The sequence below is a fragment of the Megascapheus bottae genome, chromosome 22 (genome assembly GCF_031878675.1).
Source record: "Megascapheus bottae isolate mThoBot1 chromosome 22, mThoBot2.hap1, whole genome shotgun sequence".
NCBI lineage: Eukaryota > Metazoa > Chordata > Mammalia > Rodentia > Geomyidae > Megascapheus > Megascapheus bottae.
In genome coordinates this window covers 26,275,110-26,419,288 of record NC_143530.1, presented here as the reverse complement: position 1 = coordinate 26,419,288, position 144,179 = coordinate 26,275,110, and the positions used below count along the sequence as shown (strand labels likewise).

Sequence of the window (144,179 nt, the reverse complement as noted above, 5' to 3'; positions counted from 1 at the left end):
TCTAACATTAGTAAAGCACTTTGTACTTTTCAAAGTGATCTCAGAAGCTCTATTTGATGTACACAATTACCATAACACAGAAAAGGAAGTTAATATACCTGCTGAGATTTATTGAACCGATGAATCTCATCAATAAAAAGGATAGTTTTCCTTTTGAAAAAGCTCTTTTCATTTTGAGCTTGTTTTATGACATCTCGCACATCATTTGTCTTGGCATTTGTTGCAGACAATTTCACAAATCTTATGCTATGTTTCTTGCTGTTGTTGGCTATTATGTGAGCCAAGGTGGTCTAGAAAAGATGACACACACAATTTGAAACACTTATCAAACAAAGGGAGCAGCACCTGTGGGTATTACAAGCAGTATCAACACTATTTATCAAGCAACTTGAACTCTGAAGAATGTTCAGAGGCACAGATATGATCTGAATTAAAAATAAAGCAAGAAAGTAGCTAACTATTAGGCTAATCCTGACCTTTCCTCATTTGTCCCTAACCCTTGTGATTCCTTTAATGGGAACTCTAAGATCTTTGGAATCCCAGTGAAGAACAACTGTCTTGACTTAGCAGAGGCTGGGTAACAGCTGTGACCCCTCACCAAAGAGAAAATTCTCCCTCCTTTTGCCAAGAGAGCCTACAGTTGAAGGACACGGGATAGAACAGATCTTAGAACTGGAGCTGGACTGGGAAGCTCAACAGAAAAGGAGTGAATAGTCTCCAAGTTGAGAGCCAGTAACTCCCCAGCCCCTGAGATGACAGCAGCCTACTCCTGAATGTCCACTCTTGAAAGGAAATTAGAAGCAGCACATATCACTGCTGTATTATTATTATTAGCCCTACAGTATGAAGACAGGAAAAAAAGAAAAGAGGGAGTCTTTAGTGAGAGGAATAATTCTGTTCCTGAACAGAGGATACTTTATTTTTCTGTGCTGTTCATGGGGCTTGAACTCAAGGTCGGAGAGGTGTCCCTGAGCTTTTTGGCTTAAGGCTAGAACTCTACCACTTGAGCTACAGCTCCACTTCCACCTTTTTGGTGGTTACTTGGAGATTAAAAAAAAAAAGTTCCACAGGGGCTGGGAGCATGGCCTAGTGGTAAGAGTGCTTGCCTGGCATGCTCCAAGCCCTGCGTTAGATTCCTTAGTGTCACATACACAGAAAAAGCCAGAAGTGGTGCTGTGGTTCAAGTGGTAGAGTACTAGCCTTGAGAAAGCCCAGAGACAGTGCCCAGGCCCTGACTGGCCAAAAAAAAAAAGTACCACAGACTTTTCTGCCTAGCCTGGCTTTAAACTGCTATCATCAGATCTCAGCCTCCTGCATACTAGGATTACAGTCATGAGCCACTAATGTCCGGAAGAAATACTTTGTATAGCACCATTAGACACATGGTTGCTGCTTAGCAAATCCCAGCTTACCTGCTTTTCAGACTCAGGGTCCATGTCACTTAAGCTGTGATCACCAACTACCTTGATGAGTGGCCAGTAGAAATTCTATTGCACTAAATCTTCAATAACTTGCCCATGTTTCCCTGCAGACTTCTGTCTTGCAGTCTGGGACCATCAAATATGATTATCCATTCTTATGTTGTTATGTAAAAACTTTAAAATTACTACCAATGCTCCTGAACGGGGTAACAATTACAAGGAGCAGGGCAGATGTCAACAACTCTACTATCATGGAATTATTAATTAAGGTGGAAGGTGTAGCTCAGAGATTGAGTGCATGCTTAGCATATGCAAAATACTGGGTTCAATTTTCAGGACACACACATGTGACTTATGCCTGGCCAAAAGGACATGAATACAAATAAGACATAGAAAGAGAGTGATGCACTCTGGGACCTGGAGGAGAGGTGTGGTAAAGAAATGAAGATTGAAAGAAAAATATGAGAAAAACCTTGAATGCTCTGTGCAGGAAAGAGTCTGAACCTCAAAGCTAGGAAAGCTCTTTACATTCTGAGTCTTCCTCTTCTATGCAAAGAAGAGCATCCAACAGTTAAGCACCTCCTCTTTCCAGGATTACCCACTTCTACATTTTTTTCTCAAGTGTTCTTAAAATGACACAATCTCTAAACCCGTAAGATCTTATCTTTGCTACCTTCCTCTGGACTTGGGCCAGAGGAACCCCCCAAAAGGTACTGGTGCTCCTTCAAACAGTATGAGAAAACCTATGTAAATGTTTAATGGAAATGACATGCACTGAGAGACATTTCATATGAATTCTGAAATTCACTCTTAAATCAACAACTAGTGGAGAAGGAAGCACAACAGAAAAAAAAATGCAATTACTTTTCTTTCATATGTACATAGATTTTCCTTTCCAATTTTCCCCACATACTATTTCCTTGGATTATTAGGTAAGTAAAAACCAAGATTGAGAGAAAACCAATGCAACACAAAAGTATATGGAATTTGAATCCACATCTTTGCATACAGTCTAGTATTCATAGACATCTTCTTTTTAGAAAACGCCCAGCCAAGTGTCTCAGGAATTGGGTGGGTGAATGTGTGTCGTTAACACGCCCAACACGGCCTCCACTCGGGGACGTGGCATCGCGCGCCCTCTCCCGTGAGGGGTCGGGGGTGCTGGGGGGTGGTTGCACCCCCACCTGGCCGGTGACAGCGCGGCTCAGGTCCCCCGGCCCGGGCGGCACTCACCTTGCCGCAGCCCGGCGGACCCCACAGGATGAGCGAGGGGATCTCGTTGGTCTCCAGCAGCGACCGGAGCAGCGTGTCCTGCCCCACGGCCCGGCTCTGCCCAATGTAGTCCTGCAGTGTGTCCGGGCGCATCTTGTCCGCCAGCGGCTTGCCCTCCAGCATCTGCCGGATCTCCTCCGCCGCGAGCGCCCGCGGATGCGCGCGGCCCGCGCTGGCCCCGAACGCGGCGTCGGCGGCGTCCGCGTCCCAGTGCCCCGGGTCGTCCTCGCCGTCCACGTCCGCGTCGCCGTCTCCCTCGCCGTCGCCATCGCCGCCCGCCTCCTCCTCCGGCGCCTCCGCCTCATCCCAGCTGCGGGGAGACGCGCTGCCCGCCGCGGCGGCAGCCGCGGGCCGCTTCCCCGACCCCTTCCGCGCGGGGCTGCTGGAGCGGGCCACGGGGAAGTCGGGGATGAGGCGGGCCCCGCTGGGCGTCGGCGGCGCGTCGTAGCTCTCCCGGCTCTCGGTCTCGCCGCCGTCGTCGCCCTCTTCGCCCTCGCCCTCGCTGCTCTCGGCCGCCGTCGGGGTCGCCGGCTGCTTCAGTGCCGAGCTTTCCGACAGCCGCCGCCTCTTGGCACCGGGCGGCGAGGACCCCTTGGCCCGCTCTCCGGCGCGGTGGGGCCCGGCTGTGGGCTCTGCGTGCCCCGCGGGGTGCAGCAGTAGGCATCGGTCCAGGTGCGAGTTGATGTGCGCGGCGGGCATCATCTGCTGGCACACGGGGCACTGCACCTGGTGCAGCTGCGATAGGAAGGGGTCGTCCTCCGGCCCGCTCACCTCCATGGCGGCCGCCGCCCTCCCCGGTTGCCCGGCGCGGCCCTCCCCTGCCACCAAAATGCCGAGGGTTTTGATGCCCGCCGCTAGGCCCCGTGCCGCGCAACCCTAGCTCGGGAAGGCGGCTGGTCGCGCGCGGGCCGGGGGAGGGCGCCGCTCATGCCTCACGTCCGGAGCTCCCGCGTCGGCGCGCCCTCCCCTGGGCGCGGGAAACGCAGCAGATAGCACGTCGGGACCTGTAGTCCGAGACCGATTGCCCCGCCGCGAGCCGCGTCTCACGTAGTCCGACGGGAAATGTAGTTCTCTTTAGGTTACCCGGACGCAGACCATGTTTCGCATGGCATGCCGGGAATTGTAGTTCACGGTGAGTCACCGAAGCCGCAGCCGGCCCACTTCCGGCTTCGCGAGACTGTGTGGGGTGGGCGTAATCGGAGCAGTGCGCTTGCGCGATTCTGAGCAACGCCGGAAATACCCTCCTTCCCGGCGGGGGAACCGGTGGAAGGATGCACCGTATTTGTGTGTGGGACCTCGGCTTCCTGCGCTCCGAGCGCTGCCCACACCCAGCAGATGGACGAGCGCGTGGGTAGTCGCGAAGTGTTGTTTCTAGTGAAAGAGGGGTGGAGGGAAAAAAACGAGCTTTAGAAAGCCAGAGGAAGAACCTAAGCGACTGGAAAACGTACAATTCTACTGATGAGGAAAACATTCACTTAAGCAGTGGTCAGAGAAACAGAGATGAGGGCGGCCCTGCGCCTTTAGGTTACTTTGTGGCCAGGGACCTGCGCCCAGGCACGGTTATTTTGTATCTTGCTAGGCTGAAGTTGCAAATTGGAAGCTAATATAAGCATTCTGTCTTGATTAGAACGTGAAGTCAGCAATCTTTTTAAAGTTGCAATGCAGAGACAAAACAAAATTACCACACCACAAACCTTTTTGAAAGATGAAAGGGAGTGTAGTTTTCAACATTATCTGTGTGTGTGTGTGTGTGTGTGTGTGAGTGTGTGTGTGTGTGCATGTGTGGATGATGATGGTGATGATGATGATACACAGTTCCCAAGCTTTTTTTTTTTCTCAATTCTAACACTCTACCACTTGAACCACAGCTCTGGATTTTTGGCAGTTTATTGGACATGAAAATCTCACAGACTTTCCTACCTGGTCTGGCTTTACACCTCAATTCCCAGAGTAGCTAGCATTACAGACATGAGCCACCAGCACTCGACATACATCTTTGCAGTACTATTTTTCTGTAAACTTCCCCATATGTGTATTACATGTTTACATAGATTAGCTATATACTTGAAGTCATGTGAATATATGTGTGTATATATGTGTGTATACACACATATATACATGTATTAGTAACACTTGTATTGGTTATGCATAGTGAATTTGTGTTCCTTCTGCCTAAGCTTCCCAGTATCTTGGGAAGGGGGAAAGTGCCTTAAACATTCACTGTTGATAATCAACAAGGAAATGAATTGAGGGAGGATACAGACTTATGAAATGTGACTTATCTTTGTTTTAATCTCTCAAACAATCGTTTTCCATTGAACTTATTACAGAGTTTTAAATTTACCCTTTCCTTTGAAGACTTGATGATCTCAGTGTATATAATAATCTGGCAATAGTCAAAAGGAACCTATAAATTCTATTGTATAGCTAAAGCATCCAGTCTTAATAAGAGCAAGATGGATGAATTACACAGGGCTGAAAGGGAAAGAGGCTTGGGCTTCTGGATGAAGGGATGTGGTAAATTGAGGGGAGGATGTACACAGCCACAGCAAAGCAGTCTTATCTTGTTAAGCAGGTAATCTCCTCTGCCCACCTCATTCTGGATCAGGTGTTAAAACCCTCCAGCCTCCCCCATCTCTTTTTCTTTTTCCTAATGGCTAGATCTTCCCCAAGTAGAATCACATAGAAATGACTGTGTCCATGTCTTCTTTTTACTAATGTAGGCATGTGTAGGCTTCATTGTACAAAAGACAGCTTGTCGCAGCCATTCTAGTTACACGGATGTTTCCTAAAACTCTAGATTAAAAAATATGACAACAAACTGAACCTCTGTGAAGTTTCTTTTTGTCAACATAAGGATTAATTTTAAACTATAACAACATGCTTATTATTATAGAAAATCTTATGTATAATCAATGTTTGTTTCCCAAGTCTTTTCAAATAGAGTTTAAGCTTGCACTGTCTTACACATACTTGTAATTTTCTGTCTTTATTCTTTACTTTGTATATCTATAGAAAATATTCATTATACAGTAAATATGCTGCACAAATTAAGAGGTAAAAAGCATACATGTATGTGCGTAAATAAATAAATAAATATATACATATGCATGGACATATGTATGCATATATCCATGCATATATATTTTCATTTTTTTCTTTTGGTGATAATGCTGTGACCTTCTATATACTAAGCATATACTCTGTTTCAGTCTCATGCTATTATTTTTATACAGATATTTTGCTCAATTTATTACAAAAATAAGAATAAAAAGCAAAGACAATAGAATTGAATTTCTTAGATGTTGGTAAGGTAAAAATGGCCCTATACTTGACTTCAAGAATCTGGATTTGAATTGGCCACGAAGTGATCTTGGGCAATACTACTTTTTTTTTTTTTTTGGTGCCAGTCCTGGTGCCTGAACTCAAGGCCTAAGCACCATGCTTGGGCTTTCTTAAGGCTGTGGCTCTACCACTTGAGCCACAGCACCATTTCTAGCTTTTTCTGTGCATGTGGTAACAAGGAATTGAATCCAAGTCTTCGTGCCTGCTAGGCAAGCACTCTACCATTAGGCATGCTCCCCACCAGGGGAAACTTACTTCTCAGACATGGTTTCAAAATCTGAAATTCAAAGAACAACGTATACCTCACAGTCTTTTGTGGAACTTAATTAAATAAATGAACTTTAAAAATGTGAAAGTGGGCTGGGAATGTGGCTCAGTGGTAGAGTGCTTGCCTTGCATATATGAAGCCCTGGGTTTGATTCCTCAGTACCACATAAACAGAAAAAGCCAGAAGTGGTGCTGTGGCATATAAAGTTAGTGTGAACTTCAGTAGACCTTCTTAAATATTAGTGACCACATTACACTCTCAGCCTGGGTGCAATACTTGAATGCAGGTATATTTTAAGTCTCCTAATCTTATTGAACTTCTGGCTAACCTTGAGCAAAAGAAGCTTAGGGACAGTGAACAGGCCCTGAGTTCAAGTCCCAGGATTGGCAAAAAAAAATGAAAGTGCTTAGTATAATGCCTGGAATATATAAGTTCTTTGATTCCTTTCCTTTCCTTCATTTCCTCTCCCCCCTTCCTCCCCCTTCCCCTTTCCTCTTCCCTTCTTCCTCCCTTTCTTTCACCTTGCCTCTTTCTGCCTGAAGTTGGACGTTTTCTCCACTAGATGGTGATGGTTGGTAGAACAAAAAATAAGTGATTGGAAAAAATCAAATTAAGTGAAGTAATCCAAAATCAAAGAAACATAGACTCCATGGCTTCCCTCATAGGTGATAAATAGTATAGTCTAGGACTGGCCTAGAAGAAGATCACAATAGCTCAATAGCTATTTATATATGACTATATAAGATGATGCTAAGCGAAATGAACTCCAAGATATGAAAACAAGAGGTTTTCCTTTGTGGTTGTTGTTTTTAATATATTGTGTGAAGCTATTTCTTTTTCTTTTGTTTGTTTTCCCCCCATGGTTTATCCTCTGTTGTCACTTTGTTTGATTTTGGTACATACATACATACATACATATACATATATATATTTCTTTGAATTAGGAAAGAAAAGGGGAACAAAAAATTATGAGACAAAGGACAAATGGTGAACCAAGATACTCACAAGACAATATGTTGGAAATGAACTTTACAACTTGGAGGGTGGGTAGGGTTAGGGAAGGGAAAGTGGGAGGTAACAATGTTGAATAGGAAATGTACTCACTACCTTACCTAAGCAACTATAACCCTTCCCTACATTACCTTGATAATAAAATTAAACTTATAGCCAGGTGGGTGGCTCACACCTGTAATCCTAGCTACTCAGGAGGCTGAGATCTGAGGATCAAGGTTCAAAGCCATTCCAGGCACAAAAGGACCTGAGACTCTTATGCCAATTAATCTCTAGAAAATGGGAAGTGGGGCTTGGCTGAAGGGTGGGGTGGTAGCCTTGAGCTGAAGAGCTCAGGAACAGCATACAGGCTGAGTTCGAGCTGCATGACCCCCCCCACACACAATAATAAACTTAAAAGAAGAAAAAAAGAAGCGAATAAGCCATATCAAAAACAATTTTGAAAAATCACCCCTACTTTTACTTTTGCTAACTAAATTTAAAGTTTGTTTTTGAATCAACATAAATATAAATACATGTAAATCCTATTATGAGGTGACAGGAAATGAAATCAATGTGAAGCAAAAAACCCAGGCTTAAATTTTCTCCTTTAAGATCTTGTTGCTTGTTTTCAAACGACATTGACTGACTGTTTACTTTGAGCCCAATAACCATCTTTCCTCCCTTTCCTTAGCGTCAGCATTGGCACAATAAAGTTAGTGTGAACTTCAGTAGACCTTCTTAAATATTAGTGACCACATTACACTCTCAGCCTGGCTGCAATATCTGAATGCAGGTATATTTTAAGCCTCCTCCTAGTCTTATTGAACTTCTGGGTATTTATCTTATACCTTCATATCCATATGCATACCCAATCAATTCCATATGACAAACATTTCTGTCATCTTTATTCATCCTCCTAAACCTTTGCCCTTTGGTCATCTGTTGTTCTTACTCTGTGATTTCTCTCACCTAACCTAAGCTTTTTAGATTTCATGCTACATTGCTTTATAGTTTTACACATTTTATATGTTTTCTTAGTATTATAAATAGGGTCTTTAGATTCTATTTTCTTATCTTTATTGATATAAATGAATTGATATTTGTTAATTTTTTTTATATTTGGTATTTGGTCTTTTGTGAGCTTTTTTTTTTTTTGCTGGTTGTGGGGCTTGAACTCTGGGGTCTGGGCACTGTCCCTGAGCTCTTCAGCTCAAGGCGATCACCCTACTACTGGAACCACTTCCAGATTTCTAGTGGTTAATTGGAGATAAGAGTCTCACAATCTTTAGTGCCTGGAGGGGGGCTCTGAACTACAATCCTCAGATCTCAGCCTTTTGAGTAGCTAGGATTACAGGCAGGAGCCACTGTGGCCGGATTTTGTGAGCTTTTAAATTAGCTTTAAGTGACTTTCAAGTGATACTGAGCAGGAGTTCACTATATCCCATGAACATGGAAGCCAACACTATGCTCTTAGGATTTCTTTTTTAAAGACAGAACTTTTATTAAAGACCAACTGACAAGAACACACAAGGCATGTCCAAATCTGTGCCCCAATTTATTGACAGTGAGGCAATTTATGGGAAAGGTTAGGGGAGAAGCTGCTTGTTGAGTGAATGGTGAGAAGTATTAGTTCTGCAGTACACTATGCCTCTTCCACATTTCATGTTCTCCATCTTCCTTTTTGGGGGGGGGGTCTTATCATGTTAGAAGTCCATGGACTTTATGGACTTCTAACATTGTGAAGTCATCTGCAGGACAAAAGGGCTTCTTGTGCACATGCTCAACCTGGGATAACCAGTTTTTATTTGGCCTCTGATGAGTGCTAGAGCTTTGTTACTTAATAAATTTATACCTGTGTTTTGTTTTGTTTTGTTTTAGAAGGTTTCACTTGTAACATAATAAAAATTACATCTGAGCTTCTGTTCTTAGCATAGATCTTCTGAATCTCTGGGAATTTCCAGCAGGACAAACCCGCCTTTGTTTTGCTAATGTAACACCACAGGGTCTGCTCTCAAGGGTGGAATTTGGCATCAGCCCAATCTCTCCAGTCTGGGGAAGGGGGAGGGGAAGGAAGCTAGAAATTGAATCTGATCACACCACCTTAGATTACAAGGTGACCCCTACAATTAAAAACTCAGGACACCAAAGCCCAGTGGAGCTTACTCTAGGAGGGTGGTAGGCCCACACTCTAGAAGTGAGGGCATGGAGCTGTGTCCTGGGATCCTCCTGGGCCTTACTTTTTGAATCAGGGGTGCTCTCCAAAGGCCTATGTCTTAAAAGGGGGTGGGGCAAAGTTGCTAGATCTTGAGACTTGGGATATATAATTGGATCTTAAGGAGGAGATAGGCCTAGTGAAGGAAGTTAGGCTCTTGAAGTATTCTTAAAAGGGAATATTGGGATCCTTGTTCTTTTCCATTTCTCTTCTGACGGCTTTGAGGTGACTCAGGGCCCCTCTCCCCCATGGACTTCTGGAATCAAAAGCAATGGGTCTACTAAATCTACTCAATCTGTCCAGAACCTGAAACACTATGAACCAGAATAAACAATATGAACTAAAATAAACCTTTCCCCTTTTCAAGTTTTCTCAGGTATTTTGTTACAGTCAGGAAAAGTTGGTGAATGCACACTCACTTGTGTTTTCATAACAAAATCTTAATAATATTAAAACAGTTCTTTCAGTAAGTTTTATAGTTTGTTCTACTGAATTATCAAACCAAAGGTGGTCTTGGATATCCTAAATTTGTAGCCAACTATAAATGCAGCTGGTCTCTGAGACTTAAGGCATTGTTTGAAGTGGGAATGATAATGTATACTCTATTTTTTTCTGGTCCTGGGGCTTCAGGCACTCTCCCTGAGTCTCTATATGCAACAGTGCCACATCTGGCTTTTATTTCTATTTATATGGTACTAAGGAATAAAACCCAGGGCTCATTCATGCCAGGCAAGCACTCTACCACTAAGCCACATTCCCAGCTCTGTCATATATTCTTTTTTTTTTTTTTTTTTTTTGCCAGTTCTGGGCATGATCTCAGGGGCTGAGCACTGTCCCTGGATTTTCTCAAGGGTAGGGCTCTACCACTTAAGCTACAGCACCACTTCTGGCTTTTTTTTTCCCCCTATGTATGTGGTACCGAGGAATCGAGCCCAGGTCTTCGTGCATGCTAGGCAAGCATTCTACCACTAGGCCAAACTCCCGGCCCCATATATTCTCTTTTTTTTTAATTAAAGAATTTATTAACACTGATTTTTACATCATATTTCAAATGGCATGTTTAACAAACAAGTGTTCAAGAAGGGAATTTCTATATACAATCACTGGTACTTAGTTTTTAGAACATAATCAAAATTAGGCTAAGGGTTTGTATATCATAGATACATATTAATTTTTGAAATAAAACATTATAACTATGGAGTCATAGGTTTTTATGTCTATGTAGTTATGTTTATATTTCCAATACCATGTCCATAGCATTGGGACCATATCCATAGCATTGGGTATTCTTAATCATAAGAATTAGTAATAAGTAATTTTAAGTCACAATTGAATTGCAGAATAGTTAGTAGTTCTTATAATAATATATTTGCCTCTTTTGTTCTAATATTAGCTATTGTCAAGTAATTTAAGTAAGCAGGTCTTTTTCATATTTTAAAGTGAAATGGAACATGACATTTGAGAAAATTCTATTTTCATCCTTGACTTAAAAAAACTAAGCAGGACACTGGTGGTTTATGCAAAAAAACTTTATTGGAGAAACTCTCTTAATGGAATGGATTTGTTCTTCAACAAAACCAGAAACTACTATTGTGTTTAACAGTATAAAAAACACTCAAGATGGTTTTGATATTCTTAGTCCTCATTCTTGTACATCATGTCCTGGAATATCTAGCCAGCCCTTCACTGTGTCTGGAATACTATTTGCCTTTCAGCAGAGAGATGTTCTTTTCAGCCTTTCCTGACCTCCCCTCCCCTCAGGATAATGTAGCATTGTGTGTCATTTGCTTATATGACACCTTATCTATCCCTTACGAATTATCTTGCAGTCCAATTGCGAGTTTCCATTCTTCCTGCCAATGTCCATTAGAGGGTAGAGCTCTTTCTTCACCTTGTCCTCCAGGCACTGTGGCAGGCATGTAATGGGATGTACTCAAATGGAATCTACGAGTGAAAATAACCAGGCAGGCCTACAATGTAAGCTTAATTCATTTCTTCCAAGGGTCATGCTTGGAACATTCTGTGTTTTTGTTTTTGTTTCTGGTAATTCACACATAACTAGCTTTTAGTGATGGAGAAGTCAGAAGAAGACTAGCTGCTGATTTGGTTCTCTGAATAGAGACCCCCCCAAAAAAAAAATTGGAATGACAGAAAAAAAGGCACCTTTTTTGAAGTGAGGATACAATTTTCATCTAGGAAGACTGGAGGGTTGACCCTAAGAAGAAAGACTGAATTACTTGTTTTGTATAGATGCAATTTTACTTGAGGGAAGAAGAGAACATTGAACTGGTTGGAAGTCAGTGGGTGAGAGAGCAAAGGCCACAGAAAACTTTTCATGGGTACTGGGTGTTTTGGGCATTGCTGGTGTTACTTCAGGATCTGGAAGACCTAGCAGCTAGCTCCCACATTACCTGGCTTTGCTTGGGCCCCTTGAAGACTGACAACTGAAGGAATATCTGCTGGAAGTGTCCACAGCACAGGCACTGCTGTTGCACTTGGGTATTCTCAGCAAATCCAGTGGTCAGGGTTTTTTGTTTTGTTTTATTGTTTTTGTTTGTTTGTTTGTTTGCTTTTGTGGGTCAAGGGTGCTGTCCCTGAGCTCTTCAGCTTAAGGCTACCACTCTACCCTTGAGCCAAGTCCCACTTCCCATTTTCTAGAGGTTAATTGGAGATAAGAGTCTCAGGTCCTTTTGTGTCTGAGCTGGCTTTGAACCTGGATCCTCAGATCTCAGCCTCCTGAGTAGCTAGAATTATAGGAGTGTGCTACCGGGCAGGCTAAATGGTCAGGTTTTAAGGAGGAAATTGATCCTGGGTCAACAGTAACCTGTGGACCAGCATGAGGTCTTGAGCTAACAGGATGATTTGTGGACCATTCAAGTGACTCTGAGGAGTTGCCAGCAGGAGAACTAGGGCATAGTGGGAATTGCTGAGTGACTAACAGGTAGAATGAAAGATAAGGGAGAACTTGAGAGGCCTTGTTAAACAGGCATTTGCAATTTATATGGAAATCAACCATTGCTGCTCGCAAAATCTGAATATTCTTTCCTTTTTGGAATTTTTATTTTTTGATGATTCTGTCTCCTTAATGTATGGTATTTTCAAGTGTATATCTTCAGGAGGATGAGGATAAAGTGTAGAACTGGAGGTTCTAAACAGACTATTGTCTCCAGGAAAAAAGCCAGAAGTGGAGGCATGGCTCAAGTGGTAGAACACTAACTGTGAGGGGAAAAAACAAAACAAAACTAAAAACAACAACAACAACAACAAACCAGTAAAAGTGTGAGCCCTACGGCTCAAGTTCCAGTATTGGTGTGTGTGTGTGTGTGTGTGTGTGTGTGTATGAGCACTCAGACACACAAGAGATCATGTAGAAAGGAAATTTAGACTTACTACATACTACATTAAAGTAAAAATATGAAAGCTAACTAGTATTTTGGAAATAAAATGATATAATTGAGTTTTACTTAGCATAATATTTAGAATACATTTAAACTTTTACATGAAGCATGATAAAGAGGACACAGATTTTATAAAAGTGTTAAAAAGGGATGGGGAATGTAGCTTAGTGGTACAATGCTTGTGTAGCATGCATGAAGCCCTGAGCTTGATTCCTTGGTACTACATAAACAGAAAAATACAGAAGTGACACTGGCTCAAATGGTAGAGGGCTAGCACTGAGCAAAAAGAAGTTGAGGGACAGTGCCTAGGCCCTGAGTTCAAGCCCCAAGACTGGAAAAAAGTGAATAAAGAGTTTAAATAAATAAATATATGTTTCATAACAAAGACACAAAGACCCATCTATGTATGTATTGTATATATGTAGTATATGAGAAGGCTTCAACTTGTTAGTAATTAGAAAAATGAATTTAAAATTGCTATGTTGTTACATACCTATTAACAAAATATAAAGTATTAAGGCAGAGCAGGGCTGGAGTTTGGCCTAGTGGTAAGTGATCGCCTAGCATGCACAAAGCCCTGGGTTTGATTCCTCAGTAGCACATACACAGAAAAAACTGGAAGTGGCACTGTGGCTCAAGTGGCAGGGCGGTAACCTTGAGCAAAAAGTGTCTAAGGAAAGTGCCCAGGCCCTGAGTTCAACTCCAGGACGAACAAAAAAAAAAAAAAAAAAAAGACAAAACAAATGGCAACTTCTTTGTACAGCTACTTAAAGAATTAAAATAGAACTTAATATTTGTCAAATACTTTACATAGATAGAATAGGAGCCTGGACTACAGAAGTCCCTAAGAGTTCTACATGTAAGAATATCTATTAATAGATATTTATTGCCTAAAAGTATAGTAGAGTACAATCTATTTAGGATCGCTTTCTTTTTTTTCCCCCAGTAGTTCCCCAAGGGATTGAGCTGGAGGAATACTTTTTTTTTTTTTTTTTTTTTTTTTTGTCAGTCCTGGGCTTGAGCTCAAGGCCTGAGCACTGTCCTTGGACTTTCTCAAGGCTAGAGCCCTACTACTGAGCTTCAGCACCACTTCCAGCTTTTTTCTATGTATGTGGTACCGAGGAATCGAACCTGGGTCTTTGTGCATGCTAGGCAAGCACTCTACCACTAGGCCAAACTCCCAGCCCTGGAGGAATACTTTTTAAAAAGTATTTATTCATTTAAAGAATTTATTAACATTGATTTTTATATCATATTTCAAATGACGTGTTTAACAAACAAATATTCAAGAAGGGAATCTCTATATACAATTACTGGCACTTAGATTTTAGAATGTAATTAAAATTAGGCTGAGGGTTTGTATGTCATAGATACATCTTAATCTATGTAATAAAACATTATGTCTATAGCCATAAATTTTTATGTCTGTGTAGTTGTGTTTATATTTCCAATACCATGTCTATAGCATTGGGTACACAAATATTGAGTCATAGCTCTTGTATTGTTTGGATCTAATAGCCACATATTAAGGATACCACGTGCCTTTTGTTCCTTTGGTCTTGACTTATTTCTCTCAACATGATTCTCTCTAGATTCATTCACTTCCCTGCAAATTATTTAGGATTTCTTTTTTTTAATTTTTTTTATTGTAATTAATAATAGGGTTACATGATATTTGCCAGATAGAAGGTGCATTAATTCACATATATTGATACTCTTTCACATGTCTTGGTCCCCATACCCTCCCCTCCACCCCCCCACATCTTGGTTTTCCCCCCTTCCCTGTCCAATAACCAACTACAAATAAATCCAATATATCAGATAACAAAGTGAGATACTGTAACAATATGAGATAACCAAGGGACAGCAAAGGAGATGAGAGATAACCTAGTACATTAAGGACAACAATCATTCATTGTATGGCTTTTGTTTCAATATCCTGGAGGTCTTTTCAGTTAGCTTCATACTATATGGCCTTATGTATCAAGGTTTTGCTCTATTGCAGATCTCTGCTAGTAGAGCCCAAGGTTTCTACTGATTATGACAAATGAGGGGAACCATTGAGCCTAATTTCCTTTGAGTCTGGCTTACTTCACTTTTATTTAGGATTTCTTAAGGTTACAAATATTCACTATATAAGCAACACCTCCCTCCCTTAAACAAGACACATGGCGCAAAGGACCATTTCTATGGTGCTGGTCATATTATGTATTTATGTGTTCTTTGTATGCAGAATAATCTTTGTAGCAACTGGAAATTGAATGCAATCAAAATGCCTATCAGCAGGAGAATACATTGCAATATTTATACAATGGAATGTTGCATAATAATAAAAATGAACATTGTACTCAATAATGAATCAAAGAAAATTCTGACCAAAAAAAGACCCGTATGAGTTTATTAGCATATGCAACCTGTACGTTTAGAGTATATATGTAAGAGATAAAACTGGAAATAAAATCAAAGAAATTATTTTAAAATTTGGAGTGTTAGGAAAATAACCAGGTACAGGATGTAGGAGTGCCAGCAGTTTGTGAGTTAGTAGATGGCTTTATGGGTGTTTATCATTTTTTCTTAAACTACGTTTGCAAATTTTCCTGTGTAGTAACCCAGTGAAAGAAAATTATTTCAACAGTAAATTGCTTTGCACTGTCAATAAAATGAAATTTGGCATATTTTGTTCTTTAGAATTTAGATTAAATGTTTCAGCTGCTATCTTTTATTTTTTTTTACAGGATTTTGTAACCATGACAATAATAGTCCCAGTAAGACCATAAAGACTGCATTTATCAAGTCCCTCTCTTGCATTCAGGGTCATATTTACCTCATTTCTTACCCCTTGTTCACTTTTAAAGGCAAATATCATTATCCTCAGTTAACAGATGAGAAAAGGCAAGGCTCAGAAAGATTGAGCAGTAGTTCTGTGTTTGTACAGCAAGGGAATTTCAAATTCAAGCTTCCATCCTCTGTCTCTAATATCCATCAGGGTCCCATTAAGCAAGACTCTTCTAACATTTACAAATTTATTTTAATGGCAGATGTTTGTTTGTTTTTTGCCAGTCCTGTCTTGAACTCAGGGCCTGAGAACTGTCCTTGGGCTTTCTCAAGGCTTGAGCTCTACCACTTGAGCCACAGAATCACTTCCAGCTTTTTTCTGTGTATGTGGTACCGAGGAATTGAACCCCGGTCTTCGCGCAGGCTAGGCAAGCACTCTACCACTAGGCCAAACTCCTGGCCCAAAGGTAGATGTTTTTCAGATTGAAAAAAAAATGTTGATTTTAGAAAAATTAATAACTCTAGATAACTAAAGACCAAATTTGATGGAGCAATTTTGACTGACACTCTACTATCTTTCTATAGTGTCATCCATCCATTTTATAGTGTCAGTCTCTCATTTTACAGAAAAAAAAAATGGAAGCCTACAGCATAGCTCCTATTCTAGAAACTTCCTTTTCCTCCTAATCTTAAAATGGATGTTATTCTCATGTTATTAAACACTTCTATATATGATAGATGAAGCACAATGTTCTTTATTGGGAGGAAACTATATCTATTCAACCAATTGCTGTGCTTAGGTTCCATCAAAAGTTTAAAGTGTAACAAATAATGTCACTATCTTATCTTCAAAGGTCCTGTCTTGGGATGATTTTCTTTGAGGAAAAACTCTTAGAGATCCAACTATGGGGACAAAGGGCATATTGCCTTCTACAGGGTTTAGAGGAGAGAATATTCCTACAGATGTGTGTGTGCAGCCTACCCCACCCTTCCCACATGGGGTGGTTTCAATATAGGAAGTGAGATATGCAGTCCCATTTAATCACCTTATTAGCTGCAGTGGTCCTTTGGAACCACTGCAAAGTATTGTATCTTTAACACTTTTGGGTATATAGTAAATCTAGCAAATTAAGAACCATTACATAATACCCCAACATACTTTCTACCTAGAAATACTCCTTTATTTTCATAGTTTTCATATTTTCCTAGTGGCTGGGGAAGTTTCTATTGGGCACTTTAGAGCAATGTGGTCCTCTTGTGGAAAATTTCTCCCCTGAACCTTTCCTTACCCTCTTGGGAGAGGCAGGCCAACATTTGGTCAGAAGAGCATGACTTGAGCTTTGCACTTCTGTAATTTCATGCCTTGTTACTATCATAAGCTTCTTCAAGCTTCTAAATCCTCTTCCAACTTAGAGGGTAGAAAATCATCCCCAAGAATGTAAATACAAACCTACTCTTCTTTCAGTTCCTAAAACTAGAAAATGATGATTCATAGTGTAGGTTAGGGGATTTAAAAATTGGCCATGAGCCCTTTTAGATTTCTCCCAATTGTTTAGAATTGATATTCACAACAGAAGCATGAATTTTACCTTGCAGCAAGGTAAAATTCTCCCTTTCATTTTTAGGATTAAAATATCTATGGGAATGAGTGTGATATAGCTGGGGAAAAGGCCAGAAAGAATTCTATGGTATTGGGATGGAGTTAGAAATATATGAATAAAAGCTTACAATGTTTTATTTTTTGTGGGTCATGGGGCTTGAATTCGGCCTGGGTGCTGTCCCTAAGCTCTTCAGCTCAAGGCTACCGCCCTACCCTTTAGCCAAGCCCCACTTCCCATTTGCTAGAAGTTAATTGGAGATAAGAGTCTCAAGTCTTTTTGTGCCCAAGCTGGCTTTGAACCTTAATTTTCAGATCTCAGCCTCTTAAGTAGCTAGGATTATAGGCGTGAGCCACCGTGCCCAGCTAAAAGCTTATGATTTTAAAGATGCATATATTTCTTAGCTCTGTTTACTGACTAGGAGCCAGAGGCATGTCATTGGGCAATACTTGCCTAACATATATGAAGGCCTAAGTTAGACTGCAAAAGGAATAATGAATATACACGTGCTAGGTGCTAGTGGTTCTAGTGGTGCTAGTACCTGATATTGATTTCAAAATTCCCTTCTCCAAAAGGAAACAGGAGTCCTTGAAGAAATGGCATGAAACAGTATGGAAAAGGAGAAAATAAGGAAATAATTTTTAAAAATAACAGTAATATATAAAAAATACATAGGAGCTAGCTCAAAGATTCTTTCATTGGTCAACTGTGGGACAATTTGAGCATCAAAATGAAGAAAGTAGGAAATGGATATTCTTTCTTTCTTTTATTTTTATTTTTTTGCCAGTCCTGGGCCTTGAACTCAGGGCCCAAGCACTGTCCTTGGGCTTTCTCAAGGCCAGAGCTCTACCACTTGAGCCACAGCACCACTTCTGGCTTTTTTTCTATGTATATGGTATTGAAGAATTGAACCCGGGTTTTTGTGCATGATAGGCAAACACTTTACCACTAGGCCAAACTTCTGGCCCCTATTCTTTAATTTTTTAAATCAGGAGTTCATAATGATACTCGAAAGGGGCTCAGAATGGAGGTGGTAAACACTACTTTATAGAAGAGTACCATTTAATAAGTCTAGAATAAGTGTAGAATTATAGAATCACCATTTCCTGATTACTGTGCTAATACTCGATTCAGGCAAAGACAGATACTAAAATTCAGGACAATAAATTTCCAGGGAGCAGGATACCCATACATTTTCACTAATTTCTTGTCAGTTACAATGAGAAATGGTAATTTAAACTGGAGAAAGTTGACAGACAGCACCATAATCAGATCACCAAATTTAGCATCACTAATAAGAACAAAGCCTACATCACCTGTTGTGGTATTTTGAGAAAGATACAATTTCACTTCTGTGGTCTTTTTGCCATAGGTATAATTTAATATCACACATGAAGATACAATCATTCAGTTTAAGTTAAATAGTTTGCGAAGCAGTTTTTCTGGAATCTTCAAAATTGATAATGTAATGAGAATAAAAAGGAAAAAAGATTAAATGTGATCTCTGAATGGATAAAAAACATGACCATAAAAAACCTCTGATTTTTCAACCAGATCCTTCTCTATGTCTTCATGGTCAGTGAATATATAGTTAGAGGTAAAACGTCAGGAAGTCTACAACTTTCACAAAGAAGAGAAAGGTAAAAAATTTGTAAGGGGCTGGGAGTTTGGCCTAGTGGTAGAATGCTTGCTTAGACCCGGGTTCAGTTCCTGGGTGCCACATACACAGAAAAAGTTGGAAGTGGTGCTGTGGCTCATGAGGTAGAGTGCTAACCTCAAGGAAAGCTCAAGGACAGCGATCAGTCCCTGAGTTCAAGCCCCAGGACTGGCAAACAAAATGGAAAACACTAATATTTTACCATTCTTGGGAATTCTTTGTAGATTTGAAGTATACATTTTTTTTAAATTCTGGATTTTAAAATTTATTTATTATTCTTATTGATGTTGTTGTTATTATTATTATTTTGTTTCCTCTTTCCTGGCATTCAAAACCATTTATTTTGGTGGGCTGGAAAACACACACAATAAGTTGTCATAGTAGCACCTATAAGCTATTAAAAAAGCACATTTTCTGTTGGTGAGAAGTTTTACACTGATATTAGAGAAAAGAGTTTCTTGTCTTAAAAAAAATTAAATAATGCCATTACTTTTGAACTTGGAGCCTCGTGCCCTGCTTGGCTTTTTCACTCAAGTCTAGCGCTCTACCACCTGAGCTATAGCCAAGCCTCCACTTCCAGCTTCTTGCTGGTTAATTGGAGATGAGAGTTTCGCACACTTTTCTGCTGGGCTGCTTCAAATCTTCATCCTCAGAGTTCAGCTCCTCAGTACCTGAGATTACAGATGTGAACCCCTAGCACCCAGTACTCGTCTATTCTTTATTCATTTTTCATTTGAAGTCTAGGAATTCATTCAGGTCCTCATGAATGTTAGGCAAGTGCTGTCCCATACTGAGATACATTGTCAGCTCTGAAGTTTGTTTATTAAAATTTGTAGAAAAGGACAAATACTGAACAAAATGATGTAAAAGTTATCTATAGCTTAAGAAACTTATTTGCAAATGTATGTTGAGTAGTGTTTATATAGTATACTTTCTTCCCATTGAAATAGGAGTTGTTTTCTAAACAACATGTTAGCTCTGATATACATTTATTTACATTATTCAGTAAGGTACAAGGTGGTCTAATTAGAGGAATAACTATCATGATAATGAAATTGTCTTATTTAATACTTTTGAAAGTGATTAGTTTTTAAATGATTCCATCCATACTTTTATATAGTTTTATAACCATTTTATTTTATTTCACATAGTAAAAAGAATATAGCAAAGTTATTATATGCCTAAGACATAGGTTTTTCTTTTTGGTTTATTTATCTAATAGTGTTGAAAATTGAACCCAGAGCCTTGTCCAGCATATACTAGGTGAGCTATCCTCCCAGCCCACATGGAAGTTTTAGATGTCTCATTTTTTATTGCAAAATACTTAGCTACTTACTCACTGTCACTTGGAAATTATATGTCTAAATATCAAATGGTGCTGTAAACAAGTGTGGATGTTCTGTAACATCACTCTCCTCCTTGTACCAAGTATCCAGTCTCAAAGCATAATATGAAACAAGTTATTTTTAAACTATCGCAGGGTTCCCTTTTAATTATATAATCTTATTATATAGTATTTGTACTGGAATATGCAGATCTCTCTCCCCCTCATCATTTTCTTTTTCTTTAGCCCAGGTAACCTGATGAATGTGAGATATAATTAATGACTCTCTGGATCCCAGCCTTGATCACCTGGAATGGCTAGTCACAGACTGCTCTTTAGTTTCCCTTCCTTTAACACTCTTTCTACTAAGCATATTGTTGAGTTTTTTTTTCCTGTAACACCTAATTAAAGTTTACTTTGTAATCATAAAGTTTACTTATCTGCAATTATCAGGGATTTATCTCAGTGCCTTGCACTCTTTTTGGCTGTTTTGCTTAAGGTTGGCGCTCTACCACTAGAGCCACACCTGCACTTAAGTGTACAATTCAGCAGTGTCTTAAGAAAGTCAATGATGTACCTGGGTGCCAATGGCTCATTACTGTAATCCTAGCTACTCAGAAGGCTGAGATATGAGGATGGTAGTTCAAAGATAGCCAGGGCAAGAGAGTACATGAGACTCTTGTCTAATTAACTACTCTGAAGTTGGAAATGGAGCTGTGGCCCAAGTGATAGATCAGTAACCTTGAGTCAAAGAAGTTGAGGGACTGCACCCAGGACCTGAATTAAAGCCTTAGAACTGGCACACATAAAGTCAATGTGCACCACTTCGGGCTTTTTGAATGTATGTGGTACCGAGGAATCGGACCCAGGTCTTTCGTGCATGCTAGGCAAGAACACTACCACTAGGCCAAACTCCCAGCCTGAGACTGACATTTTTTTTTTTTTTTTTTTTTTGCCAGTCCTGGGCTTGAGCTCAGGGCCTGAGCACTGTCCTTGGATTTTCTCAAGGCTAGAGCTCTACCACTTGAGCCTCAGCACCACTTCCGGCTTTTTGCTATGTATGTGGTACCGAGGAATCGAACCCGGGTCTTCGTGCATGCCAGGCAAGCACTTTAACCACTAGGCCAAACTCCCGGCCCTGAGACTGACATTTCTATAAACATTCACATACAAAGTTTTATATTTCCATTTCTATTGGGTATATGTCCAGGAGAAAAATGGCTCGATCATATTGGAAATAACTTTTAAAGACACTGCTAAAGTATTTTCCAAACACTGATACCATTTAATATTCCCATCAGCCTGACTCATGGGAACTCTAATTTTTCTACACTCCCGTCCACATTTGTTTTGCTCTTTTAAAATTATTATTGTTGTGTCTTTTAATAGGTAAAAACTATTATTTCATTTTGATTTAATTTGCATCTCCATGAGTATTTCAAAGCATTCATTTCATATATTATTTATATATTTTATTTGATGGCAATTCAGATACCTAGTTTATTTTCAAAATTGAGATGTTGGTCATCTTGTCATAGGAATGAATTGTATGTTCTATACAAGTCTTTCATGAAATATGTGACTTCAAGATATTTTTCAATCTGTAGCTAATCTTTTCCTAATTGTACCTTTTGAAGAGCAAATATTTCGAATGTTGGTGATATACAATTAATCATATTTTGTTTTGTGGGTTATATTTAGTACTGCTTTAATGAAAGGAAGGAGATTCAGTTTGCAATGTGGGTAACAATGTGGGTAATGTGGTTGTAGTAGTTCCTTCCTTTCTTTCCCTCCCTCCTTCTCTCTCGTCCTCCCTCCCTTCCTTCCTTTTTTTCCAGTCATGGGACTTGAACTCCTGGCCTGGGCACTGCCGCTGAGCTCTTCAGCTCAAGGCTACTTCCCTACTCCTTAAGCCACTTCGGTTTTCTAGTAGTTCATTGGAGATAAGAGTCTCATGTACTTTAGTGCCTGGGCTGGTTTGAACGAGATCCTCAGATCTCAGCCTCCTGAGTAGCTAGGATTACAGGCATGAGCCATTGCGCCCCTCGATTGCAGGAGTTTCTAATTTGCTTCTCGGTATTTGTGATGATTCCTCTACTTTGGTGTGTAATAGAGGCCTTGGTGTTCTGGAAACATTCAGAAAGCTATGCATAAGCACAAATGATTAGCATTATCCAGGCAGGTCTGAATGCCAAGCAGCAAAGGAATGATGCCTGTTCATGAAGTTTCTCTGACAGACAGCACACCCACTTAGCTACTGGAAATGTCCCCTGAAAATAAGCAAAGATTCTTTCCCATGGCTCTGCGGAAAGCCATTTTCATTATGTTCATATTTTCCCCAAAAGATGTATAACTCCAAAACACCATGGCTGCTCCTACTCATAGCTTTACTACAAAGTTTTCTAGGCCCAAGAGCATTTTAAAGCACTCATAATATTTAACGTGTATAAACTTAGGGTCCTGAGGTTAAGTGAATAGATCACATAGGCATGTATTCAATGCCAACTCTTTGTGGTTATTATAACAGACATCTTGTACCTTAAGCCATCAGAAACTGGGAACAGTCTGACATCAGAATTGAACTCTTGTCATCAAATTTTAGAAGACAAGTAGAAGGGATTCTTTCAGTTGATCTACTTATATGAGTCAACACAATCATCTGAAATATTAATTCTAGTTTCGAGGCAATCAAGGCTTTATGCTACTTAAATCCAGACTATGCCCCAACTGGAATGAGGCAGATGGTTTTCTTTCTCTGCTGAAAACTAGAGGACAGTCATTGTGAGAAAAAGAAAATCTGCCCCTGTTCCTCAGATCTACCTAGATTTCTGTACTTTTGACCTTCTCCTAGAGTTATAAACTGTTGAAGATATTTAAAATATCTTCAGAAATTGAGCAAATGAAGGAAACTTGCTGATGTCTTCCAAGTTCTGACAACAAATTGTCAGACTTGCTATTGCAGTTGGACATGTTCAAAGTTACCATAAGGATTATGCATGTACCTGTTGGTTCCTCACATCAAGGATCTTTTGGCTGGAGGCAAGCACTTCAATGAGTCTGCAAGGGGTGCATTATTGTCAGGAAAAGACCCCACTTTGTATTTAGCAGGACACTGCCACACTGGTGAGAGAGAACCGTGAAGATATTCATCTGCTGTTCCCAGTTTGTCCTCTCCTTACCTGACCTCTGAAATGGAGCCACTGGCCTTGAAAAGCCTGGCATCTAAAATTAATATTCTTCCCCATCTGACTAAGAAGGCAACAGCTGAGCAACATGAGATCAAGGGCCATAGTTTAAACAGAGGCTCAGAGTGGAATTTGAGAGAGAGGATACTTCCTCTTATAGTAGACACTTCTCTTTTCAGAAGACTTCTACTGACTGAGAGAAAAGACTCACCAGAGAGTTCTGTAGCCAATTTGAATCTACAAAGACTTTTTTCTGCCAAACTTCCACTCTACCCTTGGAGTGGTCCAAACACTATGATGTCTTCCTATAAACGGTAATTAGTAATTTTGATTGTTATAATCTATCAAATATTCTCTTTATTTCTCTGTTGCTTTAAATAACAAGTTGTATCAAATTTCAGGTAGACTTTAAGGTTTAGTATTCCTTTGCAAAGCAATTATATCTTGGTGCTAAGCTTTTGTTTTTTAATATGTTAATGTTTTCAGTAGCTTCCCAATGCAGTTTTGGTATCACTTGTAACTAAACTTTATGTATCTCATAGTTTTATCTTAGTGTACCTTTTATTTTGCATTGTTTTTTTTCAAGAAAGTTTGCAAGAATGGTAACAATGGTCTATAATTTATAGAGTCTGGGTTATACTATTTGTATTTTTATTTGTTTGACTATAATTTCTTTAGGTGGTATAAGATATTGTAGAACACTGGATTTAAAAATCTTTGAGACACTAGTTTATTATTTTATTATATGAGTTGATAAAAGTGCAATACAAAGTTTCATGGAGAGAAAATTACAGATGATTTTTAAGTTGAGAAAAAGCTGGAAGAAGTGATTTTTAGACAATTTCCAGTAGGGGGCCTCAAGAGTTAGCCATGAGCCATAGGAAATGAATTCAAATGTACCTTATCTCTTTCTCTCAGTAATATTCAAGTAAGATGTGTGTGTGTGTGTGTGTGTGTGTGTGTGTGTGTGTAAGAGAGAGAGAGAGACACAGAGAGAGACAGACAGACAGACAGAGAGCAAGAGAGAGATTATATATCTAGAATTAAAAATTAGTGTATCTTATGTGCACTATTTAATCTTATTGGAAAGTATTTCAAAGAGAGCCCAATAATTCCTCAGTAGAAATCCATCTATGAAGACATAAAGACATCTGGGTGCATTCTCCATGTAAGAGGGCTATATGGAAAGAACTTCTCTTTTAAAATAGGCACCCCAGCACTAAGATGTAGGCAGATGGGATGGGTGTGTGTGACTTAGTGATAAAATGTTTGCCTAGAACATATGGGCCCCTGGGTTTCATGGTCAACACAGATAGGAAGGAAGGAAGGAAAAAGAAGAGAGAGAGAGAGAGAGAGAGAGAGAGAGAGAGAGAGAGAGAGAGAGAGAGAGAGAGAGAGAGAGAGAGAGAGAGAGAGAGAGAGAGAGAGAAAGGGGGCTGGGAGTTTAGCCTAGTGGTAGAGTGTTTGCCTAGAATGCATGAAGACCTGTTTTTTATTCTTCGGCACCACATACATAGAAAAAGCCAGAAGTGGCGCTGTGGCTCAAGTGGTAGAGTTCTAGCCTTGAGAAAGCCCAAGGACAGTGCTCAGGCCCTAAGTTTAAGCTCTGGGACTGCAAGTAGAAAGAAAGAAAGAAAGAAAGAAAGAAAGAAAGAAAGAAAGAAAGAAAGAAAGAAAGAAAGAAAGAAAGAAAGAAAAAAAAGAAAGAAAGAAAGAAAGAAAGGAGAAAGAAAGAGGAGAAAGAAAGAAAGAAAGAAAGAAAGAGGAGAAAGAAAAAGGAGAAAGAAAAATCAATAAAAAGAGAAAGAAAAAGAAAAGAAAGGAAGGAAAAAAGCAAGGAAGGAAGGAAGGAAGGAAGGAAGAAAACAGAGAAGAGCTCTGGAAAAGGATTGGTGATGGTATCTCCCAAATGGGGGGCAAAACACTCAGGAGAAGAATGAGACATGAGGTACTTCTTTCTTGCTAAATCCTCCTAGAAGGAACTAAATGAACACAATTTGCAAATCCCACCCAAAGCTCATGTCTTTATGTTCACTGTTTTAATTGGCTATTTAATGCTGCAGGGAAGTTAAAGGATTTGCCCTGTTCTCTCTGAAATAAATAGCTACCGGACTGATACTAATAAAAAGAACGCTGAATTTTGTGCACACCTAAGGAATAGGAGTATGAGTTTTATAGAGGAGCAACATAGCTGTCCCTTATACAAAGCTTAAAAGAATTTGGGCTGCTGGAGTCAAGGGAGGTTGCTCAGCCCTCTGAAAGATGAAAGAGGAAGTATACAGCAAGCCATTGTCACCTTGAGGCTCAGATGGGCTTTCTCAAAGTATAGTCATCTCTGCCAGGGATAGAGCTTTCCTAGGTAGAAAAAGGGAGATACCACACAAAAATGTCTTTGCCTGCATTTGCTATTTACTCATGTGAATGGATTTAAGTTTCTTTCTTACAAAAGGACAGATTTTCAGAGCTGTTCTTTTTTCATCAGAGGCCTGCGGTTTTTCCTACACATTCAACTTGGAATATTCCAAAGAAACATTTGGGGGTTGAGGTACTTTATTCTGCCACAATATTTATTTTATTTTTTAAAATGAGAGAGTTATATAGTCACTTGAGATTGCTTCTTACTGCTTAGTTTTATAGGAAAAATTCACCAATGGAGACGCAATCTAATATTAACATTTCTCTTTCTAATTTTGAGTTGTCTCTCCAATTTAAATAGAAGCCATATCTAAATCCTTACTGAGTGTTTCCCCAAGAAGTTGCTATGATGATAAGTGATATGTGTGCTTTCTTTACAGTCAGGAGAACAGAGCACTGAAAAGTCACGATTGTGTTTTGATTTACGAATCCGAGACAGAGGGAAATGAAAATCATACTTCAAACAGTAGCTTAATCACGCTCACCTCCAAGATGTTAAAAGTGAAGAGGTTGGAAGAAATCAGCTCATGTTACAGCAGCAATCAGCTGGAGAAAATGACATTTTTTCAGTGCATGGAAGATGTTGAGAAAGTAAAATGTTTTCTGGAAGGAAATTCTAAGGAACAAGATTCAAGATCTGAAGAGAATGAGGTAATTACATGTTCATTTCATTTGTTCTTATAGGTAAAGCCACTTAATTAACTCACTTCCAGTTCTATTGTGTCATTTATATGTAGCATTAAGGAAAGATTAAGCAAATAATTTCCTTTTTTTTTTTTGGTCGGTTGTATTGGTTGGAGCTTGAACTCTGGGCCTGGGCACTGTCCCTGAGCTCTTTAGCTCCAACTTAGCACTCAGCCACTTGAGCCACAGTGCCACTTCGAGTTTTCTGGTGGTTAATTGGAGATAAGAGTCTCACGGACGTTCGTGCCTCATATTTCAAATGTCAAATTTAACAAACAAGTAAAGTTTCTATTTTTAAGAAACAAAAATTCACTCAACTTAACAAAATTGAACTTGATTAATAATTGTAAGCTAGTTCTAGCCATTCATGAGACTCAGAGCAGAAAGATGTAGGTTAGAGGACAGCTAAGGCAGAAAACACCCTAGCTCAAAGAAGAGCTCAGGGACAGCGTCCAGGCCCCACGACTGGAAAAAAAAAGTCAGCCAAAACCAGAACTGAAGGTATGAGTTAGGTAGATCAGCAGGCAAGAAATAGTAGTAGAGAAGAAGTTGGAGGAGGAAGTGGAGGAGGATGAAGAGGAGGAGGTCTTTTTGCAGGCTGTTCTACGTTGTGATTAATGACTTAGGGATTAGAAAGTGAATTTGTGGGTCTGGAAGTGTAGCTTTGTGATGGAAAGTATGCTTATCATGCCAGAGATCCTGCCTTCAACCCCAAATACAGACACACACACACACACACACACACACACACATTTACACACAAATACACACACAGCTGGGGCCTCAGATGTGCCCCACTACATCATTTTGAATGTGCTTGTCAGATGTCTGAATAATAGACAAATAGATAATGGATATAGGTAGATAACTAGCTAGCTAGCTAGAGTGGGTAAGCTTGTAGAAACACATTTAAAAGTATGTGTACTTGTTCTGTAAAGTTTTTCATTTCTAGGACTATAGGCATGGCTTAAATAGTAGAATATCAGCCTTCAGAGGAAAAAACCAAAGGACAGTGCAAGGCCTTGAGTTAAAGCTTTAGTATACACAGAGAGAGAGAGAGAGAGAGAGAGAGAGAGAGAGAGAGAGAGAGAGAGAGAGAGAGAGAGAGAGAGAGAGAGAGAGAGAGGAGGGGGGAGAGAGGGAGGGAGAAAAGGTGTCCTGAAAACTCTGAGTTCATGAAGACCAAAGAAGGGACAAGCAGGACGTGTAACGGCATGGCATGGCTGTGGAGTTCTGTGTCCTTCATTGTGAAGAATGAGTGCCCTGAACTCCATGCCAGGGACATGTTCTGTGTTCTCTGGAGTGTTACTAAATTCAGCCAAAGAGTTGCCTAATCTGAATAATGAAGTGAAAGCTATTGAGAAAATTAAGTGTGGTGACATGTGCCAAACACTCAGCATGGTACTTATTGTTAGGTCTGGGGGCTTCCCCAGGTGGCCAGGTGGTGAAAGAATTCACCAAGAGCCTGAGTGGCAAACAAGAATGCAGAATATTAGCTATCCTAGGGAGGAGAGACCAGACCCTATAAACAGCATTTGCCTGTAGGACAGCTGGATTTTTGGGGTTTTTTTTGCATTTTTTTATTGTAATTAGTAAAAGGGTTACATGATATTTGCCAGATAGAAGGTGCATTAATTCACATACATTGATACCCTTTCACATGTCTTGGTACCCATTTCCCTCCCCCCCACACCCCCCACCCGTCTTGGTTTCCCCCCCCTTCCCTATCAAATTTCAAATAACCAAATACAAATAAATTCAATATATCAGATAACAAAGTGAGATACTATAACAATATGAGATAACCAAGGGACAGCAAAGGAGATGAGAGATAACATAGTACATTAAGGACAACAATCATTCGTTATATGGCTTTTGTTTCAATATCCTGGAGGTCCTTTCAATTAGCTTCATACTATAGACAGCTGGATTTTTGTAAGATGGAGATTGAAACAAGTAGTCCTTGGCCCCTTTGAAAGATGGTAGAAGGGATATCCTAAGTTTCAGGAAAGAGCTGGTCTGAAAGAGATTAAAAGCAAGGTTAAGTAGGAACCTGCACAAAACAGAATTCAGATACAAAATGAAATGACTAGTTTTGTCGGTTGGCTTCACATCTAACACCATAGTAGGCATTTTTTTTTCTTTTATCCTTTTTTAAAGAGGGATGGTGCTGGATTTGAACCCAGGGTCTTGAGCGTACTAAACACATATACTATCATCGATTTTGATCCCAGACTCATATAAGGACTTTATTAAATGTCAGCCAGCAGCAACAGTGTCATCAAGTGGCTTTTCTGCCTTATCTTAATCAATTCCCATGCATCATTCATTGAAGCTCAGATCCAGCCTCAGGACATTTTTTCCCTTGCCTTTGTTCTAGCATATACAATCATATTTTTAAAAATTTGTGGTATTGGGGATTAAGTCTGGTAGGCAAGGCTACTAGGTAGTTTTGCTAAGCAAGGCTCCATCCCTAGTATTTCATTTTCATTGTTTTTTTTGAGATAATATCCCACTCACTTTGCTCACTGACTTTAGTTTGGTATAACTGTTGTTCCCCAAACTACTATTCAGGTTGTAAGGATATTTTAACCACACAAGAAACCATGACACAGAGATGTTTTGTATAAAATTTCTGGAGGTATTTTATAAGGAGTAAGACATGATGAAATGCAGGGATGGGAGTTTGGCCTAGTGGTTAAAGTGCTTGCCTAGCATGCACGAAGACCTGGGTTTGATTCCTTGGTACCACGTACGTAGAAAATGCCAGATATAGTGCTGTGGCACAAGTGGCAGGGTTCTAGCCTTGAGAAAACCCAAGGACAGTGCTCACATCCTGAGCTCGACTTTTGCTCGACTGGCAAAAAAAAAAAAAATGAAATGATGAAATGTGTTAAAGGGAAGATACAGATTAAGTTGGGCTTTATATCTCTGTAGGACATGGGAAACAAAAAAGTTCTTGTATAACTTTGAATGACTAAAATCATCAACTAATTGTAGTAGTTTATATGGATTTCATTAGTTTTCAAGTGCAGGTTTTTCCTTCAAGTCCTGTTATATAGTCTTTATAAGTGGATAAAGAGTGAGTAATGGTAAATTAGACCACAGACAGTTTTAGGAGGAATTATTTTCATGTTTACCTACTTGTCTGCAATATCAGAAATCAATGACCTTGGAAGTTATATATTTTTAGGACCTTTTCATGGGAAGGATTGAAAACATGGAGCCTGCAAAGACCCTCAAAAAAGTAAGTCTATTCTCCCTTTTGCCTGCTCAGGGCTGGCTCTGTACCCAGCAGCCCATACCCCCAGTCTTCATTCTATCTTTTGTAACCTCGGCTTCCTAGCTGCATCTGATACTGTGGAGGGTAGGAAGAAATACCATATGTTCCATTCAGTTTCTTGCTTGTAAATGGATAAGGTCCAGAGGTGTCAGCAATAAATTTTCTGTCTCTCTCTGTGGCCATGTGGCAAATGGATGGGTACATGTGTCTGAGATTCTTTTCTCTTTACTGTGCAGCCAAAAAATCTGCGGGTGCAGGGCAGACAGTGGGTCTGGCAGTGGGTGGTGAGAAAACCATTCCAGTAGCTCAGATGTCTTCAGGTATGTAGACAGAGCAGGATTAATGCGTCTCCATCTTCTGCTAGGGCTGCAGTAAATCTTTACAATACCACTCAGTTTCTCTCCTGAGACTATTTAAAACAAATCGACAAAAACCCTGTCCACATTCTCCCTTCATTCTTTTTTTTTTCTTTTAGCCCTTCAGTCCCTAAGAAGATTAGCACTGCTAATAGTAGAAACATTCTCTGAGTGCACTGAAAGGAATTTTCTTTGTACTTCAGCCACTCTGTGGATGTCCAGGCTTTGTTCTAGAAACATAAATTACAGTTTGTCATGAGAAGTAATTACTCCCAAGCCCTAAGAGCAGAACAATTATAAACAAATACAACAGCTTATGATTGTTAAAAACTGTTCGATAAAACTCAGAAAGCTTTTCTTTTCCCAATCTTAACTAGAGTTTTCTATTTTATTCACTTTTCTCCCACTGGCTTGATTTTTCCTGTTTTTTTGGGGGGGGGGTTCAAATTGATTATTACAAATTCTTCCAACGTCAGAAAATCAATTGTATAATTTAAATTTTATTCTTTGACTTTTTCTCATTTTCCTTTTTTACTGTTTTCTAATGACTTTTCTCATTCAAGAGAATGGGGCTTGAACTCAGGGCCTGAACACTTCTTGAGCTTTCTTAAGGTTAGTGCTCCAAGAATTGAACCCAGGGCTTCCTGCACCATTCCTACTACCATTAAGCCACATTCCCAGCCCCAAAAGATGGTTTTTAAAAAGGCTTGCTTTCTATATATAATGTCGAATTGTAAGTTTGTTTTTTTTTTTCCAGTCATGGAGCTTGAACTCAGGGCCTGAGTGCTGTCCTTGGGCTTTCTCAAAGCTAGAGCTCTACAACTTAAAGGCACAGCACCACTTCTGGCTTTTTTTCTATGTATATGGTACAGAGGAATTGAACTGGATCTTTGTGCATGCTAGGCAAGCACTTTACCGCTATGCCAAACTCCCAGCCCAGATTGTAATTTTTTTCATATATTTCCAGATTGTAAATTTTTATTAAAGAGGCTGTTCAGTTCCTTACATCATGATGAAATGCTACCATTTTTCCCCTCTTTTTCCATGCCATAAAATAAAATTAAAAACTTTGGATCAGGGCATAGGCCTCTCCTCAGCAAGGAGTCACTGTGGTTCAAATGAAGCATCAGCTGAAGTTCTCTCCCTCACACTCTGGTTTTCTCCTCTCCTCAATACTATGGTTGGCTCAAAACCACACAGCATTAAATCCTCACCACCATGAGCAGCATCCATATCTGTGATTTTTGTGGAGTTGTCCATCCTGACCCTTATGTGTGATTTCACCTCTAAGATTACTTTATGTGTCTTGTATAGTTATTCCTCCCACTTTTAAGGGTCTCCAAAGCACTCCTTCAAAGGAACATACAAGCCAGGCACCGGTGGTTTACACCTGTAATCCTAGCTACTTAGAAGACTGAGATCTGAAGACTGAAATTTAAAGCCAGTCTGGGCAGGAAAGTCGGTGAGACTCTTATGTCCACCAAACTGTCAGAAAGAGCCAGAAGTGGAGATGTGGCTCAACTGACAGAGTGCTATCCTCAAGCAAAGAAACTCAGGGACAGCTTCCAGAGTTCAAGCCACAGGACAGGTACAAAAACAGAAAGAAAGTAAAGAAAAGAGATAAAAGAAAGATTATAGGTACAAAGCGTCAAAATGAAATACACAAATCAATTAACCAGTTTCCAGCAGATGACCATGTCATTATAAAGTACATCTTAACATTCACAGTATTTATTGAAATAGGTGAAATGGAAAAATTAAATTAATCTGATAATAAATAAAATTAATTACCTGAATAATGAGCTTAATAGCTTCTGTGTAAGATTATTAAATTATAAATGATTAATACTTTCAAACTATAACTAGTGTTACTTTGACACAATCAAATACAGGATGTTATTTAATTTTTTATTTGTGTGCATGTACTAGGGCCAGAGTGCTCTTGCTTAGCTTTACAGCTCAAGGTTGGTGCTCTACCACTTGAGCCACAGTCTTGCTTCTATCTTTTTGCTAGTTAATTGGAGATCAGCATCTCCTAGACTTTTCTGCCCAGGCTGGCTTTGAATTTGGATCTTCAAATCTCAGTCTTCTGCGGCTCCCACTTGTGTATGAGCTGAGGTTATGCTACCAGGGTTGAAATATATTTATTTATGTATTTGTTTATTTGGTGCTTGGCTCCCAGAGCCTCATGCACTTAGACACACACTCTACTAGTTTGTACTCTTGCTTTTTATACCCAAGATGGTCTATGACTACCATTTTGTCTCAGCTTTCCCACCTTCATGTCCATCCTTAATTTCCTGACTTCCACCAAAAGGCATGCAGTATAAAAGCTGAGCAACACTAGAATATGATTGCCCTTTCTGCAGAAATATGTCCAGGTGGATCACTGGTCCATAACTGTGTTTATAGGACTTCTATCTAGGCTATTTCTGAACTTGACAATTGATTTGTGCCTAGAAGTCTTCCTTGTAGAAGGGATGACATTGTTCAAAAGTCACTGGCCATGTCATTTCCTGTCTTATGAAACATTAACTCTGCTGTATATCACCTTTATAATAACAATAAAAATACATGAAAAGAGAAGGGGGCAGAGAGTTTAGCTTAGTGGTAGAGTGCTTGCCTAGCATGCACGAAGACCCGGGTTTGATTCCAGGGTACCACATACATAGAAAAGCAGGAAGTGATGCTGTGGCTCAAGTCGTAGAGGACTAGCCTTGAGGAAAGCCCAGGGACATTGCTCAGGCCCTGAGTTCAAGCCCCAGGAACAGCAAAAAAAGCAAAACCAAAAATACATGAAAAGAGAAACATCTTCAAGTTTAGCTAATTCCCTTTTGCTAATAATATATCACTTGGGTCAACTGCCTTTTTTTTTTTTTCCCCCAGTCCTGGGCTTGAGCTCAGGGCCTGAGCACTGTCCTTGGACTTTCTCAAGGCTAGAGCTCTACCACTTGAGCCTTAGCACCACTTCTGGCTTTTTTCTATGTATGTGGTACCAAGGAATCAAACCCGGGTCTTCATGCATGCTAGGCAAGCACTTTAACCACTAGGCCAAACTCCCGGCCCCTCAACTGCCTTTTTTATAAACTGGCAAATTTATATCGCCATATTACTCTCTCTTGTTACTAAAATGCTAAAATAAAGCTATTTGTGCTATCTATGGGTACAAGATTTTTTTTTTTTTCAGTCCTGGGGCTTGAACTCAGGGCCTGAGAACTGTCCTTGGGCTTTATCAAGACTAGCAGTCTACCACTTGAGTCACAGCACCACTTCTGTCTTTTTCTGTGTATGTGGTACTGAGGAATTGAACCCAGGGTTTCATCCATGATAGGTAAGCACTCTACCACTAGGCCATGCTCCTGCCCCTGGGCACAAGTTGTTTATTGTGTTTGCATGTTAAAAGTCAGCAAGTAATTTGATTCAAATTCACTAAGTAATTCTATTCCAATTATAGATAATTGAGAAATCAGATAGCTAACACTGTAGAATTAATCCAAATGCTTTTATAACAAAATTTTCATAAGTAAGTTTCATAAGTAATTGTTAGTCTGTGTTTGTATCTTGGTGCTCTGGCCAGAATAAGGTTTCTTTGTCTCTGTTAGATTTCTTTTGTATCAGAGTTTGACACAAAGGTCAAAAACTATAAATCTAGGGCCGAGAGTTTGCCTAGCATGCCCGAAGACTGGGGTTTAATTCCTTGGTACCACATACATAGAAAAAAGCCCGAAGTGGTGCTGTGGCTCAAGTGGTAGAGCTCTAGCCTTGAGAAAGACCAAGGACAGTGCTCAGGCCCTGAGCTCAAGCAGAGGACTGGCAAAAGAACAACAACAACAACAACAACAGCAACAACAAACTATAAATCTAGAGGCTGGGAACATAGCCTAGTAATATAGCTCTCATTTAGCATGCATAAAGTCCTGGGTTCGAGTCCTTGGTACCACATACACAGAAAAAGCTGAAAATGGCCCTGTGGCTCAAGCGGCAGAGTGCTAGCCTTGAGTAAAGTCTCCCAGGCCCTGACTTCAAGCCCCAGGACTGGCAAAACAAAAACAAAAACAAAAACCAACCAAAAGACAACAACTATAAATCTAGCCTAAGGGGGAAAGCATCTTCCTTAGTAAGGAAAAATTCTTTTTTTTTTTTAAACATGAGAAGTAATGCACCTACTATTTGGTGAATGTAACTGTAACCCCTCTATACATTACCCTGACAATAAAAAATAAAATAAAAAAGGTAAAATTCTTTTTTAAAGTCAAATTTGAATTCTTCCATGAACAAACCATGAGGGAGACAGTCAAGGATGGCTTTTACCTGGGCAAGACCTTCTAGTCTCTCTCTGGAATGTTTCATTGTCTGGTATGAATGGTTCAGAGTAAACAAAACAAAATGTTTATCAACAGGACAGAGTGGATTGAAATAAAGCATCATGACCCCCCCCCCTTCCCCTGTCAAGTTGCAGTTGGCGGATTTCATACCAAATGGCATTTCCTGACCAACTGCAATGAAATTGTTTTTAGGTCTCAAAATAGCAATGACTGAGGGTGGAGATTTTGTGATTTTTAAAATTGCTTTTCTCCACCCCCATACTTTACTCCTTACCTTGCAAGGGCAGGAGAATGCTCCCTGGCTGGCTGGGGTCCAGTCTTAGCAGCTGATTCCAGTTACAGTCAGTCACTAGTCCTTGAAGTGGAATCAAACGCATGCGCACAAGTGTAAATTAGGGCCAGTGGGTCTCTTAGTCCCTGCACCTGTTTCAGATCCGTCACACAAGACCATCATATTTTTCCTTTTAAAGAAGCAGAATATTTGTTGATGGTGTAACCGGAGATACCCACTGCAAGACTCTGCACGAACCGTCTACAATTCGCAATGCCCACTCCTCATAGGGGCAGTGCTTGGGAAGCGGTTGTGATAGATAGGGCAGGGAAGGTGCCTCTAAGTCCAGGGACTTCACATCTGCTGCTAGAAAATGGACTCAACCCTTAGAAGAAAAGACGTCTGGATTGTAGGGAGCGTGTGTCTTCTGTCATCTTCAGTCCTATGGCGGCTGTTGCGATCGGTCCTGAAGCGGGGAGGCCCCCAGCAGGCACCTGCCCTTGGGGAAACCCAGGTAGTGAAATCCCATCTAACCCAGACTGATTCATTTTGCAGTTCTGTTTGAATGTTTCCAGCCTGGGAATGGTGCTTGCCAAAGGCAATGGAATGCAGGCTCTGTTGAATCCTGGCCAGTGCTACTGACTTAGGAGGGGCTGGGACAAGAAGAGAGGCAGGTGGCACCTTTCAACATTTGTAGCAATTCCAACTTTCGCGGAACTGTGAGCTAGCCATACTTGATATATATTAGAGCTATTTTTTTTTAATGTGAGAGCTAAAAACAATGCTGAGATGATTTTTTTTAATCTTCCTTTTATATACCTTAGTTACAGAAAGACAAAAAACGTAAGCCAAATTCTTTCCTCTTGTTAGAACTTCTTTTAGAAACAGTGTCAGGAGAGTGACGTGCTCTTTGTGTACAGCATTCCATGCTTTGTCCTGATCATTTATTGATATAACACAGTTGAATCTCTATGTCAATATTACTTTTCCTATGGTATTGCAACCATTCCCAGAATGGAACTTGGTGGGCAAAATAGTAGACTTCTAATCAAAGAGAAATAACAATGATGTTAAATATTCAAATATGTTCTAAGAGAAGGTATTGATGTCTGGAAAAATGTCTCTTTCTACATAACAATTCTTTTATTAACTATTACATAACGAATTATATTTATTTCCTTTTATTTTATTGTTGGGGAGATGTGCAGAAGGGTTACAGTTATATTCATCAGGTAGTGGGTGCATTACTTTTTTTGACAGTCTTGGGACACGAACTCAGAGCCTGAGCACTGTCTTTGGGCTTTCTCAAGGCTAGTGCTCTACTACTTGAGCCACAGCACCACTTCTGGCTTTTTCTGTATATTTGGTACCAAGGAATCAAACCCAAGTCTTTGTGTATACTAGGCAAGCACTCTACTACTAGGCCAAACTCCTTGCCCTGGTACATTATTTCTTTTATTTTTTTATTATTTTTTATTTTTTATATATTTTTATTGTAATTAATAGAAGGGTTACATGATATTTACCAGATAAATGGTGCCTTAATTCCCACACATTGATACCCTTTCACATGTCATGGTCCCCATTTCCCTTCCCCTCTCCCCCACTCCTCATCTTTTTTTCCCGTTCCCTATCCAATTTCAGATAACCAAATACAATTATATCCGATATATCAGATAACAAAGTGAGATAGTGTAACAATATGAGATAACCAAGGGATAGTAGAAGTGATGAGAGATAACATAGTACCTTAAGAACAACAATGATTAATTATATGGCTTATGTTTACATCATATTTTAAATGACAAGTTTAACAAACAATTGTTCAAGGAGGAAATCTCTACATTCTCTGGGACTTAGTCTTTAGAACTTAATCAAAATTAGGCTAACGGTTTGTATGTCATAGAAACATATCAGTTTATGAAATAAAATATTATGATTATAGAGTCATAGGTTTTTTTTGTCTATATAGTTATGTTTGTGTTTCCATTACCATGTCCATAGCTTTGGGTATGCAGTTATTGAGTCCTCGCTCTTGTACACTTTGGATTTAATAACCGCATATTAAGGATACCATGCGCCTTTTGTTCCTTAGGTCTTGACTTGTCTCACTCAGCATGATTCGCTCTAGATTCATCCACTTCCCTGCGAATGCCATTATTTTATCTTGTCTGTTGGCTATGTAGAATTCCATTGTGTATATACCTCATTTTCTGTATCCATTCATCTGCAGTAGGGCATCTGAGTTATTTCCATCGCCTGGCTATTGTGAATAGTGCAGAGATGAACATAGCTGAGCAGGTGTCTTTCCTGGTTCATTATTTCTTGAACATTGTTACCCCTTCCCATGTTTTCCTCCCACTTTCCTTCCACCCCACCTGCCTCCCACTCATCTTGTTGTTCCCTTACCTTCACTTTTTTCAAATAAACAAATAAACATACATACAATATACCAGGTACCAAAGTCAGATACAGTAACAACTTAAACCTTAAGGGGAAAAGAATAGAAAAGAAATAGCTTCACATAGTACATTAGGAACAACAATCACAAAGATAAACCTCTTATTTCCAAATCCCGGAGTAATGAATTATATTTTAAATGGAGTAAGACAGTTTAGAAAATACTACAGACAACAACCTAAATCATTGTTTCTACTTGAAGGTAGTATAGTTTTCTCACTCTTTTCTCCCTTTCATTTACTTCCCAGCAACTTTTGGGTCTCCCCCTTTTTAATCCTCCCATGAAGCTTTATTTACTTAAAAAGTTCTTTTGGGGTACTGGTGATCAAATTTAGGTTTTGCATTTATTTGATGAGTGCTCTACTGCTGAGTTACATTCCCATGGGATTTTAATACCACAGATACACTATGTACCTGCTGTGTACATATGCATGCTATATGCATAGAACAGTAGGAAGTCCTTAACCCTTCTTTCTCAAAGAATGAATGTTCACCCCCTTTGGATGCTGTTGCTCCCCTGCATGATTTACATTTTAACAATTTGGGAGTGGACGATATACCCCTATGTCTATGCACACATGCCTTATTTACATATATGCAATAATAATACATATGCAACATAATTTACAACATAAATTGTTAGTGTGTGGCTTCGAATCCTCTAAGATTTCTTTCCATTAGATTGTTCTAAATCATCCTCTGGACACCTGGAAACGATATCTTTGCCTTGTTACATTTCTCTGTTTTAGCTCATCATGTGGCAACAACAGCAAAGACCAGGCAAATAGGGATAAGAAGGCAGCAGGGGAGTCCTTTTTCTAGAGCAGACAAAAACTTGATAGATAATAGAAGCATGTTCTAGAACCTTGCTATTAGGATAATTCATTTAGGAATTGTAATGTGTCCAGCACTCAGTCTCTGTAATGTCACTCCTGAGTTCCCACTGTAAAGCAGAGCCTGTCGCCGGGGCATAAGTGTGAATCTTTGTTTTGGGAACTGACCCCTAGACATAGGACCCTGGGGTATATGAAATAAATAGGAAGCCCCCAAACGATGGTTGCCAAGCTGACCAATGTGTGTAGTTGACATCAGAGTGGCACCTCTCCTCTAGTGCTGAAGGGATGCTGATCCATTAAGCATTGTTTCCATTGGTCCAGGATAATGGCATTTTTATTTGCCTAAGCCTAAATGCTAGTTCCCATTGGCTGGGGTCCCTCAGCAAATGCTAGGAAATCCTGGGAAAAGGCAAGATGTGGTGCCTTTGGTGTGAAGCCCTTTTGCTCTACACTTGCAAGAATCTAGTTGCTAATTCTCATTGTGAAGTTATCAGCGATCTGTTGTTACCGACTCATCTGAGGGACCTTTAGCTCAATTTGAGTTAGAAATTGTGAAGAGGCAAGCAATAACATCCATACAATACTTTGCTGTGAGCTGAACTCCAGTCTAAGAGAGACAGTGGATGCTTTAGGATCCCAGACTACTTCCTGAGGACCCGAGTATTGAAATGTCTACAGACAATAAAGGACCAGCTGGCACAGGTTAGCAGTCAGTTGTTGCTTATGATCTTAGGATTTCTGCCTGGGTCTGTTCTTGTCAGTTCTTTGGTTTAAGCACTTGGCATTTGCACTTGACACGAAGATCAACTCCTATGTGTTCCTTCTGTGTGCCATAAGCTGGCAAAAGGTGGTGGAGATGTTCATCACTGCTGCCCCAGGAAGGTCATATGTGGATCAAGTTCAAGTCTACTGCACATACAGAGTAGGGGGTGAGAGTGGGGATAGGGGAAGAGTTGCAGAGCAGCTCCAAGAAAGAGTAAGCAGTTGTTAAGTGTGATCATTTGTAAACCCCCCCCCCTTTTTTTAAAGTTAGTCATGGAGCCTGAACTCAGAGGCTGGGTACTGTATCTGAGTTTCTGTGGTCAACACTAGCACTCCACCATTGAGCTGACAAGCATATTTTTGAAAAACAGCTTGTATTTAGCTGGTGGGAGAAATCTGAGAAGTTCATACTATTCTCTGGGCAAATACCTGGAGGGTTAATTAACCTTCCTAAGGGCCACATGCAGTGAAAGGTAGAACTGGGTGTTGAACTCAGTCTGAGTCCTGAACTTGGATTGAGGCTAGCCTTGGTCTAGATTGTGCTTACCAATACCCAACCATGTGTCACACTGAAGACACCTATAGAAGATAGCAAGCAGGGGGAGGGTGGGAGGGAAATGGGGACCATGTCATGAGAAAGGGTATAATGTTTGTGAAGTAATGCGCCTTCTATCTGGTGAATATAATGTAACACTTCTATTAATCACAATAAAAATTATTTAAAAAATAATAAAATGCCCAGTTCTCCTCTCTTTACTCCAAAAAAAAAAAGAAGATAGCACACTGGATTCCAGTTGAAATTTCCAGTCTCCACTGTTGTGCCTTTGGGGAGTTCTTTAAATGATTTGCAAAGCAGTGTATGCCCCAGTTGGCACCCAGCCTTGCTCTTAGGACCAAGTAAAATATTATGTATATATGTGGAGTGATTTCTGAAAGTTGCTATAGTTGTGATTATGATCACTACATTTTTCTATTATGTGCTTTACTATCTTTAGATCTTTGAAATTAAAAAATAGCCTCTGTACATGTAGTACTTCTTTGTATTCATTTTAATGATTCATTCAATCTGATTTATACCTTTGTGTGTGTGTGTGTGTGTGTGTGTGTGTGTGTGTGTGTGTGTGTGTGTATTTGTGTATACACCTGGGTCTAGACACTGTCTCTGAGTAGGTGAGCATCTTATCATATGAGCTCCACTTCTGGCTTTATGATAGTTAATTGGAGATTAGTCTCATGGACTTTCTTGCCTAAATGGGCTTCCAACCACTATCCTTAGATCTCAGCCTCTTGAGCAGCTAGGTGTAGAGGCATGAACCACTGTTGGCTTTGCTAAGCAAATAGAATTGATGGCGTGAGAGAGATACGTGCTCGTTTGGATGCCTGCGTAAATCTGAAGTATAATCCATTGCTCACAATTTTTACAATTTGGGGATTCTGAAATATGTGGGTTACTTCAGCATTTCTGTAATGAATGGTACACTAAATGCCTGTACCGTGACATGTAGATTATGACTCAAAGATTAGGGAACTTGGGATTGCAGCTGTATCTCAGTTGTCAAACACATGACTTGCACACATGACTTGACCCTTGATTTCACCCCCGAATCACACCCACACTGGCTCATGGAGATCAGCTTTTCAATTCTTTCTTTGAAAGGTTTGACATTATTTATTTTATTTTCTTATAAAGGTGATGTACAAAGGGGTTACAGTTATATAAGTAAGGAAATGAGCGCATTTCTTGTGGAACAGTATTACCCCTTCCTCATTTTCTCCTGCTTCCTCCTCCTCCCCCAAGTTGTAAAGTTCATTTCTAACTTAGTGTTTTGCAAATACCCCTGTTGCATTGGTTCATTCTTTGTCTCACCATTTTTGTGAAAGGAGAATGTAAAGTCTAAGAGAGATAAAATGGACTTGTCCAATATCACTATATCGAAGGACAATCTCCTGAAAGTCAGAATTTTCTTTCATACAACTCCCATAGTACCTTTCATGAGTTTTGTTTGGCCAGAAACAGGCTTCTTTTTTTTTTTGCCAGTCCTGGGGCTTGAACTCAGGGTCTGAGCACTATCCTTGCTATCTTTGCTATCACCCAGACTGTGTGTCTGACTTTAAGTTCCTTAAAAGGGGGCCTGTAGCTCAGTTCCAGAGTACTTTGTATAGCATTCTGAGGCTCTACATTCAAATCCTAGCAACAGCAAAAATAAAACCCTTGCTATAGCCTCAAGAATTAATCTCCGAACTGACTGTATAGATATGAATGTCAATCACTTAGCTTTATGTTGTATTAGCTACCAGGTACTGCATGCTATACAATTTTTGCAGTGTGTATTAATTCATTTTAGTGATGCCTATTTTATAGATTAGTAAGCTAAGGCTGTGATATTAGGGGAATTTTCTATAAGCAGTGTAAGTATGTTGCATGTCATGTTATTTCTTAATTGAATGGACAGGCTGGCCCAACAAATATAGGAAACATCTACACAATATATAGAAATCTTAGCTAGAATTAAAAAATAATTCATTTCATAGAGCAGATTTTTTTTGGTGCCAGTCAGTCTTTTGAACTCATAGGTACTGTCCCTGAGCTTTTATCTCAAGTCTTAAAGTGCTTCACCACTTGAGTCATAGCTCTGCTTCTGTTTTTTTTGGGTAGCTAATTGGAGATAAGAGTCTCATGGGCTTTCCTGCTAGGCAAGTTTCAAACCACTATCCTCAGACCTCAGCCTCTTGAGTAAGTGAACCACATGTGGCCAGTTCATAGAATAGTTTTATATGCCCAGTAAAACAGAGGGGAAGATTCAGAGGCATCTTTACCTTCTGTCCCCACTTATGAGTGGCTTTTCACACTGCTAGTCTCCCCCTTCACAGTGGTACTTGTGTTTCAATGGAAAAATGTACATTGACATATGCATTTAAATTTTTTTTTACCAGTTCTGGGCCTTGAACTCAGGGCCTGGGCACTGTCCTTGGACTTTCTCAAGGCTAGAGCTCTACCACATGAGCCACACCACCATTTCTGGCTTTTTTCTATGTATGTGGTGCCAAGGAATTGAACCCGGGTCCTAGTGCATACTATAGGCAAGCACTCTACCACTAGGCTAAACTCCCGGCCTGACATATGCATTTTTACAGGAAGGCTTACGCTTAGTGTTAGACATTCTGTGGAACCCCACAAATATACGATGATATATACCCATCTAAAGTGATTTTAAAAAGTTGAAAGACATCTGAAAGTATTTGAAAACAACTTGTTGCTATTAATGGCTTTAAAAAAACAGTTTGTTTTTTATCTTAATGCAATCTGAAGTATGCTTCTAGTTCAAAGTTTGTTTTGATTATTTGATTTCCAAATGTGAGTGGATAGATTTAAAATGTCCAGTCTCTGCCATTAGAGTCTTCTCTGGAAATGCTGATTAACAGCAACATCTAGTGGCAACAGGTTGTAAAAGCTAGTAGAATCACTACAGGATTTTGAAACAAAACAAGGTTGCATATTAAAAATCTCTTTACAATAGAACAAAGCCTAGATACGTAAGGCCATATAGAATGATGCTAAATGAAAGGATCTCCAGGATATAGAAACAAAAGCCATGTAATGAGTGCTTGTTGTCCTTAATGTACTATGTTATCTCTCATCTCTTTTGCTGTCCTTGGTTATCTCATATTGTTACAGTATTTCACCTGGTTATCTGATATATTGGATAAATGTGTATTTGGTTATTTGAAGTTGGATAAGGAAGGGAGGAAAACAAGATGAGGGGCGGGGATGGGGGGAGGGAAATGGGGACCAAGACATGAGAAAGGGTATCAATGTTTGTGAAGTAATGCACCTTCTATCTGGTGAATATAATGTAACCCTTCTATTAATTACAATAAAAATATATGAAGAAAATAAATAAAAATAAAATCTCTCTCTCTCTCTCTCTCTCTCTCTCTCACACACACACACACACACAAACACACATACACACTCTCCTTTCTTCTCTCTGTCACTCTGTGATTTCATTCAAAACCATAGAGCCATGTGCAAGCTGTCCCTGAGTTATACCCCAAGGCAAATATTTAGAGTTGCTAAAAATTAACATCAGACAATCTCAGTTGTGGACATGGAGGTGGCTTGGAAATCAAACATTGGCAGTGATTCTTTAAACATACATAAAATGACTGAAAAGATTAGAAACTAAATGCTGTTGTTTCTCATGCTCTAAATGCTTTATTCGTATTCATTCTGTGAAGTTAATGAGTTCATACTCTGTACTTGATTAATTAGATTACATCCTAAGTACAAGATAGAATTGGCATTTCACTAAATATAGGTTAGTAATGTAGCCGACACTTATTTTATAGCATCTTATCTTATTAGATCATCAAAGACCATGAAAAAAAGAAAGAGAAAGGCATTCCATTGAGGTCAGAATGAATTGGATGCCTAACTAGTTTCAGTATCATAGATGTAAACTTACTTTGGAAAATCACAAGTATTAAGCGAAGGATTAATGGTGGAATTCTATTATTTTTGTGCACAATTGGAACCTAGCAGCATAGTCTTAACTGAATGTGAATGAAGCAAAGCAGAGACGTTATTATTATTTTAGTCGATACTTACTACTCAATATACCCCAAACATGTTTCATGTTCAAACATGAAACAGAGAGAAAGAGCATAAAATAAATCCAAGTCCTGTAGTCCTTAAAAGCTGGAGCTCCTTCTCCATGGGAATAATTTCCTGTACATTTTTAGCATCTGTCAAGTGAGATACACACTCCTTTGTGTGTACTAGTTATCAATACATTTTAGATATAATTTCATTTTCAGAGTTTTAGACATGAGGATCATGATTAGTATACTTATTTCAATTAATAAATAGGGCCTAAAATTTAATCAGTAGAATACATAGAAGAATTTTTGGAATAATACTGAGTTTTCATATTTCTCTCCCAGGACTTCCAAGAGAGCATGGTTGCATAGAACTGTGATCATTTCTAAACTTGTCCGATTGACTTTGAGAGGTCAATGTTGTCTGACACATCCTATTTTTTTTTTTTTGCCAGTCCTGGGCTTGAGCTCAGGGCCTAAGCACTGTCCTTGGACTTTCTCAAGGCTAGAGCTCTACCACTTGAGCCACACCACCATTTCCGGCTTTTTTTTTTTCTATGTATGTGGTACCGAGGAATCGAACCTGGGTCTTTGTGCATGATAGGCAAGCACTCTACCATTAGGCCAAACTCCCAGCCCCCTATTTTTTTTTAGTTGCCCTCAGATCATAGTATCAGCACCAAGAAAAATACTTCTAGACCTAGGTACTTTCTGTCCTTTCTGAAAAGTAAGGTATTCTTATTCTCCTGTTCAGATTTTCCTTATTTTTATTTCTCCTGGGTGGTTGGGATTGTAGGAGTAAGCCACAACAGCTGGTGAGGAATGAGTATTTTTAATGAGATCCCTGGAAGACTTGGGCACATATTAAAGTTTGCAAAACAAAAAAGGTATTCATCACTTCCTGAAACCTGAGGTTAAATTTTATTTTCAAACAGCTATTGCTAGAAAAATAAAGGCCGCATACGTTATTGTAAGTATGAATGTATGTTACCTAAGTAATATGCACCCACTGATGTGTAACTCAATCACATACTATGTGTCAAGTAGATGTGTATGTATAGTGTGTGTGTGTGTGTGTGTGTGTGTGTGTGCGTGTGTGTGTGTGCGTGTGTGTTCTTCTGGTCACTCAGGCTGTTCCTTGAGAATGAGACAATATCCTTTCTTGAACATTTTAAGAGCATACTTTTTCTTTGATAAAATAAATACGACTAATAATAGTTGTTTCTATTAGATTTCTCAGACAGACAAAACACAGAACTTGTCTCTTGGCCAGTCTGAAAAGTTGGGGTGAGAGGCCATGTGAGTGGCAGCACGCCCTGCTTTCCCTGGGGAAGGCAGGCTCACACTTGTCCTTCAGGAGGGGGTCTGGACATAGAGTTCCTCACCCATATGAAAGGAGATGGTGCTGCCATGGGTTGCTGGCAGACTGGGCATCATGGAAATTCTTTGGTTTGCCCTTGTCAGCAAGGCAGCAGGTGGTTTAATTAAAAATCCATGTGTGTGCCTAATAAGGGAACAGTCTGTGAGATGCTCTTGTCATTGAGTTTCTCCTGCCATGTGCTGGCTGGCACAGGTTTGTAAGCCAGAATGCATGTGGCAGGCTGCCAGCTGAGTCTCATGGACCTCTGTAGACACTGGGGTCTCAGGTTCTCAGGGTCGAGTGGAAAGGAGCTTGTGGCTGCCTCTGGGCTCACTCATGTCAGATAAGCGACCTTGACTTTAAGCAAGTAAGAAGATAGTGCCATTTATTTTTTATTTACCAAAGAGAAGACATGCTGGGAAAAACATCATCTGGGTCCCCAAGAACCCCTGAATCAGAAACTGCATGAGTGGAGTTTGGGATTCTGCATCTGTATCAACCTCCCAGGGGTTTCCACGAGAAATGTGGTTATTGCAGCTGTGAACAAGCTATGGGTTACCTTCCAGTCCATACTCCTTTTAATGTTCACTTGTTCAAATAAAGACACCCTCACCTGGCAACTGAAAAGATGATATGATGTCACAGCTAGGGGTTGGTTAAGCTATAGAAATACATTAAGCTTTAAAATAATGACTTCTTTTCAAAATAACACTGCTCATCATCCCTACTGCTTACAGAATGAGAAAATGCACATCTGTGTGTGTGTGTGTGTGTGTGTGTGTGTGTGTGTATGTCCATGAGTGTGCATGCATTTGCACTGATACTAGAGTTTAAACTCAGGGTCTTGCATGTTTAGGGTCTGGCATTTTCGCTCACAGTTGCCCCTCTACCACTTGAGCCACACCTCCACCTCCAGCATTTTTTTTTAATCTCTATTTTTTCCCTATTTAATTGGGGTTGACAGTCTTGCAGATTTGTCTTCCTCTGGCTTCGAATTGTGATTCTCAGATCTCAGTCTTGTGAGTAGCTAGGATTGTAGATGTGAGCCACCAATGCCTAGCTTCATAGATGGTTTTTTGTCATGAATAAATACTATATACAGGGTTGTGAGCTGATATTACTGAGCTTCTTACTGTTTCTTTTACTTTCTTGGGTTTGACAGTATCTTGGTCTCTGGGGATTATGACTTCATGGAAAACTGCAGAGATTGTAGTTTTATTTGCATTTCTGCCATATTACTCCTTAAATATCCTGCTGGGGATGCAAGACAGGGTCTTGTGCATGTTAAGAATGTGTAACACCACAGGGCCACATACCCAATCTTATCTTTTGCATCAAAATTAGAATAAAAAATGGGTTCAGGGAAGTGTGGCCTAGTGGAAGAGTGCTTGCCTAGCATGCACAAAGACCAGGATTCGATTCCTGGGTACTACATATATAGAAAAAAGCCAGAAGTGGTGCTGTGGCTCAAGTGGTAGAGCTCTAGCTTTGAGAAAGTCCAAGGACAGTGCCCAGGCCCTGAATTTAAGGCCCAGGACTGGAAAAAATGTGTTTGGGAATAAAAACAAAAAGGTTTTTTTCATACTCCACAGAATGAGAAACCTTTCTCTGAGAATAATTTAGGTTCTTTCAAAACCAAGTATGAGATCTAATATGTGATTAAGGTGGCAAAAGTATATTTGTACAGAATAAAACCAACAGATTAAAATGCTGCAAAAGAACACAATAGGATTGTTTAAAGAAGAATTAACGAGAGTCACTTTATGTGAAAACAGGTGGAAGGGCCTTTCTCTGAATCATCACAGATATATATGACAGTTTGAATGAAATCCAGATCCATGGTATTAGATCCAACCATGTCTGCAAATAGATGGAGAGAGCAGATGGGGACAGAGGTCAAGGAAGGCTGCGTGCTTAGGAGGAAAAGCCAAGACTGGGAAGAGGGTAGCCCAAACCTTATGTAACATGGGGTCATTCCCAGGAGAACCAAGGCACCAATCCAGTTCCTTTGGCCTTTCTTGCAAAACCTTCTAGGTTTTCAGTCTCATAACCTTAATGGAAGACTCCCAGTGTTGATCCCACAGCCATCCGAGACCTATCAGCTTCACTGGGTCTCACCCAGCACACCTGGCATGGGGTAACTCGCCTATCGTCACTGCAGAGCTGGCTGAAGCAATCTGCCAGGACCAGGGTCTACTAAGGCAGACTCTTTCTGCAGGTGGAGTGTAGATAGGAGCTTCTTCTGTCTTTTTAAAAAAAATTGATTTGAAAATTATCTTTAAGTAGTTGTACACAAAGATTTATAACTAACCTACCAATTTGTGAGTACAATGCATCTTGATCAATGTCTTCCCTATTCCTGCAGCTGAGAGCTTCTATAAGCAGAAACACAGGAATTTATTCTATTACACTAAAGGCAAGTTAGAAGATTCATTTAGTGCTTTTGAGAGTTCAGCTATCCACAAGGATCTATACAGAAGACCCAAGAAGTGGGTTCCTTGTGCTTTCCATGACTAATTGTTGAACATAAATATATAGGTTTCTCTAGCTTACTGAGTAGGTACTGGAAACATGAGGTTAGTGCTAATGCTCTCATCTACACAGTTGTGGAGATTGAACAAGAACTGTGTCAAGTCACCACTTAACAAATGGCATCCCAAATCATTCTTCATAGTATCATAAATGTTACTGTACAAGTTTGTTGTTTTGTTGAGACTGAAATGCATGAAATGAGTATGTAAATCAGGGAAAACACAAATTTGAGCATGGGTCTTATAGTCTATGATCTCCCAGCCACATCCTGGAAACAGGTCTACTGGTCTAGGCTGATTCAGAAGTTATTAAGGGCTTTGTCTACATAAGGTTCTGAAGAAATGGGATTCTCCCAAAAGCCATCAGTCTGATTGCCTGTGGACCTCACCATTGTGTAGGGGAATGTGTTGTGGCCATTCATTTTAATGATTTCCTTCTTCTTGCTTGTCAAGTCCTTGTAGTTACAAATCCCCCCCTGCCACCCACCATGTATGCTGGTCTAAGGACTTGGGCTCAGGGTCTGAGTGCTGTCCCTGAGCTCGCTCGCGCTCTCTCTCTCTCTCTCTCTCTCTCTCTCTCTCTCTCTCTCTCTCTCTCTCTCTCTCTCTCTCTCTCTCCCTCCCTCCCTCCCTCCCTCCCTCCCTCTCTCCCTCCCCCCTCCCTCCCCCCCTCTTCTATTCAAGGCTGGACCTCTACCACTAGAGCCACAGCCCTACTTCCAGCTTTTTTGGTGCTTAATTGAAGACGAGTTTCCCAAACTTTCTTACCTAGATGGGTGAACTGTGGTTCTCAGATCTCAGCCTCCCGAATAGGTAGGATTACAGGCATGGGCTCCCAGCACCTGGCTATCCATCTTTTTTTAAAAGCCTAACTCCAAGTACTTTTTGAAATAAAAGACAAACTGGGAATATGCTACAGCTTGAGTCTGAACAGGTCTATTGTCAGGGATATTATCTACTGAGTGCCATAAAAAATGTCTTCTTTACACAGGGAAAGCTTCAACGTGCGCTGGAAGGTGGCCACATTTAAACCAAGGAAGCCATGCAGAAGGAGTTATGTAAAGGCTCTTAGATCTGTACAACTGGAGGCTAATATGGAACCTTCATGCTTGCCTAGAGCCAAGACAGCAAAGTGCAGTCTGTTTCCATCCTTAGAACAGGTCCCATTTCCTGCTAATATCCCTCCCATTTTCTGGTCACCTTTAAAAGTTAATTCTGGCAGTTTCAGAGCTTATTCCTGGGACTTCTTAAAAGTGAAATTATACTTGAAGCCATTTCCTTTCCTTCTGAAATTCCTGTTGCTGTATTTTTAGTACATTTTAAGGGAATGAAAAGCATTACTTACCTCTGGTTTTCCATATAAACCTCTTCTGATGACTACTCCCTTTTAAAGATTTTTTTTAAAGGCTATCCAGCCTGAATTAACTTTTCTGTAAGAAAAGGTCTTTTGTGGATTATAAATTTTTATGCAGGATACTAACTGCCAGGATATTCTTGGACTACAACCAGGGGTTTATGCAGTCTCCTGAAGCAGCTGAAACCAGGCCAGCCTGACCTGCACCTGGACACAGGGTCCTTTTATCCTTCACGTTCAAAGTCATGACACCTTTCGGTTTCAACCTTAGGACATCAAAAATTTTCTTTTCAAATCCATTTCCTGGAAATAGGTCTTTGCTGTGTTGATGGATAATTTTTCTACTTTATATTTTTTAAGGTGCATAAACTGTTTCCCCTTCCCCCTTTCCAAATAAGGGGAAAAACACAGGGTGTAAGCAAGCATGGTAAGGGTCTCCTCTGTACAAAATAGTACAGAGTGTTACTGTCCTGGACTTGAAAATACTTCATTAGCAATAAGGGATTCCTACACTACTTTATTCATTCCCTGCTCCTCCATAGACACTGGCCCGATTATTTGGATTAAAAGTGCTGAGTAAGAAAATGTAGCCTGAAAATTAGCCCTTAAGTGTCTGCCTAAGCCTTTAACCACATAGGGACAGGATCTACTCCCAAGATGATTTGCAATTTCTTATTCAATACTACAGTGGTAAAAAACTGGAGTTTTTGAGATTTAGTCCCTGATCTGTGCTTCTGTAGCCATTTTCTCCTTGCTTACTGGGCAATACCACGGGAACAGAGTCACTCAAAGCCAGAAAAGTGCATCTCTGCAAAATTAAAAAAAATTCTTTTCCTGGGCAGTAAATTGACAGGGGTATCCTTGTACGTGCACTGTGGACTCACATCTTGGCCCGCCAACAACTATTATGAAAGAAGAAAAAAAGTACCTCCTCCTTGGCCTTAGCCAAAGGAGCACAAGCTGGCTTCAGCAAATTTGCCTCCCCAAAGGGCAGCTGTGTTTGGTGTGTGATCCACACGCCACGGGTGGCCATTTTGCTGGGACACATCCCAGCTCTGAGCCAGCCACCCATTCATTCATGTTGAACTGCTGACACTTTGTTGGGAAGAACCCAGGTAATGCAGTTGTGGAGGAAGGATAAAGGGTTTTCACTGAGGTAGTGCTTTAGGAAGAAAAGCTGACATTTGAAGGTAGCCAAATGTTTCTGTCTGGGTGAAGGGATGAAGTTGTGTTGCACCTAGGCCTGCTGGAAGGAATTGCTTGATGACTCTTTTTGGTTATACACACAAAAAAGGAAAATCACAGAGGCTATTGATTCGAAGGTAGATGCTAAAAATCTTTCTATTTGTCAAAAGCTTTTCTTCCAAATATCTCGGTTACATTATTTTAAAAGTTTTTTTTTTAACCAGCTAAAGCTATTTCTTTATGCTTTATGAAGAATGACACAAACATTAGAACAAGTTTCCTCCTCTTTTTGGATTCTACCATGTTGCTTCGATCCCTAGTCTGAAACCACACAGAGGGTTCCTAGGGTCCACCTTTTAGATCATAGTACCCGTCTGATACATTCATAATTGAAAGCATCAGGTATCACAACAGTGGTCTTTCAGTCTGCGAGGTAAAAAGATCATGTTAAGATTCTTACACAGAGATTTGTTTAAGCTTCAGTTATCATTAGGTTAATCATGTAGCACGCAACATTAAAGATTGGTGGTTACCTTGGTTCTTTGAATGTAAGTTTCCACTTTTCATGGTATTTTCTCACCTCTTTCGTAATGATTGAACATCTGTGAGTATGGCTTTTGTCCTTTCCATGTGGAATAATTTTGTTGGTGGCCAAAAGGAGAGCACATCAAAGAAGAAATCTACTTTGGCAAATGCCTAATGCTGAGATCAGGTTTCATGTCAACTACTCACCCATATTTTAAACACTTAAATTCATTTCCTGGTGAAATGACTAGAGCTTCATATGCCCTGGGTTCCTACCCTCTTCTCACCTATTACATTTTACCCTGCTGTTCATTACAGTTGTCTATAAAATGAAGCATGTTACTATTATAATTCTATCATTAGTCTCAGTACTATTCTCTGGAATTTTAGAATCAGTGTACATGTAGATTATTTCATAGTTTCTTTAGAAAAGTGTCACTCCTATGAGATGTTTGGTAATGTGTACAACTGATAATGAGCGAAGCCAGCCTAGAGAAATAAAACAGCGTCCATTGCCACTGCCTACTCCTAAGTGCTGGGAATGAGCGTTTCAGGGATAAGAGTCTAGGGACGGTAACTTTTGCCTGCAATCCCAACTACTCTGCAGATTGAGCTCTAAGGATCATGTTTCAAAGCCATCCAGGGCAGGAAAGTTCATGAAGTGTGCGCCAATACACTACTCCAAAAAGCCAGATGTGGCATTGTGGCTCAAGTGGTAGAGTGCTCACCTTGAGCAAAAGAAGCTCAGGACAGTGCAGTATTACATGGTCTCTCTGGTTTTTCTTTCTTTCTTTTTTGTTGGTGTTGGGGCTAATTTTCCTTTAATTAAAGATAGATATTTTGATTTATTTGGTTGGTCATCACAACATAACCCTTTTGCCTTGCTTTTTTTTTTTTTTTTTTGCCAGTCCTGGGGCTTTCCTCAAGGCTAGTTCTCAGGGCCTCAGCACTGTCACTGGGCTTTCCTCAAGGCTAGTGCTCTACCACTTGAGCCATAGCACATAGCACTACTTCAGCTTTTCTATATATGTGGTACTGAAGCACTCTACCACTAGGCCAAACTCCCTGCCCGCCTTTCATATTTTTTTTAAAATGTATGTGTGTGTGTGTGTGTGTGTGTGTGTGTGTGTGTGTGTGTGTGTGTTGGCAGTGTGGCTTAAAGTCAGGCCTGACACTCTTGGCTTTTTCCACTCCAGGCTGATCTTCTACCCTCTACTTCCAACTTTAGGCTGGACAAGAGTCTTTGGATTTGTCTTTTCCTGTTAGCTTCAAGCTCCTCCCCCTAAAGACGTGTGCTCAGTCTGATTGGTGGAGGGATTGTAATCGTAAGCACAGATATTACCCTATACTTGGATCCCTGTAGCTAAGCTCAGGTATTGAAGGACTTTTCGATTGTAAGGAGGCTAAGCCAAGCCACAGCCACAAAGAGAAAGTGCACTTGGGACCTAGAGTCCACTGGCATAATGGGAACAAGATAGGTACTTTTTGCTGTGTCTCTCCTTTGCCCATGTTAGATTTGGTCTTGGCAGGATTTTCTGTCCCTAACTACCTAGCCAGGGAAGCCTAACTTCCTCTCAATACCTGAGTAGAAAGTTCTTGTAAGATTTGTATTCCTTTATACTCATCTCGTTGGCTACTCAATCTGCAAAGGAGGCTGGAAGATGGAGGAAGGATCTTGGATAGACTCCTAAAAACTTGTGTCTTGCTCATCTTGTTTTCCCCCCTTCCCTACCTAATCTTAAATAATCAATCAAGCATATATACTGTAACAATATGAGATAACCAAGAGACAGCAAAAGAGATGAGGGATAACATAGTACATTAAGGACAACAAGCACTCATTATATGGCTTTTGTTTCTATATCCTGGAGGTCCTTTCATTTAGCGTCATACTATATGGCCTTATGTATCTAGGTTTTGTTCGATTGTAAATCTCTGCTAGGAGAGCCCAAGGTTTCTACTGATTAGGACAAATGACTGACTACCCAAATATCTTGAACGAGAGGGTTTTGTTTGTTTGTTTGTTTGTTTGTTTGTTTGTTTTTTAAGAGTCTGAAACATGTAGATAGGAAGCCTGCAAACTGCAACACCTGGACTGGGTCCTTTGTCTCTGTGGTCTTAAAGAATGAATCTATGAACACAGGTAGAAGTAACATGCCAAAGATTTATTGAAGAAAAAGATAAGTAGAGCTCCTGCTAGACAGGACCAGGTCTCAAAGGAGGCTATGTGCTGTATTGTTGTAGGGGTTAAAAAGTATGTCTAGGAGCTTGCTACATGACCAGATGGCCTGTGGGCCCTAGCAGTCCTCAGCCCAGTGGGGGCTCCACACAGCCTACACAAGTTCTCCATGCACTGCTAAGCCCTTCTGACTGACTGGATGATCATTTTTGCACACACCTACTGCGTCCCATCAGTCACTGTTCACATGCAAGTCTTCTGGAGACAATGGGCTATGACATGATGCCCATGGAAGGCGAGCCTGTGCCAGGCTCTTATTCTACTCTCAGATACTTATTCAATATGACCTGTAAGTTGGGGACAGCTGGGGGAAATTTGGCCTGCTGGACCCTTACCTCTGAGTTCCACTTAGTAGGTACTGAGGAAGAGAGTTGTGAGTCATCTCTAGTGACAAGCAGACATGCTGCAAATTCGTTGGCCCCCGCAGCAGGTGTCATTTGGATTTTGAAGTGTGAGGTTTGCTGCTTTTGCTTAGGTCAGGATTTTCATTTTTATTCTAGTTCATTTACAGATGTTTGATCAGGTGTGAACTTCTACCAGGAAGGCTGTAAAAAAGAAATTTAACAAGTGAGTCTAAGATGCCATACAAAGGGTCAGACTTTACACCAATTATGAACCAGACTTTAAAAACTGAACAAAGTTGCTCTTTCTTTTTTCATTTCCTTGCTTCACTTGTAGAAGGAGGGTTCAAGAGTTCACAGTACTGGTACTGGCCCTGACCAGGCAGTCATACAACCTACCTTTGCTCATGTAGTTCTTCCTCTTCTCCTGGTCCAGGCTCCTCTACTTCCAAGCCTCAGCAGCCAGGGGGCAGAAATCCTTCTTTTCCTATGTCACAGCTTTACTGACATCAGACATTTACTAAAACTTTCTGTGTGCTCAGTTATGTGTATGGAGTGCTTCCTGTATACTCATTTTATAATCTCTTATCAGGTAGAAACTACTGTTTCCTGCATGTGACTGATGAAAATTGAATCACAGAAAGACTTAAATGCCTGCCTAAGATCACATGACTAAGAAATAGCCAGTGTAGGATTTAAACTCAACTTTTTAACCAATTTTAGAACATATATAGTAATCGTTTTAAATAATATCTATGCCAGTTACCTCCACTAGCTGTAAGGGATTGTCTACTAGGGCTCTATCTTATTATTCTACTCATATCTACTATTTTGTCTCTTTTTTGTTGTGCTGGGGATTAAACTCAGGCCTCAGTGCTAATCACTGAGCTCTGTCACTGAGCTACAAACCAGATGTATAACATTTTACTTTGAAAGGATTGTATAGACATATCTTAGTAGGGTATATAAATTATAGAAAACTGTAGACAAAATACACTTTTGACCCATGTCAAATTTCTGTTTCCCATGGAGCACTGCAAATTATATCTTCTCCCAGAAGTTTTAATACATGTACCGATATAAATGCACATGCTCTAAAGGAATTAGGGTGCATCCTTTAGCTCCATCTAATTCTTTAGATGCATTTTGCTCCTAACTGGTACACAAAGATTTAAAGAAAATTGTTTTCATCTCCAATTCCAGCACTGGAAAGGCTGACATATGTGGATTATGAATTTGAGGCCCGACTTGGCTATAGTGTGAGTTTGAGGCCTGCTTATATATATATATCCAGGCTTACTAGAATAAAATAAGACTCTGTCTCAAAAAAAAAAAATAAGCTGGGTGCAGTGGCTCATGCCTGTAATCCTCGCTGCTCAGGGCGCTGAGATCTGAGGATTAAGGTTCAAAGCCAGCCCAGGCACAAAAGGACCTGAAATTCTTTTTTTTTTTTTTGAGGCTGTGTAAATTTTATTTTTTATAATACAGAGGAGAGTAAGTGTTCTGAGAAATTTTCATCATATAAAATACATAGAAATGCTCATTTTTATTTTGCTGATCCTGAGGCTTGAACTCAAGGACTGAGTGCTATATTCCTTTCTATATCTTTTTTTTTTTTTTTTTTTTTTGCCAGTCCTGAGCTTGAGCTCAGGGCCTGAGCACTGTCCTTGTACTTTCTCAAGGCTAGAGCTCTACCGCTTGAGCCTCGGCACCACTTATGGTTTTGTTTTTTTTTTTCTATATATGTGATACTGAGGAATCGAACCCAGGCAAGCACACTACCACTAGGCCAATCTTCCAGCTGTTCCCTGGGATTCTTTTTTTAAATTTTTATTTAATTTATTTTTTATTGTAATTAATAGAAGGGTTACATTATATTCGCCAGATAGAAGGTACATTTCTTAACAATCATTGCTATCCTTTCTCATGTTTTTCTCCCCATTTCCCTCCCCTGCCCCCTGCCCTCATCTTGTTTTCCCTTTTCCCTATCCTATTTCAAATAAAGAAATAAACATATATACAATATATCAAATAAAAAGGTAAGAGGAGAAATAACATACTACATTAAGAACAACAGTTATACCTTATATGGCTCTTGTTTCTATATCTTGGAAAGGACTTGAAATTCTTATCTCCAATTAACCTCTAGAAAACAGGAAGTGGGGCTTTGCTCAAGGGTGGGGTGGTAGGCTTGAACTGAAGAGCTCAGGGACAATACCCATGCCCAGGGGTAGGGCAGTAGCCTTGAGCTGAAATGCTCAGGGGCAGCACCCAGCTGAGTTCAAGCCATGTGACCCACAAATAAAATAAAAACAAGATTGTTTTCAAAAACGGAAGAAAACACAAAAAAGGAATAATTTTGAATATTTGTATTAACTCAAGTCCATAAAATTTGTTCTAACTGGGCTTAAATACTTTGGGGAAGAGGAACTGAAAGGAGAAAAGATACAGGTGGCCTTCTATATCTATGGATCCTATATTCTCCTATTTAATTGACTATGGATCACAAATATTTGAAACAAATTTGTGTTTTTACTGAACATATGCAATCTTTTTTCTTGTCAGTAGTCACTAAACAATACAGTAAAACAACTATACTATTAAGTATTGTTTGTAAATCTAGAGATTATTCAATGTCTACTAGAATGTGTGTATAGTCTATGTATATGTGCTATCCAAGGGATTCTGGAACCCAGTTGACAAGATAATGAGTGACAACTATCATTATCCAATTAGTGTTAATCAGTGTACTTGCCAAAAGTGCTCAGAATTGCTAAAATGATGCTTCCTTTCCTTTCTGTCTTTTGTTGTTGTTTGTTGTTTTGCATTAACAAAGAAGCATTTGCTGGAGGGGGTGGAGGGAAGAAAAAAGAAAGGTAAAGAAAAGGTGGATTCGAAACAGAGCATGGATACTCAAAAATCCACAGGGCAGTAGCCTTGGCAACCCAGCTTCTGTCAGTGCATAATGAACTGCAAACTCATGGGCTGACAGCAAAACACACAATCTTGGGTTTCCTAACAGTCTTGAGTTTCACATGTGTTCTGATGTCTTAATGCAAACATTTTACCCCATTCTCTGGCAGGAAAAAGTCACCTTCATTTTCCATATGGTAACATTCTGTGGAGTTTCTATAGAGCTTGTTTGTGGATATGAACCTGAGAAAAATGCATTGTTGGTGATTTTGATCGGCAGCGCAGAGTCTTGCAACAGGACTAGCGCATTCTTGGAATATAGATTTGATTTGGATGCCCCAGAGGGACATACCCCTTTTTTGTGACATATAAAATCACTGTGTTCAGACTTGTCATGTGGAGGGCAATAGCTTGCACAAAGCTACCATAGATGCCAAACACCACTATTTTGTCTTCTTCAAAGGGTCTAGATCAGTCACTTTCTCTTCAGAAAGGGAGACATGATAGCACTATCAATCTCCAGAAACTTTTCCTCTTCCCAAATGGAAACTCTACCAATAAAACAATTCCTTCTTGCCCCCTCACTAAACCTTGAGGACTTCCATTCTCCTTTTTGCCTCTTTGAATGTATCTAATCTGAAGTCCCACAAATAAGTGCAATTACACAGGATTTTCCTTTTATGGGTGTCATAGTGCACTGAGCATGACCTCCAGATGTGTCCATGTAATCACATACTTTAGGATTTCTTTCCTTCTTAAGGCCACATAATGTATCCTGTAAATAGAGATCACACTGTTTCTTCATTAATCATTGGACACTGCTGTAACAGAGGTATACAAATAGCTCTTTCTCTGCTTTCAATGATCATGCATATTGATACCTATCAATATCTGTTGATTTATGTATGTATGTATCTGCAATTGCTGGATCATATTGCAATTTCATTTCTAAAAGTTTTGAGGAACTTCCATATTGTTTATATAACAATAGCACCCTTTTACATTACCATCAACATGTACAAAGTTTCCAGTGTCTTTCTATATCCTTACCAACGAGAGAGAGAGAGAGAGAGAGAGAGAGAGAGAGAGAGAGAGAGAGAGAGAGAGAGAGAGAGAGTATTAAAGAGAGAAGAGGACAGAAGGGAGACAGTATGTTGGTATCAAGGCCACTAGGTCAAACTCCTGGCCCCCAATTTTCTTTTTGACAATAATTCTTCTGATGGGGATAAGGCTTCACCCCATTGTGATTTAGACTTACATTATTTTTTACTTATATTATTCTTTATCCTGGGTTTGTGTGAGAATGGTCATAACATACTTTCATTTTGAAAAGAAAAAAAATTTAAGCCAGAGTCTCTCCTGAAAGGTATCTTGGAGCACATTTACCAGCCTATGCTTAGGCCTAAAGGTAGGATATGACCTATCACAGGTACTTGCTGTACCATCTGATCCTACTGGTCTTTACTGGCCTCCCCAGAAAGTTCCAGACTGTGAAATCCTGTCCTGACTCCACTGGTAAGGATCATGTTCTTTCTCACTGAACATGTATGGTAGCTTTGTGCTAGTTATTATGAAAAAGGGAGAGTGCTCTTCTACATGTCAGGGTCAAGTATGGACACTCCTCCTGTTTCTGCAGAGGTGACACTAACTTGATACTGAGACACATGCATAGTTTAGCAGTAGAGGGAGGATTCAATGCAACACACGTCTCCATTTGTATAGACCTTGGTTTAGGGAATACCTAATTGGATTAGTATTTGGGGTGCTTTTTCTACAAACGTTTGTACATTTGTTACTCTACCTCAGCTTCATTAAAGACCTGAATGTAGTAGAAAGTATGCAGAGAGAACATAGTTTTTGAGATATTTAATAGCTACCTTCAGGGCATATGATTGGTTAGAAGAAAAGGTGTAAGGCGTGTAAAGTCTGTGAGTCAGCTTTCTATAGTATGATAAAAAGTACTTAAATAATCAACTTATAAGGAGGAATGGTTTGTTTGGAGCTATTAATAGTTTCAGAGGTTTTAGCACATAGTGACTTAATTCTATTTTCTTTTGGAACAGCAAACATCTTGGTAGGGAGTGTGTTGTGAGGAATGCATGCAGAGAAAATCCTGATCACCTCATGGTGGCCAAGGAGAGAAAGGGGCTGGGACCCCAATACCTCCTTCAAGTCCACTCCCCTAATGACTTTAACTTCCTCCCACTAGACCCCACCTTCTAAAAGTTTTATCCCCACAAGTTAGTGATCAAGCTTGTAAACATTGGCCTTCAGGGGACGATTATCTAACCCATAACACCTAATACCCAGGCTCTAGGTCAGCAGTTGAACTTGATGTAGATGATCCAAAGAGGAGTATAACACTTCTTCATACTTTGAGGAAAGTTACCCTATTAGATGCTGGCAGAGAGAGGTCACCTGTGTGTGGCTCTTTCCTAGTAAACTCGGGGTTTACTCACATAGTTAGATGCAGGAGTTCAGCTCTGTGAAGAGAGGCAATCTCAGCTATGCCTTCTTAACCTAGTGAGTACCACTGCAACTCCCTCAAAGTCATTACATATTTGATTTGATTGCTTCTTAGTTTATCATCTGTTGCTTATAACTATCATGATCCATTAAAATCAGTTTCTCAAAACACAAATGTCATAGTCTAATGAATTTTCCAGGTTTGTGATGTTATAGTTTCTCTGTTTAGTGCAAGTCAGAGACCATTTGAATTTTTTTTTTCCAGTCGTGGGGCTTGAACTCTGTGACTGGGTGTTGTCCCTAAGTTCCTCAGCTCAAGGCTACTACCCTACCCCTAGAGCCACAGAACCACTTCTGGTTTTCTAGTGGTTAATTGGCGGTAAGAGTCTCACAGACTTTAGTGCTTGGTCTGGCTTTGAACCATGATCCTCAGATCTCAGCCTCCTGAGTAGCTAGGATTTATAGGCATGAGCCACTGCACCTAGCTCCATTTGAAATTTTGTATGATTGGAAATGTCCCCTGAATGACTGTTGACCTTCAGGTTGGGTTTAAAATGGCCTGATATTAGCACACAAGTCCAGGCCTACCCTATGTGATCTGTCTTCTGGATTTGCTCAGAAGAGCCTGCATATCAGTGAGAGCACATGGACGCTCATGAACACAGATGCTAATGCTGTTGATAGATAAAAGGGAACAGCTTGGAGTTGCAACTTCTTTCATAGAGGTCAGCCATCAGCTCAAATAGCCTCTGCCGAATATGAGCCCCAGAACTTGTTGTTACAGGGAGGGGGATCAGTGCTTATGGGTTTTATATTACTTACTGTATTAGTGGAGTCATGGAGGTGGTTTCTTTAAATAAACCAGTAACAGCAGTCTGTTTTTTGGTTTTCTTTTCTTTTTATTTTTTGCCAGTCCTGGGCTTGAGCTCAGGGCTTGAGCACTGTCCTTGGACTTTCTCAAGGCTAGAGCTTTACCACTTGAGCCTCAGCACCACTTCCGTTTTTTTTCTATGTATGTGGTACCAAGGAATCGAACCCGGGTCTTCGTGCATGCTAGGCAAGCACTTTAACCACTAGGCCAAACTCCCGGCCCTGGTTTTATTTTATTTTTATGTAAAAAACTATCTTTAAGTAGTTGTACAAAGTGGTTACAATGCCTCAGTCATTTTTTTTATTGTCAGGATTATGTATAGAGGGGTTACAGTTACATTCATCAGGTAGTAGGTGCTTCACTTCTCACACATTGATACCCCTTCTCATGTTTTTGTCCCCATTCCCCCAATCCCCAGTCATCTTCTTTTCCCCCCTTATTTTTCGTTGGTCATGGGGCTTAAACTCTGGGCATGGGCGCTGTCTCTGCGCTCTTCAGCTCAAGGCTATCTCTTTACCACTTGAGCCATAGTGCCACTTCCATCTTGATCATTTTTGATCATCTCTTCCATCATTCTCATCCCTCCCTTCTCTCCCCATCCCACCGATTCCCTCAAGTTACCTGTTACTATTTTCATATGTGTACATTGAATATTATTACTGTGTTTACCTATCCATCTCCCCATTGTCTGTGTTCTGCTTTTATAGCAAAAGGTAAGAGAAACCTACTCTGAATTGCCAACTTGACATATAATGTGATATTTTATTTATCTGCGTAATGTATAACTTATTTTTTCATGACTTCTACCGTAATAGAAGTACATAGGGTCAAGAACGGTGATTAGAGAAAAGAGTTTATGTTACCTTTTGTAGGTTGCTCTTTGCAATGGAATTCTCAGAGCCTATTTTGAATTTATATACCTTAAAATTTTGCTTTTGTTTTTTTAAAAGCAAAAGATCTGCAATTTTAACTTTCCTAGAAGTTGTCTTCGGTCAGATCTTAGTGGCTCACATTTGTAAACCTAGTTACACAGGAGGTTGAAATCTGAGGATCAAGCCAGCCTAGGCAGATAAATTCAAGATCCTCTTAATCTCCATTCTACCCAAAAGCCAGAAGTGGAGACGTGGCTCAAATGGTAGAGCACTAGGCATCACTGACATAGCTATGGGACAGTGTTCAGGCCTGGAGTTCAAGTCTCAAAAAACCAGTGTACACGGAACAGTTGTCTTCAAGTAAATGGAATGCTATATATTAAAAGGGCGACCCAGGTTCCTGTCCAAAGCATCGTTGCATCTTATAGCTTCTCAGCTAGTGCTGCCTGTTAAAGCTGATTCATGTCCATCTCATAGGGCTGATATTCCCTAGCAAAGCCCATGCAGGAAACCCAGAAAATTGTCTCCTTGTGTTTCAATAACTAAAGTTTGAAAATTAGGAATCTTTCTTCCACTTCCTTCCACCTTTACTCAAACATGAGCCAAATAATTTAATGAGAAAGTTTAAAAGTAACCAATAGTTTTAAGAATATTAGGAGGTAGAAACCCCTACAGCATGGAGCTAGGGAGATACTAACACATTAAGAACACTAACAAAAACTTATGCGTTTCTTAAAGAAATGTCTACTAGTTTCCTTTTCTCCTCGGTTCCTAACTCAGCTGAGAGAGCAATGCTCTGGGGCATCTAAATAGTGTAACAGGAGATGAGTGAAGTTGTGGAACAAAGTGTGTGAATAGACTGGAAGTAAGAACCTTTACTGTGTTTTCTAACATGTTTCCAGCTGTCACGCACAGGAAGTGTGATTCTCCATTCAGAACCCCTGTGCAGGGTTGCCTGCACTTACTACAACCCAGTTCCTTGACCACCTCTGCCTCTCCCAATGTAAACCTTGGAGACAAGTGCATGCACGAAACATTATTACCAAAATATACTTGAAGTTACTAATTCGAAAAAGAAGAGACCCTGGTGGATTTCAGGCAGGGTCTTAGACCTTGTTTTTTAAAGTAATATTGATATTTTATTATTGCTATTATTATTATTTTTAACATGGAGGAAATACTTCCTAAAGTAGCACATTTTTATTATATCTTAATGAACGCAGATGATCTGAAAAGAGTTCCTTTTGTTTATTTTTTTCTGACTTAGTTTATAAAATGTTTTTTTTGGGGGGGGGTTGTCATGGGGCTTGAACTTGGCCTGAACTCTTCAGCTCAAGACTACCATCCTACCCTTGAGCCAATCTCCACTTCCCGTTTTCTAGAGGTTAGTTGGAGATAAGAGTCTCAGGTCCTTTTGTGTCCAGGCTGGCTTTGAACCTTGATCCTCAGATCTCAGGGCTCTGAGCAGCTAGGATTATAGGCGTGAGCCAGCACACCCAGCATATGTATATATACATACATATATATATATATATATATTACTAAGCCCTCCTGTGCTATATTTTTTAAAGTTATCCCTTCAAATCTTTGTCCTTTCTTTTTAAAGAATTAGAACTAAGTGACACTTGAAACTATTGTGACAACCTATGTCATAGTGCATACTGACACAAATTTATCCTTATCAAGCTTTTTTTTTTTGCTCTTGTTTTGTGGTATATGTTGATACTGAGACTTGAACTCAGGGCTTCTCATACTTGACTTATTCACTTAAGCCACTTGAGCCACAGAGCCACTTCTGGCTTTTTACTGGATAAGTGGAAATAAGAGAGTCATGGACTTTTCTGCCTGAGCTTGTGTCAAATCTCAATCCTCAGTCTCAGCCACCTGATAACTAGGATGACATGGGTGAGCTACTAGTGCCAGGTTCTTGTCAATCTTTTAAATACCAGCTTTAAAGAATATTAAAAGCTAATGCTTGGCTGGGTACTGGTGCCTCATGTTAGTAATCCTAGCTATTCAGGAGGCTGAGATGTGAGGATTGCAGTTCAAAGCCAGCCCAGGCAGGGAAGTCTGAGAAACTCTTATCTCCAATAGACTACTCAGAAAAAGCTGGAGGCAGTGCTGTAGGTTAAGTGGTAGAATGCTAGCATTGAGCTAAAGCAGCTCAGAAACAATGCCCAGGCCCAGAGTACAAGCTCACAACTGGCAAAACAAAACAAAACAAAACAACAAAAAAAAAATCAGAAAAAAACCTGAATACTTTTAATCTTCTAGAGAGCTTTTGACCCTAAAGCTAGAAGCAACCTGCAAGAATGAGGCCTCACTCCAAGCTAAAGGTGATCTTCAATGCCAGAAAAGTTAAGCAGATAAAGAAAGGTTTAAATCACCATTTAAATGCTGTTGACTTTTTTTTTCTGTCAGGCTGGGGCTTGAACTCATGGACAAGGCACTGTCACTGAGTTTTTTTTGTTCAAGGCTAGCATTCTATCATTTTTATCCACAACACCTCTTTTGGTTTTCTCAGTAGCTAGGATTACAGACATGAAATGTTAGCAGCAGGCCAGCTATTGATTGTTAGGAATCTACTTTTGCTACCTCCACTTAAAGAGGTCTTACTTGGTCAATCTCACTCTAAGTGGACTTTTTCATGTACAGAAATCTCAAGAGGACCCATAATTATTTCATTAATTTTTAAAAATAATTTTGAAGGCATTCTTTCTTTTTTTTTTTTTTTTGCCAGTCAGGGCCTGAGCACTGTCCTTGGACTTTCTCAAGGCTAGAGCTCTACCACTTGAGCCTCAGCACCACTTCCGGCTTTTTTCTATGTATGTGGTACCAAGGAATCGAACCTGGGTCTTCGTGCATGCTAGGCAAGCACTTTAACCACTAGGCCAAACTCCCGGCCCGAAGGCATTATTTCTTATTGTAATAAATATATATTCAAGTATGGAAGATTTTATTTCAGCTCAAGAATGTTCATTTCTGAAGGACAAGGACAGAACTTTCTTTTTCTGTTGTCAAATCCTGGTACTAACATATGCTATTAAAGTTCAATGAATCAGTCCCTCATGCACCAAACCTAAAAGAGGAATGTTGGCTAAGGCTAAGGAATTCACTTTCCACTTGAGACAAGCTTTGTGGATTAGAGTGGTGGCAGTTAGTAAGCCAACCCGAGGGAAATTGTTAGCAATACTGATTTAACATTAGATTCATACCAATTGCTGAAGAGACAGGTACAATGCAATAGTTTAAATGCAATTTCGGAACAGTGCCTTCTGTAATGCCATTTGTTGTTGGTTGCTCGCTTTAGTGGTATCCTGTTGTCATTCATGTGCCTTACCTTTAGGGTTTGCCATAGCCTTGGATTCTTAGATGAAACCCTTTAATGAACTATGTTGTGTCTTGCTTTGTGGGACCCATACCTCGTTAGTAGATCTACAAATAAGACACAAAATATGTTCAGAAACTGGACACATAATACTATGTCCAGAAACTGGAGCAATAGGATAGTGAATGTGTTAGTCAGAATTCTGCTTCTGTAAGAAAATACATGAGGTAAGGAAGCTTAAAAAGCAGGCAAGTTTATCTCATTTTGGAAGTTTTCAGTCTCTGGTCAGGCAGACCCATTGCTTCTGGGCTGTGAAGACATATCATGGTGGAATCAAGCTAATAGTCTGGAAAGAGAGACAGGAAGAGGCTGGCACCCTACCGACATCTTTGAAGACACATTCCCAATAACCTAAAACCTTGTACTAGTCCCCGTCTCTTCAGGGTTTCATTATTTTTCCAATAGTAACAAGCTGAGGCTCAAACCTTAAACACAAGGGCCTTTTGTGGGGATATTCCAGATCCGAAGTGTACCAGCAAGTCTATTTATAAGATGTTGATATAAGTTGGCGTTTTTGATAAGTAGAATTCAAATCCTTACAGTGTGGCCAATTGTTAAGATCTAATAAAATTACTGTAAAATTAAAAGGACTGATGAATTTTCCAAAATGAATTAATCTTTTCATTGTTCATAGATGTCAAGACTAGTAGATGAGAGGCTGATATAGGGAGAAATGTCAAATTGCTCTTAGTTTCTGATCAGGAGCAAATGTTAAGTATCACTAAAATGATTCTGTCTATAACAACCTTGGTCCATTTGTGTTTATCAAGATGAAAGCATCTTAGTCTTTTCTTAAAAATGGAGGCATACTGAAATCTAATAGTACCATGGTTTGAGAAGTTAAACGTTTTATTTTTTTTTATTTTATTATTATTATTTTTTTTTTTTGCCAGTCCTGGGCTTGAGCTCAGGGCCTGAGCACTGTCCCTGGACTTTCTCAAGGCTAGAGCTCTACCACTTGAGCCTCAGCACCACTTCCGGCTTTTTTCTATATGTGGTACCAAGGAATCGAACCTGGGTCTTCGTGCATGCTAGGCAAGCACTTTAACCACTAGGCCAAACTCCCGGCCGGTTTTATTTTTTTAAAAAGTATCACATTAGAGTTTCTCATTTAGAAGAAGCCATTACTTTCAAACATATGAGCTGTGCATGAAAATATATTGCAATGGATAAGCCAAAAGATGATTCCAGGGCTTCTTACGATAGAAAGATTTCTTCATTAAAATCTCCATGCTCTTTCATGGTAACCAGGATATAAAATAGTGATGAGTTTTACTGCAAAGTAAAAGATTAAGTGGGCTGGAACATATAGTCTTAGACAACCTAAAGAACAACCTTGTGAGCTATCAAGCTGCCAGAATTTCTAAACAGAATTGATTACTTTGGGGGCTGCCAGAGACCAACGAGCTAGATGGCTCAAATCAAAGGCAATATACTTTTTTGGTACTGGATAATTCTTTCTGTTTTATTTGCAGAGGGAAGGAAGTGAGCCATGATTTTTTTTTCCCCTTCAAACTGCCAAAATGATCACAAAAGCTACATGGTATGGTAAACCTATGCAGTTGACAAGCAAAAACAAACTCCTTTGTATAATACTGAAAAGTCATGCACAAAACCAAGGAGGAGAGCGTAACAAAATAGAATGCTCAGAACAATATTTTTTAAAAAATAGGTGTTTCATTAAAAACTATTACTCCTAAATATACTTTCATTTTCAATGTAAGTATGTTTGTACATTCACTGTCAACTTTACCAGTTTTTATTTCTTGAATTTAACAAGGGATCTTACTTTCACAGTATTATCATTTAAAGAAGACATAGTTTACAAAAATTACATCCCATTATAAGGGTGAGATAAAATTATCAGAATTTCTATTTTTATTCATTTAGTACTGGTATTGGGGATTGAACTCAGGATCTTGCACCCCCCCCCCTCTTGCTTGGCTTTTTTTTTTTGCTCAAGATTAGTGTTCTACCATGTGAGCCACACTTTCACTTGTTTTTTGTTTTTTGTTTTTTTTTTTCCTGATCAATTGGAAATAAGTCTTTCTGCTCAGGCTGACTGAAGTGGAATCCTTAGATCTCCACTCCTGAGTATCTAGGATTACAGACATGAGTCACCAGTACCTAGAAGAATTTTCACTTTAAAATTTTAATAAAGTAGATCATCTAGGAGGAAAAGGTTTGTATACTCAACATGAATATGACTAAATTGGTAGTCATGGAGGCAAAATTTTTAATAAAATATGATGTATATGAATAATATGAAATGGCATTAAATATATTTTTATATAAGTAAGCCTTAGTTATTTAATCATTTAAAAAATTTAGGACTTTGAGTAGAGTATTTTTTTAAAGTTAAGGCTCTGTTTTAGAGTGTGTGCATTTTTATGGGAATATAATAACCACTTGGTTAATTTTTTAATTAAAAAAACCCTGAATTTTATTTTGACATTTATTGCCACAACTGTTACTAGAGAAATTTTTTGAGGCAACAAAAAGTAAAAATAGAAATCATAAAATGTGCCTTTCACTTTTATAGCTTCTACTTGGAAACTGAACTTATTGATTCTCAATTCACACTACTAATCTATTAGACAGAAGTTTGTGCCAATATGATCAGTTTTGGGGGACAAATAACTAAACAACTGCAAAGTCATTGCATATGAAGAACTTTCTGTGTCTGTATTTATCAGATTCCAAAATTAGTTATATAATTGTGCCAATGTGCCCCATCAATAGCAAGATTAGTCTGAAAAATATATAGCTATATAACTGAATTAAATCAAAATGAAAAAATTTAAGAGTATTTGTTAAATGTCAAATTGAATTGATCTCATGTGAAATTCAATATATTTAGATGACCATCTAAAATTTAATACATGAACATAATGAAAGATGCCCAGAATAACTGGAAAAGTTACTTGTACTTTTAGCATCTTCCCATTTTACAGGTTAGTTTATTTTCTGCAGTTTGATGAACTGTCTTATGCTGTGGTATGAAGTGTGTAGAATCTCTCTTACTCTTTTATGGAGAAAGAATAAATGAGGACATATGGTTCTATGTTGGTTTAGGTAACACTTTGCTCATCATATTTACTTCAGGTTGTTGTCTTTGAGTACTTTCCTTCTTTGCCAAAGAAGAAAGCATTCATGAATTGCTTTGAGAAAGGTCCAGCTATGTGTTGTAAACACAGATGGAACACAATTTTACCCAAGGCTCCTAACTAGAAACCTACTTTAATTCGATCTTGGAATAGCTCATAATGGAGCTTTCCATCTGTGACTGTGTGTTTCTGCTTCAGGGGAGAGCTGTCACCTCATTGTAAGAATTGATTGACTTATTGTCACTGTGGATGTAGTTCAGCAAAGTCTCTGAGAAGGAAGAAGAGCAAATTTGACTTGCTGTTTGCTTCCTGTGAACCCTTGCTTGTCTTTTCTTCTTTCCTCTCACAGAGAATGCCAAGTGGAATTCTTGACAAGCCAAGGAAACAAAGCAGTCTTTATAGTTCAAAGAATTGTTTCCCAAAGGCCCAGCTTAGTGGCTGGGGTGATACAATTGTGAGATGGTGGGACCTTGAAGAGGTGGCGCCTAGTGGAAAGTTTTTTTTTTTTTGTCCGACGTGAGACTTGAACTCTAGGCCTGGGTGCTGTCCATGAGCTCCTCAACTCGACTAGTGTTCTACCACTTGAGCCACAGCACCACTCCTGGCTTTTCTGTGTATGTGAGACACATACAACACACAGAATCCAGGGCTTCTTGCATGCCAGGCAATTATTCTACCACTAGGCCACACTCACGACCCCAAGTGGAAAGTTTTTAGATCTTTGAGAGCACAGCCTGAACAGAGATTGTTGGACACTGGTCTCTTTCTGTCCCTCTGTACATCTTAGCTATGAGATGGAAAGTTTGTCACATGCTTACTCCATGATGTGCCACCAGAGGGTCGAAGCAGTGGGGCCACTAATGACTGAAACCTCCAAAACTGTGATCAAAATATGTCTTTGTTTTCAAAATTTGATTATCTCAGGTGCTTGTTATAGTAACTGAAAGTATCCCAGTAATAAGCAGTAACAAAATTTTCTTAACCTTGTTCACTATTATGTCTTTTGTGTGTGTGTGTGTGTTAGGGGAGGTTCCTGGGTCTTGAACTCAGGGCCTAGGTGCTGTGTCTGAGCTTTTGTGCTCAAGGCTAGTGCTCTATCAGTGAGCCACAGCTCTACCTCTAGCTTTACTTTTGTAATTAATTAGAGATAAGAGCCTCATGGACTTTCCTTATAGTTAATTTGACTAACAGATCAAAGTTGTCAAAATATAGAATGCTTATATTCATGGTAAATATAAATCAATCCATAATTCTTTCGTTCTTTTAAACATCATAGAGGAATAAGATATAATAACATGACATGTTTCATTTTTGTACTTTTGGAAAATACATTAGTAACGAAAAATGTTTAATGAGAATGTAGAAACAATATAATTATGTTAGTAAGCTTCCATTACTGTACCAAATTCTTGGACTAATCAGATATAAAGAGAAAAGGTTTATTATGGTTCAGCTTTTAGAGGTTTCAGTCCATGGGTCAGTTGGGATGTAATGAAGTAGAATGTTATGATGATAGTATGAAGCCCAAACCATTCACTTGTTGGTCAAGACACAAAAAGGAAAACATTCTTTTTCCCCTTGGTATTTCCCCACTATGCCCTCCAAGGGCATTCCCTCAATACTAACAGATCTCCCACAGGCTGCACTTCTAAGATTCTACCGCTTCCCAGGTCCTCTGTGGGCTAAGGACTAGCACATGAGCATTTTTCTTTTAATTTTGCCAGTCCTGGGGCTTGAACTCAGGGCCTGAGCACTGTCCTTGGGCTTTCACAAGGTTAAGGCTCTACTACTTGATCCACAGCACCATTTCCAGCTTTTTATAAGTATGTGGTACCAAGGAATCGAACCTGGGTCTCCGTGAATGCTAGGCAAACACTCTACCACTAGGTCAAACTCCCAGCCCAGCACATGAGCTTTTAAGTAGGGCAACTATCTAAACTATTGCAGTAATTATTAAGTATTATATGTTATTAGAGAAAGAGTCTCATGGAATTTTCTACGTAGGCTGGCTTTGAATCATGTTCCTCAAATTTCAACCTTCTGCGTAGCTAGGGTTACAAGTGTAAGAGTCACTGGGACCAGGCAAAGTATGTCTACATTTTTAAGGATGAAAATATATAGGAAAGAACAGACGTATTATCACAGTCATTCTTTTGGGGATGAAACATTTTAAGCATGATTAAAATCCCCTGTTATATAATACAGAGAACCTGGGAAGAATCCCATTGTTCTTATCCTCAGTCAAGCTGATTGTACCACATGCATACTTCTGTGTGGCGTGGTGGATGGAGGGATGTGTATCAATACTGGGCTTGAACTCAAGACCCGGGTATGTCCTTGAGCATTTTTGCTCAAGGCTGGCACTCTCCTACGTGAGCTACAGCTCCACTTCTGGCTTTTTTTGGGTGCTTAACTGGAGCTGCAAATATCATGGAATTTCCTTCTTGGCTTGGCTTTATACCTCCATCCTCAGATCTCAGCCTGCTGAGTACTTAGGATTACAAGTTTCAGTCACTAGTGACTGAATTCTATGTGTATAATTTTAAGCTTTTTCAATTTCAAATGAATTATAAGATTCCTTCATCTTATTTTGAGCCCATAAAAGATCATGTTTTTTTATTGTGGTAAATGATACGGTTGGAAATACAAACCATTCATGTTTCTAACCCAGCAGATTCTGAGGACAACTCCTTCCATTACTCTAATTTCCTTCTAATAATGTGATTCCATGATGTTCACCTAAGCCAGTTTTCTGAGGATCTTTTTAGAGGGTGTGGAATGCTATGATGTAATTTAACATGAGTTTAAAATAGCATCAAAGTCACAGAGGAAAAAAAGACAAAACATTTTATTGGAGAAAAATAAAATTTGATATTACTTTATCTCAATGACACTTCTTATTCTACCTTCAGTGAACAAAGAAAATAAATTGCCAATTTTGCAAATTGAAAATACTTTTTTACTTTGTTTTGGTTTTGTTCATTGAAACAGCAAATATTTTAGCTAGAAGAATAAAACATTATTGTTTGAGTCAGCAAAAACGCTGCAGGCGTGGACATAATTTTAGGGAAGAATTGGGGGACGTGTCTTACAAGCTCAGGATGTATGTAAAAAAGATGATGGAAGAACTTCTCTCCCTCCCTTCCTTTTGTAAATTGAGCTCCCAGTAGAGGACTTCCCAGCTGATGATTTCTAATGCTGAAACATATGGGAACTTAGTGGAAGCAAAGCCTTCTTCTGTTGAGAAATAGACAAGAATCACCATAGTCAGAAAAGAAGTACATAGCACAGAATAAAACAAGTATATTACTTATATCTGCCCTACTTCTTTCATAACTTCCAAAACACTTATGTTTATTCTCTTCTATTAATTAGTTTATAGGAATAGCGTAAGTACAGAAGAAAGCTTTTGTTTAGATATTGAAAACTTCTTGGCTATAAGTCTATAGTTGTGTCCAGATGTCTTCTCTCTCCCTGTTCCTTGATCAGTACTCTGTTTGCTAAATGGGAGTTCTCAGCTCTGAGCTCAAGGCACAACACATTGTAGTGGGTACTAGAGACTCCTTACCATGCCAAATATTGACTCATTGGGTTTCTGTGTGTGTGTGTGTGTGTGTGTGTGTGTGTGTGTGTGTGTGTGTGTGTGTGTGTTTAGTTCCAATACTGAGACTTGAACTCAGGGCCTGGCACTCTTGCTTGCTTTTTCCTGTCAAGGTTAGGGTTACCACTTGCACCACACCTCTACTTCTGTTTTTTTTTTTTTGCTGGTTAATTAGAGATAAAGAGTCTCATGGACTTTTCTGCCAGGGCTAGTTTTGAATGTCGATCCTCAGATCTCAGCTTGGGGATTAGCTAGGATTTCAGACATGAGCCACTGAAGTCTGGCTGGTCCCTCTAGTTTTAAGCTGCAGATTAAGCTAGTGGTTATGATTGGAAGTGGAAGGGAGCTTCTTGGATGTCTCAGGAATCCCCTGTTTCCCAATTAATATGGCATCCATGCACTAGCTGAATATATTCCAGATGTACACAATGCAACAAAAGACAGTTATATGCAGAATTCAGTAAGGCATTTATTTATTTATTGCCAGTCATGGGGCTTGAACTCAGGGCATGAGCGCTGTCCTTGGACTTTTCTCAAGGCTAGAGCTCTATCACTTGAGTCACAGCACCAATTCCAGCTTTTTGCTACGTATGTGGTACCGAGGAATCAAACCTGGGCCTTTGTGCATGCTAGGCAAGCACTCTACCACTAGGCCAAACTCCTGGCCCCTCAGTAAGGCATTTATATTCTCTATAAATTGAGGGTTTAATCACAGGATAAAAATCACAGACATCTAGAGTGTGTTAGAAGGGATATATTCACTGAGTACTTTAAAATGTTTATTTTTAATTGATACAAATGATCTATGTTTAAGGGGCACAAATTGATGTTCTGTTGTATAATCACATCATAGAAAGCTTCAGTTAAGCTAATTAACATGGTGATAAATATCAACATGCCACCAACTAATCATTTTATTTGTGTAGTTAGGATGTTAAACATTAACTATATTACATTATTACAATACTAACTACATTACATTAGTACAATATTAAGTACATTATTACAATATTAACTATAACACATTGTTAAATATGGTTAACATCCATAGCAATAGTTCACTGATACTTTTTCCTGGTTTAACTGAAATGATACAATGGTTTTTTTTTTTTTTTTTTTTTTTTTTTTTTTTTTTTTTTGCCAGTTGTGGGCTTGAGCTCAGGGCCTGAGCACTGTCCTTGGACTTTCTCAAGGCTAGAGCTCTACCACTTGAGCCTCAGCACCACGTCCGGCTTTTTTTCTATGTATGTGGTACCGAGGAATTGAACTCAGGTCTTCGTGCATGCTAGGTAAGCACTCCACCACTAGGCCAAACTCCCAGCCTGATACAAGTTTTGATCAACATCTTCCCATAGCTTAGAAACTCAGCATGGTGTTACACACCTGTAATATGAGACCTTGGAAAGCTGAGATAGGAATATTTTGAAATCAAGGCAAATCTAGGATGTACAGCAAGACTCAGCCTCAAACAAAAGCAAGAAAATCTCTGACCTTAATGAGATTACCTTTTATCCCTTTAACATGATAATTGCTTTACTTTTTATGGCACTTGTATTAATCCTAACACTGGTGAACACATTTGGGGGCCAGTCAGAAGATACAGTTGTCCTTTTATTCAATCACTCATGAACAATATTTGGAAAAAATTAGATTGAACATGCTGTATATTTTTTCCTCATCATCATTCCCTAAAAATTATAGTATACAATTAGTCACACATATTACATCATGTTAGGTATCATAGGTAATCTGTACATTTTTAAAATATATATATGTTTTATGAAAAATACTACAGCACTTTATACAAGGGTGGAGCAATCTAATATCCATAGTCCATTGTAGATCTGAAGGGAAGATTAGGAGTCTTTGTTCTTAATTCTCTAAGCTCATTCTTGCATAGTGTTCATTGTACTATTGTTCCTTAATGTTATTTGTATGTGATGCTCAGATTTGGCCAATCTGTAAACCTGAGAGACTAGTGGAGGGTTCTAGGCACAATCATGAATTCCCATTTCCCCTTCTGAGAGACCCAGGTCACCCTCAGATTATGGGCATTCTTAGAAGCTCATTGAGTTTTACCCTGTGCTGGGTTTCAGTAGACAAATGTGCCAGGATTTGAATTCAGGGCCTCACACTTATTTAGCCTGCTTGCTCATAGCTGGTACATTACCACTTGAGCCATATCTCCAGCCTACATACTTTGCTGATCATTTTGGAGATAGAGTTTGCTGGACTTTTTTCTCTGAGCTAGCTTTGAACCATAATCCTCCAAGACTTCAGCTTCCTGACTAACTAGAATTACAGGCGTGAGCCACTGGCACCCAGCTAGAATTGGTTCGTTTTTAATCTAAGGTTACATATTTCCATTCAGAGCTTTTTAAAAGGAGTTTTATGGCTTCTCACTGCTTTTCAAAGGGAGCCTTTAAAAAATCATCTCTGTGTTGTAGTGTACTTCTAACTACTCCTATGCAAATGATGTAGGAGAAAATCCTTGAGAACTTAAGAGCTAAGCTTAGGTCTCTGAAGTCCGAAGAACTCACAAGACCATACATCTTATCCAGGAGCACCACACTTTTTCCCAGCCTTTGCCAGCACACTGTCCTGACAGGAGCCAGTCTGCTGGGAGACGCTGAATTGCACTTATGCTTGGGATAGGAGACAAGAGATGGAGTGATAAATATAGGCCTAAAATGAAAATTAAGAAGCATAAGAGGATACCATGTGAATGAATACTCTTGAAACTGTTAGCAGTAGGAAGAAATCAAAAGGTTTATTGGGTGATGAAAAATACCATAAACTTCATATGAAAACATTCCAAGGTTTAGTCTTGTGTGATGTGAGTGAGGATTTTTTTTAAACCAAGATTCAATTTAATAAAATCAACATAAAGTAATTGTGATTGCATTTGGATTTGGTTATTTTCTCATGCCCCCTGTGCTCCTTCCCTATGTCTGTCTTTCTCTCTCTCTCTCATGCACACCCACACAGACTTACATTCACAATTCCTTAGTAGCCTCATGGCATAGTGTTTTATATGCTCAAGCATTATCCAGGAGATACATTGCCATGAAAGCTAATCATGCCCTGATTTATGGTTTTCAGATGTATTTCTATATAAAGAGTTATAAGTGATCCTAAGTTCTATAAAGTGCTGTTTCTCCATGTCTGCCTGAACTGTGCGTGTGTGTGTGTGTGTGTGTGTGTGTGTGTGTGTGTGTGTGTTTGAGTGTGTGTATACATATGTGCATGCATGCAGGCACGGGCCCACGCATGCAATTATATGCATACTGGTATTAGAATTTGAACTCAAGGCCTGGGAGCTGTCCCTTACCTTTTGCATTTAAGGCTGGTGTTTATCGCTTGAGGACACACTTCCAATTTCATCTTTTGGCAGTTAACTGGAGCTAAGTCTCACAGATTTTCCAACCCAGGCTGGATTTAAATCCTGATCTTCAGATCTCAGCCTTTTGAGTGTCACTGGCAACCACTGATTTTTTTTTAAAGCTAAATTTTATTGCATGCAGATGAAAGAGCGAAGGCAAAATTGCCTGGTGGATTAATAGCTTTCAGTTTTTCTACCATTTTCTGAGAAAGTAGCACTGGGGAAGGTAGTAATACAGGGCAAGAGGCACTTGTGCCCAGGCTGCTGGTGCAGGAGTTGAATTACAAAGTTGAGAAATAGTATTCAAAGTGTATGAAGTAACTGGGTGCCGATGGTTCACGCCTGTAATCCTGGCTACTCAGGAGGCTGAGATCCGAGGATCGAGGTGCAAAGCCAGCCTAGGCATGGAAGTCCATGGGATTTATCTCCGGTTAATCACCAGAAAACCATAAGTGGTGCTGTGGCTCAAGGGGTAGTGTGGCAGCCTTGAGTTGAAGAGCTCAGAGACAATGCCCAGGACCAGAGTTAAAGCCTCATGACCGACCCCCAAAAAGTGTATTAAGTATGAATAAAGTCAGTATATTTTCTTCAGCTTTAGGGTCCAGTAAACAAGATCATGCCTGTTTCTGCTGTAGGAGGCAGAAATCAGAAGGCATGGCTCAAGTGGTACAATGCCTGCCTTGAGTGAAGCTCTGAGTTTTGGTTTTGATTTTGCATTACAATCAATAAAAAAAGCATACTTTAAATGCTTATTTATAAGCGGTAAACATATACCGATTTTATAAAGAACATTCAAATTTAATATAGAAACTCAGATTGCATGAGTGTCCAATTTTATTAATATATATTTTAAAACATGTAAATATAAATTTTAAAAGCATGTCATAGTTCAGGCTACTATAGCAAATTACTACAGGCAGGGTGGGTTGAATAAACAAACAAAATTTTGTTTCTCAAAATTCCTGGATCCTTAGGGGAATGAGGACAAGTGAAGAAAGCCAAGCTGTGCCTTGAATATTTGGATGCCTGAACTATGTGTGTTAGCTATTTTCATAAACTGAAGATTATTGTTAGAGTTAATAAGTAGCAACAAAGACAGCTATTTGCAAGTGCATGAATAAATAAAGGCATTTGAATGAAACAAGGTCTTTTGTTGCTAGCCATCACTATGAGCTCAGCCTCATACTCCTCAGCAGAGGAATGTATTCCCTATGTGATTTTTATCCTTTAATGGGATAATGATACGAATTGTTTCAGGAACATCTGTGTCTCACAGCATCTGTCCAATCCTCTATAGCGGGCAGAAAGCATGTTTCATTTCTGGGCTGCAAATAATCGCATCCACAGATTCTGTTTTAGCAACTTCCACACAGAACTTGGAAACATAGTAAACAAATTTACTTTCCAGACACAAGAAAGGAGAAATACTTCCACTTATTGGAAAAACTTCAGTTCAGAGTTCCTCTAGATGTCAGTATTACATAGAGAAATGAAAATACAATATCCTGTGGCAATGAATAACCTTACATTATTTATGTGGAAAAACATGTGGTAGATGATTATAAAGGGTTTTGAGGCAGGGGAGGAGACTGCTTTGTTGAGAAACTGGGTTCTGTGCTCTTTAAGATCAGCATCTTCTGCTGCTGGTTGGTTCAGACCTGAGCCTGAAGAATTTGAACACAGCATGCGTTCAGCTGCTTCTCACACGCAGCTGGCCTGTGGGGCAAATACTGATCAATTCACACTCCAGAGTGGCACAGCCAAATTCTTAAAATTTACATATGTTGATGGGCTGCAATAAAAGAAGCAACTCAAGCTTTGATTATTAAGTGCATATTTGCTTTTACCATTATATTTGTCCCACAAAGATAAGTCCAGAAGCATTATGTCTGTTAATATAACAAGGGTTGTATTTCAAATGAGAAAACCTAGGAATGGAAACATGGTAGAGCAAGTGAATTTGTTCAAAATGCACTATGTGCTGTATGAAAACATCACAATATTTGAAATAGGATAGGGAAGGGGGAAAACAAGATGGAGGGGGGAGGTGGGGGAAGGAAAATGGGGACCAAGACATGAGAAAGGGTATCAATGTTTGTGAAGTAATGCATCTTCTTTCTGGTGAATATAATGTTACCCTTCTATTAGTTACAATAAAATTATATGAAAAAAGAAAAAATCATAATACAACCTTCTCATATTACAAATGTGTGCAAATGAAAGAAGATAATAATAAAAATTAAATGTCAGGAACATAATTTGTTAAAATTGTTTTGACATTTATCTAATTTGAATGCATACATTTAAACCTGAATTTAAGTTTTTTATCCTCTTTCCCCCCTCCATCCACTTTCACTCTAATCATTTGATAAATATTTGTCTCTTTAGTTATCAGTTTTCTTTTCAGGGGGGCTTGAACATGGGGCTGCATGCTCATTCTGCTTTAGCTTTTCTGCTCTGGTGTTCTACTATGTGAACCACAGTTCCACTTTCAGCCTTTGGCTAGTTAATTGGAGATAAGAGTCTCTCAGTTTGTCTGCCTGAACTGGCTTCAAATTGGGATCCTCAGATCTCAGCCTCTGGTGGAACTAGGACTACAGGCCTGAGCCATTAGTGCTAGGCTGTTTCCATTTCTTATGCTCTTACTTGTAATCTTTTTATCTTCTGTAGTGCTGCTTAGTAGATCCAAATAAATATTAATAATGCAGCTTGGCTACTATCCTTCTATCTGGAATCTCTGATTTCAGATTGAAATAGGTAAGTGTTGAACTCTGCCTTCCTCTACAAAAAGAAGTGATTGTCTCTATTTCAGAGTTCTATGAGGCATACCTGAATTAACAATTCAAAGTCATTCAATGAACTCTTGGTACAGTGTCCATGCTCTGTACATTTTGGCCATCATTGCTGTTGTTCATTATCATCACAGCATCACGATCTTCATCATAATCATCATCACTACCATTATCATCATCACATCACTATGTGATGTACTATTCTTTTGGGCCATTAAAAGCACACAATATAATAGGAAATTGACAGCAAAACACATTAATAAAGTGTTGCAAGAGATACCAGGTTTACCCATAGGCAAAGATCCACGCAAACCTAGAGGAGGAACAACCCACTTTGCCTGAGGCTGAAATGGCTGAAAGCCATTTTTCCAGCCATTTCTGCACTACATTCAGTGGAGAAACTCTTCAGTCTTGTATTCTGACCTTGGCTATTGGCCATGCCTCTGCATTGTACAGCCTGACCCCCAAGACCCTGCCATCCACAAAACAGAAATACTATGAACCTGTGGAACAGCACTTTGAATTATTTTAAAGTGTATTACAATTGCCCTTAGTACCTGAGCTAAATGCTTGGAAATTCCTATTTGTAAATCCTCTTTCAGCAAATTATATTTCATTTCAAAGACAAGAGATCCATTCTTTGGACCTTCAATATCATCAGTTTGTGACTCTGAGCTTTAGAATTTGTAATAATTTGGGTGGACTGGGCAGTTGCTAAACTACTAAAGAGAAAAAAATTGTCCACTTAGGAAAAATGCCATCTCTTCTTAAAAAAAACCTTCCTTTTATCTCTTGCTTTCTGTGTCTGTATATATCGATAGGTAAATGTTTATGCATATATATCTTTGTATTCAACCTATACATGAAGCATATCAAGACAACTTAACAAGAGGTCAAGAATAATATGTACACTATCATTATCCTTTAATTGGTTCACAAAGATGGGGCACCTTCTGCAAATGTTCACAGAATTCTGTAGTCTCAGTTACTCTTATCTATATAGTATCTCATAAATCAGGTTGCTCTAAACTCTATATATGTTAATTTTATGTTTTTTTCTATGCCTGAATTATATAATATAGTAATTGTCAACCTGGAGCAATTTTGCTGCCAGGAGACATTCAGCAATCTCTGAAGACATTTTGGTTTATTATTCGTGTGTGTGTGTGTGTGTGTGTGTGTGTGCATCTAGATGTTGTCCCTTAGCTTTTTGACTCAAACTTGGCGCTCTGCTACTAAGCCACTCTACCATGCTGAGGCATTCTATCACTCCCTGTTATTGGAGATCAGAGTCTCATAGACTTTTCTTCTTTGGGCTGGCTTAGAACTGCAATCCTCATAACTCAGGCCTCCTAAGTAGGTGTAGTTACAGATATAAGTTATCAGCATCTAATAATGTTACATTTGACTGACAATGTTTCAGATATTCAGGAACAGTAAAGCATTGAGATCTATTTGCACAACAGGATCAACATAGCCAATATAAAACCAATAAAGAGAATATACTTCAGAGTCCACAGACAATTTTGGTCATCATAACTGGAAGGCCTGGTACTGCTGACATCTGAAAGGCTGACATCTGGAAGGCTGCTGCTAGATGTATGCACTACTTATGATGTTCTTCACAACAAAGAATTGTCCATCCTTATCCTTCATAGTGCAGAAGGTGAGAAACATGGTTGCAATAGGTTATTTCAATTGCTTAATTTTTATTTACAGGCTGAGAAGGTGTGGCCAAACCCTGTCCTGAAGGAAAGGATACCTGTGGAAGGTGAAAGGACAATACCCCTCACAGGTAGTACCTCTAGAAGACTAGATAATGGATAAAAAGAATTCTGTGGTGACAGTTCTGTATCTGTTGTTCTTATTCACAGGAAATGACACCTATTTAAAAGTGTGCTGTTTTGTGGATACCTTGGCTTTGGGGCCTATCCGTTATAAACAAAAATCTCTTGAAATTCATTGTCAGTTAATTATTCATATTTCCTTCTGCTTTGCTTTTGAATCTTATATCTGCTGACAAAAAGAAACCCAGATAAAGATAGCATTGTATGAACCCCAAATTATACTGATCACATGTGTCCTATGGTGGCTTCCAGAAAGATCTACGGAGAAAAACCAGTTCTCCTCTGAAACTGAAAAGTTTAATAGACTCAACAAGAAAAATGCTGAGAAGACCAATGCCTCTGTAGCTCAGAGAAGTAGTATCATGTGTAATATGAAAAAACAAGATAATGCAGAAGAACTTCTGCCAAGAAATCCCATAGATTCAGATGGAAAAGACAATTCACATGTAGAGAGTCTGAAGAGACAAGAAAACAGTAGCACTGGAGGTGATAAGCAAGGCATTGTGGGTAAAAATGAATGCCTGCTATTCGAAGGAGAGAAAAACAAACTTCTTTCAAAGGAAGACACTGGTAGAAGAGAAGCTGAGGAAGGCAAAGGAACTACAACTGCAAATGAAATGGTGCTGGACCAACGTTCAAGTAAAAGGCAGCATGTTGAGCAAACCAGCGGCTACCAGCACCATGAAAGGTAGGGTTGCAGCAGTTCACATCCACAGTCCGTGAGGTCTTGACACATTTTTATGCTACTAAAACGTGAGGCCAAATTGAAGGAATAAGATAAGAGCATTTTTAAGGCAATGAGTCAAGTTTCACAGGGTGTATCTCTCATAGCCGTATTTTCTTGCCATTACTTTTTAAGTCCTGCCTGTGATATTTTCAAATATTTCAGTCTTTTTCCCTTCCCTTGCCTTCCCATCCCTTCTCCTCTCTGTCCTTCTCCTTTCCCTCCCCTTCCTTCTCTTCCCCTTCCCTTTCCCTTCTCTTTCCCTTCCTCTCTCTTCTCTTCCCTTCCTCTTCTCTTTCCCTTCCCCTCCCATCTCTCTTCCCTTCCCCTTCTCTTCCCCTTCCCCTCCCATCTCTCTTCCCCTTCTCTTTCCCTTCCTCTCCCTTCTCTTTCCCTCCCTTTCCTTCCCCTTCCCCTTCCTTTTCTTTCTCTTCCCTTCCCTTGTCCTTTTCCTTTTCCTTTCCCTTTCTTTCTCTTTTGCTTCCTTCTTCCCTTTCTTTCTTCCTTCTCTTCTTCTTCTTTTCTCCACTGTCAATCCCTTCTCCATCCCTGCTCTTCCCTTCTTCTTCTCCTTCTTCTTCTTCTTCTCCTTCTCCTTCTTCTCCTTCTCCTTCTTCTCCTTCTCCTCCTTCTCCTCCTTCTCCTCCTTCTCCTCCTTCTCCTCCTTCTCCTCCTTCTCCTCCTCCTCCTCCTCCTCCTCCTCCTCCTCCTCCTCCTCCTCCTCCTCCTCCTCCTCCTCCTCCTCCTCCCTCTTCTTCTTCTTCTTCTTCTTCTTCTTCTTCTTCTTCTTCTTCTTCTTCTTCTTCTTCTTCTTCTTCTTCTTCTTCTTCTTCTTCTTCTTCTTCTGCTGGTCGAGGAACTCGAGCTCTGTCCTTGAGCTCTTCAGTTCAAGACTAGAGCTCTGCTACAGTGCTGCTTCCGGTTTTCTGGTGATTAATTGGAGATAAGAGTCTCATGGACTTTCACACCCTGGCTGGCTTTGAACTACAATCCTCACATCTCAGCCTCCTGAGTAGCATGAGCCACCAGCGCCCAGCTCTCTCCTCCCTTCTTCTATATGCTTTTGGTCCTGGGGATGGAATCCAAGACCTGAACCATATGCTAAGTATGTGCTCTGCAGCGGAGGAGCTATACTGGTCCCACTTTTCTGTCTTCTAAGTCTTCTACATTAGGCAAAGATAATGATTATTAATATTTCCAGTGGTCAATTACATTTTTACAGATGAAGAAAAAAGTTAAATTTTTGTTTTTTTTTCAATTTTTGTAATTAATAAATAAAGTATCCTTCCTCATGCCAAGAACCAAATAATGAGTAGATTGTAATTATAAATTAAATACTATATACCTAATTCATTATACATGAAAAAATGAATCATTTTTCCCCAAGTATGATAAGTATATTATTGGCTGATTTTATTTTTCTACTGAAAATTTTAACAAACAAATGAAATGTAGCCAAATAAAGTGAATTGCTTTAAGTTAAAACAGTATATATTTGGCACAAAGGATATTCAGACACTTGTGTGGTCTCTTTTAGGGCTTAAAAATAATTTTTCTTTAATTTTAAAATAATATACTTGAAATATAATTTAGATAAATTTAATTTTCCACAAACTGAACATAAATGCTTAGGATTATTCAAGTCAATCCTTGTAAAGATATCCTTAGTAGGGTCAGAAGGTGCCCCCCCCAAAAAAAAAGGAAATTTGGTCATTTCTTACATTATAAAGACTCTCTCGTGGCTGTTAATCTTCCCCCAGATTATTACTTCTTATGCTATAATTTGGTGATTTTTTTTCTCTTCTATAAACAAAGGGAGTGAAAATAGTGAAGATCAAATTACTATTTCTGTAAAGAGTCAATTGAATACTGTGGGCTCACCATGAGATCTTGAGATTTTCTACATCCTGGCCTCCTACTTGGATCTGATAGGAAGTAACACACTGTCATAGTTTATCCCTACTCACCGAGGTGGTCATGTTTCTCTATGGAACTCACATCCTCTTTGCCAGAACACTACTGTAAGAAAGCTTTGGTTCTAAGAATTTTGATCATCTGAACATTGTCTCCTTCAAAGTTTGAGAAACACAACTGGATTTTATTTTCTAGGTGTGTCAGCAGCATAAAAGACATTTTGACACAAGTGGAAAATTCTGGATCCACTTTCCAGAATGTGGAGCCAACAGAGTTTGCTGGCAGCAGTAAGCGGAGAGTGATGGAGGAGTGCTTTATCAATGAGGACAACAAAAAGAGCAGAATAGATGTGTGTGCAAGTGAAGAACACACATCTCAAAGGACAGAGGACACCAGACCAGACCAAAGGAGCTTTCAGGGTCAACCCCAGGAATTAGCTGGAAGGAAGAGCTCCAGAGAGCAAGCTCTGATGGTCCCACTGGGTAGGAAATGGCTTTTGTTCTGGCCTCGTAAAGTTTCCTCACCTATTCCAGCCAGCATTCCAACCAAATTTTTCTTAAGTCTAACAGCCCGAAGAAGACAATGTTATAATGATGCCATTAATATGTTTAACTCAAGCACTTAAAAAATGGTACCATGGATGCAAATCAGAATCTTGCCTATATTCCAGGCCAGTGAAACATTCCTTTCTTAAAGAACAAAATTGGAAGCAATAAATGCCACCAACAGAATTTCCTCGTGACTTTCTTTTTCAGCATATGCATGGTTTGAGAGGTGAATAGTCACATCAAATCAGATTCCCCGTGGTTTATGTTACCTGAATATAAAAATGATAACTTAGTTAAACTAAATTAATATTAAGGTAAACATATCCATACTTACCATGGTATATAGAACAAGGTAAGTACATAAAGAAATATATTTTGGATAAGTATTTGGTTTTGAAGGCTAAACCTCTTGTAGTATTATTTTCTTGTATCACTGTAGTGTAAAGTAGATAATAAATAAGTGACTATAGGGAGAATGAACAGGCTCATGAGTAGAATATTTTAATAATAGTAGTTATGGAAAAGTTTAGGGAAAACACTGGGAGAGAAATTATCAAATAATTATGCATGTTAGGACTGATGCCAGTGTAGACTGAAGTTTAAACATGTGGGATGGAAGGTAGAATGTGGGAGAAATTTGATAGTTGTATAGTATACACTTACCTACTTTTATTGGGTGTTTAGCTTCCAGCCAGCCAGGAAAAATCACCTCTGTGCCTTAAATTTCTCTTAAAATAACACCTTAGACATTTTTGGAAAGATTTATGTATAAAATATCAAACATTTCAATGGCAGAAATGGATCAAATAATTTCTTACGTTTGAATTAAAATGATCTTAGGCTTAGAAGTATTTTATTTTCTTTATTCTTTTCTTTCTTTTTGTAGTGTCCCTGAGCTCTTCAGCTCAAGGCTACCACCCTACCCTTGAGCCACAGCGCCACTTCTGCTTTTCTAGTGGTTAACTGGAGATAAATGTCTCATGGTTTTTAGTACCTGGATTGGTTTGAAACAACCTCAGATCTCAGCTTCCTGAGTAGCTAAGATTACAGGCATGAGCCACTGCACCCAACTGGCCCTGATAGTCTTTCTGCAACATGTCTGATATCACCTTTATGAGTTACAAGTCAGAATCTGAAGGGTAAATTTGTGTTCATTGATTATTAGCAATAAGTCAGGTCCCTCATTTTTTTTTTTGGCTAGGCCTGGGGCTTGAACTCAGGGCCTAGGCACTGTCCTTGTGCTTTCTCAAGACTAGTGCTCTACCACTTGAGCCAGAGTACCACTTACAGCCTTTTCTGAGTATATGGTACTGAGGAATTGAACCTAGGGCTTCGTGCATGCTAGACAAGCACTGTACCACCAGACCACCCTCCTGGCCCTCCCCCATTATTTTTTATGATTAAATGAGCACAGTTTTTTTTCTATGAGACCCAATGACTAAAGCTACTATAAGGAGATCAGACTGTCTGACAAATGGCCCTTTTCTCATCTTCCAGATGACATCCCAGCTCCTGCTGCTCCATTTGACCATCGCATTGTAACAGCCAAATACACTGCAGTAGACAGTTCATATATTGTGAGCAAAACAGAAATTCTTGGAGGGTGAGTAACTCTGGATTTGAATAATTTTTCACTAAATACAGAAAGGTCATCACTGAAACAGAGCCTGAAGACTTCAGAAGTGTTTGCTGACCATCACTTGAGAACTAGAAACATTATAAACAAACATCTTAAGAGATTAATTCAAGTTCCTGGGCTTGAACTCAGGGCCTGAGTACTCTTCTTTAGCTTTTTTATTCAAGGCTAGCACTCTACGACTTGAGTCATAGTTTCACTTATTTTTTTTGCTAGTTTATTGGAGGTAAGTATCTCACAACATTTCTGCCCAGGCTAGCTTTGAACCTGAATCCTCAGATCATAGTTTCCTGGTTTGTTAGGATCACAGGTGTGAGCCATCAGCATCTAGCTTGATTTCAATCATCTTTTACAACTGTAACATGATAATTTGTTATGATGATGAAAATCTTCATTTATTTTCTGCCTTAACTCCCCTATTACAATGTCTGAAATTAAAAAAAAAATTAGTGTGAATCACCAGAAGGTTTACAAGCTGTCAAAGCCATGGGTTAAGCCCTAGGTGACAAAAGGCAGAAATGCTGTGTATGCAACACTTTGCATGGATTAAGTGTTACTTTTTTTGGGTTTTGGTATCAATTGTTACTATATTATTTGCTCTATCACCTTCTTCATTTGATTAATTTCCTTACAAGACCTTGCTTCAGAAACACCTAAATGCACATGATTGTCCTTTCCTCTCGTACCTAATCCTTAGTCTCCTCTATGAGAACTTGTAACTCAAAGCCTAAACAACAAAGCTTACTTTAACTCCCATAAGCATCTCTGTAATATAGGAAGAGGGGCGCAGAAAAGTGCACATATACAAAATGAGCTTATCGACCCATGGAAGATACACATGGTTTCTGCGATTGGTTGTTGTAGTACAGCCCTGGGGGAGGTGGGATCTACAGAGCATTCATGTCCTCCTAGAACTGAAAGGATGAAGGATGGAGGCTTCTGGGGCTGGAGTGACTGCGGGTTTATCATTTGCACACTAAACTTGGAGAACCGTTGTTATGGATAACATGGAATTGTCCTGAGTACATGTGAATGCAATAAGCAGGACTTGGTAACCATATCAACAAAATAGCATGTGGATCAATGATAACATCATTTTAAATGTGGTTACAAAGTGCTAAAAGTTTACTAGAGATGATAGATGGACTCATAAGATGGCAACTGCAAATTCAGAATGAGAAATGCCTGAGCTGCACACACCTCACACCCATGAACCACACACACTGCACACCCATGGGGAGCTGATCACGCTGTCCTGTCCTCTTCTTTGGCAGGGGTCGTTTCGGTCAGGTCCACAAGTGTGAAGAGAAAGCAACAGGCCTGAAGCTGGCTGCCAAAATCATTAAGACAAGATGTCGAAAGGAAAAGGTAAAGACCATGGGAGGCCTCTCTCTCTCTTTTCTTTCTCTCTCCTCTCCTCTCCTTTCCCTCCCTCCCCCTCTCTCCCCTCCCCCTTTGACTAGGCTCAATCTTCTAATGTGTGGTTTCCTCCTTCTGCTTAGGAGGAAGTGAAGAATGAGATCAGCATCATGAATCAACTGGACCATGTGAATCTCATTCAGCTCTACGATGCCTTTGAGTCCAAGAATGACATCATCCTGGTCATGGAGTAGTAGGTGTCCCCTTTCCGTGTCTCCTCCCTAGCATTTGCAACCACAAGACTGCAGTTCTGTCCCACCATAGAGGGGTAGTGCATCACCGGATCTGGTTTCCATGAACCACTTGATCCAGTCACTTTCAGAAAGGAAACTCTTATGAATGTGTATCTTCCATTGGTACATTGCAAATCTGCCATTGATAAGTAGCAGGACAAAGTAGATCTAGCCTTGTATCTAAATTCTATGGCCAAAATCCAGGCCTGTATTCTACTGTGGATAATCTAGAAGAAAATGATTTTCCATTGTAATTGTAGATTTGTCTTTCCATTAGCTCAGGGGATAGGAGCTATAGACACTATGTTCTCCACTATGTATGTATATGTGTATGTATGTATCTGGTAAAGGCTGTCGGTTAGCAAGGAATAGTAAGACAATACGAATAATATATGATGACAAAATTATAGAATATGTTTGATCTCTCAAAATAGCTTATTGACTACAGTTGACGACAAGTAAATAAGACCATTGAGAGAGAACTGGTGAATAAGAAGGGATTATTACATTCATGAATACTAAGTTTATACCAAACCCTTTATGACTACAGTCAAGAAGTTCCAGCTTCATTTTAGAATCCTGTGTGTGTGTGTGTGTGTGTGTGTGTGTGTGTGTGTGTGTGTGTAAGAGGAGAGAGAAGGGGAAAGACAGGGACAGAGAAAGGGAGAGAAAGACAGAGAGAGCGAAGAAGGGAGGAAGGAAGGAAACAAGGAAGGAAAGGAAGAAAGGAAATGAAGACAAGCTATGGTGAACTCATGGTAAGCTCAAGTCTGGCTGTAATCCTAGCTACTTGGGAAGTAGAGATGCAGAAATTGTGGTCAAGATGAATCTGTGCAAAATCTTAGAGATCTTATCGCAAAGAACAAGCCAGGCAGGAGTGGCCTGTGTCTATAATCATAGCTACATGGGAGGCATAGGTATAAGGATCATAGTTCTTGGCCAGCCAGAGCAACTGAAGCACAAAGCATGGCTCAAGTGATCTGCCAGCTGAGGACAAAGCCCTGAATTCAGGTCTTAATACTGCCTCCAAAAAGAAAATGAGTAGCTTCAACTAATACTGAATTAGTATTGTAATTCACTTTTCACTTTTCCATTTTCCATTTTATTTTTCACAATGAAGCAAGGCATCTTGGGGAATAAAATACCTAGCAGCCACACAGAGACACTTTTTATCACTGTACTTGCTCTTAGGTTAAAATTCAAATCACCTTCTGTTGGTGGTTAGAATCTCCTCCTGTGTAAGTGTCTTTTTTTTTAAAAAAAAAAAATCTCTGATGTGATAGAGAATGGTACAGATAGACTGTCTAGACCTGTATCCATCTATTGATGCAAGGGACTTTAAAGCTTTCTCTAAGATTGAAGGTGCCTCTGCCATAAGTATCATCTAACCAAGACGGCAAAAAGGCAGAGAAATAACTGTGCACACATGTTTATTCTGGAAGAGTTAGAGGAACATATATACCACATACCTGTAGAATGTGTATACCAAGTGGCTAAGAGCATGCGAGGCTTCAGGAAGCAGAATTGAACTTCACCCTTCTTCCCACTGCAGTGTGGAGGGCGGAGAGCTGTTTGACCGCATCATTGATGAAAACTACAACTTGACAGAGCTTGATACCATCCTGTTCATCAAACAGATCTGTGAGGGGATAAGGCACATGCATCAGATGTACATCCTCCATTTGGACTTAAAGGTAGAACCCTTTTTCCATCCTACCTAATGTAAAGTCATTCCAACCCTTCCTTCCCCATATGATTGTGTGTGTGTGTGTGTGTGTGTGTGTGTGTGTGTGTGTGTGTGTGTGTGAATCTGTTAGATTTTACATATCAGCTCAAAATATTTGTACTGTTACTGGTTACGTTTTTAGGAATAAAAATTGTGTGTGTGTGTGATAGAGAGTATGTGTGTATGTTTTGAGATGAGATAGCACAATGAGAACCCATTAATCCCAGAATGGCCATTAATTGGCCTTAGGCAATGTTCCTGTGTAAATGAGGCTACAGGTTTACACTACTTCACCCAGCAAAATTTTGATTCTCTGTTCTTGGTCACCATCTTTATGGGCTACATTTTTACAGTCTATCAGTCAGATTCTTATAACCTACTTGTGGTAAAGAAATTGACATGGGTGATGGTTTCCTGGAAAGTTTTTCATTTTCAAGGTACTTAGGTGGGAGGATTTTAGATAACTCAAATTCTCTAGCCACAGCCAAATTTTCCTTATGTTCAAGAATCTCTACCACTCCCCTTTTCGAAGCTTTAGGAAGCTCTGGGCTTTGCAGTTTTCTGTCTCTTGACTTAATGGAAAACAAGAGCAGAAATTATTGAGAACAGAATGAAGGGAAGCTGTTAGGTGGAGCTGAAATGCCAAGGTACTGAGAGGATGTGGTGAGCTGCACTAGAATGGAAGACAGCACCCAACAGAAGCCAGATTGCTTCCTTTCTCCTCTCACATTTTTTCCTCTTTCCTTTTTATCACTCTCTTGATGAAGTGCCCAGAATTGAACTGCATATTTATGCAAAAATACCAAACCCTGGTAAACCTAGTTACGTCTAATTTTAGAGCTAAGTATCTGAAAGTGCATCTTCTTGTGTGGCTCCATCCTTTTCTCCTTTTCCTGTTTGCACAGCATGACAGTGAGATAAAGTATGCATTCTATATAACATACTATCGACTATAAGTCACCAGAGACGGTGCAGCTGAATAAATCTAGCCTCTTTAAATAGGTTTCCATGGGCCTCTCTTCCTACAACTTGGCTTCTCTCACTCTTTGATTTATGCATCTTGCCTTTCCCATTCACTGTTGCTCAGGATGAGAGTGGGGGGAAATTGGAATATAAAATGACAAAGTCAGAGGTTAAAAACCATTAGCAAAGTCCTTGGCCATGAACTGAGTATGATAATGCATATTTTTATGGAGCGTATTTCCATGAGTGTGGATATTCTACAGATATTCCTACAGGGATTTGATTGGCAACTGGAAACGGGAGCTAACTTACTACAAGTCAAATGACTCCATCTGTGGCTTCTTAACATTGATTGAGCAGTTGCAATGGGCAGATTTAGTTATGGATTGTATGTAATGATAATAATAAAGGTGACAGCTGGATGAGTCACTAAGGAGTAGCTTCTGAGAAAGCTCCTTGGAAGAAAAAGAGCAAAAAATATTAAGAGTGCTTGTCACTATGCAGGGAAATGAGGGCTGGCTTAAAAACAGGTCCCTTTACAATTTTTATGTTCTGCAAATCTTATACAATGATCATTCTTTAATTTCATTCTCATAAAAAATTAACTGTTTTTGTGCTGAGGCTTGAATTCAGGGCCAGGGTGCTCTTCCTTGGCTTTTTGTTCATACTACCATATGAGCCACAGCCACCCTCAGCTTTTTGGTAGTTAACTGGAGATAAAGAGTCTCATGGCCTTTTCTGCCCAGGCTGGCTTCAACACTAGATGCTCAGATCTTAGTCTCTTGATTAGCTAGTATTACAGATATGAGCCATTAGCACCTGATTTAAAAATTAACTTTTTTTGTAGCTTGAACTAAGGGCTCAGACACTGTCCCTGAGTTTTTTTTGTTCAAGACTGGTTCTTTACCGCTTGAGCCACATCTTTACTCTGGCTTTTGTGGTGATTAATTGGAGTTAGGAGTCTCATGGACTTTCCTGAACAGGCTGGCTTTGGATCACGATCCCCAGATCTTAGCCTTCTGAGTAGTTAGGTTTAAAGGCATGAGCCACCAACATCTGGCAAAACTAACTTTTTGTTGTACTCTCAATAGTTGTTTGTTTACATGTGAAAAATGTCGTTTGGGATGTTATGTTCTTTAATGATCAGGCAGTTTTCTACATAATCAGTTATTTAAGTATGAAAGATATGGCTTGTACAAAAGCAACAACTTCTCTTCAAAATGACTTTTACTTATAGGTATCTGTTTGAGATACTTTAGAAAAGGGCTTCATCAAATGAATGATTGAATATTGAAAAGGAGACACTACATCATTTCATAAAGTATATATGAGTTTCTGTTGTAGTTGGACCTCTTTTCTACCAGGTAAAAAGTAGGGGCCGGGATCACTACCCCCAAAATGAGTATTGAACCCTGGGCATGCAGCAACTTTGCCATTGTCTCAGATCTTCAGGAAAAGTTGAAACTAGAGTTGGAGAGCTCCTGGCTCTTCTTTGAAAATATTCTCTCCATTTTATGGATGACATTGACCTTAAATCAAGTCCCTTATTTTTTTCCCAACTCAGGTTATTGTTTTTCACAAGACATTTTACGGACTCCCAATACTATCTACTTTTCTCCACTTCACAATAAGACTGTCAAGGCAAGTCTTACCAGGGTCTAACGCCAAGGGAACACTTAGTCATAGGCTTTAGGCATTGAGAGCAAACTTAGTAAGACTTTGGAATTTCAGGGGATGAAGAATGAGTAGGAGAAAACAGCTTTCCTTTAGCATGCGGCCTTCCCATCGACAAACACAGAGGGAAAATCTGAAGGTCAGGAATGTTCACGTTATATTGCATATTCAATGTAGTTGCCTAAGTGAATCAGGCCATTTCTCTTGGAACTCATAAATCTTCAGGAAAAATATTCCTCCAAGAAGGGGAAGCATACTTAATAATTTTAGTGTGTGTTGAAGCAGATGTCACCTCTGAGCTGGCCTACACTAGCCCATTTGGGAAGTAGTGCAACAGCCTGCTTCTCTTTCTTCCCCCAAGGAGGCCTCTGCTTGAACTCCTACATTATGGTAAACTGCAAAACCATGGAGAGGGAAAGGCAGGGTAATGCAAGGTTGCCAGGGTAGCCACAACCTCATCCACCACATAATTAAAGGAGAAAGTACCCACAGAGACAAGCCAGCCCCCAAGTGAAAGGCCTGATATGTTTTTCCTGAGCATTGTTGTATTTTTAGTTGTGGTTCAAGGACAATTTGAGTGAAGGATGGTTGTTTTTATTGCTAATGTGTCTCTTTCTCCTGGCAGCCTGAGAATATCCTGTGTGTGAATCGAGATGCTAAACAAATAAAAATTATTGATTTTGGATTGGCCAGAAGGTATGTCTGTTTGGACATAGGTGTAAGGATAGTGTTAGGGGACATTCTTTGTGAAGATAAATCTGATATGCCCCTGGGTTTCCTGCCTTTATTTAGAATTAAATGAATGAGAACTATGTTCAGTCTTACTTTGTTGAGTTTGGGCATTTAGAAAGTTCTTGAATGCATGTAATAAAGAAGTGAGAAACAAAAACCCAATACAGCAAATTTTATTAGGATAGAAGCCATTAGGTTAGCATTTGTAAGAGGTTCTGTTCCAAAAAGTAAAGAGAAGATTTACTGTAAAAATATTAATAGCATAAACAAGATTGCAGAGGGTCGTGGCACATGTCAGCTTTGTATGGCCACAAAAACCTTAGATGTACACATTAGCAATTCAGCATATTAAAATGACGCATATACATGGCTGATGAAAAGTTTTGCAATATTTCGTTTGTTCGTCAGCAGAGGCTTATTTTAGTCATCTACATGTCAAAGACTGTACTGGTTTTCTTTTTGTCTTATTCTGTAAGTCAGATGTTCTAATTATTTGGAGTAGCTTTCTCCACAGCTGTTGCAGATTATTAAGCTTTCAAAGACGAATTTTTACTCTTGAAACCCTTGGGAAGTTTTTGATAGTAGCACAAACAGGCTATTTCCTGTAAAGTTTGTTTAAGTTTGCTGTAGAGCTGAAATTATTTAGTCTCATTGTGTCTTTTTTTCAGTGTTGGAATCTTTGTTGAGTTTTGATTGACAGTTTACATCCACTTTGTTTCTTCAATTTCAGATACAAACCCAGAGAGAAGCTGAAGGTTAACTTTGGAACTCCAGAATTTCTCTCCCCTGAAGTTGTGAACTATGATTTTGTTTCTTTTTCTACTGACATGTGGAGCGTCGGGGTGATTACTTATATGCTGTAAGCAGTTTCACAGTCTCTCCTCTGTATTGACTCTCAACCTGTTCATATTCTAGAAGGCCTTGCTATTTTAAATAAAAGCCCTTATTTAGATAGTCTACCAATAAATAGCACCATTCTATATTCACTTACTTTCTAGGTTCTGTTGAATCCCAGAGGCGAGCAAATTTCTTTTCCCACATCACCTGAAAAAGTAAATGTATGTCATCTTCACAGACCACTTGATTCTTAAGACATCACTGAAAGCCCCAAAGTAGCCATAACACCAATAGCAGTACTACTATAAGAAACCTCACATATCCATCTCCTTATTCCTCAGAGGTGGCATGCCTCGTGTTTGCCTTCTGAGTATGTGACAGCATCTTGCTAGTTGTGAGATGCTTTTAAAAGGAAGTTGTATTTTTATTTCAAATACAAATCGTATTATTATTTCAAATACAAACTGTATCTGAATTTGAAAATAATTTGAGAATTGGGATAGGAAAGGTCAATATTTTCTTAGTTGTACTAGATCATGAAATCACGATTCATCATTACAATTTTATTTTTACCATCTTTAAGTAGTTGTACAAGGGATTTCAATTTAACATGTCAATTTATGAGTACTTACCATCATTAGGTTTTATTTCTTTTCCTCATTTTTAAATGGCAGAATCAAAAAGCAAGCTTTCTAGGAAGAATTTGAGGCGGTTTGCAATTACTCACTCTGGATTCTGTGTTCTAGACTCAGCGGTTTATCCCCTTTTCTGGGTGATAATGATGCAGAGACACTAAGTAATGTCCTGGCATGCAGGTGGGATTTGGAAGAAGAAGAATTTCAGGACATCTCAGATGAGGCCAGGGAGTTCATCTCCAAGCTCCTGATCAAGGAGAAGAGGTAGCTCCAGTCCATCCTGTACCCTACAAGTAGGGATAATCAGAAACACTGTGGACCACAAGGGTTGTTAGAATCCATTTCCCAGCGCCATATATGGTGCTGTTATAGGCTGCAAACTGATTGAAGTTCTACCCACTGGATCTGATCCACTAAGGTCTAGGACTGCCCTGGCAAGGAGATTGATGTATGGTTATGACCTTCATCCAAGACTATGCATAAAACCATACGAATTCAAATTACAGTGATTGAAGAAGGACATTCAAGTATAGGGATTACCTTGCAGAATTATAGAAGGGGAAGAACATTGTGATTTGTAATTTCCGGGGACTTTATACCTAGATCATATCATGATAAAATATTGAAGATTTTCAGAGCCCAATAGGATTTGCTTTATGGTTTTATTATTTTTATGGTTTTGGGGTCCATTGGTAAACACGGCTATGAGTCAATAAATAGAAGCATTTTGTGGGAAGTAGAGGTAACAACCTGGGTCTGGCACAAAGCCTGATGGGAGAGTCTTTCTTTCAAGCATTCAGCTGATCCATCTATTGTGGTCTAGAAAATGAGTCAGACATTGAGAACAGAAACAAAGTTCATCCCATGTATGAGTAAACTTGCGATCTAATAGATTTTTTTAAAAGAAACAACTTACATCCTTTTATTAATTACAATAAAAATATATGAAAAAAAGAAACAACTTACAATGAAATTTACAATTTAATTGACACTGAGGTTGGATCAAACTGAGTCTCTGGATCTCTGGAGAGTAAAGAGCACTTAGCCAGGCTAACAGCATCAGCCTGAGGAGAGAGGCAATTTAGATAGTGATTTTCTTTGTCCCTGAAAGAAATAAAGTAGCTGAGGGTATCATTATTATTGTTGGCCTTGAGCAAACAAGCCAAGGAGTATTGCTAGACTCCGAGTTCAAGCCTCATTTCAAGCATCCAAAAAAATTGTAGAATTTACACATGCAATAACAGAGGTGCATTTGTATTCCAACTGTTTGCTAGGAGTTCAATTTATGATATTCAGATATTGTATCATAACAATGCTTGCTTCTATTTAGAAGTCGATGCCTTTTACTAACAAGAATTTTTAAAGAGCTTTTGTCTGATTTATTTTACCCATGTTGTTACCCTGGTTGGGCCTGATGATCACCCGTGCAATCCTCAATAGCAAACAGTTCCACAGAGGATAGATTTGACTATGAATTTGAAAGTTGGCCACCTAGTCTACCAAAGGCCATGACCAGAACTAAGGATGAATGGTAGGTGCAGGGGTCATTTGGGGGTGTTCCTACTAATGAGTTTCTGGATTTCCTTTTAGTTGGAGAATAAGTGCCAGCGAAGCTCTGAAGCACCCCTGGTTGTCAGATCACAAACTACACTTGAGACTCAGTGCACAGGTGACTGAGGCACCCTCCCTCCTCTGCCTTTTTCTTGTGTCTGTTCTTTTGTTTTATTCTATTGATCAGATACTCTAATTACCTTAACCTTTTGTCGTGGCTTAAATCTTGTGCTAGTATGAAAACATGTAAAATGCTTTTAATAGAGCAGATTTTTCAATTACAAATGTTAATAATGTTGTTTACTTACATTTAGTACATTACTATTTTAGGTATAACTATTATTATAAATCATCCTACCAATTATAAAATACATTGCAATAAATACTAGTATACATATTTATACTCACAGTATATATGGCCTGGATATTTAAAAACACAGTTTCAAAGAAGAAATGCTGTTGTCAGTTCAGGAGAAATATCTCTTAAAAATAATTCAGAATTCTGAACTTTCTGTTTTTAATCTAGTTTAGCCTGTTGCCAGCCATGAAGGCCTGTTTGGCCTCTAAATCTTGACTCTAATATTCAGCTCAGAGCAGATTTACATGTTAAGTGAAGACAACTTTCTCTAGAGACTAGACTGAAGACACTGATCTAGCAACTCAGGAGGCTGAGATCTGAGGATCATAGCTCAAAGACAGCCCAAGTAGGAAAGTCTGTGAGGTTTACTTCCAACTAGCTGCCAAAAGTCTAGAAGTATAGGTGTGTCTCAAGTGGTAGATGCCAACCTTGAGCAGAAAAGCTGAAGGACAGTGCCTTGAGTTCAAGTCCCAATAATGGCTGGCACACACACACACACACACACACACACACACACACACACACACACACACAGGCTATGAAGTATTGGTAGAATACAGTGAAATCTCTCTATGCTCCTATTGTCTTAACACATATATTTCAATTCTCTCATCTCTCTTTAGCAAAGCCTCTTTTCCTATGCCTAAGATCAAATGAAAAAGACGTTTCCACTCGAATCCTCTCCATCCTAAGCCATCTCATCCCTTTCTGCCTCACTTCATCCTCAACCATCTTCCCAGCACAGGATCCCCAATGGGTGGCTCAGTCAGACCTTAAGCTGCCTTATTTACTTCCCTTCTCCCTCAGTTCCTTCATCTTACATTTCATTTACCTCTAGGTTCTGCACATTATAATCCTTAGTTACTTCTGGACTTGAATCCACTCTACTTCTACGATTATCTTTGCCTGGTAATAAAATTAAAAATTAAAAAAAATAAAAAAGTATTTATTATCCTTAGATCATTGCACAAAGGGGTTTCAGTTCAACATGTTAGCTTGTGAGTACAGTAACAGCAACCATCCCTTCAATTTTCTTTGTTTCATTTTCACATATATACTTTGAATAAGACTGCATTCGTCCACCCTTTCTCTTTCTGTTCATCTATCCTCCTCCCTTTGACTTTACCCCCTTCCTGACAACGCATACTCCAGCTTCCCATTGGATTCCTTGCCCTGTGGATGTCGTGCTTCAGTTAATATGCTTGTGTATGTATATATACGACCCCACAGTATAGCCTCTTAACTGGCTTCTCTGCCTCTTTCATGTTCCTTCCATCTAAATAACCATGAATTATGGAAATAATACAGGAATAGATGTAACATTTCAGTCACTTAAATACGTAAAATGGCTAGTCGAAAAAGATTCACACAGAAATACAAGCAACCCAAGCTTACAGGATCGTGGTGGATGGGTCAGACATGCCCATTGTGCCATTACCCTGGCACAATATGTGCTCCACACACTTTCATTTCCTCCACCTCTTCTCCTCATCTTCCCTACTCCTTGGGGGTTCTGGAAAGGAAGTTTAACCTGACCAACAAAACTTGGAATGACTATGCTTCAGGTACTCACTTTTTCCACAGCCAGTTTTTATTGAAATTAACTTGACTTCTAAATCCAGCATCAGCGTGGAGTTTATTTGTGTCTGAATATACCTTTCCTTGATAATTGGTACTGATGCCAAGCAAAAATAGACTTATTACTTAGCCAGGCCCTCACTCAGACTGCATAACCTGCTTATTAGGGTAACCAACCTATTTTGAGCCCATTTTCCACCAATGTATTTTTATCCATGCTTATTGGTGTCCAAATACACTTTGACATGGCAGGATAATATAGAAACCACAGTACTGAATTAATGACACTATACAGTAATAAGATGTTTAAAAAATATTTAAGCCATGTGACGACAACAAAAATCACCTTTATTATTTCATCCAATGACTGGTAGCAGAGATGAATAGATATTTTTAAGAATGGTGATAATTTTTAAAAAAACTTTTATATAAGTCTATTTATCATTGAAGTTATTTTATGGCACTGCGACAGGTACTGCCATAAAATAACTGCTCTAACTGCTTTACAAAAATCAACTATGTACTCTTCATGCCAACTCTAGGAATATCATGATTATCATCTCTATTATAAAGATGAGAATCTTGAAGATAAGGGCAAGTTCAAGAGTCTGGGCAGAGCTTTACAGCTCTACTGTCTTTCTAGGTAAAGGGGGCTTAGACCATGTTTTCAGAGCCATTTTAAAATTGTTATTATAAAGTATTGCAGTTATATAAGTCAGGTAATGAGGACATTTCTTTTTAAACTGTGTCACCCCTTCTTTCACTTTCTCCCAGATTTTCCCTCTCTCCCTCCCTGCAAGTTGCATAGTTCATTTTCATCATAGTGTCTACTTAGTACCATTGCTGCATTTGACCTTTTGTCCTACCATTTCTGTGCTTTCCCCTTATCTTCCCCTAAACAGATAAACTTACAAACAAGACAACAGGCACAGAAAACAAAAACAGCAACAAAGAAAAAAAATAACCTCTTGTTTCCATGTCTTGGAGTTCCTTTCCATAAATATGATCAGATATGGTCATATGAACACTGCTGTTGAAATTTTGTGATCTAAGAATAAACTCCTTTGGTCTCACTGAGTGAATGTCTAAAGACATATGTAATTTATCATGTACCAGCATATTTTTTGTCTTTTGTCATCCAGCGTGTTTACTTGTAGATTTATAGGCAAATTCTAGTTACTACAAATGAAGGAAAACATGTAACTTATGCTTCTTTGGGTCTGGCTTACTTTGTTTAATATAATTTTTGTCAAGTCCTTCCATTGGCTTATGAGTGGTACAATATCATTCTTTCTGATGGAAGACTAGAATTCATATATATATATATATATACATGTATATATAAAACATTTTCTTAATCCATTCATTTGATGAAGGGCATCTGAGCTGATTCCATATCTTGGCTTCAATGGTAAACAATGCTTCAATGAACATGGTTGTTTTGGTAGCTTTAGTGTGGCCTTCTTTGTCGATAAATGCCCAGTAGTAGAACTGGTAGGTCATAGGGAATTTCTTTTTTTTTTTTTTAAAGATTTTATTAACATTGAGTTTTTACATCATATTTCAAATGTCAAGTTTAACAAATAAGTATTCAAGAATGGAATCTCTAGTTGCAATCACTGGCACATAAATTTTTTTTTAAACCAATCCTGGGGCTTGAACTCAGGGCCTGAAGGCTAGTGCTCCACCACTGGAGCCACAGCACCACTTCCAGCTTTTTTCTATGTATGTGGAATTGAACCCGGGACTTCGTGCATGCTAGGCAAGCACTCTACCACTAGGCCAAACTCCCGGCTCCACTGGCATAGAAATTTAAAAAACAAAATTAAAATTAAGCTGAGAGTTGGTATGTCATAGATACATATCAATCTATATAACATTATTTTATAGAGTATATATCCCCTTATAGATTTATATGTCTATATAGTTACATTTATGTCTCCAAGATCATGTCAATGACTTTGAGTACCCAAATATTGAGCCCTCGCTCTTGTACTGTTTGGATCTAATATCCACATATGAAGGAAACCATGCACCTTTTGTTCTTTTGATCTTGACTCTTACTCAACATGATTTGCTTTAGTGCCATCCACTTCTAGATTCTTTTTTTAAGTAGAATTTCTTATAAAATACTATATCATATGTCCTATTCATTCATTTTCTCAAAAATTATATTCAGAAATTTAATTTTACTCTATTTAAAAAAATTTTAAAATACAAAAAATTTTATTTTTATCAAAAAGTTGATGAGCAGTTACATAGTTAAGGGAAGGAATACACTTGATTTTTTTTTTATTGTTGGGGTAATAGAGAGGTTACAGTTACATTCACCAGGTAGTAGGTGCCTTGATACTCCTTCTCATATTTTTGTCCCAATTTCCCTTCCTAATCATCTTGTTTTCCCCCTTTTCTTTTCTATTTCAAATAAACAAATAAACATATACACAATATACCAGGAAACAAAGTCAGATACAATAACAATATGAGATTAACCAAAGGGCAAAAAAAGAGAAGAGAAATAACATAGTACATTAAAAAGCAACAATTACACAAGATAAAACTCTTGCTTCCATATCCTAGAGATTCTTTCATTTAGTCTCATCCTATATGACCTTATGTACATAGGATTTGAGCTATTGTAAACCTCTGATAGGAGAGTTCTAGATGTGTAGTAATACAAATGAGGGAAACCATTGAGCCTGTGTTCCTTTGGGTCTGGCTTACTTCACTTAATATGATTTTTTTCCATGTCTTTCCATTTTCTTACAAATGGGGCAATGTCATTCTTTTTGATGGCAGCATAGAATTCCATTGTGTATAAATACCACATCTTCTTGATCCAATCATTTACTGAGGGGCATCTGGGCTGGTTCCATATCTTTGCTATGGTAGATGGTGCTGCAGTGAACATCATTTTGCTAGTGGCTTTATTATGTCCTTGTTTCTAGACATTTGAGTAAATGCCAAGGAGTGGAATTGCTGGTTCATAGGGGAGTTCTATGTTTAATCTTTTGAGGAACTGCCATACTGCTTTCCATAGTGGTTGAACCACGTTACACTCCCATCAACAGTGTAGTAGTGATCCCTCTTGGCCAGCATCGGTTATTAGATTTCGTGATCATGCCATTCTAACTAGAGTGAAGTGGCACCTCAAAGTTGTTTTGGTTTACATTTCTTTTATGGCTGAGATGTCGAGTATTTCTTCATGTGTCTATAGGCCAGTCATTTCTTCTTCAACGAAGTTTCTCTTTAAGTCTTTAGCCCATCTTTTAATGGGATGGTTGTTTCTTTGAAGATTTGTTTTGGAGAGATTTGTTTTTGAGATATGTTTTAGATATAGGCCTCTGTCTGTTATATGGCTAGTGAAGATCTTCTCCCACTCTGTGGGCTTTCTATTTAACTTGGTGGCTATGTCCTTTGCCATACAGAAGCTCTACAGTTTAATACAATTCCATTTGTCCAAACTTTCCTTAATTTGTTATGTTTCTGGGTCTTTATTAAGAAAGTTTCAACCTGTGCCAGAGACCTAGTGTATCTCCTATTCCTTCTGGTAAAGTTTTGATAGTATCTGCTTTTACTTCAAGGTCTTTGATCCATTTGGAATTAATCCTGGTTCAGGGTGACATAGAAGGATCCAACTTTAGTTTTCTGCAGGTGCTTAACCAATTCTGCCAGCACCCCTTGTTGAAGAGGCTGTCTTTCCTCCATTCTATTCTTTTGGCTTCCTTAGCAAAGATTAGGTGGCTGTAGTTGTGCAAGTTGATTTCTGGGTCTTCAGTTCTATTCCATTAGTCCTCGGGCCTGTTCTTGTGCCAGTACCAAGTTGTTTTGGTTACTATAACTATGTATAGTCTAAAGTTTGGTATTGATATTCCTCTAGCTCTGTTCTTTTTGCTTAGGATTGTTTTTACTATACAGGGTCTTTTATTATTCCATATGAAATTTTGGATTGCTTCTTCTATTTCCTTACAGAATGACATTGGGATATTGATGGGTATTGCACTGAACTTGTAGATAGCCCTTGGGAAGATGACCATTTTCATGATGTTAATTCTTCCAATCCAGGAGCATGGGAGGTTTTTCCACTTCCTCAGTCCTGTTTTAACTTCTTTTTCAGTTTTTTAAAGTTTTCATCATAAAGGTCTTTTACATTCTTAGTTAAGTTAATTTGTATGTAATTTATTTTCTTTGAGGCTATTGCAAAAGGTGTTGCTTTCCTGATTGTTGCCTTGCTCTTTCTCACTGTTGGCATTCAGGAAAGTAGTTGATTTTGAGGGTTAATTTTATACCCTGCTACTTTGCCAAAGTTTCAAATCAGTTCAGAGTGGAGTATACAGGGTTTTTTATAGAGAGAATCATGGCATCGCAAAGAGGGAAAGTTTCACTTCCTCTTTCCCAAGTTGGATCCCCTTTATGCTTGCTTTTTTGTCTTATTGCTCTGGCTAGGAATTCTAATACTATATAAAAGAGGAGTGGAGAAAATGGACATCCTTGTCTCATTCCTGATTTTGGAGGAAATTGCCATTAGGTATAATGCTATGTGTAGGTTTGTCATACTCAGCCTTTATTATACTGAGGAATGTTCCATGGATTCCTAGTTTCTCCAGATCTTTTAGCATAAAGGGGTGTTGGATCTCGTTAAATGGCTTTTCTTCATCTATTGAGACAATCATGTGATTCTTGACCTTGCTCCTATTAATGTGATAAATTATATGTATTGACTTATGTATATTGAACCAGGTTTGCATCCCTGTGATGAATCCTGTTTGACCATAGTGTATAACTTTTGATGAATTGTTGAAGATGGTTGGCTAGTGTGTTTTGTTGAGAAGTTTTACATCAATATTCATTAAAAATGGGTCTATAGTTCTCTTTCTTTGATGAGCTCCTGTTTGGTTTTGGGATGAGGGTTATGCTGGCTTCATAGAATGAGTTTGGGAAAGAGTCTTCGCTTTCAGTTTCATTGAAAAGCTTGAGGAGTATTGGCATGAGCTCTGTTTGAAGGCCTTATAGAATTCAGCTGTGAATCCATCAAGTCCTGGGATTTTCTTGGATGCGAGGTCTCTTATTGCCATTTCTATTTCAATACTTGAAATAAGTCTGCTTAGTTGGTTTAGGTCTTCTTGGTTCAGTTGTCTATGTTAATATTGGCTAAAAATCCATCCATCTCTTCTAGATTGTTGCCATTATGATTTGATGAAAAGTATTCCCTTATGATGCTCTGGACCTTGGTAATTTCTGTCATGATTTCCATTCTTGTCAATGATTTTGTTTATTTGGGAGTGCTCCTTTCTTTTTTTTTGGTAAGATTTGTTAAGGGTCTGTCAATTTTGTTAATTTTTCCAAAGAACCAATTCTTAGGAATTGAAGTCTTAAGCTTCTCTGCCTTCTGTTTTGTACTCAAGATGACATAGAGTGGTTCTGGCCTTTCTTATGTCCCCCAAATCTGTACATAAGCCAGAAACAGACCTTAGTTGAAGTGAGGAAAAGTAGTCCCAAACTATGACTTTGTTTGAAGTTAGCAAGTACTTCACTTTACAGAATTCCTCATTACTTTGGGGACAGAAGAAGGAAATCCTAACAAATATGACATGGTTTCTTTATTCTAAGAACAAAGATGCCCTTTGTCCTTTCTTCTTATTCTGACTACTGTTATCATAGCATATGCCCTTCTCTCAGTGGACTAATAAAACACAAACTGATATCCAACTGTCACTCTTTTCTAGTCCATCAAATCATCATTTCCTTAATTACAACTTTCTCATCATACTACTTCAGTATTAGTCAGCTTTCCATCATTAAAACAAATGCTTATCAAGAAAAAAGGTTCCTTTTGCTCATAGTTTTGGAAGTTTCAGTCCATCATCCATGAACCCCTCTGCTTTTGGAACTGTGATGAATCAGAACAACATGGTAGAATTACATGACTGAAGATAACCTCTGATGGTCAGGAAAAAGATTTTTAAAAAAGGAGGGGGCTGGCATCTCATAATTTTCTTAAAGGACATGCCCCTCCAATAACCTGACTTCCTCCCATTAGGAACACATTTCCCTACAGCCCAACAGCACCAGACTGGCAATAATATAAGGGCCTTTGGGGGACAGTTAACATCCAAATTGTATTGTGTCCATCCTTAGAACGTTTTCACAAATCCTCCACTGTCCATAGCAAATCAAATCACCAGTGGGCACAGCTGCCCCAGGATTTCCCAGACCTATTTCTAGGCCTATCTCTGTCTGTCCTTGTAGATCACCCCAAATCATCACTATTAAGGCAGAAGTTGAATATCATCTCTCTTCTTTTTTTAAAAGTTTATTAGCAAGTTAAGTGATGGTCAGAGGGTATTTAGTTCAGGGTATGTTTACTTGTTTTTTTTGCTTGTTTGAGCAGCACTGGAGATCAAACTCAGAGACTTGTCCTTGCTAGGCAGGTATTTCACGATCAAGCCACACCCCAACCCTTCCATGTCATCTCTTTTACAATTTGTCCCAAAACTGAAGATTCTTTTATATCTTACTGAATATCTCCATAGCATTTATGTGCCATCTGAATTATCCTCTAGTCATTGGAGCCCTAGTGTCACAAATACTGGTTCTTGTACTTTGTCAAAGTGGGTTTTAACAAAGCACACATGTAAAAATTAAATGTGAATAGGCAGTAAATGGGTTGACTCTGGCTCTCAGAGAGCAGGAAAGACATTGATCATTGGGATGTAACAACAGAGTGGGAGACATGCTTGACTTGGACTGTAAGAGTTGGAAGTATGGCTGCAGGGGGTCTTTTACAATTTGGCTTTCAAGAATGTCTATTAAAATCTGGGTATCTGGGCACGAGTGGCTCACACTGTAATCCTAGCTACTCAGGAGGCTGAGAGCTGATGATTGCAGTTCAAAGCCAGCCCAGGCATGAAAGTCTGTGAGACTCTTATCTCTAATCAACCACTAGAAAACCGGAAGTGATGCTGTGGCTCAAGTGGTAGAGTGCTGCTAGCCTTAAGCTGAAGAGCTTGAGGACAACATCCAGGTCCAAAGTTCAAGCTCCATGACTGACAAAAAAACAAAACAAAAAATCTGGGTATACTAGTATACACCTATAATTTCAAAATTTAGGAGGCTGAAGCAAGAGGGGCACTGTGAATTGCAGCCCACCTAGGGGATCATTCATGACACAAACTCAAACAAACAACAACAAAAAATCTCTGTTGAAAACACTTTCTATCAAGTAGCAACTTATTAACCCTCTTCTGTGTTCTCATATCATATGTCAAGAAATTATAGAAACAGTTCTAATCTTTCCCCAAATTTCTCCTGGTTTTTGTAGAAGAAGAACTGCAACTCTGATGCTCAGAACCTCTTGACCAAATAGTCCATGGAAGGTGCTGGCTCATTTAAAGGTTGGTCTTAAGAGTTTTGTCTCTCTCCTCTGGGAATGAACATATATTTATTTTGAGAGATAGCTAGGGCTGCAATCTGAGAAGACATAGTTTTGAGCAGTCTTGAAAATGTAATCCAATGGTCTTGGAACTATATCTGAAAAGATGTTTGTTGTATGTCTTAAGTGAGAGGTGTAAAAAATGAGAAAAGAAAGAAAGAAAGAAAAAAGAAAGAAAGAAAGAGGAAGAAAGGAAAAGAAAAAAAGAAAAGAGGAAGGAAAATAAGAAGGTAGAAAGAGAGAAGGAGGGTAGGAGAGAGGAAAGAAGAAAGGGAAGAAGGAAAGAAGGAGGGAAGAAAGGAAAAAGAGAAAAAAGCAGAGAAAGAAAGGAAGAAAGAAACAAAGCAGTTGCAACCGATGGTTCTACTGTTGCCTAGTGGAAGAAGCTCAGTTACTTATCATGTGAATTGTCAATAATCTGAACTTACTGAGTGGCAAAGCCATGTGACCAGGGTCTTTCTTTTTTTTTTTGCCAGTCCTGGGCTTGAGCTCAGGGCCTGAGCACTGTCCTTGGACTTTCTCAAGGCTAGAGCTCTACCACTTGAGCCTCAGCACCACTTCCGGCTTTTTTCTATGTATGTGGTACCGAGGAATCGAACCCGGGTCTCCATGCATGCTAGGCAAGCACTTTAACCACTAGGCCAAACTCCCGGCCCAATTTGTAACTTTTTTTTTTTTTTTTGCCAGTCCTGGGCTTGGACTCAGGGCTTGAGCACTGTCCTTGGACTTTCTCAAGGCTAGCACTCTACCACTTGAGCCTCAGCACCACTTCCAGCTTTTTGCTGTGTATGTGGGGTACCAAGGAATCGAACCCAGGTCTTCGTGCATGCTAGGCAAGCACTCTACTACTAGGCCAAACTCCTGGCCCCGTGACCAGGGTCTTTCATACAGAAGGAATGCTCAATAATGAGCTCCGAAGGCTCTAGATGGGACAGAAATTCTCAGGTAATCCTCAGAAAGGTTGTGTGAAGTGTGTGGAAGTGATACCTTCTTTTGTGTAAATTGGGGAATTGCACTCCAGAACCTCAGAAATGGAATAACTCAGTCATTCTGGTCTGCAGCTAGACCTGAGCTCTCCAGGCTCAAGGCTAACGCTCTACCACTTGAGCCACAGCACCACTTCCTAGACCTGTCATTCTCAATGCAGAGCCCAAGCCTCTCCCTAGTGATCGGCTTCCCACCTCCATCTCTTTGACCCCGAGTAACACCATTTCACCTAAACTTTCCTCTGCCCCACTTAAGACCTTTGTCAGAGTTAAAGGATCATTTTGTGTATGAATATCTTCACCTATATCAATAACTAGATCAATGTATGCCCTAAAGAAAGCTACAAGGTCAATGTGGCATTAAAGACGTTCAGAAAACCCACCATTTAACATCACTAAAGGGGGCACAAAGTCCAGCTAAATTTTAATGACTTCCCAGAACATATGATATAGGATTCTGTCCTTCTAAACCCAGTCGTTTTAATCACTTTAAATTTTTTTTCCTTTTGATTTTGGAGTGGATTGAACCAGGTGCCTTGTGCACATTAGGCATGTCCTCTCGCATTGAGCTGTATCATCAGACTCTATTCATCTCAATCCCTTCTTTAGTCCAGTATTTTCTGGAACTGAGGTTTCTGTGTGTCTACACTTTGGTAAACAGCCTCAAACATCTTTTCCAGAATACAGTGGGGTAGGAGTAGATCAGTAGATAATAATCCAGGCCACAAACCAGTGTTGGAAAGCACTTGCACTTTCTGTATGCGGGTTATTTGCTTATGAGCCTGTTAGTTCTTTAGTAATCTATGAACTGTCAACTGCAAGACTCAGCTTTCAACTTACAAGTACCATTTTTGTCAACATTAAGGAGGGCATCAAAATGTAGGGAAGGTAGAAAATAGCTTTCTTTCACAGATTCCAGGCAGAGATTACAATGCTTAGATGTTGTCAACATGAGTCCTGAGTGTGGAGGTCCCAAAGCAGCCCCGCCTGTGTCTTTACTCCTATCCCTTCATCACTCTCTCCCCCTACATGCAGTTTTGTCCATAGCCACCACAAACCCTAGGGGTTTGCCCACAAACCACCTTTCCCACCAGAAATCCTGGAGTCACATTTGAGACTTGATGGGAATCAATGCACTGGGTGACAGGAGGTTACATTCCTAGGCAGCTTGTCGCCAGAGTCTGGAGGGGAAAGAATGAAGAGGAAATGACCACAGGAGAACATAGACAGCCTCGAAGTCCAAGTTATTACCTTGAATTTGGAGTGACAGAGACAGTGGCACAAGTCATGCAGAGGACAGAGATACAAGCATTTGAGCTGGCCACACAGGTTCAACCTTTGCTGGAATTGCATGAAAGCTCCCCAGACTCTGTCAGGTTTGCCTCAGATGGGTAGGCTGATTGCATCCTTTCCCTGAGTTCCTCTAGCTCTAGTAGGCCATAAATATTCACCTGGATTTCACCACAGGCCAAGGAAGAATAATTTCAAATTCTCATGATGTGGATGCAGATTCTGGGTTTATTTCCTAGCCCTCGCCCCCTTCCTCCTACAGTGCTGGCAATTGAAACTAGGGTCTCATTCATGATGAGGATTTCCCATTGGGCCCCAGCCTCTAATTTTAATTAGAAATTAAATGAAAGATATTAACTCTGGAAGAAAAGTCTTTTGAGAAGATTTAAAAAAAATCATCCTTCACATCAGATTCTTTGCCAGGGTGAGATGGGTTTTGGCAAGATTTATTATGAGTAAAACCAAACTTGAGATAATATTGATTTAAAAAATCTAGTGGTTAAAGATTATTCCTGTGGAAAAAGAGAGTTCCAGACTCTATAAATAAGGCCTAATCCACAATGTAAATTTAGGCATATAAATCTCCTTCAATTTGTTAGAGGTTTCTTGATGTACCGAGGAAACACTCCAAAAAACAACCTGACATCCCTCCATTCATTGTTCCTTTTGCATCCTTCGCCTCTTTTGCCAGAGACATTGAGAAAATCTCCTCCTCCCCATAGAAATGATTTCGGAAAGCAAACAGTACATAAGCCCCTGGTCAGAGGTGCCCTAAAGCAAATGCAGATACAGTTGGTTCTCCATATTCATGGTTCATATCTTTAGATTCAACTAGCTGTGGATGAAAAATATTTGGATAAAAATTTACATCCATGCTGAACATGGACAGACTTTTTTTGGACAACATTTCTTAAACAGCACAGCATGTCCACTATTTATACAGCATATAACCTGCATTAGATATTACAGTATAAGTAATCTGGATATGATTTAAAGTACAGCAGAGAATGCACACAGGTTCTTTGCAAATACTTTGCCATTTTATATAAAGGACTGGCATGTATGGGGGCCTGGAACCAATCTGCCATGAATATTGAGAGGACTATGTGCTCTGCATGATTTGCATTCTCACTTTGATACTGGGCTCCAGCTGACCATGGACCCATGGCCCAGGGAAGGAGCGGCTGTGCTTCAGAAGAAACAAAGAGGCCTTGTCTCTCTATATTGCAAATAGTGCTAAAATATCTCCCGTAAACTTCAAACTCCAACTCTGGTAAGCAGCGGAATCCATTAAGGGGTTTCTTTCTTTTTTTTCTTTCTCTCAAATACACACATACATTATATATATATAAAAAATCATCTGTGGTTTTCCTAAGGGCTACAACCAACTAATTACAATTTTAAAAGTCCTGCTGAATTAACAGGATTCATATTTTGTTTGCTTTGCAGGAAAAGTGCTGCGGTTGCTGCTGCTTTGAGAAGACTTTTGAGCACTCAGCAGTTCTGATGCCTTGACCCCTTTGCTGACTGGCTGCAGGAGTAGGGGGAGCCCTTGAACTTGAACTTGGAGCGATTTTGCAGTGCTCAGTGGGTTACCCAGTTCCTGCTCCCTGGGAGCTCACATCCCACATAATGCATCCCATTGGGAAGATGTTTCCCTGCCTTATTGAGTTTTTTTTTTTTAATTTAATTTATTTTTTATTATTGGCTTTAGTCATTCGGGCAGGGGTACTTTATGTCTCTTATTTTTTGAAATACTAGAGCAATTATACTGGAAATTTATTTGAGATTTTAAAATCTGGAAGATGAATTTAGAGGGAGAAAAAAAAAAAGCCCAGTTCTTGCACTATGCCTTTCTCAAGCCAGTAATTCTATTTCTAGAAAAATTCTAAGTTTGATTCACCCTGCAGTATTTCATTTCTCATTTTGATTTAGTCCGAAATCAGGTTATTTCCTCAGATACATATGCTTGCTGGAACATGCTTGTGGGAATATAAGTCTTATTTGAATTCTGAGGCTTGCAAGAGGCATCAGGCACCGTACTTCCCATTTATTCTAAATTCTCCACCAAATGCTTCCGTTCTGAAACACTACCATGTGGCCAATTCTCTTTTCAAATGAATACCCTACCATCTCATGATCGACATGCAGTTTGTCTGCTTGAAGCACACTGGTTTGGAGAGGAGATGGGAAAGGAACTTGTTTATGGATAGTCTTTAACAGAACAGCCTTCAGAAGAGTATTGACATTTGTGAGACCTTTCAAGTTGCCCCAGATGTCAGCAACAGGCAATAGAATCATCATCCTAAGAAAGGACAGTTCCAGTTTGCGCTTAAACTAACATATTTAGAAGACCAACAATGTCATCAGTGCAAAGTCTCATGTGACTCAGTGGCTATAAACCAATCATAGTTGGGCACCAAAGGCAAGGGGCCTATCTGCTCAGTTCTCTTTGGACATAATAATCATTTCCAGTTCTGGAGCTGGTGAACCATTGCTTTGTTAGGATATAGAAGAGCAACACACACACCATTTCCCTATGAAGCAGCAGCAATGCAAAGTTACCTGATATCCTGTTGTACATGCCACATCAGCCCATGTCTTCATCTTGACACGTCTCCTTGTATTTCCATTTCCAGATGACTGCTGTGTTAGAATTAGCTGTGTTAGAATGAGTCATGTCATTCTAAGATACTGTTGATACACTAGCAATAAGAATAATGGTAACCCTATCATGCTGATTGTTCTCCATGCCCCGCAGTGATCACATGCCCACGAAAACCTAACATACAGGAATCTCATCCTCATGGCTACAGGGAAGAAGTACACAGAGGAAATTGTGGCCCTCAGTGAAGGCCCATGCCAATTTATCATGCTAGGATTTAAACTATCCCTTCCTAGTCATAGCTCACATAGTATGATGCATTTTTCTTCTCCTACTTTGGTTTTTCATATCCCCGCTCTATGATTATGCTGTGTACTTTGTAATCCTAGCAAGCCAAGAAGCTGAGATCTGAGAATCACAGTTCAATGCCAGCCCAAGCAGAAAAGTCCGTGAGGCTCTTATCTCCAATAAACCACCAAAAAGTTAGAAATGGAGCTGTGACTCAAGTAGTAGAGAGTTTCCCTTGAGCAAAAACAGGCCCCAAGTTTAAGCCCTAATACTGGAGAGGGAAGGAGGGAGCAAGAACACACAGCCCTGTGACTGAAGTGTTATGTTACTGTGCTATGTTTAGCTGATGCTGTTCATTGGGTCTGGAAAAACACAAGGCAGAGCATGCATTAATACTGGGAGACCACAGAGAGCTGGCATTCACTCAAATGGTAAATAAGACACAAGGACTTGATTGGAAACCCCGTATAAGAGGATGCCTCAGGTCCTGCAGCGCGGATTGACCACCAGATTGAGTTGAAGGTCTTTTGCAGTATTTGCAGCCTGCACCTAGCTTTCATTCTGACTCACTTTGGCAATAAACTTTCCCCAGAACCTGCCACACGTGGAAAGGACAGCTTAGGTCAAATAGAGCATGATTTCTTTGCACTAATCCACTTGATAACCTGCGGTTAGTGGGTGTGATTTTTTTTTTATTTTTATTTTTTGAGGTTTAAAGAGGAGACTCTCTATTGACAAAGGATCTTGTTTGAATTTGTAGTTAAATTTCCACATTTGGACGGAAAGCATTCCCCATGCCAGCAGGGTGTCTTTTATATGAGAGCTGAGGCTCAGTTCCCTTTTGCAGGGTTGATGATTACAGTGTAGAGTTACCTTGGAAGGGAAGATTATCAGTCTGGTGTCTGTCCTGTCCCCTTGCCCCACGCCCATGTGTGGCTGCTTCAGCAAGAGCCTATAACTTGGTAGATTGCTGTTCTGGTGGGGAATTGGGGCTTTTCAAGGCCAGAGAATCAAACCAGATGCAAGTGTGGATTCAGAGAAGTGGGGTCTGGCTATACTAGGGCTATTGTCATCAAATTTTCCGAGAAGTCAGGATGTGAGAGGCAGTTTTTCTCCTCTGCCTTCTTAATGGATGATATGGCTCCACGCACTCTCTATAGGCAGTTTATTACCTTTCCTTTAGTAAACGAAGGAGGCACTTCCCAGTATCTAGAGAGAATACATTGACAAAAGAAAGTACAAAGAAACCAGACTGATACTTCCAATTTGTAATGCATCAGCACTTAGCCAGAATCTGTTGGTATTTAGCAATAATTCACTCATGACATAAAAAAAATCTATGGAAAGAATTCTCTTCTAACATAACTTAGGGCAAAGATTATTCAGATTGAATTTGGTAACACAGAACTCATATATGTACTATAGGTTTGAGTACTATAGAATTTATTTTTTAGTGGATTTTTTTCTTGGATTTCCTATTAATTCACTACTTTCCTTAAAAAAACATTCACAGTCATGGTACATTGTTGTGGCATACTTTGAGGTATGTTTTAAAACCTACGTACATAGTCTCATTTTCATTGAGAAGAGTGATTTTTCTTCTCATTTTAGAGCCAAAATATGGTTTTTACTCAAAATATAGATTTTACACAAAATCTAGATTTTACAAACCTATGTGCATACTCTCATTTTCATTGAGAAGAGTGATTTTTCTTCTCATTTTAGAGCCAAAATATGGATTTTTACATGGTGAGCCTTTTCATTATTTCATTCCCTCTCCCCTCCTTCCTCCTTCCTGTTGCTCTCTTGGCTCTACCCAGCCATTCAGCGAGGGGCACCAGAATGCATACACGTTCTTGTTTGGTTTGGGCTATGGGCCAACTCATTTGGAAAGCTCATTTGTAAAAGTGCAAGCTAGAGGAAGAAGCAGGGCTGGCAGGCTGTGATGGTTAGACTTACTTCAGCTCTGTGTCCCTGCCACTTCTGCCATCCAAGTGACAGGACCATGGCCAAGGCTCACCGCTCAGTGTCCCCAGTTCTTCCTGCCTTGCATGCAGCTCTTTTACATTTCTTCCAACTTTTGCGTACAATGTTCCTCTAAAAGCTTTCCCTCTTTCCCTTTCCATTTACTTTTCTTTCATGCCAGGGATGGAACCCAGGACTTAATATGTGCTAATAAGCAAGGGTTTTACTTCTGAATTACATTTCCAGTATCCCTGAGGCCTTTCTGAGATGAAAATTCCATTTCCAAATGACAGATTGTTTTCTGTCCCAAAGGAAAGTCATAGCTGGACTTAGTTGATGCTGAGTTTCTTCTGGCTCAGACAACTTCTTTATGTAGCTTGATGTCTGTAGTGTCTCCTATTAGAAATGCTGCATGTGTCTCTTTACTCCATCGCAGGGAGGTGGGTTTTTACCAGTGGTCTCTTACCTTCCATGAAGGCTATCACTCAACTATGACCACACATTTGAAAGAGCAGAAAGCACTCAGGATCCTGAGTGTGTGTGCCTTGGAGTGTATATTTTGCTGTCTTCCCAGCCGACAGATTGTCAGTGAGACCTCTGATGAGGTTAATCCACATCGAAAAGAACTAGAAATGGATTCATAATGTGGTGATTACATGCATTACATGTAGTTTTATTTCTGAATTCAGTTGTATTACTTTGCCTTGTGATGATGTTCTGAATTGTCATATTTGTTTTAAGGTACACACGTGGACCCTGTTTACCCTTTGTTAATGAATTAAATTATTCAATAAAGTATATTTGGAAAGTGCAATGCAAATTCCTTTGTGTCAGGGTCTGAGGACATTAAGAACTCTCAAACACAAGGGCTCCACAGCCATCCACAGAACCATCAGGTTGCTTGAAGGAGAAAAGTTCCTTCTTTTTCTGTCATTCCTCAAGTATTGACTGAGCTATATGTAAAATGTCTTGGGCCAGAAAAGTGGGGACTAAGTTATTAAGGCAATTGCAGTTATTCAACCTCTTTAACGCTGTTTTATGCATGAATTTAGGGCAAATAAATGTCTGCCATGGGCCACCTACCACTGTAGGATCTCAGAATGCAGCAGCAATCCTAGCATGCCTGTAGTAGTACTTTCTGGGGCAAACATCTTCTCTGAAGATATAACCACATGTCTGCAGCAACATCTGGATCTTGTGTAGGCCAGGAGCCCCAGCTGCACACATACAATCTGGCTGAGACAGGCGCTGGGTTTCTCATTGCCTCCATTACAACTGTGGGCATGTTTGGAGGAGTGTCTGTGTTCTCATCAAAGCAACCTTTCTTCAATGCTTTTGAGTCTAATCTCTCCCAACGCCAACCTTTGAGTTGGACATTCCCCAAAGGAAAGGATATTGGCTCTCTGAATTGGTGCAAAACAGGCCCCAGTGAGTGTCACCAGCCCTGCTCAGGAACAGGTTCTCAATGCAAAGGCTGAAGAAGAGATGAGACTTGATCATGCCCTTCTCCTCATCCTTCTTTTGCCCTTTCCTGGGATGAAGTGGAGCCCGTGTTTCCTTCACCATGCTGCAGAGGAAGGGTACTAGGATGGTTACTTCATTCCTCTACCCCCTACTCAGAAAGTAAATTTTAACCTAGCCTCATGATCCTGATTGTGGTAGGTTGTAGGTGAATGGTTCCTAGAGCTCCTTTCTCTCAACAGCCCAGAAACAACTTCTTGTTCTTCTTCTTCTTTCTCCTCCTCCTCCTCCTCCTCCTCCTCCTCCTCCTCCTCCTCCTCCTCTTCTCCTTCTTCTTCTTCTTCTTCTTCTTCTTCTTCTTCTTCTTCTTCTTCTTCTTCTTCTTCTTCTTCTCTTTCTTCTTCTCTGAAATTTGTATTTATTTATTTATTTATGAACAGAAAAACATACACAAGGAAACATATACACATACACATATACATATACACATATATACATGGGCCACTGGCACCCAGCTTGGAGGCCATCTCTAAATTGTAGAATCATTTGATGACTGTAGAAGTTAGGATTTTAAAAATACTTTTTTTTGGTTGCTCTTTTTATTTATTATTAGAACAAGCAGAAAGAAACCAGAAAGAACCTTTTGCATTCACTGGAACCCTTAGTCAAATTTCTTCTGTCCCCAGTAATATGAGAGACAACATTGTGGCTAAACTTTCACTGTAGAATAGAAATACATTTTTTTTCTCCCATTTCAAATTTCCCTCACTTTCCTTCATATTCTCACTCACAACTTTCTCAAAAGTTTTCCAGATTTCACAACACACTCTTCAAGGCTCTTTGAGCTTCCATCAACCATCTCCCCTAAGTCTCCCCAGCTTGTTCCCACAACCTCATCCCAAAGCCTCTCACCCTTCAGATTTTTGTTATGCTAGCACTCAGCTAAGCATGCTCTCCTAAGCATTGTCCGCATGGATGCATTGCAGTCCAGTGGGCTTGTTCATAATTCTGCAGCTTTGTATCATCACAGTCTAAAATGTTTTCCACTTATCTACCTGATAACTACCTAAATGCCCAATCTTTGATAACCTTGTGGAAGCCCTGGTGTTCTTGCCATTTCCTGTTTCTTTTATAGTAATTTTCATATCATTTCTAACATATTTGATTTTATTTCTAGATTTCCTCAATATTTTAAATTCCTTGAGTGAAGGAATTAAGTCTTATTTTTTGGCATATTTATCATTTTCCCTGAGGTCTCCACAGAGATACTTTCTGAGTGCATATACCCTTATTATGCTGGATTTAGAATGAGAACATTTCAATATGGCTACAACACTGATTCCAAAAATGCTTAAACTTTTTCCCTTTGATTTGGAGCTTTTTCAAAAAGTTTCCTTTCCTTGTCTCACCAAGTGATTGATGGCAAAAGTACGAAAATTATGAATTTTCTCTTCCTAGGGAAAGAATTAGGGTTTTATTCCATATGTATTTGTAATTTGAAATAATTCATATATATATTTAAAAATATGTCAGCTTGAAAGGAAACAACCCAAGGAGGATGTGGATAATTTTCGTTAATTAATGTCTGAACTTTTCCCCTCAATTACTTCACACACCTGTTCACTGTAAATTTCCACAATCGTTTTTATACCATATTAATGTTGCTTAGGACTTGGATGCACACCTGAAGTCTTTCTGAATTTTAATTATTTTCAAATTAATTTTAATATTCTGGCTAATTTCAAACTTACCCACATGCTTAATAAAGTGGAAGTTTATATCTCAAAAATGATGAAATTTTCCTGAGGTTTCAAAAGATAATGTATGGGTTGTTTCATGGACACTCTTAAAATCGCTGTTAAAAATTCTTTCTCTGAAAACCTTCTCACTTGTCCCAAATCTTATCCACCCATGATTCATTCCGCAGTTTGTCATATATGCAATGGCAGTTAACAGGTTTCCAAGGTGAAATGCAGAATTTACTACTATGCCAAACTCACCTTTTCCCAACGTTCCCTCAGTCAGAGTCCTGGATTTGAATGGCTCTATTTTTTTCTCTTTCTTTTTTCCCTCCCTCCCTCCTTCCTTTCCTCTCTCTCTCTCTCTCTCTCTCTCTCTCTCTCTCTCTCTCTCTCTCTCTCTCTCTCTCTCTCTCTCTCTGTCTCTCTCTCTCTCTCCCTCTCCCTCTCCCTCTCCCTCTCCCTCTCCCTCCTTTTTTTTTGTTGGTTATGGGGTTTGAATTCTGGGCCTAGGCTCTGTCCCTGAGCTTTTCTGGCTCAATGCTAGTGCTCTACCACTTGAGTCACAATGCCACCTCTGGTTTTCTGGTGGTTAATTGGAGATAAGGATCTCTCGGACTTTAATGCCTGGGAAGACTTTGAACCTCAATCCTCAGATCTCAGCCTCCTGAGTAGCTAGGATTATAGGCATGAGCTACTGGTGCCCAGCTTTGTTTTTCTTTTGAAATAAGTTTCGTGTTCCTTCTGCTTGGCTCAACAGTTCTGCTCTAGTGTTTGCTATATCACAAATTTGGCTAGCATCCAAACATTTCTTATAACAACTGTTACTTGGTTAAAGGACTTCATAATCTTGAGGTATTATTAATGACATCTGAAGAGCAATCAGATAATGTCTTTTTATTATACGTATCTATTGGGACCTATAGTTTTCAAAATAAGAGAAGAGACAGTCATGTTGATATTGGCAACACGAGATTTCCATTGGCTCACTGGATCCATTCACAGTGTATAGTGTTTAGCCTTTGTGTAGTAGTTTATGTGACACAGTAACTTCAGTGTTTTTTTTATTAGTTATGAGTTACTATGTAGTAACAATATTGAATCAGTTAGAGGAAAAATATTGGGTATAACGGGGTACCTATGGTTTATGGACTTTCTGACTTTAAAACTAGTCCTCCAGGTTTTATATATGCAGCTATGCACATATGCACATCTCTAGACATATGAACAGATGACCTATTATTTTAGAAAACATAGACAAAATCAAATTAACACAAAAAGGAAACTCACTTAGACAATATAAAATTGTCTGAAAGGACCAAACTTTGAGGCTAATTCTTATTTACTCATCATTTCGTTTTTTTATTGCAATTGAGTTAGCTACAACGCTAATCACTCGGAAACCCTAGACACACAAAGTATTCCGTGAGTTATTGAAGTCACTTCAAAGTTACCTATCAGAATGCTATCCTCTCTATGTTTTCTTTAGTTCAAGCATATTTGAAATTCCCCTGCAGGGACTGCTATCTGTCCTGCTTTGGAAAATCCTTCAAAAAGTCTGTATGATTCCTAACCGATTTTAAGACTAACAACACAGTTAAATAGCTCACCCAGTCATCTCATTTATTAATGTGGTTCTAAATGACTTCTACCTTCAAAAATCACCCACAACTTCCAATGTCAAGGACACTCAACATCCAAATTGTCCTGAAAAGCTATCATAGAGACCCTGCAGATTAGTTTAGAAAAGTCCCAGCCTATTTTTGAGACGTGGTTGAACAATTACCCAGATGTGACTCATGATACTTCCATGAAGAGCAGCACATCCATTTCTAACACAGGCATTTACAGATTTCCATTTCCTCACAGGCATTGCTTTCATTGCACCCTCTATGTTTCAGTGTTGTCTTTTCATTTTCACTCATCTCAAAGCATTCTTTTTTCTTTCCTTTCCTTCCTTCTTTCCTTCCTTCCTTCCTTTCTTCCTTCCTTCCTTCCTTTCTTTCTTTCTTTTCTTTCTTTTTGCCAGTCCTGGGCTTGAGCTCAGGGCCTGAACACTGTCCTTGGGTTTTCTCAAAGCTAGAGCTCTACCACTTGAGTCACAGCACCACTCCCAACTTTTTCTATGTATATGGTACCGAGGAATCGAATCCCGGTCTTCATGCATGCTAGGCAAACACTCTACCACTAGGCTCCTCAAAGCATTTTTTAATTGCCTTATTCCTACCCCGCAACCTTCCTTTCTCTTACCGGTTACTTAGAAGTATGCTCCTCAATTTCTATGTACTTGTGAGGTTTTGAAATTAGTGTGTTTCTAACTTAATGCCTTTGTGATCAGACACTATACTTTGTGTGATTTCAGTGCCTTTTAACTGGCATCAACTAGGTGTGCAAAGGGGTTCATTTGCACAAGTTCGTTCATGCTACAATGGTCAGGCTCACTGTCTCCAACACTGAGCTTCTTCCCCCCCCTTACCTAATATGCAAGCTTCATTGCTTTATTTTCATGCCCGTACATAAAGTATTTTGACAACATTTACCCTTCTTCACCCTCTTTGCTTTTTTATCTCCAGAATTATATAAAAGAGTTCCTATTTCTCTATTAATGTTTTTCTACTTGGTGAGATGGCAGTCTCATACTTCTCTTTAATGGCTTAGATATGGTTTCTTTCAGTTGTTTAACAATATTTGGAATAGACACTTAAAAGTCTTTTAAAAAAATTTTTTTTGGTCAGTCATGGGGCTTGACCTTAGAATCTAGGTGCTGTCACTGAGCAGTTTTGCTCAAGGTTAGAGTCCTAACACTTTGAGACACAGCTCCAGGTTACAAAACTCTTTGATGTTAACTCAGAGACTCTGACTTCTTATTGGGCATTGTCTATTGCTTACTTTTGCTATTTCATTTAAGACATGCTTACCTTTTTCTTGTGATGTCCCAAAGCTAACCAATTTTACTGAAAATTGGACATTTTAAATAACATAATATAGTTACTTTAAAAATCAGATTCCTTAGCCTAATTTTGATTATGCTCTAAAAACTAAGTGCCAGTGATTGTATATAGAGACTCCCTTCTTGAACACTTGTTTGTTAAACATGTCATTTGAAATATGGTGTAAAAATCAATGTTAATAAATTCTTTAATAAAAAAATCAGATTCCTAATCCTACTCTTGTCATTGTTTTTGATGTTTTAGTAACTATCTTAGACTGATTCTGAAAAATTATATTGCCTGTAATATGTGATCACTGAAGTCTCTTCTCAGTTTAATTGGACTAAAATGTTTACAAAATCAGTTATCTGATTTTGTAAAATCTTTACTCTTTATTAAAGGACTATCCCTATGTGATGAGGCATACTGTCAATAAAACAGTAGTTTAGAACTCCATCCTAGTCTTCATTTCCTGTTTATAAAGTGACTCAAGGTCAGCTAGAGGTGGGAGCTTACATTCTTCTAATGTATTGCTTAGGCATGTAAACACCTTGTACAGGTATATGCCCTTCCAGATCATTGGAATATAGCAGAGCTTTTCACAGTCTCTTTTGAATATCCTCCACTACAGATGTCTTTTCCTGTAAATTTTTCTGGAGAATCTCCAGAACAGTATCTCAGGCAGTTGAAGCATTGTAACAGTTGCCATTGGTTGTTTTTGGTATATGCCTGAAGAATGGAACTACTTCTACTGAGTGAGCTCTCAATAACTCAAACAGCAACACATCTGCAACTAGGGATTCTCCAAGAAGCTTCCAGACAGGTATGAAAGCAACAATGCCCTCAGAATGAAACTTTGGATGCCGCTTCAAAACTATCCTGCCCTTCTGGGGCTGTTAGAATGCCTGTTTTCAAGAGGCCATGTAGTTATAGAAGACAAATGAGAGCAGGGAAAGTTAGAATGTCGCAAACTAACCACTCCTATGATGTCAGAGGAATGGTTACTCTTTAAGTTGTAAATTCATATTTTGGAATTTATGAATGTATTTATAGAAACAAAGTGGCCAAAATGTACAAACAGTGTGACTGTTTATAACCATGACTAAAACATATGAAACGGGACGCTATACCATGAAACATACTATAAACTAGAAAAGCTAAAGTGGTCTCGTTCCTCAGCTATGCTGAAAAGACACAAACGTTGAGAACACATTCAGAGTTGGGCATGGTGGCTCACACCTGTCATCCTAGCTACTCAGGAGGTTGAGATCTGAGGATCGAAGTTCAAAGCCAGCCCAGGCACAAAAGTCCATGAGACCCTTATGTCCAATTAACCACCTGAAAACCAGAAGTGGCACAGTGGCTCAAGTGGTAGAGTGCTAGCCTTGAGCTGAAGAGCTCAGGGACAGCGCCTAGGCCCAAGTTCAAGAACAGGTCTTAGCATGCAAGCAGGTCTAATGAGAGGTAAAAGAATACCATTGTATTCATAAACTGCTGTGTAAAATGGTAACTTCTTTATTAACTACTTGAAGGTAATAATAAAAAAAGAATGTATTCACAAAAGTAATGCTAGAGACCTACAGCAACCTGTTGTGCTTGGGTGGGAAAAAGCCACATTAATTTCCAGGAGCAAGTGCTTTGTTCTTAGTAAATATGAATACGTATCTGATTTAATGCTTCTTAGATGTAATATCCCAGTCTTTGAGAAGCATCACCTCTCTGTAACAAAAAGTTCAACTCCTGAAGTCATCCTCTCATCATTCTGCAAGGTGAAAGTAGAACAGCATTTTGTACTAATGGGCTGTGAAGCGTGCACAAGGGAAGGTTTCTTTTCATTCTCTAGCTAAGTCTGACTACAAAAAAAGAATAACCAAACATCCATTTACCCTTGCCATACTTAAGAATACCGGCTCCTCAATGCATAAAAAGGAAATAGATCAGAGATCCATTTTTTTTGTTGTTGCAGTTGGTAATGCAGAGAAGATTCTGGAAGCATAGATTTCAGGTCCTGAGGTTAACCAAGGCATGGTTGGGTTTCTTGCCACCCTAGCTCCCACCTTCAGGGCACTGAACTCTACCTCAGAATCTTCAGCTTTATTCTTCTAATCCATAGTCAGACATGTTATCCACTGTGAAACTGGCCCACTCAGTATAATTCTTGAATGAACATTCAAGATTTGTTGGGAAAAAAAAGATTTGTTGGGAAGATTTTATTAGCTTCCAGAGTTCTTAAAAAGTTGATTTTGATTTATTCACCCATTTATCTGCTTATTTATTTATTTGTTTATTTATATTTTGCCAGTATTATTTGGGATTGAACTCAGAGCTTCACAAATGCTTAGCACATGCTTTGTCATTGAGTCAGACCCTACTATCATCAATTTTATGGGCCTTCTCAGAGAACTAGCTCGTATTTCATTAACTTTATTTATTTTCTGTATTCTATTTCATTGATTTTTATCTTTTCTTTAGGAGCAGTTGGCTTCTTTTTATTTTTTAAAGTTCTTAACAAGTAATCTCGGGCTACTGATTGGAAACGTTTCTTTTTTCAAGTAGCCATTCAGTGCTAAAATAACATAACCACCAGATTGTCTGTGATATACATGGGAAGCAACTCATTGTGCATTATAAAATAAAATGCTCAATAGCCTCCTGATACAACTGCATACAGGACCCAATTTTTCAGTAGTAACACTACATAAACTCCTTTGTATCTATAATCCTTTATATAATCCATGGCAGATTGATGTTGCTCAGTTTTATGCCCCAGTGTACCGTATTAAAATGAAGATGCAATGTGTTACCCAGAGAGGCAGACTGGCCTGAAGATCAACAAATCAGGGAAGTATTTAATTATGCTTAGGTGCATGAGAAGTGTATTGATATACCATGTTCCTAATTGTTGTCACTAAATAAGCAGTCACTTTGGTATCTGCTAAGAGGTTTTCCACATTATCTAATATATTGTACATAATTACTCTGGCAAAATATTGCATCCTGCTATAATGAATTAGTGGCTTTCATCCTAGCTACTCAGGAGTTTGAGATCTGAAGATCATGGTTCAATGCTAGCCCAGACAAAAAAGTTCCTGAGAACTTATCTTCCATAACTACTCAGAAAAAGCCAGAATTAATGATGTGGCTCAAGAGGTAAGTGGTAAGCGCATATGTGAAACATCACTCTTAATAACATTAGCTTAGGGATGAAAATGGTTTAAGCACCGCACAAGAGTTTGTACACTGCTTTGTACCTGCAGTGAAAAGCCCAATTCTCAGAGAAAGAAAAGAAAGCATGCTTTGGATAATATAATATTTCAGCCTTTTTTTCTCAAGTGAGGTCAGTGTTTACCAGCTAATATTGTAAACATGTCCACGAGGTTGCTTGAGCAGAGGCATTTATTTATTATTTTCAGTTATTCTGGTCATTTTAAACAAAAGTATTCCATGACTTCTTTCCTTCTTCTCTAAAGTTTTGTTCATATTTGTCAGCCATTCTCAAACGGTTTAAACTAGTGCAAGGTTTGTTGGTTGGTTTGTTTCTTTGAGTGTCAGGCACACTCTGGGGAGAGGCTGGCCCCAGTTACCCAAGGTGTTCAGCCTGGTCCTGGAAATTTGTGAGCCAAGAAAACATCATTGTTTAAAAAAAAAAAAGATTTTTCTTTCTTAAGAGCTTATCAGAGGTCCCATCCATGGCCCCCTGGCTGTCCCTCCAAGAGCTGCCTGGAGCTGTAGGTCTCCTCTGGAGGGACTTGTTCCAGAATGTGAGATTCTCAGAGAATTACAGACACTTCAAGTTCCTGGTGGAATGCCTTCAGAGAGAACAGGCAGGGCACATTCCATTGACTAAAAAAAATAGCAGAAACCACTGATCATTCTCTGGCTCCAAAGAAAAAATTCAAACAGCAGAGTTTCCTTCAAGCCACCTGGAAGGTGTCTGGTCACCCTCTGGAGCTCTTGTTATACCTATGCATATTCTAAACCCCAGCCTCAGGAAGGAGGCTAGGATATCAAATGGTCCTAAATAGACCTTGTGTTCCATGTAGTCCTGGGCCTTCACTGCAGGTGTGAGGCACAGGGGCAGGAAGTGTGGGCGTGTGTTCTGGCCGGCTTGGGAGGAACTGGATAACATTGAAGTGAAATCATTAGACCATCTCCCTGTGTTTGGACTCTCCGGATGAAAAACACATGATAACAACTTTGGCCTTCTGTTTCTCTGAGTTGGGGAGACCCACATCATAGTACAGGTTCACAAAATTGGAGGGCCCAAGGGCACCTTGGGAAGCTCTCCAAATTCATCTCCCTACTGCTGAGCTCTGAGCCTCACCCCACACTCTTGTATCCCACAGAGTGGGCAGTCAGGCTGCGCTGTTGCTTCTCCTGGGGAGACAGGTTTATGCCTCTGATCAGAAAGCTTGTCACTTTGGGTCCCCTTCACGCATCTGATTTCAAGGTGGTTGCAGTGAACACTTCTGAACTTCCCCTAAGCCTCAGAAAGTTGCTTTGGCCAGGCCTGGAGTGGGTGCTGGGAATCGTGGGGAATGCCCAGCCTCCTGTCCACTGGAAAGAGGATTTCTGCTCTTCTGGGGGAATGGTGATGGATCTTAATGAGGTGGATCTTAGTGGGAGGTCTAATCACTGTGAGTGTGCATTTAGGGGAATTTCCTTTTATTTTTTGTTCTTTTCTACTGCCCAGTCATGAGGTGAGAGTCGTCACTTTTTCAGCACGCTGAAACTCCCCCGTGCTGAAACTCCCCAAACCCGTGAGCCAAAGTAAACCTTTTCTCTTCACAAGCTAGGTATCTTAGTTTTGTTATAGTACCAAAACTGGCTTATCCCAGGAGTCAGCGGTGAGTTCTTCATAGCTCCTCAGGAGATGTCTGCTGGGCTGCGCCCAGCTAGCCCATTGGAGTTGTGGTTGACTTTTTTCCCTTTTCAGTCTTTTCTCTGGTCTTCATTTCCTGAAATTACTTTTCCATATACACTACATGCATTCATATGTACATTGTAGGCTCTGCTTTCAAAATAACTCAAATTCAAGTAGACCTCATATCAACACCCACGAGGCTAGATTTGCATGTGCACACATGGCCAGTTTGGCTGAGCCGTTTCAGCTGAGCTGCACCACTGAGGGGGTGACAAGGCTGGCAGGTGGCTATTTGAATATGCAGTCAGTTAATTGAGTGAGTTGATGGTCTTGTGTTTATTTTATTTTTAAATTTTAATTTATTTTTTATGCTTACACTGTGGCTTGAACTCAGGGCCTCACAATGTTTTACACTCAAGGGTGGGGTTCTACCAGTTGAGCCACATCTCTCCTTCTGGGTTTTTATTTTCTGCTGGTTAAAAGTCTCCTGACCTTTTCTTCCCAGGCTGTTCAAACCTCTCTTCTCAGGTCTGAGCCTCCTGAGTAGCTAAGATCACAAGTGTGTGCCACCAACATCCAGCAACACCTATTGCTGCCAACCTGTTTTCCCTACTGCATGCCTCCATACAGGATTAGCGATTCCAGATACAGGACCCGTAGCTCATCCTCAGCCAACCCCATTCTCTCCATGGTGCCATACTAACCTCCCCAGTTCATAGCCAGGGCTCTCTGAGAATGGGGAGAGGTGTCTATAACCTCTGCTGCTCGCTTCTGTTCTACAAACTCTAAGCTCTGACCCAATGCAATTGCTTAGGGTTTCTGCTGGATACAAAAGCTTCTCAAATTACTGAGTCTCCTTCAAAAGCACAGAGGTGATACAACCACAGGGGAACAGGTCCCTAAATGTAACTGAGCACCCCAGAAGCCAGAGGCCATCCGTGAGTGAGGACCAAGAATAATTCCGTCACACTCATGTTCAGATGAAATTGTACTGGAGATAATGTCTTACGTTTTTCTGGATTTGTGCAGCATTATCTATATGCAATAAAATGTACATAATTGAAGTATACACACTGCACGCGGCATACCACAGTGTATAGTAGGCTGGTAGCTTTATGTGGTAGTCACCGCCGAGATCAGGATTCGGAACATTTTTGCCACTCTTCCCAGCTGACTCTTTCTCATGATAATCAGTCCGGGACAACTACCACCAGAGTCTTGTCTTCTCTAGACATCCATAGAAAGAGTAAGTAAAGAATGTGTATGTGTCTTTTCCTCTCTTCCTCCCTCCCTCCTTCCCTCTCTCCCTCCCTCCCTTCTTCCTTCCTTCTTTCCTTCCTTTCCTTTCCTTTCTCCCTTACTCCTTTGTTACTCTCCATTCCTTTATCCCCCTTCATTTTTCCCATTCCTTTCACCCTCCTTCCCTTTTTCTCTCATTTCATGGTTTTGAGCTCCCCCATGCTGCTTTCCTGTTATCCGGAAGTTTCATTGTATGGGACATCTTAGACTTTATTCAATTAGCAGCTAATGGATGGTTGAATGACTTCTATTTCTTGGTTGTCTATACAATAGGCCCATAAATGTTGGCATTTGCATCTTTATATGGACAAATGATTCATGAGCACTGCTCTTGGGTCTTGCCTAGCTAGGTGTGAGTTGCAGAGTCCTATGTAAATATATTTCCCAGAGTGCTTTGTAGTTTTCCATAGCATGTGCATCCATTTGCTTTATCATCAGTAAAGCTTCTACTTGTTCTTTCTGCCCTCACCAACACATGGCATGATCACCTCACTCTAGTGGACTCTAGTATTGGCTCCATCTGGTTTTACATTTGGATTTCTCGGGTAAATGAGTCGAACAGTTTTAGGTACCATTGATTCACATCTGTAATCCTAGCTACTCAGGAGGCTAAGTTCTGTGAATTGTAATTGAAGGCAGACCATGTGCAAAAGTCTGTGAGACTTATTATTTTTCAATTTAGACCAATGTTATTATTATGGCTTGTAACTTTCTGACTTGACTGTACAAATAATTCACAGATTACTCCCTACACATTACAAAAACAAAGTGTTAGTGTATATGTGTCAGCAATTTGCCCTTTATTGTATTCACTTATCTTCCCACTTCTGCTTTCACAGAGAAATATATAAATATGCTAGGTGTACGTGATCAGTATAGTATAAGAGGCTGTCAAAGGTCAGCTTTTACTATGAGACTCTCTATAAAAAGAAGTTGGGGGGCCAGGAACTTGGCCTAGTGGTTAAAGTGCTTGCCTAGCATGCATGAAGACCCGGGTTCGATTCCTTGGTACCACATATATAGAAAAAGCTGGAAGTAGTGCTGAGGCTCAAGTGGTAGAGCTCTAGCCTTGAGAAAGTCCAAGGACAGTGCTCAGGCCCTGAGCTCAAGCCCAGGACTGGCAAAAAAAAAAAAAAAAAAAAAGAAGTTGGAAGTGTAGCTTAAGTAGTGGACGCCAACCTTGAGCATAAAAAGCTAGGAAACAACCAGGCATGGGTGGCTCAGACCTGTCATCCTAGCTACTCAGGAGGCCGAGATCTGAGGATCAAAATTCAGAACCAGCTCAAGTCAAGTCCTTGAGACTCTTATCTCCAATTAACCACTCAGAAACAAACAAACAAACAAACTAGAAGAGGACCTGTAAATTGGTAGAGGGCTAGCCTTGAGCAAAAAAGTTCAGGAACAGTACCCAAGCCTTGAGTTCCAGCCCCACGACTGCCCAAAACAACAATAACAAAAAACAAAAAACCACCACCAACAACAAAATACTAAGGGATAATGGTTATGCCTGAGTTCAAGCCCTACTATTGGCACACACATGTACAAAGTTGAACAGTGTTAAAATGGCTGCTAAGCAATATCTTAAAATACCCTTAAAGCAGATGCACCAACCCAGTGTAAAGGCTGTCAAAACTGCTCTGAGGCCTTTGGCACTGGTTAAAAGACTGCCCTGCACTCCCGATGTCTGAGCCACGGTTGGGTCTCCCCGTTATTAATGTTTTAGAACAAGTGACCTTAAAGACCCTTACAGGTAGACAGTATTAGCGACCTCAATTGGAACGGTGGCACATTTTGATATTAATATTCTGTCAGAGTTTGAAATTGACAGTCAACAATCTGACATTGCCAATATTTGCTTTTTTTTTTTTTTTTTTTGCCATTGAGCCTACAGCCTTCAACAATTGTCATTGTCTCATGCTTAGTTAGAACGTCCTGACTTGATCTTGCTGTGAAGTATTTTCCTCTATGGACCTGCTCTCGCGGGGGTTTGTGGGAGAAAGCCTTACATTGATCTTCTTGGTTGTGAGCGCATGTGCTGAAGATCCTGTGTCACTCAGTTTCTTCTCCCCAATTCATTGGCATCCAGGTGGAGTTGTGCTTTAACTAAAGGATTAGAGCCCAGTGGGAGTAAATTTCCTACGCAGATCTGCAAGCAGAGATGTTAACAGGGGGTGGGTGGGATTTGTGATACAAGAATTCTGCAAGAAATGTGGGAGGATGGAAGGCGGGGCAGGCAAGTGGGGAAAAGATAAGGTATGATTTCTACCTGCAGGAATGGAGTCAAGGGCCTGAGGTTGTCCAGCTTCTATAAAACATGGATAAGAAGCTCAGGGCAGGTGAATACTCCAAATCCTCCAGAAAAGGCTACTGGTAGTGCTACTAGTAGCATTGGAAGCATGGGGAAAAGAAACTTCTATCATTCTTGATTGTGCTATTTCCCAGGGTTGATAGTTCTATTGTCCTGTTGATCTTCCTGATTGTTGTAACAATAGAAAGTATAAGCCAGGTGCTGGTGGCTCATGCCTATTATCCTAGCTACTCAGGAGGAGGATCTTGGTTCAAAGTTAGCCACAAGAGTCCATTTCCAAAACAACTAGCAAAAAGCCAGATTGGAGACATGACTCAGATGGTAGAAAACCAGCTAAGCAATCAAGCCAAGCAAAAGCCTCAAACCCAAAAAGCCAGAATATAGAAATACTCTGAAATAAGGTGCCTTGTAACCTTATTTTCAGAAGTGTAGGAGAGTGGCCTATACTGGGAAATGGGTAATTATGGGGAAAGAGATTTCCAAGAAGAAAAACAAAACCTAACCTTTTAGGACCTTAATGGAAATAGGAAGACTCAAACCGAAAAACGGCATCACCTAGATGAGGTCCTTTGTCACTATGGTCTTGAAGAATGCGTCCATGGATCCAGTGGAAGAAGCAAAAATGCACATATTGAAGAGATAAGCAGAGGTCCCGCGAGACAGAAGGAATTCCAGAGGACAGTACCACTGTTGTGTGTTGTGAAGGATTAATAAAGAGTATTGAGGAGGGAGCTATGTGATTCTCAATTTCCTTAGACAGACTGTTGGCCGTAGAAGTCCCCAGACCCTATCAGAGGCGCCATACAGCCCTGCATGAGAGCTCCATGTGTCCTGTAGCCACTCTGATGGGATGCCCATTCCAGTACATATCTCTGGATCCAGTCCGTCTGTTATTCACCTATAAAGGTTCCAAGGGCAGGGGCTGTAATTTGATGCTCAGAAGCCCACATGTGTGACTGCTGTAGGCTTTCGTGAGGAATGCAGAACATTTATGGGAAGGTCCTTTGTCTTCACTGACTAGACACCTGATTTTCTGCTCCCTAGAACACACATTGGTGATGGTTGTGCAGTAAGGTTGGTGCCATGGTAACAGCATGTTCCCCATGTGCACGAGTGGGTGGCATGAGTGCATTGTGGAGTACATGTGTTGATTTCATGCATGTCTGTATATTCTGCATCTGTGGACTGTGTCTATGCTGTGTGCATATGTGTGTGTGTGTGTGTGTGTGTGCATGTAGAAAACATGCATAAGTGGTGTGTGCAAGGCACCTGTAGTATGTGAGCCTGACATGAGGAGTGTGAGATGCAGAAGACAGTGTGATTATATCAGAAACTTTGGTACTTGCTGGTCATTTGCTCTTTGGGGTGAATTAATTTATACATTAGAAGCAGTTCTATTTTTTTCTTTTCTTTTACTTATTATTATTATTTTTTGCCAGTGCTTGGGCTTGAACTCAGGGCCTGAGCACTGTCCTTGGACTTTCTCAAGGCTAGAGCTCTACCACTTGAGCCTCAGCACCACTTCCAGTTTTTTTCTATGTATGTGGTACCGAGGAATCAAACCCGGGTCTTCGTGCATGCTAGGCAAGCACTCTACCACTAGGCCAAACTCCAAAAATTGGCCTGCCAATTTTTAATATTATATTTACAATTAGTATCAGTCAATCGTACCTATATACTTTCAGAATTTTCATTTTACTTTTCTATTAACTACCAGCCTAGGTATGAAATAATAGACCGTGGAATTTTACACATTTTTGAGTATAACTTCTACATTTCTTGTAATAATTAATCTATGATGTCCACATATCCTTTCTCCTTTTCTAGTAGCAGATACTAAATTTGATTCCCATACATCTCCTCTTTTAAATATTTTCATTATGTTTAAATAGTTGTACAATAGAGTTGCCATTCACTGAAGCAGTTTATGAATACAGTGTATCTTGATCAACGTCACCACTTTTTTTTGCCATTCTTATCTACTCTTCTCAACCCACCTCTCCCCTTACTTATCTTAACTTTAGGTTATATATAGTGACATTTTTGCCATTGAACAAAGCAATTTCTGTGTACAATGCATCTTGATTTGCATTCTCATTGTGACCAACCCCTTCCATTATATTCCTCAATTCTGTGATATATACAGTGACTTCTTGCCTGCTTTCCCCCTCTTTCTCCTTCATTCTTCACTCTTCTCCTCTCAGCTCCACTTTCCCCTCTTGCAGGTATCCATTTCCTGACACTTACTTTGTTAGGCTTTGACTTAGTCTTTTCAAAAAATTGTGCTATTTGGGCTCTCAGTAGAGTGTATTAAATTCATTTGTAACTCCTTTCTTACCACTCAGTGTGTTTACTTGTAGATTTATAGGCTCACTCTAGCTACCACAAACGAGGGAAACCATGAAAGCTGTTTCTCTGAGTCTGGCTTACTTCACTTAATATAATTTTTGGAAGTATTCCATGAGGATTGAGGAGGAGAGGAGAGGAGCGCCTAAATTCTGTGTCCGGAAGAGGAAGGAACTGGATAGAAAAGTGGGTGAACAAGACTCTCTCTCCCATCTCCTCTGGCTTTCATCTATCTTGGGATTTGCCCTACTTTTGAACTGCCTAAAACATTCTGGATGTCTCAGAGACCAATCATCCACTGCTCAAACACAAAGGCCTTGGCTCTCCACTCCCTGTCTTTCAGCTGGAGGAAAAAAATTGCAAGTGTCTAAGGCGTTGAGATGGCCAATCCCCTGAGGTGATGGTTACACTTTGCAGGCATAATATTAAATAATAAAAATAAAATGTTGCTCACATAACCTGCTGGAGGCTCAGATTGGCCCTGGAGTGCTGTATGCCATGACCTGGGTCCATCATGACGCTTGGCAATCAAGGACCTTTGAACCAATCCTCCCTCAGGGAATAGGGGAAGATGCCCTGCAACTCTCTGTCCCCCAAGGAAGGATAGGACTACAGTTACCTACTTCTTCTTGCCAGGCCCCGCCCCTTGCCAGCCCTGCCTCTACCAGACCCCGCCTCCTAGCTTTTCATCACCTCCCATGATTACGAGGATATTATGAATCCCTCCAAGGATTGGTCCATCTTGAGATCAGAGCCCTCAGGTTCTAATCATCTCTGTGATTTTACTCAAAAAAGTCATACCCAGGGATGGGCTTTACTTATAATCTCCTAAGCGTCTCTCAGTCCAGACCATGAAGATATCACACGTTGAGATGACCATATGAAAGTCTGGGTTTACCCAACAATCTTTCCTCAGTCTGTTCCTCGAGTGACTGCAAGGCTATGCTGTCCCCTAGTAGCTAGTTGCCACATCTGCCTGATCCTCAGTCTCCCAGCTTTTGAAATGGGCATATACTGGATTTGACATTTTTAACACCTTAGCTAAATGAAGAGTTAACCAGCTTTCAGTAGGAAACTGGAAGTAAGGTGAATATTGTTTGTTTTTATTTTTTAAATGATTGCTTCAGATTCCTTTTATATCATTTTAAATATTCAAACATCCAAACAGGCAGAAAAAAAAAATCCAACTCTCATGGGAAAGTGTGTGTATCTTTTAACCACAGAAGTAGTCTGGGATTTTTGTTCTCTGGTACCTACAATAATAATAGATCAAATGCAAGTAAAATGAAGAAGGAAAAAAAAAAAGGCCAGTTTAGTCATTTAGTGTTGCTATGGTCACCAGTTTTCATACAGTATCTGAGAAAGTCCTGTCATTGGCTGTACATAGACTATATTTAGATGATTTCCCGTTCTGGCCCATTCCCAGACCTGGTGAGGGCTCTGGTGGTTTCCTACTTGGTCATTTTTTGTCTATCAGGGTCTTGTTCCCTTATAACCCAGGGTCTCTTACTTTTCCCAGGCTCCATGGAAACCACCGTGGTTGGACACTGGTATTAAGTCCCACCCCATCGGATGGCCTCCAGACCCTGGGCTGGGCTGGACCGCAAGGCTGGTGACTTTACCATGTCCAGCTGTGTGGTCCAGCCTGGCTGCTGCTTATCCTCCAGATGCCACCCAGGCACTGGGTCACAAGAGCTCTGAGGTTCCCCAAAGTCTGCCTGGCCTCCCTTTTCCAGCACCTAGCCTACTACTTTCCATGGTGAGAACCATGGAGGTGGATGAGTGGTGTGGAGGAGGAGAAAGAAGAGGCCTCCTGGAGGCTGAATCCCGCCTGTGCTAGCTTTGAGTAAAACATGACTAGCCACACCTTTTATTACACTGCTTTCTTTACTGAGATGCCACAAAGAGAAGTTCCCTTCTCTTGAAAAATATCCACGCTTACCAAACACCAGTGGCTCATACTTTCAATCCTAGCTGGAGGAGGCTGAGATCTGGAGAACAGAGGCCAGGTTGGGCTGAAAATTCTGCTAGACTCCATCCCTTCCTCTCCCCTCCATCCAAAAAACCAGCAAAAAGCAAGTGTGGAGGTGTGGAGGCTCATATGGTAGAGTGCCAGCTTTGCAAGTATGAGGCCCCAAATTAAATTCAAACTTTAGTCCAACAAAAAAAAGAAAGAAAAAATATACATTGTACCAGCATATGACCCAGCAATTCTTCCTTTGGATATAGGCCCAGGAGAAATGAAGGTGAGGACTTGAACATTCATGTTCATAAAGGTGGGATTCATGGCCGGGAGTGTGGCCTAGTGGTAGAGTGCTTGCCTAGCATGCACGAAGTCCTGGGTTCGATTCCTCGGTATAACATACACAGAAAAAGCCAGAAGTGGTGCCATGGCTCAAGTGGTAGAGATCTAGCCTTGAGAAAGCCCAAGGACAGTGCCAGAGCCTGAGTTCAAGCCCCAGGACTGGCAAAAAAAAAAAGTGGTATTCACAATAGGCAAAGGGAAGAAGTAACCCAAATATTTGTTGACAGATGAGCAGATAAACATAATGAGTCCATGCAATGAACTATTTATTTAGACTTTACAAAGAACAGAATTTGAATACATGCTACAGCATGCATAAATTTTGAGCATATCATGTTAGGTGAAGTATGCCAGTGAAAAAAGGAGGGATAGGATGGGGAGTGTAGCCTAGTGGTAGAGTGCTTGCTTGCCTAGCATGTACGAAGCCCTGTGTTCATTTCCTCAGTACCTCATACACAGAAAAAAGCCAGAAGTGATGCTGTGGCTCAAGTGGCAATGTGCTAACCTTGAGCCAAAAGTGTCCAAGAACAGTGCCCAGGTACTGAGTACAAGCCCTAGGCCTGTCAAAAAAAATAGCATGGATACTTCATGCTGTCCCTTACCCAAGGTTCCTAGAGTAGACAAATTCATGAAGAGAGAGTAGTGGATGTCACAGACTGAGGGAGGGAAACATGGATTCATTGTTTAATAGGGCAGATGAAAAGGTACTGGAGATGGGGGGTGACAATTGTTACATGCTGAAAAGGGCTATGATAGATATTTTTCTGTTAGGGACATTGTACTACAATTGGAAAAATATGCAAAAAAGAAGGAAGCTTCAAAGCCAGTGAATATTGGCTCTCAATGTAGAGAAAACTATCTCCTCTTCACTTTGTGGGGGCAGGGGGAGTCTCCTTTTCTGTCAGCCTCTACCAGGATGCACAGTGAGAAGAAGGAAGAGGTCTAGATTGTAGCCTCGGGTGGACCTTTGCACTTGCCCCTTTTCTGCTTTCTCCTCCTTTTCCTTCTCTTTTTGCTCCTTTTCCTCTTCCTTTTAAAAATGTACTTCATTTTGATTATCCTAAAGTGGTTATAGAAAGTAGTTTCAATCTGATGAGTGTATGGGTACAATGCTTCCTGACCAATGCCAACCTTTCCATCCTTCTCCCTCAAATTATCTGCTTCCATTTTCACATGCCTTTCTTATGTGCTTAGATTTTTTTTCTAAATTGTGCTATTTATTTATCTATTTTTTTTATTGTTGGGGTATTGTATTGAGGGGTTACAGTTACATTCGTCAGATAATAGATGCATTACTTCTCACACATTGATACCCCTTCCCAAGTTTTTGTCCCCATTTCCCTCCCCCAACCTCCTCCTGATCATCTTGTTTTCCCCCCTTCCCTTTAGCAAATGTCTCTCATCTTTCAGACTGATATTTGTATTAACAAAGCCATTCTACTCCACAGGGTAAGACTCCTAACAACCCATATTCTTTTTTTTTAATACCATTTTGTTTTGCAGGATGGGATTGATTTAGCCTGTTCAAAGGAGTTCTTACTTTGGAGTATCATATCACCGTTTGTAAAGATATTTTTTTCTGCTTTATAGAAGATAACTTTCCTGAGGTAATCTTGAAAGAAGCTCTAAGTGCATTAGAAAGAGCCATCCTCTTGCCTTTTCCACACAAAAATGTGATAGAATGTGAAGCAGCAGAATTCTTCCCACTTGTGAAGAAAGAAGGAGAAATCAGTCTTCAGGATTATCCAGTTGGGATGGATAAATGTCAAAAGCAATATGCCAGTTTGGACTTTACCTCTCCACCCAAGTTTCCATATGGTTTTACAATGAGTGGTTGAAACTTTAATGAGATACCCTGGGAAAGACAGACTTGATCCAGCTTGGATTAGATATTCAAATCCCAATGGCTGTTCTCACTGTTTCTGGAGAGCATTGAAGCCAGGTTTCTGGCTCATAAGGAGCCTAAATTCTGACTGTACATAGTCTGAATAGTTGATCTGCACACAGAATATGGCTCTTTTGCATAATGCAAAACAAAATCATGAACTTTTGGGGAGGCATGGAGGTGTTCCACAAGTAACAGCAAGAACAAAGAAATGGTTTACATATACTGTTTATGAAATACAGCATTACGAAAGGGCCCAGGACTAGGAGGCCTTTGTGAGCTCTGAACTGTTTGGAAATTCCACCATCTGGTGGGTTGGGGGAGGGGAGATATATTCTTGAAAAATGGAGATTGTACTTGGGTATTTTTCTACTGCGCTTCTTCCTGTCCTTCACACTTCCTGGGAACGTCTCGTTGTTCATTTATAGTTTCTATGGGATTAGTGGGAAAACTGCCTTGTGCAGAAACCCATATTGCAGACCCGGGTGCATGGTTCCTGCAGGCTCTCAGGTCTTTCTCGGAATGGCCACCAGAGGGCAGTGTTGTCATTCGCTAATCGCTCGAACTCCGGGCTTGTGAGGCTCCCAAGCCAATTCCAGTCTTGGGTCTCTCACGGGACATCTTACTTATTATTTTTTGATTTATAAAGCGCCATTCCTGGGCAGATCCCTCCTCCCTTCCCCCAGCCCAGCTGCTCCAGAGAAAGCTCGCAGAAGCAATCACGAGCAAGGAGAGCCAGCTCCGCAGACGTAAGCTGGGCTGATGGAAGCACACAGGTGGATGTAGAGGAGGAAACCTGTCTTTAGAAGCTTCTCCCTTCTGCAGGGCCTGGGGGAGGGGACGTCCCTAGCAAGAAGGGAAACAGTTCCATCCTCCACTGGGACGCCATTCATGAATGTTTTCCCATGAAAGACAGAGAAGTCAGACTTTGGACTTCAGCAATCAAAATATTCCCTCCTGGCCAAGACCTTTTGGGCCAGAACCAAACGTTGTTCTCTTTAGCACCATTGCTGGCTTGATCTGCCACAGGGAGCAAAACACCCGCAGGAAGCAGTGTGACCCCCTGATCAGGGAACCCATGCAAATGAAGCGACTGGGAAACCAGGGAGGCTGGGAATCTCTCTGTCCCCAAAGCACTCAGCAGGGCCCAGGTTACACATGGAGTCTTTTTAAGATAGCTGAAGATAATGAATCCAGAGCACTGGGAAACTGGAAAGTGGCAGGTCGCTAATAAAGGGCTATCAGGGGAATAGGTGGATGCAATAATAACAGAACTAGAGAAGCTTGATCAAAATGATACTGCCATTAGAGTGGAAAGAAAATAGAAGCTGGGCACTGGTGGCTCAAGCCTGTAATCCTAGCTACTCAGGAGGCTGAGATTTGAAGATTGAGATTTGAAACCAGCCCAGGCAGAAACATCCATGAATCTAATTAATCAATTAGCCAGCAAAACAGTAGAAGTGGAAGCACAGGTCAAGTGGTAAAGAACCAGTATTGAGCAAAATAAACAAACATAAACAACAAATAAATATATAAATGAATAGACAAATATATAAAATAATAAACAGCATGAGGCCCTGAGTTCAAGCCCCAGTATAGGCACAAATGAGGGGAAAAAAAGAAACAAGGAAAGAAAGGAAAAAATAAAATAGGAGGGTGGAGTGTAGCCTAGTGGTAGAATGCTTGCCTACCACACACAAAGCCCTGGGTTCGGTTCCTCAGTAACACGTACACAGAAAAATCCTGAAGTGATGCTGTGGCTCAAGTGGTAGAGTGCTAGCCTTGAGAAAGTACAAAGATTGCCCAGGCCCTGAGTTCAAACCCTAGGACTGGCAAAATAAAAATAAAATAAAATAGGAGAAAGTGCAAGCTGGCAGGTAAATCAAAGCCCCAAGGGTGCCACTTTGCCATCTCCTGCACAGTAGAGCAGGTCACTTGCTGACCCCCCTTCTGTCATAGAACCTATTTTGTTACAACCACCTGGCAAAGGTTTCCACAGAAAGAAACTGAAGGTCAGATGTTCAAGGTTGACATGGGAAAATGGAATAAATACTGGAGCTGGGGTACAGGCTTCCCTGGCTCTAAGATGCCAGGTTCCTTTCCTGCATTTTGCTGGCCTGGTGAGTATAGCTCTGTGCATGGGCACTCAGGGCTATGAGGCACAGACTCCCTACCTCTTTTGTTGTTGTTGGTCATGGGGCTTGAACTCTGGGCCAGGGCACTGTCCCTGAACTCTTCAGCTCAAGGCTACAGCTCTGCTGCATTGAGTCACAGCACCACTTCTGCTTTTCTGGTGGTTAATTGGAGATAAGAGTCTCACAGACTTCCCTACCCAGGCTGGTTTTGAACTGTGATCCTCAGATCTCAGCCTCCTAAGTAGCTAAGATATTGGGCATGAGCCACATGCACCCTACAGGACCTACTTTTTTTTTTTTTTTATCCCACCAGGCTTCCTGGCAGCTAAGAAGACTGGTATCTGCCCTAGGGCCTGTCTGTGCTCTTGCTTTCCCTCCCCTGGCTTTGTGGAGAGCCACAGATCTTGGGACACAGGACCACAGCAGGCTGTAGGAACACTGGGTTAGAAACAGGAACAAATATGCCTAGGGAAAGTATTTCCCCAGATGAAGGAGACATTTACTGTGTGCCAATCAGCCCTAAAGTGTCTGCTCTTTTCTTTTCATATTTCTTTACACAAGAACAGTGTTCAGATAGGCTGAACAGAAAGTAACCTTGCCACCAAGTTGCAATCCCTGGCGACGTCCTCAGGAAAGGTAAGGCAGTGTGGAAGGGTGAGGGGTGGAGGGATGCAGGCTGCCGTAGAGACCCTCTTACTCTAGCAGAGGCTCACACAGCCCTCTCTAAGGAAGCTTCATCTGAAGATGGAAAGGACACAAAAGCCATAAAGGCTGGCGGAGGGGATTTTTCTCTAGTTCACCTGCCCACTTTAGTTAAAACAAACAAAAAGTGGATCTTAAAGAATGGAAGGAGGAGAAGCTGAGACAATGGAGAACAAAGGCGGGCGGTGCCTCAGTGGGAAGCGCAGAGAGCCCTGCATCCGTGTGTGTGTGTGTGTGTGTGTGTGTGTGTGTGTGTGTGTGTGTGTGTGTGGCTGAGCTGGCTTGCGCCAGTGGGCCCAGGTTTCGGTTGTGTAACAACCAGCTCTCATGTCATTCCTCAACAATGAGGCCCTGGCGAGGGCTCTGAGGCCTATTTTTGTCTCACACATTTGTGGCCTCCATTCAAAAACTCTGTGGTGCCAAGTTCAAATGGAGACAGGTTTGAGTCATGGCCACCTGGCTGGAGCCTCAGTGGGTGGAAAGGGCAGAGCTGGGTTGGGCTAGGCTGGCATGGGCGGGGGCTGCACAGTCCTGTGCGCCTTCCCATGGCTTTGTTCGGTGTTGACTGTGATGCTACAGCACAAAGACCAACAAGTCTCCCCCCGACCACCTCTGAGGCATTAGAAAGTGGAGTCTGACTGTCCTACCTTCTCTAATGCCAGGGTAGACTGAGATGAGGGGTTGGTTGACACCCAATCTCAGCTCTTTCTGTGAAAAGTGGACATTTTGGAGAAGCAGTTCAGAGGTTAACTTTTTAAGGAATTTGTGCAGTACTAGACCTTGAACTAGGCTCATGCTTCTGCTAGTGCTCTTCCATGTGAGCCATACTGAAATTTCTTCATTTTTGGTTAGTTAATTGGAATCGCATACAATTCTGTTTAGGCTGGTTTTGAATCATGATCCTCAGATCTCAGCCTCCTTAGCAGCTGGGATTACAGGTGAGAGCCACCAGCTCCTACCTGAAGGTTAAGAAAAATTGTTCCAAGTCTTCATTAGTGTTTTAGATGTTTGACATATAAATTATTGCTCCAAGCATCAGAGAATCCAAGGAGCTCAGTATTATTCTCATTCAAGAACTGTGTCATCAAGAACAGGCCTGAGGACCAATGGAATAGAACTGAGGACCCAGATATTAACCCACAGACCTATGGCCACCTAATCTTTGACAAGGGAACCAAAAAAATAGAATGGAAGAAAGACAGCCTCTTCAACAAAGGGTGCTGGCAGAACTGGTTAAGCACCTGCAGAAAACTAAAGTTGGATCCTTCTTTGTCACCTTGCATTAGGATTAACTCCAAATGGATCAAAGACCTGGAGGTAAAAGCCAACACACTGAAAACTTTACAAGAAGGAATAGGAGATACACTAGGCCTCCTTGGCACAGGTTGAAGCTTTCTTAAGGACCAAGAAACACAACAAATTAAAGAAAGTCTGGATAAGTGGGACTGCATTAAACTGCAGAGGTTCTGTATGGCAAAGGACATAGCTAGCAAATTAGCTAGAACGCCTACAGAGTGGGAGAAGATCTTCACTAACCATACAATGCACAAAGGCCTCATATCTAAAATATATCAACAGCTCAAAAAATTGAATCACTACAAAACTAATCTCCATTAAAAGATGGGCCAAAGACCTAAAGAGAGTCTTCTCTTTAAGAAGAAATAAGACTGGCGTATAGACACATGAAGAAATGCTCGACATCTCTGGCCATAAAAGAAATGCAAATCAAAACAACTCTATGATTCCACCTCACTCCAGTTAGACTGGCCATAATCAAGAAATCTAATAACAACAGATGCTGGAGGGGATGTGGCCAGGAGGGATCACTACTACACTGTTGGTGGGAGCGCAAACTCGTTCAAACACTATGGAAAGCAGTATGGCAGTGCCTCAAAAGATTAAACATAGAGCTCCCCTATGACCCAGCAATTCCACTACTTGGCATTTACCAATTCGTCCAGAAACAAGGACGAACTAACACAATGTTCATTGCAGCACTATTTACCATAGCAAAGATATGGAACCAACCCAGATGTCCCTCAGTTGATAAGTGGATGAACAAGATGTGGTATTTATACACAATGGAATTCTATGCTGCTGTCAGAAAGAATGACATTGCCCCATTTGTAAGGAAATGGAAAGACTTAGAAAAAATCATATTAAGTGAAGTAAGCCAGACTCAAAGGAACATAGGCTCAATGCTTTCTCTTATATGTTATAATCCGTAGAAACCTCAGGATCTCCTAGCAGAGATTTACAATAGAGCAAAACCTAGATACGTAAGGCCATATAGAATGATGCTAAATGAAAGGACCTCCAGGATATAAAAACAAAAGCCATATAATGAGTGATTGTTGTCCTTAATGTTGTCCCTTGGTTATCTCATATTGTTACAGTATTTCACCTTGTTATCTGAAATATTGTATGTATGCTTATTTGGTTATTTGAAATAATATAGGGAAGGGGGGAAACAAGATGAGGGGTAGGGGTGGGGGAGGGAAATGGAGACCAAGACATGAGAAACGCTATCAATGTATGTGAAGAATGCATCTTCTATCTGGTGAATATAATGTAACCCTTCTATTAATTACAACAAAAATATATGAAAAACAAAAACAAACAAACAAACAGACAAAAGAACTGTGTCACTGCTGAGGTCACGACTGATAGTGACTGACTTGAAATAGCGAATCTGGTTTCTGATTCTAAACCCTGGGACTTCTTTCTTATTTCATTTTTTCTTCATATGAATAGTTGCAAGATTAGGTTTGTAATACTAAGTATGTAAAAGAGCTTTAAGGGAAGCTAATCAATAACTACGTTATTTGTACCTAAAAATTAATCACAACTTATTTTTATCTGGGTGAAGCCGTAGCTCTTTGGCTTTCAGATTTGTGCAGGAGGCTCTCCGGGGCCTCAGAGCTGTCCTCCCCTACGCCCCTGCCACCTTCCTCTTCTTGATCACCAGTTCAGGCCTTGGTCCCTAACTGTTCCTCCAGGAGGGACTTCTCAGCTCTTTCAAAAAGGGCTTGAAATTCCCCAGATGCCTCTTTGGATGATGCACTGCCAAGACTTGAGAGGTTACTGCTTCTGCCTGTAGGGGGCAGGATTCCATGGGCATGACCAGAGGAAGAAGGGCTCAAATCCACCATCCTTAACCTGTGGAACAGGAGAACATTTGTACCTCTACTGCTGTTAGTGGAAATCCAGTAAAAACCAAGAGAGGCCATCCTTCAGACTAGCCAGCCTCTGCTTCTCAAACTCCTGACTGTGACACAAGGTGATTTTCTTGGCCCATTTTGAACATGGAGAAATAGAATGAAAGTGCACAGGATTTGAGCTAGGGCATCTTGGGTTTTCAGAGCCTGTGTCTGTTTGATTTCACAGATATCCTTTGATATTTCTCCATTGCGAGAAAGATGTTTTGTGTGAGAGGATATGGAGAAAATATCAATTTTAACTGGCTGCTAGTGGCTCATGCCTGTAATCCTAGGTACTCAGGTTAAGATCTAAGAGTTGTGGTTTGAAACCAGAGCAAGCAGGAAAGTCCACAAGATTCTTATCTCCAATTAATCAGCAAAAAGCCAGAAGTGGAGCTGTGGCTCAAGTGGTAGAGCAATAGACTTGAGGAAAAAAAAATAAAAGTTCAAGCCCAAGGATGGGCACCGATTTTGGAATTGGGGGCCAGCAAGAATTAAGTCTGAGGACCGGGAGTGTGGCCTAGTGGTAGAGTTCTTGCCTAGCATACACAAAGTTTGGGGTTCAGGTTTTTGGTACCACACACACAGAAAAAGCTAGAAGTAGTGCTATGGCTCAAGTGGTAGAGCCCTGGCCTTGAAAAGCAAGAGGACAATGCCTAGGCCCTGAGTTCAAGCCCCCAGTCTGGAAGAGGAGAAAGAGAAGAAGAAGAAGAGGAAGAAGAAGAGGAAGAAGAAGAAGAAGAAGAAGAAGAAGAAGAAGAAGAAGAAGAAGAAGAAGAAGAAGAAGAAGGAGGAGGAGGAGGAGGAGGAGAAGGAGGAGGAGGAGGAGGAGGAGGAGGAGGAGGAGGAGGAGGAGGAGGAGGAAGATTGAAAGCCATAGTGGTACTTGTTCTTCTTTAATCTCAGCATTCAAGTGGAGGCTGAGAAAGGAGGATTGTAAATTTGAGGTCAGCCTGGGCTACACAGCAAAACACTGTTCCTGAAAAAGACAAAACCAACTAAGACTGAGCAAGCTTTCATCATCTATAATAAACAAACAAACAAACCTCTACACCCACTTAGATGCTAATATGGCCCCTCTCCTACTTTATAAAGTGTGTGTCAATACACAACACTGTGCCTATCTGAACTCAAAGTGGAGTAGCTTAACCACAATTGGCACCCAGTGCAAGCTCTGAAAGCTGCTTTGTTTTTATTATTGAGCAAAACATGTTCAAATTACAATATGCTTTTCTGAGTCAGAGGAGAGAGGAAAACTATTATTGGACTACGAAATATGTGCAATCCCTGTGGAAGAGGCAAGAAGTTAAACTTAATGTGTGTTGAATAATGGCTTAATAATTCTAAAGAGACTTGACTGAGCCCTAATAAGTAATGCAGAATTTTGACGGCAGAATCAATAAATACTGATATCCAAGGTCAATAGAAAAAACAAAAGAGTCAGTTGCTTTTAGGAGCTTGTCTTAGGAAATAAAATTATGCTTCAGCAACAAACATACTCTGAAGTCTCAGAGCCAGGCCACCTCTGCTCTGTTGCAGGGCCACCTGGAGCAGGAGGTACTGAAGATTGTCAAGGTGAGGAACAGTGTGGTAGAAGACAGGCAGAAGCTTTTACAACCACATTCTATAGCTTGGAGTAGCGGGGGCCACACATTGTACTTCTACAGACTGTCTTCATTCTGTCAAACATCAGCATAGTTTTGAATACGAACTGTGGAATTTTGGAACCAGAACTGAATTCAGGGTGATTTCTTCTGTAATCTAGGGTGATTTCCTCTGTAGAACCTGAACTCCAGCTGAAAACATTATCAGCTGATACCACATTCACTATGTAGGGTTGGGTTTGTCTTTTTATTCAGGGGATGAATTATTCAACCCAATCTCACCACTATCTACAGAGGGCAAATATTAACATCTTACCAGAAATGGCCCTGATGATTTTCCTAGCCAAATGAATCCCTAATTGGATGGCTCCTTTCTTGGTCCATTTCTTCCAGTGTTTGCTTCATTTTGCTTTCTTGGAAGAAAGCAATTTGATGTGTGTATGTCCTCCCAGACCATGTTTTATTCTTTTCAAATTAACTTTTAATAAATTGAAAACTATCTTTATCACAGTTATATTTTCCCGACATGTAGGATTTAGCAGATTGTGAAGTATTATTTTAAAGCTTTACCTACTTTGTATTTCTAAAATTTACATAATTGGCATCCTGCTGAATATATTAAGACATTTTACATATTCATCAGTTGTCCGCAGAGACTACTCCAATAAAAAGGCATAAAATTATTTTGATGAGTATTCTACATTGCTACATGCTGTTTTACTGGAATTAACATCAGGAATTTAAATCTTCATTTTTTTTCTCACAAACTCTGTTAGGAATCTCCAGAGACAGATAAAGAATGGGTATGTATGTATGTATGTATGTATGTATGTATGTATGTATGTATGTATCTATCTATCTATCTATCGATCGATCAATAGATCTATCTTCATACAGAAAGAGAGATTAGAGAGGAGAGCACAGAGAAAGTCTGATTTTGAGGGACTGGATCATAAGTACATTGGACAAGTCCAAGTCTTCATGGTGATTTAGCAGAAGGGAGGGAGGGAGAAGGGAGAGAGAGAGAGACAGCACACAAATGGGCAAGGGAGAGAGAGACAGAAGGGCATTGAATTTTGTGTCTGAAGGTCATCTTCTGGCAGAATTCTTTCTTCTTGTGGGACCTCAATCTTTTCCTTAAGAACTTCAACTGACTGTATGAGGCCCATCCATATTACAGACACTCAGATGCTTTTGCAGTGTCCACTCATCGAAACAATAGTCCCACCTATGAAAACACCGTCACAGAAACACCTAGGGTTTGACTAAGTATCTTGGTATGGTCTAGGTAAGTGGACACATAAAATTAACCACCTTATAAACCAGCCTTTAAAGCTTGTCCTCATATAAATTTGTTTCTAAAAGAACGCTTTAGACCAAAGGTAATAAGCATTAACACATCACAACATAATTATAATGGATTTTTACCAGTATTCAATGCTGTAAAATGGAGTCAATTTTTAAAATAAAAATCAGGATTGTTTTAGGGCATAAGGAATGAATAAGTATATGCTTTTTAAAAAGTATTCAAAACAATATTGAAGGAAAAGACTAGAAGTTGCTATGGTCAGTGCGTGTGTGTGTGTGTGTGTGTGCACGCGCGCATGCTGATACTAGAACTTGAACTTAGGGCCTGAGTCCTGTCCTTTGCCTTTTTTTGCTGAAGGATAGCAATTTAGCACTTGAGCCACAGCTCAAAACAGTTGCTTCTGATTTTTTACTGTTTCTTACTCACACATTTCCCGCTTAGGCTCTCCTTGAACTTCTCAGATCTCAGCCTCCTGAGTAGCTAGGATTACAGGTGTAAGCCACTGGCACCCTGTTCAGCTTAAAAGCATTGTTCACATTTTGTAGGCTCAAACTCAAGTAAGCAATAGTTTTCTAGCTTTACAAAAATCTATTTATAAGGAACTTGCACCCACCTGGTGTCTCTTCAAACACTGCCAACTTTGTTGCTGTTGTTTTGTTGTGTTGTGTTGTGTTTTGATAAAGACTTCTCTTTTAAATTTTATTGCCGGGGTAATGTATAGAGGGGTTACAATAACATTTGTCAGGTAGTGGGTGCATTACCTCTCACACATTGATACCCATTCTTATGTTTTTGTCCCCTGTTTCCCACCCTCCCAATCATCTTGTTTTCCCCCTTTCCTTCCCTATTTCAAACAAACATATATATATATATATATTATCTGATTTTGTTGCTGTTTTAGATCACCAGAGTTTATTTCTCTGCTCAAGGTTGTATGAGCACGTGCGTGTGTGCGTGCGTGCGTGCGTGTGTGTGTATGCTACACTGGGGTTTCAACTCAGAACCTTCCAATCTCCCTTGGCTTGTTCATTCAAGGCTGGTACTCTACCACTTGACCTATACCTCACCTTGGATCTTTTTGCCAGTTAGTTAGCGATAAGACTCTCATAGATCCTTCTTTCCATGCTGGCTTTGAACTCTTGATTCTCAGATCTTGACCTTCTGAGTAGCCAAAATGACAGGCATGAACAACCAGAACCAGCTGCTGGCTGCCCAGATATGTATTGAAGAGGATTATTTCCCAAGTTAAATGTTGTGGTCAAGATAAATTGAGAGCAAATATAGAAAGAATCTTTGATTTTGATGGCAGGAAATAATAGAAACCCAAAAGGCAATTTCACTTAAATTTTCCCTCTCCTTAATTGAATTTGCTCTTTTGTTTTCACAGTGGGGAGCAAGCCGGCAGAGGTTATTGTTGCATTTTGTCTTTTGATGTGAAGGGAAGTGTAGGCAACCAAGATACACAAAAACAAGAGTCATCTACTTCTATGTCATCGCTATAATTTAAAACAAAATTCAGAGCTGGAAAGAAGCTCTTTCAGTATTTTTCTAGAGAACCAAAATACTTGTTGTGGGATACATTTACATGATATTTGTGAATATCCTCTCATGGAGATTTTCTCAATACTAGCACTTGTACTGGGTTACAATCTAGCAAGTTTAGTTATTGGCTTCCTCTGAAGGACAATGAGTATGACACAGGCCAGTGCATTGAAAGTACAGAAGAATGATTGCCTATACTCTAAGAAGACAATGAAGAACTAAAACAAGAACAATAAAAATCATTACCTCAAATTCCCCAAACCTTAGCATCTAGTATTATCACTTAATATACAAGGTAAATATCAATGAAAATGTCACTGTTGCTTAGGAATAACATCATAGCACAAGTGCTGAATCTTTGTAATGGTTATACTGACTAACCAAAGCAAGGTTAACTTACATTAAAAGTATTGGTTTTTTTTAGTATGGTAAGGTTAATTTATGTTTTAAAAAGACCATTGCTAACTTGTAATCCTAGTTATTCAGGAGGCTGAGATCTGAAGATCCTGAGTTGGGACAAGCCTGGGCAAGAAAGTCTGTGAGACTCTTATCTACAATTAACCACCGAAAAGCCAGAAGTAAAGATGTGATCCAAGTGATAGAGTGCGAGCTTTGAGCAAAAAATCTAAAAGATAGTACACAGGTCCTGAATTCAAGCCCTAGTATGGGCACTAAACAATCAACAACAACAACAACACCAAATGATGGGTCACATAATACAAATCTACCACAGGATAGTGACATGTACACTTAAAAATGGTTACACTGGTTCATTTTATATTTGCTCTATTCTACAAGTTTTCAAATAAGTTTTAGGCAGTTGGAGAATTTCTGTACCACATTTTAGGAAAAAAGGAGAGATTAAATGGTTAAGATTAAGACTGCAGCAAGGTGTACCAGTCAGGCTTAGCATATACAAAGTCCTGGGCTCAATCTAGAGTTAAAAAATGAACTAATGAATGTATAAATAAATGACAAATAAATAAATGAGCTGATGAATGTAATTGTAACCCCTCATATATCACCACAACAATAAAATACAATATAAATAAATAAATAAATAAATAAATAAATAAATAAATGTACTCCTTACAGGTTAAGGTAAAGGTTTCCAGTTGGTTTCCTCATGCACAGTCTCTTATCAAAGCAGCTCATCAATGAAATGCCACTGGAATGAATTCAAAAGTAGCAAATAATCATATATTTGTAGAAAGAATGGGATATCATGAAGAGGGGACTGCATTTTCTGTTTTACTATGACAGTAAAATGGCACTGTAAGTCTGGTGGTTTGATAATGGAATTCTGCCTTCTAAGCTCGGGCTCATTTTGTAGCTGGATCCCAGCCTGACTCCTCTGCTGAGTGTTGGCTTAGGATTTCTACATGAACAGAGAGTGTTGATGGATGAATGAATGAATATGTTTACTGTCAGCATTGGTAACAGTGAACACATTCCTGGTGGCAATTACTGCACACAGGCAGTCCTCTGGCCTCTGGTGTCACTGCGTATGCTGAGAGACATGACCACTTAGAGTTAATAGTCATGGCAATGACGTGGCTGCAAGCTCTTCCACAGGCTCACATTATTGTGTGTTCCCAAGACCACTCCAGGTACATCCTAAGTCTTTTTGTCATGTCACACGACACAGGTGCTCCTTGCCCACTTCTGCTGCCTGCTCTTAGCTCTCACTTCCATGACAGTCAGCTTCCTACATTGTAATTCAAAGAAAGCTCTAAGAATGGGCATTCCTGACCAAGATATGACCCTGTGTTTAGAAATGAACTGATGTGCAAAGACATCCTGCCTTCCTAGTAAGTAGTTTTCAAGGCAGGAAGCATTATGGATTTTTGGAGCCAAGGTTGTACGCTGGTAAAAGAATTTACTAAGATGGGAGAATAGAAACAGACCAAGATGTAGTAGCGTGCCGTTCAAGAGAGGCACAGTGGCCGCTTGACAGACAAAGGGGCACAGCAGTGTGCAGACAGGACCTGGAGTGCTACTTACATCTTTGGTTATATTGTTGAGTGGCTATTCAATAGTATCGATTGATTGGCTCTCTTTCTTGTCCTATGGTTTACCTTTCATGTGAGCTGGAATAGTTTGAGCTCTCAGTTTTCACATCTGTGTTCTGTCTGGCCTATTTCCAGCTTTTGACTCTCTTCCTCATTCCAGCTGGACCTTGGCATTTCTCTGTCTGCCATGCCACCTTAAATGAAATGGTGCCTCCTCCACAAGAAGTTTTAAATAGTTTGAGGGGGGAGTTTTCATTAGAATTTTGATTTGTTTTGGGTAGATTTTTTTTTTAAATGTGAGAAATGTGATGTTCCATCAATAAATCTTAAGTACATCTTATCTGCTGAGGGGCAAGTAGATTCATGCAAAGCTTTTCACTCCATATACAAAACTCAAATTCCATTTCTCAGCTAGGACAATAGAAGTTACAAGAATAAGCAACATCCACCACTTAGTGGATAAACGGAATCTGGACCAGGGTTTGAAAATATGAGCCAGTGGTTGATTTGGGAGCTTTGGGCAGCTGACTGGAATGGTATTCTCTGGGGACAGAAAAGATTTTTTTTTCTAAATCATTTCCTTAGGAGGGAACTAACCACACCAATTTTAGTCTCAAACTTTCAGTTATTTCTCAAAGTCTTTAGAGGTTTTTAAAACCAGTTCCAAAACATTTTTTTTTAAATAAAAACCAAAATGATTCTGAAATCTCCCATCCCAGGGCAAGAGACACAGGCGGAATGGATAGGGTGTGAGGCCATTTTCTGAGAGCTTGTTTGGATTTCAGGAAGTGAATAAGATAAGCGGAATGGCCTTTTCCTGGACTCAAAAAAAAAAAAAAAAAGAAAGAAAAAGAAAACAAGAAAGGGGAAAAGAGAGTCAGGGAAATGTCTATGGCATACATGCTTGAAAGAAACTAATGCCGTTTCCTACCTCCAAAAGCACAGGAAATCTAGCAGGGAGAAAGTCAAATCACAACTAGAAGCCCAGGATGCTATGGAGACGAATCAAAACTGCTATGGGAATGATGACAAAATGGAGATTAAACACACAACTTTTGAGGTTTCATTTTTAGCTGCTGTTTTTGTGAGGATTTCCTGGTTTAAAAAAAAAAAAGGAAACAGACATACACCTGTAGTCTGCAGCTTCTCCCTTTCCTTCCTGCCACCTTGGTCTTTTGCAAAACTTCAAGTGGGGTGAAATTTTCACTGGTGGCTTTGAGTCCCATGGAGT

At 39.8% G+C, this 144,179-nt stretch overlaps 2 protein-coding genes across 7 annotated transcripts in view; one reads left to right on the top strand and one right to left on the bottom strand.

Moving 5' to 3' along the window:
* Wrnip1 (WRN helicase interacting protein 1) overlaps positions 1 to 3,623 on the bottom strand; it is a 19,710-nt gene extending 16,087 nt beyond the window's left edge. For 3 of the 4 annotated variants that reach the window (XM_090356373.1, XM_090356371.1, XM_090356372.1), the window contains exons 1-2: positions 2,655 to 3,623; positions 99 to 290 (exon numbers count right to left, since the gene is read on the bottom strand). In XM_090356373.1, coding sequence (XP_090212499.1) covers positions 99 to 290; positions 2,655 to 3,470 — 1,008 coding nt within the window. In that variant the 5' untranslated portion in view covers positions 3,471 to 3,623. The remainder of the gene's footprint in view (positions 1 to 98; positions 291 to 2,654) is intronic. The other variant, XM_090356370.1, reaches the window with a different exon arrangement.
* Positions 3,624 to 23,742: 20,119 nt separating this feature from the next.
* Mylk4 (myosin light chain kinase family member 4) lies at positions 23,743 to 102,107 on the top strand. 3 transcript variants are annotated; one of them, XM_090355422.1, is made up of 15 exons: positions 23,743 to 23,762; positions 26,244 to 26,514; positions 29,741 to 29,794; positions 78,086 to 78,161; positions 78,466 to 78,901; positions 81,047 to 81,333; positions 82,897 to 83,002; positions 84,310 to 84,403; positions 84,538 to 84,647; positions 86,240 to 86,381; positions 89,676 to 89,746; positions 90,513 to 90,641; positions 91,366 to 91,518; positions 92,845 to 92,923; positions 102,063 to 102,107. In XM_090355422.1, exons 1-15 carry the CDS (start codon positions 23,743 to 23,745, stop codon positions 102,105 to 102,107), a joined length of 2,073 nt encoding a protein of 690 aa, XP_090211548.1. The 3 variants fall into 3 exon arrangements, with proteins under 3 accessions (XP_090211548.1, XP_090211549.1, XP_090211550.1); XM_090355423.1 differs by lacking the exon at positions 29,741 to 29,794; XM_090355424.1 differs by lacking the exon at positions 29,741 to 29,794 and having other exon boundaries at positions 23,746 to 23,762; positions 102,066 to 102,107.
* The last annotated feature ends 42,072 nt before the right edge of the window (positions 102,108 to 144,179 follow it).

Bases quoted from the DNA above. Each gene is read 5' to 3' on its own strand.
- Mylk4 (XM_090355422.1), top strand. From the start codon at position 23,743: ATGATGTCTTCCTATAAACG. The intron at 78,902-81,046 runs GTAGGGTTGCAG...TTTATTTTCTAG, and splicing joins GGCTACCAGCACCATGAAAG to GTGTGTCAGCAGCATAAAAG. The intron at 84,648-86,239 runs GTAGGTGTCCCC...TTCCCACTGCAG, and splicing joins ATCATCCTGGTCATGGAGTA to TGTGGAGGGCGGAGAGCTGT.